General features: G+C 36.3%; 8 protein-coding genes and 2 long non-coding RNA genes across 15 annotated transcripts; 4 read left to right on the forward strand and 6 right to left on the reverse strand.

Moving 5' to 3' along the window:
* Positions 1 to 4,341: 4,341 nt before the first annotated feature.
* LOC119083211 (probable G-protein coupled receptor 158) lies at positions 4,342 to 12,811 on the reverse strand. Of its 3 annotated transcripts, none has more exons than XM_037192879.1 (12): positions 11,835 to 12,809; positions 11,613 to 11,769; positions 10,715 to 10,877; positions 10,561 to 10,656; positions 10,379 to 10,499; positions 9,812 to 10,307; positions 9,343 to 9,744; positions 9,080 to 9,274; positions 6,501 to 6,622; positions 6,319 to 6,430; positions 5,076 to 5,096; positions 4,342 to 4,586 (listed from the first exon to the last, which is right to left on the reverse strand). In XM_037192879.1, the coding sequence occupies exons 1-12, from the start codon at positions 11,858 to 11,860 to the stop codon at positions 4,437 to 4,439; spliced, it is 2,061 nt and encodes a 686-aa protein (XP_037048774.1). In that variant the 5' UTR covers positions 11,861 to 12,809; the 3' UTR covers positions 4,342 to 4,436. The 3 variants fall into 3 exon arrangements, with proteins under 3 accessions (XP_037048774.1, XP_037048773.1, XP_037048775.1); XM_037192878.1 differs by having other exon boundaries at positions 6,501 to 6,676; XM_037192880.1 differs by lacking the exons at positions 4,342 to 4,586; positions 5,076 to 5,096; positions 6,319 to 6,430 and having other exon boundaries at positions 6,515 to 6,683; positions 11,835 to 12,811.
* Positions 7,744 to 9,070, reverse strand: LOC119083212 (complement C1q and tumor necrosis factor-related protein 9-like). The gene has a single exon (XM_037192882.1). The coding sequence runs from the start codon at positions 8,430 to 8,432 to the stop codon at positions 8,022 to 8,024; it is 411 nt and encodes a 136-aa protein (XP_037048777.1). The 5' UTR covers positions 8,433 to 9,070; the 3' UTR covers positions 7,744 to 8,021.
* A 2,552-nt stretch (positions 12,812 to 15,363) lies between the features above and the next one.
* Positions 15,364 to 20,871, forward strand: LOC119083201 (aspartate aminotransferase, mitochondrial). Its single transcript, XM_037192862.1, has 8 exons — positions 15,364 to 15,624; positions 18,878 to 19,169; positions 19,233 to 19,367; positions 19,432 to 19,503; positions 19,585 to 19,831; positions 20,107 to 20,228; positions 20,364 to 20,567; positions 20,638 to 20,871. Exons 1-8 carry the CDS (start codon positions 15,548 to 15,550, stop codon positions 20,758 to 20,760), a joined length of 1,272 nt encoding a protein of 423 aa, XP_037048757.1. The 5' UTR covers positions 15,364 to 15,547; the 3' UTR covers positions 20,761 to 20,871.
* Positions 20,872 to 23,779: 2,908 nt separating this feature from the next.
* Positions 23,780 to 48,459, reverse strand: LOC119083139 (Krueppel homolog 1). Of its 2 annotated transcripts, none has more exons than XM_037192780.1 (10): positions 48,069 to 48,459; positions 34,745 to 35,247; positions 34,651 to 34,675; positions 34,338 to 34,428; positions 34,191 to 34,267; positions 32,543 to 32,634; positions 32,396 to 32,477; positions 31,543 to 32,194; positions 31,220 to 31,483; positions 23,780 to 31,165 (listed from the first exon to the last, which is right to left on the reverse strand). In XM_037192780.1, coding segments are annotated over exons 2-10 (1,776 nt in total). In that variant the 5' UTR covers positions 35,237 to 35,247; positions 48,069 to 48,459; the 3' UTR covers positions 23,780 to 31,164. The 2 variants fall into 2 exon arrangements, with proteins under 2 accessions (XP_037048675.1, XP_037048674.1); XM_037192779.1 differs by lacking the exon at positions 48,069 to 48,459 and adding an exon at positions 43,640 to 44,324.
* Positions 48,460 to 55,299: 6,840 nt separating this feature from the next.
* On the reverse strand, positions 55,300 to 72,645 carry LOC119083205 (voltage-dependent calcium channel subunit alpha-2/delta-3). Its single transcript, XM_037192871.1, has 20 exons — positions 72,041 to 72,645; positions 70,496 to 70,577; positions 70,022 to 70,132; positions 69,646 to 69,955; positions 69,236 to 69,576; positions 68,801 to 68,866; positions 66,237 to 66,535; positions 65,880 to 66,003; positions 65,533 to 65,671; positions 62,930 to 62,988; positions 62,685 to 62,759; positions 62,517 to 62,621; positions 62,312 to 62,448; positions 61,625 to 61,920; positions 61,353 to 61,548; positions 60,977 to 61,286; positions 60,676 to 60,918; positions 60,285 to 60,595; positions 55,513 to 55,711; positions 55,300 to 55,451 (listed from the first exon to the last, which is right to left on the reverse strand). The coding sequence occupies exons 1-20, from the start codon at positions 72,148 to 72,150 to the stop codon at positions 55,353 to 55,355; spliced, it is 3,612 nt and encodes a 1,203-aa protein (XP_037048766.1). The 5' UTR covers positions 72,151 to 72,645; the 3' UTR covers positions 55,300 to 55,352.
* Positions 72,646 to 73,814: 1,169 nt separating this feature from the next.
* LOC119083092 lies at positions 73,815 to 75,492 on the forward strand. The gene is made up of 3 exons (XR_005088795.1): positions 73,815 to 74,748; positions 74,822 to 75,045; positions 75,102 to 75,492. It is a non-coding gene; the product is annotated as an uncharacterized LOC119083092 (long non-coding RNA).
* A 307-nt stretch (positions 75,493 to 75,799) lies between these two features.
* On the forward strand, positions 75,800 to 85,446 carry LOC119083206 (phosphatidylinositol 5-phosphate 4-kinase type-2 alpha). 3 transcript variants are annotated; one of them, XM_037192872.1, is made up of 12 exons: positions 75,800 to 75,954; positions 76,034 to 76,270; positions 76,551 to 76,656; positions 77,639 to 77,736; positions 77,815 to 78,064; positions 81,651 to 81,781; positions 81,842 to 82,010; positions 82,093 to 82,149; positions 82,954 to 83,051; positions 83,122 to 83,219; positions 85,157 to 85,221; positions 85,290 to 85,446. In XM_037192872.1, the coding sequence occupies exons 3-12, from the start codon at positions 76,555 to 76,557 to the stop codon at positions 85,404 to 85,406; spliced, it is 1,185 nt and encodes a 394-aa protein (XP_037048767.1). In that variant the 5' UTR covers positions 75,800 to 75,954; positions 76,034 to 76,270; positions 76,551 to 76,554; the 3' UTR covers positions 85,407 to 85,446. The 3 variants fall into 3 exon arrangements, with proteins under 3 accessions (XP_037048767.1, XP_037048768.1, XP_037048769.1); XM_037192873.1 differs by having other exon boundaries at positions 75,804 to 76,270; XM_037192874.1 differs by lacking the exons at positions 75,800 to 75,954; positions 76,034 to 76,270 and adding an exon at positions 76,359 to 76,476.
* Positions 85,447 to 86,937: 1,491 nt separating this feature from the next.
* On the forward strand, positions 86,938 to 88,893 carry LOC119083133. The gene is made up of 3 exons (XR_005088805.1): positions 86,938 to 87,058; positions 87,173 to 87,176; positions 88,884 to 88,893. It is a non-coding gene; the product is annotated as an uncharacterized LOC119083133 (long non-coding RNA).
* Positions 88,894 to 96,337: 7,444 nt separating this feature from the next.
* LOC119083131 (thioredoxin-2-like) lies at positions 96,338 to 99,387 on the reverse strand. The gene is made up of 3 exons (XM_037192770.1): positions 99,236 to 99,387; positions 97,055 to 97,201; positions 96,338 to 96,855 (listed from the first exon to the last, which is right to left on the reverse strand). The coding sequence occupies exons 1-3, from the start codon at positions 99,257 to 99,259 to the stop codon at positions 96,706 to 96,708; spliced, it is 321 nt and encodes a 106-aa protein (XP_037048665.1). The 5' UTR covers positions 99,260 to 99,387; the 3' UTR covers positions 96,338 to 96,705.
* Positions 99,388 to 104,472: 5,085 nt separating this feature from the next.
* On the reverse strand, positions 104,473 to 112,617 carry LOC119083132 (protein rolling stone-like). Its single transcript, XM_037192771.1, has 7 exons — positions 112,405 to 112,617; positions 107,239 to 107,406; positions 106,957 to 107,176; positions 105,394 to 105,513; positions 105,001 to 105,126; positions 104,881 to 104,935; positions 104,473 to 104,822 (listed from the first exon to the last, which is right to left on the reverse strand). Exons 2-7 carry the CDS (start codon positions 107,332 to 107,334, stop codon positions 104,534 to 104,536), a joined length of 906 nt encoding a protein of 301 aa, XP_037048666.1. The 5' UTR covers positions 107,335 to 107,406; positions 112,405 to 112,617; the 3' UTR covers positions 104,473 to 104,533.
* Positions 112,618 to 117,737: the final 5,120 nt, after the last annotated feature.

Below are 117,737 nucleotides of genomic sequence, written 5' to 3' on the forward strand. Positions count from 1 at the left end.
TGTTTTCCTCAAATGTAACACAAATGTCAAGTTGACCTAAAATTTTAATTTATTGAGAGGCCTAGTTACGGCCTTAGTCCAACGACCCAAATTTAATTTTTTTTCAACAACATTCTATTCGGCCTTCGATTACCTTCCAAATGAAACAAAAATTAGGAAAATCGGATGAAATTTACTCGAGTTATATGCAAAATACACTTAGGGCCGAGTAGCGGGCTTAGTCCAACGACCCAAATTTTAATTTTTTTCAACAACATTCTATTCGGTGTTCAACTACCTTTTAAATGAAAAATAAATTAGGAAAATCGGATCAAATTTACTCGAGTTATATGCAAAACACACTTAGGGCCGTGGAGCGGCCTTAGTCCAAGGACCCAAATTTAAAATTTTTTTCCCACAACATTCTATTCGGTGTTCAATTAAATTTTAAATGAAACAAAAATTAGGAAAAAGGGATGAAATTTACTTGAGTTATATGCAAAATACACTTAGGGCCGAGTAGCGGCCTTAATCCAATGACCCAAATTTAATTTTTTTTCAACAACATTCTATTCGGTGTTCGATTACCTTTCAAATGAAACAAAATTTAGGAAAATCGGATGAAATTTAATCGATTTATATGCAAAATACACTTAGGGCCGAGGAGCGGCCTCAGTCCAGGGACCCAAATTTCAAACATTTTTCTCACCACATTCTATTCGGTATTCAATTACCTTTCATATAAGACAAAAACTAGCAAAATTGGATGAGATTTACTCGATCTATACGCAAAATACACTTAGGGCCGAGGAGCGGCCTCAGTCCAAGGACCCAAATTTAAAACGTTATTCGCCACATTATATTCGGGCTTCGATTACCTTTCAAATGAAACAAAAATTACGAAAAAAGGATGAAATTTACTCGAGTTATATGCAAAATACACTTAGGGCCGAGTAGCCTTTCACTTCTGGGGCCCTAACTCACGGTCCATTCACCCGATTTTAATAAACTTTTTTTTCCTGGATCGGTATCAACATTACCTATCTTTTGCCGTTTCATTTGCATTTCAATCGTTTTTTTTGCCGTAAATTTCCCCAACAGACCTTAAAGCACTTAGGCGGCCCTAAGTCGGCGGCCCTTCTTGGATCAGCTTCTCCATCTCCCCATAAATTTCGCAAGTTAATTTCCGATGTCCCGACATGGTTACTTAGTTAAATTTATGTTGAAATTTCAATTTGGATGTAGTTGTGAGCACTTGAAGATCAATTTAATTTAGTGTTTCAAATGAGAAAAGTTGATCAGTTCGAAACAGTACATTTACTGGCGGAAGTAGAAATGTAACTATAAATGTCAAACGCCTGGATAGAACTGATGAGATTTCCCGCCTCAACAGCCGAAGCATTGAGAATCTTTTTTGGTCAAATTTCGTTGTTCTGATACCACTTTTGACGCTTGCCAAAGAGACTAGTTCTAGCACTTCGCAGAACTGTCATCTACTTTCTTGGCATTTTGTATAAAAAAATCAACTTGACAAAAATACATAATTTTCTTCACGTTGGATTTTCAATAAAGACCAACACACACTAGCATCTAGTGCCATCGGGAATACGATATTTCTATTGTTTAAATCAGCTAACATCGGTTAAAACCGGTTTTAACAATAGAAATGTCATATTCCCAACTGACACTAGATGCTAGTGTTTGTTGGCCTTAATGCATCCGTCCTAAAAGTTGACAGTTATCTCCGCCCAATGTCAAAAATCTCTCGAGGTGATCTCGCATTTTGGTTGGATATCCTTCCTTTATGTCAATCATTGAAGTACTTTGGGGCTGTAGAGTATAGACAACAAAAATGATTCATATTATGTTGGTATATAGTTACTTTATTTACACAATTTTCTTAATTTTATTTGGTTAACTTACATTCAATATAATAACAAACAACTTAAACATTTTTCAAATTTGTTAAAGCAAACATTTATAAAAATAAGCAAAATCGAGTTACGTCGGGTGACTTAGTCAATTATTAATGTTGGGACATTGTTCTCTTTATAAATTTTTATTATTTTTTCAACACATTACCGTTACATTTTAACGGCATCATGGTTGACATTTTTGTTTATTAGTTTTTCTTTCTAAATTTTCATTTTTCTAACTTGGGGTTTTCCCTGATACACTCTTATGTAGATCTTAAATTTAGGTCTTTATTAGGAGTATTATAATAATGAGAGGTGTGACTGGTGAAGCATTTTTATTACTGTTCTATAATATTTAATAATAATGGAAGAATGAACTTAAGATATTACTTAATGACGGAAGCATATTTTTTTGGTAGTAACTATTCGCTAACAAAGAATAGTATAGAAAGACTAAAATATTGCTTGCTTGCCAAAACTGTTGTAGGTAATCTCGGAACTATGTTTCATTCGTTATAACTCAAAAATGGATCGGCGGGATTAAAGTTTGTGGCAACGTTTCTTGTATGAATCAGGTAATCAGTTTCTTTGGTGAAATTTTCTTCTTCTTAAAAAAAATCGAAAAATTGATTGGAAGCCATTTTTATTCAACTGAGATTGAGATCAAAGCCAATATGACAGTTTTACAAAGAAGCAAAATAGAAGATTTTCGCTGAACAGAAATTGGTTTGCAAGTTTTCATTCTTTCATGCTTCAAGGAGTATGTTCCTACCACGATTTTCGCCAGTTGGGAAATTGTAACGATTCGGATCTGTTAAAACCAGGGTTTTATATTTGTAGGTGACGCCGATCACAGGGACCGTTATCTCAACAATTCACTGAACTTTGCTTTAATTTTCATACAAAATTGAAGCGCAATTTCAGTAATTGAGAAGGAAAATACATGTGGAGGTATCGACAGCCGCCATGTTTTTTTTTGCTACATGGCCCAGTGAAAAAATGTCGATCGGCGTAACTTTTGTTAAAACTAACATTGGTAAGGCGTATCCAGACTAAAACTGGTAGAATTTTCGATTTTTTTTTTGCCTCGGCAAAATGACCTGTTATTGTGACCCTTTCCGAGTGACGGATATTTGTAAATTTCGTTACACCTTTGGATTATCTACAGCCTTTTCGCTGGAATTTCTAGAATTTCCATCGATTTTTAAGGATCCTTTTTCTTCAAGACTTAGGATTCTCTTGGATTTCGAAGGACTCTTTTCGTTTTCTTCGATTTTGTGAGAATTTTGTGAGGCCTTTTTTCGGTTGATAGAGGATTTTCTAGTTTATATCTTGCCCTCGACTCTTTCGTAGTTTTTATAGATTCCAGAAAATGGCTAATTCTACCGTAAAAATTGGTTATCCGTGCTCCACTTGGGCCAATTACAACTTTTTTTTTTTATTTCTATGATTTGAGACCCTCGACTAAATTAAAATATTTAAAAACACCAAAGTGACTTTAAGACATAATTTAAGATACTTATTATTGTTAACATATTTTCCTCCGATCATGTATGCTCTTCATGAAAAAACGAACTCATATTTTCAACATAATAATTGGAAGGCAATTAATTTCATTAAATTTCGGATTTTTTTTATTTGGCATCGACATTATTTGGATGGTTAAATGCAAAAAATTAGTAAACTCAGAATCAAAAAACTTTTAAAATTGAGAGTCTAGTATTTGATTAACTTTTCAATGCATACGTCACATTAGCAAATTATAAGGAAAATGGACTTTTTATGATTTAACTACAGTTGAGGTTTTTTGATAGTTAAAAAAAACCAAAACAAAAAAACATCGTAAGCCGAAACGGAGCTAAATGAATGAAAATTCATTTTCCTTCTAATTCACTAATGTGACACAGGACTGTCTGCATTTAACGTTTCACGTAATTAGGGTGTTAAGTTCATCCATATGTCTTTTTACAGAAACATCGTGGAGTCCGTAATCTTGAGTAATTTAATATATTAGTCGGTATATTGTCATTCACAAAAAATGGACTAAAATTATTATGATCCACAATTTTTTAGAACTGATTTGTTGTTTACCTATAGAACATTCAAATATTATTTGCGTTTTAAGTAACTGGCCGCGTTTAATCCGAATACTACATGCGGTTGTATGTGTGTGTGTCTTATGTGTATACTTATTTTATCTTTTGATATTTTGCTACTATAACATTATCCCGGGATGACGCTTGGTTAAATTGTCCGGTCTGGATTTCATTTAGACACCTGCATTAATGCATGTTGTTTGAAATGTTTCCGACTTTGAAAAATGGTCGGTGACACCAGTCAAAATTTAAGCTATCTGTAACGCAAAACAAATCCGGATAACAGCTTTCTTCCGTTCGCTCAAAACAAAGAGTAACGTATCTAAACTGTTACGATTATAGTGTGTACGGTGTCTAAATTAATCCGTTTATACGAAGGGTCATGCCGGTTGGCGAGTATCTGCTACTAGAAAGGTGTTGTACAGTTTTTTGTTTGTTTGCTGTTTCACTTAGTTATAGTAATGTTGGAAATTTCTCCACCCGTGTCCGTTTGAGCTTCAACGCTGCACACTGAATCTTCAGGCGTACGTGACGGTTCGGCCTCAGTCACTTCCACGTCCTGAATGTTATTGCGATGATTTCGGTTTTTTGATGCCTACGGAATTTTGCATTGTTTCAGAAAATTATGGAGTTGTATCCATTTGTAAGCCAAGTGTTTAGCGGATATGACGTAATTTTGAACGGATTCAACAAAATATATAATTTAAGACGATCGCATGTAGTGGGGGTAATCCATTATGGTTCGTTCAAGTCAATTGGTCAAGTCAATTTCGTAAAGTTTTGACATTTCGCTCATACATTAAATGTCAAAAGTTTACGAAATTGACTTGCTTGACTAATTGACTTAGTGAACCATAATGGCTTCTCCCTAGTGACTCCCAAATTTAAATTTATTTAATATTAGATAAATTAAGTGATTTAAAAGCAGAAATTGAAAAAAGGAATTGATCGAACCAAACTGACTTTTAAATGAAAATGTATTAGGAAAATTAGGCAAAAAGTGCTGTAAGTGGAGGAGGTGACAAGCTAATCCGAGACAACCGTAAATAAGTACTTTGCTCAAGTCTCTACATTGTACACATACCTTATCTTTGCTTCCCTTTTTCTGAAAATAGATTAATAAAATTGATTAAAACATTGCATGTCCAAAGTATGTACGTTCGTAACAAGGACGACAAAAATTTATCTGAAATAGGATTCGCAAGTGGCTTATTACAATCCTAGCGATGAAAAGTGAATTGACTTTATCCTCAAAAGTATGCAGAATTCATTACCAGATAGATGCTAATATAACGACTGGGTCGTTTCGACGGATAGAGGAAATATGTCGAATGACAGTTGGGTTTTTGAGAGAGAATTCAATACATTTTCGCTCAACCAATTTTAAAATCATTCGACATATTCCCTCTATCCGTCGAAACGTCCGAGTCGTCAAATTAGTATCTCTCTGTTCATTACATAACTCGGGATGCAAGTGCAAATTCTCGTTATCGCGTGTTTATTGACCTCGGTGTCGCCTCGGATCAACATAATTCACACGAAAACTCTACTTTTCATCTTTTCACCCCTAGTTATTTAAAAGACTATTGTACACCACTTTGCAAAATGTCTGTTGTTGGCAGATGGCAGGTAAGTGCTTCAGGAAGACGTACCTATTTCGGACACGTTATACCCTTTTAATACAGTAAATGAAACAAGCTTGGAATCAGCGATCCCAAATCTATGGATCCTTTTGATTTGATTTATTTAAAGACCAAACTCACAGCTTTTTTACGGCCAACACCAAGTGCAGTCTGGATCACCGGTTTAACGTGACTTCCGAACCACGCGTCGAAGTATGCAAATACTTCCTGAGTAAACTTTTAGTGGTTTAATGAATAGCACGCCTAAATGTAGGCTAGAGACACATGCACAAAATATCTTTATATTTGGGTTACGTCATATGAGTTATTCAGTTTGTGCAAGGTTACAGACATCAAACACACTGCAACTACCCAATTTATGAAGAGTGAATTTGAGTGAACTTTAGGACGTTACTAATGCGATATAATCGCTAGGGAAATTCCATGTGGAATTGTCTGACACAGGAATCGAACTCTGATCATTTACCCTGAAGGTACTCGCACCGCGGGGTTCAGTGGACATTTTGTATATAAAATGATGAGTAAGTATAAGTAAAGGAACCACTAGAAACGTTGGATTTGGAGTTTATAAAGGAATCTAAAATTTCTCTCTCTCTCTCTCTCTCTCTCTCTCTCTCTATCGACTGTCACTGTCCAGTAAGTACATTTAAAAAATAAATCTACAATGCAGATCGGGTATAATACCTGAAGTGAGAATCTGCGATGCGCCGCCTTTCGTCCACCTCGTCGTTTACTTATGTGAGGATTGTCCAATCGCAAGGTTTTATTTTTGAGAATTTCTAGCTGCGTATATAATCTGGGTGAAAAACAAGAGTAACATGACATTAAATCCAGCCTTGGCCACCCAACCCTAAATGGTTTCATACCTTTTAAGTTCAGCTCGAATGTCCTCTGAACTCATGTCGGATATGGTTAATTCACCGATATCCGGATCGCCGAGGCATAAGCCAGCATAGCCGCCCATCTGATGTGATGTCTCGTGCATACCCTTGAAAGCATCCACAGGTAAACGGCAAGAAAGATCATGTGCAAGAGAACGTACCTGTAAGCTATTTTGATGCAACACCCAAACAACATCGATATTTACACAAAAGAAATTGTTTTAGGTGAAGAAAGATCAAAAACATAAGAAAATGAAACAATAAAACTAAAAATAGTTTTTCAACCTAAAAAACAGAAGGTAAACAGAAGGCGATTGTGAAGTGTTTTCGGTTGGCGTTCCCTCAACATAATCATATTTAATCATCGATAATGATTAGAAACAAAGTGTTTTATACGGAACATAAAATGAAATTTCGATCAAATGACAGAGCATACGCTTAGATAAGATAAGTACAAATTCATAGGAAAATGTGGAAAAATTCAAATATATTTCGGGCACTTCAGTGGGAACAAATTTGTTAAACAAACGTCTCGTGCAGCGATAAAATTTTCATGACCGAAGTAGAACACTGGTAGAGCACAAACACATTTAAATGAGAGACTAAATTATATTCTCGTATTCTAATCTAACCATCTCCAAAAAGGAATCTTACGTACTATACGTCAGATTTAACGTTGATTAAAACAACATGCAACAGTGTAACATGCGGCGAAAACTGAGTTAACAAGTTAATTAAACAGACTTAGGGAAATACATTTTAAGTGATCATACTATAAAGTACTGTATATTCTAGCCATTTACATGTGTCAAATGTTGTTTACGTAAATTTTTATGTTAAGAGCAATTGACCATTTGCAAATTGGTAGCCTACATTTAGGATGAACAATATTCGTTTTTTGATGATTTCTCTGAATCAAAATATTTTTTTGAAAAAGAAAAACCATTAAAGCGCGCAGAAATGTGTTACTTTTAAAGGAAAAAATGGAGAAACCTGTGCAGATTACAAAAATTTACACAATCTGCAAAGGTTTCTCTGAGTTAGCTAAGTTAACACCCACAAACCAATTTTTCCTTTCAAAGTAACACATTTTTGCGTGCTTTAACGGTTTTACTTTTTCGAAAGAAGATTTTGATTCAGAGAAATTATCAAAAAAAGAATATTTTTCTTTACTGAATGTAGGCTAAAATTTTGGAAATGGTCCATTGCTCTTAAGAGACATCGATGCTTTGCTGTAAAGCATACATTTGGGCGTTTACAAATACTGTATTTTAGTTTACTTTTGATGATATCTGCCACCTCTTGGGCGAATTCGTTTTGTAAAATTTTCTTTCACAAATTTTTTGGTTCAAATTTTTGTTTATAAAACTTTTGCGTACGTGTTTTGTAAATAAGACGAAGGACTTGCGTCACATTTACCCTTTAAGGGTTATTTGACTGAAATCTCTCCAGCAGAATAATTTTTCAAATATAGGACCGCAGTAAGGACCACGATTGTGTTAGTTTTCAACAGAAAATAGATTCGGTTGGACCAGTTTGACCAATTGGACCAGTTTGACCAATTGGACCAGTTTGACCAATTGGACCAGTTTGACCAATTGGACCAGTTTGACCAATTGGACCAGTTTGACCAATTGGACCAGTTTGACCAATTGGACCAGTTTGACCAATTGGACCAGTTTGACCAATTGGACCAGTTTGACCAATTGGACCAGTTTGACCAATTGGACCAGTTTGACCAATTGGACCAGTTTGACCAATTGGACCAGTTTGACCAATTGGACCAGTTTGACCAATTGGACCAGTTTGACCAATTGGACCAGTTTGACCAATTGGACCAGTTTGACCAATTGGAACAGTTTGACCAATTGGACCAGTTTGACCAATTGGACCAGTTTGCTGCTGACTTTCCCTCATTTTGTGGGTGTTGTTTGCAGCAGATACGTTTATTTAGTAAAAAATGAATCTCGATTTCTTAATTTGAAAACAGGAGCGAACTGTGTGTGCGAGTTTTGGAAATGGGGTCCGAACTCGATGTAGAGTGTTTTCTGGAAAACTAAAAATGTGAAATAGGAGTGAGAAACAAACGCTTAGTGTGACGTCAGGAAAATTGTCTATTTTTGTTCGAGTGCGTTCTCAGTTCTCATTACAAATTTTCACTCCTCCGGAAAACACTCTGCATCGAGTTCGAACCCACATCCATAAGAAATCCTTGGGACTTTAAAAAAAAAATCTTTCAGAGACGATGGAAATCTAGCAGAAACATTACAGAAAATCCTCAGAAGATTTTCTTTTTCAAAATCCTTTGTCCGCCCATCAAAAATTCCTACAAAAAAAAATCCGAATAACAATCCCTGCCTTGCTACTTGTGTCTAAAACGAACGTGAAAAAAAAAAGAATTTTACTAAACCAAAAGAGTCAGAATAACAAAATCCGATCCACACCCCAGAAAGAGTGTACACAAAATACGAGTCATCAAATTTCGAATTTCGAATTGCTAAGTGTTAATGGATTCATGCGTATCGCTTACTGTCACATTGTTTTAACATAAAATTTGATCTCACCTGTTTATGTTGATACCACAATTTGGGCAGAAATATCAGAGCAACGGTTACGGTGTTCGTAAGTTGTGACCGCAAGAACAGTGCCAAGAATATTTCGCCAGGACTCAGTTCGGCCATGTATACTATTCGTAAAATATAAAAACTTGTTGACACCAAGAGCTCGATCAGCAAAGAAGCGACAAGGAATTGTCTTTCCTGGAACAGAAGTGGTTTTGTAAGCAGACAGTAAGATCACGGGCAAACAAACTGAAAGAGATCAATACCCTGAACTGTGTGTTCGCATTTCGGCTGGCAATGCCCAAATGCAATCCAAAAACCAAAATTAAAATTTCGCTGGCCTGTGTCACATATTCCCAGGTGAACGGATGACAAGTATTCGTATTCGTTTCCTGCAAACCGTCCAGGTCAGCGCTTATCATTAAATCAAACGAAGAAGCCGTGAACGCCGACATATAGCAAACGACTGCGAATATCATTGTTCCCAGATATTTCAGCAGATCCACATCTCTCAACACCCAGCGGTGAGCTTTTCTCGTCCGGAAGTCGACCAAATGTCGATACAATTTCAGAATGATGGCTCCGTAGCATATTATAAAGCCAACCTCACGGAACCACGGCTCCAGCAAACAGCGAATGGTTGACGCCGGAAAGAAATGGAGTACCACCTGTTAGAGGCAAAGTGCACGATCAGTTCTCGGCGCGAATCGAAAATGATTTCAGTTTAATATTTACGGCTCCATAGGACAGTATAACACCCAGCAAGATGATTTCCAGTACTGTCCACATTCCGCTGGCAATCGTTTTGCACTTCCGTTGCCTGAACACAATGACGGCTAAAACCATACAACACAGAATGCATGCACCCAAAACCGCTCCTATAGACGCTTTCAGCAGCAGCTCCATCGTCCCAGTCTCATATGTCTCTTCTGTATTACAAACACCATTCTTATCACAGCTCGGACAGCCACCAGGGCAACGAAGACACGAAAAATTTCCGTTTCCCGCTTCAATCGCATGACCTTCAAAACCTTGAAGTGTTTGATTCGGAACGTAATAGCCAAAGTTACAGATGCATGTGTAGGCTCCGCGTGTGTTGGCTGAACCATTCGATATCGATTGAAAGCAAAATGTTGTTACCAGATCGCAGCTGTGTCTCTTTCCGAATATCGGCTCCAGGAAATCGTTACACTGATCTTCATCCGCTGCAATGAAGGAAGACGCCACCGTCCTGGTTTTTGAGTAAAGAGATGGGAAGAAATGGTAAAATGCCGACTGAAGCAAATAAAATTCATTTTTTACTTATATCCGGATGATTGGACCGTAGCACTGAATGGCCACAACCATCTGCCTTGTAATGCACCACAATCACGAAATGGCGCGTTCCAAAACTGTGATCCGTCCGTGTGATTCCAGGCTTCGCCTGTAAAGATCACCTACTTGAGAAATTGAATTCAAATAATTTGCGGTCAAAAATGACTTGCCTAATTCACGCCAATAAGTGCTCAAGTAGCTGTGATTCGTAGCATTTTCAACGTGATCCCGAAATTGGACAACCGCCAATTTAATCGCGGGAGCAGCTAAAACAATCAGTTGTCATTATGCGGATGATATAGCAGAACAATTAAGTAAAATTACCGATGGCAACCGCCAGTAGCCCTCCATCTTGATTCAGGGCGTTCACAGCAATTTCATTTGCTTTTTGTCGAATTTCTGCGGTCAGAGTGTCAGATGACTTCTTCCCTAGGTAGTCCGCAAGTTCTTTGGCAGAACTAACTGTTATTTCTGAGGCATCGTAATACTGCAATTATAGCGATTTCGGCGAGTGTTATTCGCGACTGAGTTGCAAGGTGTCCAATTCACAAAAAGGTTGAAAACTGTTACTTGAGTGTCTACGTGCCCGATCGACTCACTCAAAAAGTAACATTTCCATGTTTTGCACTGTCCACCCACATAAGGAGTCATCCATCCATCTACACGATTATCGGCATTCTTGTCGTCCTTCGGTCACACACAGAAAAATATGTTTAGAGTGGTAAGGTAGTTTCACATGCTTCTGCACCGAAAACCGTTCACTTCATCAATTAGGCATTTTTTCGGCAGCCTCAACATGTAAAATATTGTGCGTAACTCGGTCAAAAAATTGAAAGTCGGCTTCGTCTCGGAACAACAAACTTCACACGAAAACGAGACCTTTCAACTTTTCCGTCCTTGTGACGTAGGTATCTAATACTTGTGGCACGCACATACTAATACGTTGTGTATGCATATCACAGACGTTAAGCATAATCTGTCACAAATGACTCACAATGTATTATGCTTAACTCGTGTGACATGCGTATCCATCGCACCGCACTCAACATATTTTTCTCTGTGTACAACATACCGTGCCTTTCGTGTAGACGTGAATTAAGGATGTCCCCTATAATGTAGTAAAATTGCCGGATACCCGGCTCAAAATAGCCGTATTTTTTACGAGAAACTCGTTAAAATTGGACAGCGACGATGAAGGTATATCAATAAAACTACTGCTTACCGGATCCGGTGGAACCTCCTCCAAAATCCGCGGTTCACATGGTTCCGATGAACATTGAGCAACGCAACACAAAACAGCACTAACTATCAAGAATCGTCGTCGGTGAACGATTGTGGATGCAAGGCGGCCCATTACCTTACTAAGTGTGGGTGCATTTCTGAAATTAGCTCATCGGTTTGTTTAATAAATCGTCGAAAGAGAGTTTATTACGTTCCGATTTACCCATGAATCAATGGTACATTGACCATTTTGCACAATATTCCATCGTTGAAATGTACACCAAATCCATAAAAATATGAAACACGATTTTATGTCACAATTAACGATCATGCAAAAAAAAAACGTTTTCGCTCATAAAATGTTCCTAGTTGAATTACAACATGTTTTTCGGATTAATAAATGAACGTTTTCGTAAAGCTTATGGTTGATAAAATCGAAACGAATTAAATATATTTTTCAATTGATAGCAGCCATTCGGGACATTATTGTAGCCGGAGCAATGTTAATTTACAGTAATACGATATTTATGAAGCACCAAGCACCACCCTTTTCATAAACTGAAAACATCTCCGTTCGCAAAATCAATAAAGATTCATTTTTACGGAAGAATTTCAACACCAATTCACTTGATAATTCCAATCGGAACGGCTCAGATCGATAATCATCAAATTAAAATTATCTTTCATCACATTATGAGCGATCCATCCATTCAGTTTTCATTAAAAGAAAATTGTGTAAAATTTGGATGGTGTTTAATTAAAAGTTAAATTTTGTTTAGCAATCAATAAATTGGCAATGTCGAGTTTACCAATGACTAAAACATTTCCACCGAAAGTTCACTCAGATTGTGATAACTGACTGGAAATCAGAATAAAAACGCACGATAATTAAAACGATTTTCCTTCGGAAAATTCACAAACTTTGTCATCCAATATTTGCACGATTCGCACTTGAGAAAATGGCGATTTGTAGACGTCTTAAACGATTTTCTCCTAAACGCTAATAACCGTCGCGTGAGAAAACATAATATTCCCCATTCTACACATTTTCTGGTGTTTTGTCAGCGAGTCATCATTTTGGAAATGCCGAACGTTGTTGAAATTGGTTTTTAAACAAGTCGATAAAGTGAAAACATTTTTTTGTGTGGATTGAACAAGGGTTTTTTGTTAGTATAATGTGATTGTTCAACTAAAATACCGTATCCACTAACTGTATGAAATAAGTGGACCGTTAGTGTCCGAAATATTTACGGATCTCAGAGTTTTCATCTGAATACTATTCTCTTTTTCCCCTTACAATCTGATATCTCGATGGAAATTATTCCAATAAGAAAGTGGAAATCAACCACAGTCGGACTAAATACACACAGGAGTCACCAGTTTTTCTAAATCGTATCCGTACAGTTTTACCTACATAATATTTCCCGGTAAACAAACGTTCATGAAGGAAGGGGAACATAATATCTCTCGATATTCGTAAAAAGAGCGAACTCTCATTTTCATCTCGGCATTCATTTTTCACCAACTTTATATCTCCTTTCAAAATTCCCCTATTTTTCAGCATGTAAAACTATTGTAATAGCAGCATATGGGCAATCAATGTTAGTTATAAATCTTTATAAATAGAATGTGAGATGATTAGTGTGTGGTAGATGGTAGATTTTTCTTTATTGAAAGCTGCACCCTTCATAATTGGTTCGATAATCGGTTCTGAATAGAAATTTATATTTAGCATATAAAGACCCATCAACGCGAACTGATGTACACGCCGAACTAAATATTTTCATATCAATCTATTCTATTGGTCGATGAGGCGACATAACTACACGGTCAATATCGTCAGGAACGATATTATCGTTTTTTAGACGATAGTATCGTTTTTTAGACGATAGTATCGTTTTTTAGACGATAGTATCGTCCAAAAAAACGATAATATCGTTCCTGACGATATTGACGGTGTGAAAATGTCCCGCCACCCCATTGGTCACTATCTGTATTTTTCCAAACAGATTTGCGTTTCGGCATTAATATTTTCCGTTTGGTGTCCTTGTTAACTAACAAAAACTCCAAAATTCTAAAGAAAAACAATTTCCAATGGAAATAACAAAAGATAACAAAAATTTATTTTGAAGCGTTCAGAACGTTGTAAGAACAATGCACAATAAAGTGTAGAAAGTAGAACCCGGTAATGCCAAAGAACTTTCTCTGAAACATTTTCTATTTGCTCAAAAACGATCAACGTTGGCGAGTAAAAGCATTCCGGCAACGAATGTACTTACCATTCTTAGGGCTGTAGAAGAGTTATCACAACTTTAGAAAGTAGTAGAAGACACGTAACGAGCTTAGTGCGACATGTGAGGAACACAATCGTAAGAATTCTCTTCATTGAATTGAAAAATGTATTGTCCATAAACTCGTCAATTTAAGAAATTTACTCAGCCCAACTCTCGAATCAAAGCTTTTATTACTCAAGACAACTCTTTTTTACTGACCCAGTAAGTTAGTTTAAGAATTGTTTGATTTGAAGGGTCAATGTGCAGTCATAATTTTCAAAAAGGAAGGTGATGTTTGATGATTCAAAAGAGTGTTTTGTTCTCGAAAACTGAACATTAGGATTTCATTGTTAGATGTGTGTTCAATTTCTCGGAGGATTTACCGATCCAAAAAGTTCTCTACTTCGAATGTTTACGTCTTCCAGAGAATCGTCCACTCACACTTCCTTACCTTCACACGAACCCAAAAATCCCACGACAATTGCACCTTAGTCGAATCAGTGTGTTGTGTTTCGTAATGAAACTTTCGTTGAAACGTTCTCCACGCCCAAAATAAGTGTTACGTAAATGCATGAATCGCCACGAGTGATCAATCGGTGATAAACATCCTTCCACAAATCATATTCGAGGCTTAGCTTATTGCTGAAATTCAACAATTTTGACCTAAACCCAAAATCTCGATTCAAATGTCTGAATTTTCCCACGAATTTTCTTACATTTTCCTGAACAATTTCGAGACTGGGAATTTTTTCGCACACCATTCTGTTGGTATTAGTACCGACACATAATCCGCTGGTATTAAATGCGCTACAACCAGATACGAAAGCCGAAAAAAGAATCGACGGCGGCGACTAGCCGATGTAAAATACTCGGTGAAGCCAATAAAAAACCTCTTTTGAGCATTATAAACCTGAACTCACGATTGAATTTCCATTAAAAATTTTAATTTTTGATTCAACTCGTTTTGAGGGATTCTTTTGAATTTCGACTGACCGAAATCGGCGCTATTTTTTCCGGGACTTTTTTATATATGCCTAGTTAGGCCTTGGTGCCTAGGCCCCAAAACCAGTCTCAGATATTTTTGATCTTCCATACCTGGCTGGTTGTAAGTGGCCAAAAGTCGAAAAATGAGGTTTCGTAGTTCGGATTTCATTTCCGTAAGGTGGCGAGGACACAGGCGTGTATGGGTTCGTTGGAAAGCTGAGGTCAAGTATTCCTGGGGCAAATATTAACTTCATAAAATTTGCTGATAATCGGCCGAAAATATGACTTCTGGAAAATTTCTCAGAATCGATGTAACCTCGGTGAACTTTGATGAGAGCTGTGACCTCACTAATGCAATTATTTGATTAAATTATTACTTATTATGAATGTGGAGGACCTCTATCGCTGATAGAAATTAAGCATGACAGCCACCGCTTTTGCGATGCTAAAAAAATGGTCGGCTCTCCTGTCTGGCTACAACAACACTTTTGGTAACCAGAGAGATAGTGTGTATATATAACGAAAAGCCAACTTGACAATTCTGTCAGAGAGCAAGAGATAACATATTTTTTCCATCACAGTATCAACACCAGTTTGCATTCATTCTGAATAATAGGTTTTTTGTGTTGTTTTTAATTGCGTGTACGGTGAAAACGGCTAACTCATCAAAAAGGAAACAATGGCAACGCATCAAAAAATGGTTTTGTTTTCCAATCAATTGCTGTCAGCTTCAAATATGAACATACTGAGATCGGCGTAAGAATTTTTCGCTTTTTTCAAATTCATAATTTTCACAGATTATTGTTCGGCATGTTATTTTGACCTTCTGGAAGGTGAATCGAGATAAAGAAATTGCAGAAAAAAAAATCAATATTTTGATGATTGGGTTCTTTCTCCAAAATGATTTCGTTGTGTCTTTCGTTCGGTTTATTTTTAGTTAAAATAAAAAATTCTTCTCAAACTAAGATTCATTATAACATGCGTAAGCGATGTTCATATGTATATGCTAGTAGTTTTCTCATTCATGATTGTTTTGAATGCTGTGTTCATTTACGTCATTAATTTCCGCTTTTCACAAACAACATTCAATTAAATTCAAATTCACAATAATATCAACAGATAAATGAGAAAAATACTTGATAACTGAAAGGCAGAAACTAGTTTTCTAGCTGGCACAATATGTTACTAATTCGTACCGGCTTTTGCTTTATATAGAACCTCTCTGTTATGCCTTTTGGGTAACGTGCTTCAATAATGATTTGTCTTTCGACGCTAATCCAAAAATAAAATCCAGAATAATTAGAGACATCTGAGGTATATTCTTTGTCCCAATATCGTTGTACGTTGTTGTTTGTTTTGCATGTGTTTCAGTTATTAATTAGGGTGGGTCGAATTTTCCATTTTATTTTAAAACGCCTGGGTCTCGATTCTCGTGAATTCGTAACTTAACCTTAATAGTTACGAATCGTATGGACTACTCTTAGCATTAAGGTGACAGCTGTCAAGCTACGAATTCTTAAATTCCGGACAATCGACACCCTGAGCCTTAATTCTCATACGTTCGTAACTTTAACAGAGATATAGATGCTAGATGAGGCGACATAACTACACGGTCAATATCGTCAGGAACGATATTATCGTTTTTTAGACGATAGTATCGTTTTTTTGATGATACTATCGTCTAAAAAACGATATTATCGTTCAGAAGACGATAATATCGTTTTTTTTACGATAATATCGTCCTGGATGAAAATATCCGCTGGACGATATTATCGTTATTTTCTTTTTCTGAACAAATTTATCGTTATTTTGGACGATATTATCGTCCAGAACGATAATATCGTTTTTAATTATTAATTTTTTTAAATTTGAGACGATAATATCGTTTTTAATTTATTTAAAATAAAAATTCTAGACGATAGTAATATCGTCCTGGGCGATATTATCGTTCTGGATGGTTGTTGAAGACGAAACACAAAATCTTGTAGATAAACACCTTTTTATAGACGGCAAATATATATTAAAAATTGGTTCATTTGGTTCCGTAAATTTAAATTTTATATAGAAAAATTACACAGACTAATTATGAGACGACGCGAGAAAAAAAATTAATTCCTAAGTTCCGACACCGTTCCGGCGCCCGCTCGCATTGCGGCCCTCCGCTTCGCTCCGGGGCAATGGGCCGGATCGCTCGGCGTGTTAAAACGCTTTTTATGTACAATCAAAGTTGGTATTCATTTCGTAAAAAGATGAATTATTTAGGGACGAACTAAACGCCTTTTTTAAACACTGATGTGTAGGTGATTTCCTCTGACAATTGTTTTTCGATATTTTGGAAGAGAATTCGGTTCTTGCTGCACCTCTGAGGAAAATTGAGTCCTGGACAATATTACCACCCAAAACTAAACGATAATATCGTCCTGGGCGATATTATCGTTTTTTTAAACGATAGTATCGTCCTGCACGATATTATCGTTTAACAAAACGATAATATCGCCCAGGACGATATTATCGTTTTGGACGATTTTATCCATTAGATTTTTTAGAACGGTAATATCGTCCAGAAAACGATAATATCGTTTTTTGAACGATAATATCGACAAGAAAACGATACTATCGTCCAGACAATATTTTAGAATTTTTCAATTTAGACGATATTATCGTCCTGGATGAAACTTTTTTGGGCGAAAATATCGTTTTTTTGGACGATAGTATCGTCCAAAAAAAACGATAATATCGTTCCTGACGATATTGACGGTGTGGAAATGTCCCGCCACCTAGATGCTAATATGACAACTGGGTCGTATCGACGGATAGAGGGAATATGTGGGAATATGTCGAATGATTTTGAAATTGGTTGAGCGAAAATGTATTGCATTCTCTCTCAAAAACCCAACTGTCATTCGACATATTCCCTCTATCCGTCGAAACGACCCAGTCGTCATATTAGCAACTCTCTGAACTTTAAGAATTCGCAACTTGGGATTTAAAACACACAACTGTCAAGTTACGAATGTTTGAAGTTACGAAAATACGAGAATGGTCGCCCTTGGCCCCGTTTTTCATGAGTTGGTAGCTCTAAATATTCGTAGCTCGATAGTTGCGTGTATAGAAACCCAAAAGAACTGCCAAGCTACGAATTCTTAAAGTTACCCCAACCATGACTGCTCGTCAAAGACCATGGACCTTGAAAGAAGCAATCACCCGAGCGTTTTAAAAAACTTACCTGACCTCGATTTTCTATTAGCTTACCACGACACACACCTTACATGTCATGATTTGTCGATTTTATCTGTAAGAAAAATCGAAATCTTTTGACTAAAAGTCGGAAAAACTGACTGACTTACATTATTCAGCTGTAGAGTGTCAAAGAGAATGTCAAAAAGAGTGTGCCCCCATCCAATGAAAGTCTAGAACAGGTATGGTCGATCGGGTAATTCGTCTTAAACGCACTCACATTTTATGTCAAAATAATATGAAAATGAGTGCGTTTAAGTACGAAAATCAAATTTTTATGTCCTCCGGGCGGACAATAGACCATACCTGTTTTACACTTTCATTGCCCCCATCGAACTCAGTTAAATTAACACTTTTCGGAGAAACCATTCAGCGATATATGCAGCCTCACTCTACGAGACCGAAAATGAAAATCGCTTTAGCAGGCATGGGGAAAACATATTTTGTAATAAAAAGTTTCTTTCATCCTGAATGCAACCAGGGGTCAGACGTTTTAGAATAAAATGGAAAATTCGAGCCACCCTAGCTACACTTTAAGATAATCGATATATCACGCTAACTAGGTGTTGGTCTCTTACATAATTGCGATTTAATTAAATTTGCGTAAATGTATGCTATACACACCGTTCTGTGTTCATGGAATGTTTGGTAGATGTTGATGGTATTACATAACAGCGATAGAGGTGGTCAGTTAAATACCTTCGATGTTTGTTATCACAATGCGTCGGTTCAAATTCTTTCCAATCAAAAATTTTTGAATTTGTTTGCGTAGATCATGGTTCACTGGCGTCAAAATGGGACCACCGGATGCGATCTTAGGCATCACCGAGGCATACAAACGTGATTCCAATCCGCAAAAGGTCAACCTTGGAGTGGGTGCTTATCGTGACGATGCCGGCAAGCCATTCATTTTGAGTACGGTGTTGAAAGCTGAGCAAAAGATTTTGGACAAGAAATTGGATAAGGAATATTCGGCAATCGGGGGCAATGCTGATTTCTGTAAACTCTCTTACGAATTGGCAATGGGTGATGGAACGTACGGCGACAATGTCTTTACTGTTCAGGTAGATTTTGGGGGAAATGTTTCGGTCTGAAATCAGTTAACCGACGTTCGATCGTATTTGCAGAGCATTAGCGGTACTGGAGCGTTGAGACTGGGAGGGGCATTCTTGAACGGATTCTGGGAGGGAAATAGAGAAGTTTATTTGCCATCGCCAACATGGGCCAATCACATACCAATCTTTCAACATTCCGGTTTGAAGGTTCGTTGCCTCACACTGAGAAACGTGATGTTGCAATAGAGTTGAACGATATACTCCATTCCAGGTCAATACGTATAAGTACTACCACCCCGAAACGTGTGGTCTCGATTTCAAAGGAGCCATTGAAGATATTAACGTAAGTCGATTCAAACCGTTCAAACAAATCGTGCCTTACCAACCTCTTACTAACATTTTTTACGCCACAAAATCAATCCAGAAAATTCCCCCGAAGTCAATCATTCTACTTCATGCATGCGCTCATAATCCGACCGGTGTCGATCCGAAGCCAGAGCAATGGGCCGAGCTATCCGAACTAGTTAAAAAGCGTAATCTTTTCCCATTTTTCGACATGGCGTATCAAGGATTTGCCAGTGGTGACTGTGTCAAAGATGCATTTGCTGTACGTCTGTTTGCGAAAGAGGGACACCATTTGGCGTTGTGTCAGAGCTATGCCAAAAATATGGGTAAGTTACTAGTACTGGCCATTGTGTTTGCCAGTGCCGGACTGGCCCTATGGGCGTTCGGGCGATTCCCGAAGGGCCTTTTGATTTTTGTATGGATAAAGAGCAACGAAGGGCCTTTTAAAACATTTCTTCATACAACGCCCGAAGGGCTTTTTCGAGCCAGTCCGGCACTGGTGTTTGCGTGGGTGAAGAAGACTCCACGACGTTACAACCTAGCGTGTGACGACGCCGATTTTCAATTGAATTTTGAAGTATTTTCAATGGAATCTGTTTAGGTCTTTACGGTGAACGATCTGGCGCATTTTCACTGTTGCTTGGCGACAAAGACGAAGCCGACCGTTGCCTATCGCAAATGAAAATTCTCATTCGACCGATGTATTCCAATCCACCGATTCATGTAAGCTCTCTCAGCCACAACAGTTCATAGAAAAAGGTTTGCTGTTCCATTGAACTGGCAGACATCGTTTACGAACAGCCCGTAGTGGATTTAGTCCAAGCGAACCGAGTTCTAATTCTCATTTCCATGAAACAGGGCGCCCATATCGTTCGAGAAATTCTTAGCGACAAGAGTCTCCGGTCCGAGTGGTTGGTAGAGGTCAAAGGCATGGCCGATCGAATCATTTCGATGCGTACAGCCCTCAAAAACAATCTCGTCAAATTGGGATCGACTCGATCATGGGAACACATTACCGATCAAATTGGAATGTTCTGCTACACTGGCTTGAAGCCCAATCAGGTTAGTGTTCTTCAATGTTTGCAATAGAAAATTGCAAAAATCGATTAACATGGTCGTCGAACTGCTCTAGGTGGAGAGAATTACCAAAGAGTTTAGCATCTACTTAACGAAAGATGGACGGATTTCGATGGCTGGCATGACATCGAAGAATGTGGAATATGTAGCTAAGGCTATGCACGCAGTTACTGCTTAAACATACGCAATGGGAAAAACTGAAACATATCTTAACGCAGCGGAATTTGTAAAACAAAAATGTTAATTTTGATATGGTTACTCTTATGATTAAATCAACGCAAAAAACGAACTTTACCCCGTGCTTTGTTTGATTGAAAGATCTCTAATTCCTTATCGCACTTGCTGGCAGTGTTTGTAGGATCGACCTTACACAATGGAGGACGCCAGCTTTTTTGGCCAATAACGATCATTTCAAATACTACAAAGCTACGACTATGAATTGGTGCCATTTTACACCGTTTCCGAAAGCTTCACTAAAATTCTCTTTTTTTTATGACCTAAACCCTAAACCTAAAGCCTAAAGCTTAATAATAACACTTTACTCACCGCTTACGCTGCAACAATGGAAAGATAAGTCAGTGGTTGAACATATGATTTCAACGGACAACGCAGCATGTTTGTCGACCCCATCAACGAAAAATAGTTCGTGTGTTTTCGGTCTAAACGAAGTGAAGTGCAGCTCGTGCTTAAACCAAGACACAGAAAAATTGGTGTCACCTCCTTCGTGATCAACTCAGACCGTGTAGTTATGTCGCCTCATCGTCATTGACGTAGACATAGAGAAATATTGACGAAAACAATGACACTACGGGCCACATGTTTACTGTCAAAACCTGAAAGAGCAGGTTAAGACACCTCTGAGTTGATCACGAAGGAGGTGACACCAATTTTTCTGTGTCTTGGTTTAAGCACGAGCTGCACTTCACTTCGTTTAGACCGAAAACACACGAACTATTTTTCGTTGATGGGGTCGACAAACATGCTGCGTTGTCCGTTGAAATCATATGTTCAACCACTGACTTATCTTTCCATTGTTGCAGCGTAAGCGGTGAGTAAAGTGTGATGAGGCGACATAACTACACGGTCAATATCGTCAGGAACGATATTATCGTTTTTTAGACGATAGTATCCTCTAAAAAACGATATTATCGTCCAAAAAAATTTCATCCAGGACGATAATATCGTCTAAAATTATAAATTTTAAAATATTTTCAGGACGATATTATCGTTTTCTTGACGATATTATCGTTTAAAAAAACGATAATATCGTTTTCTTGGACGATACTATCGTTTTTTTGATGATACTATCGTCATGGATGAAAATATCCGCTGGACGATATTATCGACATTTTCTTTTTCTGGACAAATTTATCGTTATCTTGGTCGATAATTTTTGGGACGATAATATCGTTTTTAATTTATTTGAAATAAAAATTCTAGACGATAATATCGTCCTGGGCGATATTATCGTTCTGGATGGTTGTTGAAGACGAAACACAAAATCTTGTAGATAAACACCTTTTTATAGACGGCAAATATATATTAAAAATTGGTTCATTTGGTTCCGTAAATTTAAATTTTATATAGAAAAATTACACAGACTAATTATGAGACGATGCGAGAAAAAAAAATTAACTCCTAAGTTCCGACACCGTTCCGGCGCCCGGCTCGCATTGCGGCCCTCCGCTTCGCTCCGGGGCAATGGGCCGGATCGCTCGGCGTGTTAAAACGCTTTTTATGTACAATCAAAGTTGGTATTCATTTCGTAAAAAGATGAATTATTTAGGGACGAACTAAACGCCTTTTTTTAACACTGATGTGTAGGTGATTTCCTCTGACAATTGTTTTTCGATATTTTGGAAGAGAATTCGGTTCTTGCTGCACCTCTGAGTAAAATTGAGTCCTGGACAATATTACCACCCAAAACTAAACGATAATATCGTCCTGGGCGATATTATCGTTTAAGAAAACGATAATATCGCCCATGACGATATTATCGTTTTGGACGATGTTATCGTACAGAAAACGAAAATATCCATTAGATTTTCTAGAACGGTAATATCGTCCAGAAAACGATAATATTGTTCCTGACGATATTGACGGTGTGGAAATGTCCCACCACCGTCAATGACATAATAGTCATTGGTCTACGTTTAAGAAAATTTAAATGACGATTTCAACTTAAGAGACACCGATACTTCGTTAAAATTGTAGCCTACATTTGTGTGCCTCGTATTTAACTTTTGTTGATATCTTTCCATCAGAATCCTTTTTCAAAAATGTACGACCGCAATGAATGTGGTAGCTTTCAACAGAAAATACATTTGGTTGTAGTCGTTTGACCAGCTATGAGAAAAGTGAGCAGTTTACCGAAATTTTCATAAACTGCTGACGTTTCTCAGAGCCGGTGAAACTGTTACAACCAAATGTATTTTCTGTTGAAAGCTACCACATTCATGGTCGGAATTGCGGTCGTACATTTTTCAAAAAGGATTCTGATGGAAAGATATCAACAAAAGTTAGCTAAAATCCAGTATTTAAAAATCGCCCTAATGTATGCTTACTGAAAGTGTTAGGAAATAGTACATTACTATACCAGTGAAGTAATTTTATATCTCGTATCCAGACGAGTAAAAGTATCCGAGGGCTTCAGCCCGAGGTACTTTTACTCATCGTGATACGAGATATCAAATTATTTCACGTGTAAAGTATAACGTTTTACTTTACGAGCGAGGGAAAAGGTTTTCACTAGTGAGGGAATAGCCAAATTACCACACTAGTAAAGCAAAACTATGAACATTACACTTTGTTTCCATTGGTAGTGTACCGTAAACGGTGAGTAAACGACGTGAATAGCCGATTATAATTTTTCCGTACACATATCTAAAGCTTCGGTATTGGTAATTTGGTAAAGCTCCGGCCAATCAGTGAGATGTTCATTATAGTGAGCCGGTGTTTACCATTAACTCTGCTGCACAGCACACTGCCAAGAACCAGCTCAGTAAGGAAAATCGGTGAATTTAATTTTTGAACAGAAAATGCGACAATTAATTCGAGGAACATAAATCATTGATATTTTCGTTTATATAATTATAATGAAAAACATACATTTTACAAATAGTCTTACTCCTTAAAAACTAAAATAATATAAATATTCGTTTTATCTCAAAAAAAAGTCGTCCATTACACGTTGAACATATTTTCCTTCCGTAAACGATACAATTCGTGTTGTCAGCGGATTTGCAATTCAAAATTCAAATGATTTTAGCGCAACAAAATTTTCATATTTTGCTATATTGGTAAGGACACTTCCCTTTCGCAATTTTCATTTCGAATAACTAAAATTTTCTGCTTCATTTTAGTCCCTATACATTGTGCTAATGGCAAGATGATTAAATAAGTCCGATTTTTATTTTTAAGCGAAACAAATCTTAATGGCTTCGGTTCGAAAACGGTGAATGCTGTGGGTTAATTGAATGCTGTCAATTGAGTGACAAAAGTACTGAAGCGCTGTTAGACCGATTACAGTGCTAGAAAAAAAAAAACAAAGCTTTCCGTAAAGCTTTTAAGTACACACCTATGCGGGAAGCGGAAGCAATAATTTTGAAATAAAGTGTGTCACTAACGTCAAACCACTTGAAACTGGTATATCATCGAATCAGTTGATCGCTTGACAAAACCATCGTATAGGTGTCGCATTGATTCTGTTTGAATATATAAATGAATAGAAAAGAAGAATAGCTGGTAAGGATGCAGGGTGCCGATTCTCAAAACATTCGTAACTTTAAGAATTCTTAACTTGACAGTTCTGCAGTACATGCGACTGTCAAATTACGAATTCTTTGTGTTACGAATGCTACGAGAATCTACGCCCAGGTCCGTTGCATCCTTATCTAAATTTTTCTTTCGCGTTTTGGGTTTTAAGTTCTTCGTCCTCACGTGTGTGTATTTAGCTCCAGGAAATGTGTGATGGTCAAAAAAATAGTAGTTCACAATGACCATTATAAAGCAATCTTTTTCTACGTGAACCAAATGAAATGAGCTGCCGTACAAAAAACGATGTCAGACTTTTTACGAGGGATCAGAATCTCCAATAATGTTATTTCTTCGTTCGATTGAGTGGTAATCTTAGAACTCTTTTCCCATAGTTTATCGTAAAATAAAAATTTTAGTTTGATAGTCCCATCAGTCCCTTTTCAATGTAGGTTCTACCCGTTCTACCTTATTAACAATTAAAACCAACTTTTTTACTGTTCCCTGAAATTACGCATTTCACAAATAACATAAAATTTTGTCTTAAAAAACGCAGTGAAAGCAAATCACCAGAACCAACGCGACGCAACCAAAGCATCAGAACAAATTTTTTTAACGGTCATTTGGCCCTTTATTTTGTTGAGCGCTGTGGCATAATACCAACATTAAAAAACTTATTTTCTGACTACTGAGTCGAGCAGGCGCCTTATTTAAATTCTGTTCTGGGGCTTGGTTTGCTGTGCATTGCTAGAACAGATTAACAGGCACAATGACCCCTTTCTTTGATTACTGCGTTGAGGAGGCGCCGTATTCAAAATTCAATTCTAGTACGTTGTTTGAAATCAAATTAAACTCCAATCCAACTAAAATATTATGTAAATTCTGCAGATTTTCGACAATAAATATTTTTATTGGAACAAAATTGTGACGACTCACTCAATTTTATGTACAATAAATGTTACCGAACGAAAATTCCTTTTTCTTTTCTTTTTGGTTAATTTTGGTGAAAAATTACTTTACGTCCGAATAAATTTGATTTCCATTTTCGAAAATCATTTTCTAAACACTACCAAACGCGATTGGATTACATAATTTCACAAGTGTTTTGTGTTACAATTAAATGATTTTGTATTGCATTTAAAAACTTAAATATATTTTGTACAAGATGCACGTTCAGATGATAATCGGGTATCCGGTCGACTGAAATTAGCACTTCTTATAATGATTGAAGTGCATAATCCCGCTTGAATGCAATTAATCAACGGCAAAACAGACTTTCTGTTGTCGAAAGCTCATTACGAACACATAACTCAAGCACATCATAAATTAATCGATGAAGAAACGGTTCTCTGGACAATTTTTATTTTTTGCTAGGACTTTCTACAAGAGTCAACTAAATCCCATAAATTAATACCTCGGACAATAGGGCAGTCTGACGAGTTTTTTTTAGCAAATTTTCTCTAGTGGCGACATCTATGTGTTTTCATAGCTGAATTTATGATTCAACATAGAACTAGCCTTTTTTCTCTAGTGGCTTTCATATCTGAATACGGGTCAACATAAAACTAACGACGTTCTCCATACAATGGATACAAGGGCTGTTCGCAAGGATAGAAATTCCAATATATATCATTGACCCAGTTGTCGAAAATGTATCATGTCCATCTAAACTTTGAGTATTGGTACGAAAATCCAACCGTTTTCTCGTTGTTATGTTGGATGTTCATACAAGCCTGACTGTCAGAAATATCTCTGAAAAGAAATTCAGCTGTATAGTGCCGCAACTGGCGGTAGTTTACCAATTAGTTTTTTCTGAGTTTTTTTTACAATTATTCGGAAATTAAATTCCCAAAAATATCCTTGCTTGGGATCATTTGATTTGTGGATCATTAGATTAGTAGTTAGTAGATCGTTGGATTAGGGGATCATTAGATTTGGAAATCATTGTGTTAGCGAATCATTGGATTTGAGGATTGTTGGATTTGTGGATCATTCGATTTGTGGATCATTAGATTTAGAGATCGTTGTATTAGGGGATGATTGGATTAGGCGATCGTTGGATTTGGGGGATCATTCGATTTGGGGGATCATTCGATTTGGGGAATCATTTGATTTAAGGAATCATTTGATTTGTGGATCATTAGATTTAGAGATCGTTGAATTAGGGGATAATTGGATTAGGCGATCGCTGGATTTGTGGATCATTCGATTGGGGGGATCATTCGATTTGGTGGATCATTAGATTAGAAGATCGTTGCCTTAGTGGATGATTGGATTAGGCGATCGTTGGATTTGGGGATTGTTGGATTTGTGGATCATTCGATTTGGGGAATCATTTGATTTAAGGAATCATTTGTGGATCATTAGATTTAGAGATCGGTGGATTAGGGGATGATTGGATTAGGCGATCGTTGGATTTGTGGATCATTCGATTTGGGGGATCATTCGATTTGGGGGATCATTCGATTTGTGGATCATTAGATTAGAAGATCGTTGCCTTAGGGGATGATTGGATTTGGAGATCATTGGATTTGTGGATCATTCGATTTGGGGGATCATTCGATTTGGTGGATCATTCGATTTGGTGGATCATTAGATTAGGAGATCGTTGCCTTAGGGGATGATTGGATTAGGCGATCGTTGGATTTGGGGATTGTTGGATTTGTGGATCATTTGATTTGGTGGATCATTCGATTTGGGGATCATTAGATTTAGAAATCGTTGGATTAGGTGATGATTGGATTAGGCGATCGTTGGATTTGGGGATCATTGGATTTGGAGGATCATTCGATTTGGGGGATCATTCGATTTGTGGATCATTAGATTAGGAGATCGTTGGCTTAGGGGATGATTGGATTAGACGATCGTTGGATTTGGGGATTGTTGGATTGGTGGATCATTAGATTTGGGGGATCATTCGATTTGGGGAATCATTTGATTTAAGGAATCATTTGATTTGTGGATCATTAGATTTAGAGATCGTTGAATTAGGGGATAATTGGATTAGGCGATCGTTGGATTTGGGGATTGTTGGATTTGTGGATCATTTGATTTGGTGGATCATTCGATTTGTGGATCATTAGATTTAGAAATCGTTGGATTAGGTGATGATTGGATTAGGCGATCGTTGGATTTGGGGATTGTTGGATTTGTGGATCATTTGATTTGGTGGATCATTCGATTTGTGGATCATTAGATTTAGAAATCGTTGGATTAGGTGATGATTGGATTAGGCGATCGTTGGATTTGGGGATCATTGGATTTGGAGGATCATTCGATTTGGGGGATCATTCGATTTGTGGATCATTAGATTAGGAGATCGTTGGCTTAGGGGATGATTGGATTAGACGATCGTTGGATTTGGGGATTGTTGGATTGGTGGATCATTAGATTTGGGGGATCATTCGATTTGGGGAATCATTTGATTTAAGGAATCATTTGATTTGTGGATCATTAGATTTAGAGATCGTTGAATTAGGGGATAATTGGATTAGGCGATCGCTGGATTTGTGGATCATTCGATTGGGGGGATCATTCGATTTGGTGGATCATTAGATTAGAAGATCGTTGCCTTAGTGGATGATTGGATTAGGCGATCGTTGGATTTGGGGATTGTTGGATTTGTGGATCATTCGATTTGGGGAATCATTTGATTTAAGGAATCATTTGTGGATCATTAGATTTAGAGATCGGTGGATTAGGGGATGATTGGATTAGGCGATCGTTGGATTTGTGGATCATTCGATTTGGGGGATCATTCGATTTGGGGGATCATTCGATTTGTGGATCATTAGATTAGAAGATCGTTGCCTTAGGGGATGATTGGATTTGGAGATCATTGGATTTGTGGATCATTCGATTTGGGGGATCATTCGATTTGGTGGATCATTCGATTTGGTGGATCATTAGATTAGGAGATCGTTGCCTTAGGGGATGATTGGATTAGGCGATCGTTGGATTTGGGGATTGTTGGATTTGTGGATCATTTGATTTGGTGGATCATTCGATTTGGGGAATCATTTGATTTAAGGAATCATTTGTGGATCATTAGATTTAGAGATCGTTGGATTAGGGGATAATTGGATTAGGCGATCGTTGGATTTGTGGATCATTCGATTTGGGGGATCATTCGATTTGAGGGATCATTCGATTTGGGGGATCATTAGATTAGAAGATCGTTGCCTTAGGGGATGATTGGATTAGGCGATCGTTGGATTTGGGGATCATTGGATTTGTGGATCATTCGATTTGGGGGATCATTCGATTTGGGGGATCATTCGATTTGGTGGATCATTAGATTAGAAGATCGTTGCCTTAGGGGATGATTGGATTAGGCGATCGTTGGATTTGGGGATTGTTGGATTTGTGGATCATTTGATTTGGTGGATCATTCGATTTTGGGAATCATTTGATTTAAGAAATCATTTGAGGATCATTAGATTTAGAGATCGGTGGATTAGGGGATGATTGGATTAGGCGATCGTTGGATTTGTGGATCATTCGATTTGGGGGATCATTCGATTTGGGGGATCATTCGATTTGGTGGATCATTCGATTTTTGTATCATTAGATTAGGAGATCGTTGGCTTAGTGGATGATTGGATTAGGCGATCGTTGGATTTGGGGATTGTTGGATTTGTGGATCATTCGATTTGGGGAATCATTTAATTTGGGGGATCATTCGATTTGTAGATCATTACATTTGGCGATCATTAGATTAGGAGATCATTGGATTAGGCGATCGTTGGATTTGGGGATCATTGGATTTGTGGATCATTCGATTTGGTGTATCATTCGATTTGTGTATCATTAGATTAGGATATCCTTGGCTTAGGGGATGATTGGATTAGGCGATCGTTGGATTTGGGGATTGTTGGATTTGTGGATCATTCGATTTGGGGAATCATTTAATTTGGGGGATCACTCGATTTGGGGGATCATTACATTTGGCGATCATTAGATTAGGAGATCATTGGATTAGGCGATCGTTGGATTTGGGGATCATTGGATTTGTGGATCATTCGATTTGGTGGATCATTCGATTTGTGTATCATTAGATTAGGATATCCTTGGCTTAGGGGATGATTGGATTAGGCGATCGTTGGATTTGGGGATTGTTGGATTTGTGGATCATTCGATTTGGGGGATCATTCGATTTGGGGAATCATTTAATTTGGGGGATCATTCGATTTGGGGGATCATTACATTTGGCGATCATTAGATTAGGAGATCATTGGATTTGGGATCATTAGATGATGATGCTTTTGAGTTCGTTCGCCAACACGAATCTAATATGTGCACCTGAACAGTTACCGGTGAGATTATCATCCTTTGCAGCACTTTTTTTTACATAATTTTCCTTTTATTATTATTATTATTACAAAACGGACACTTTCATACAATAGTATAATTAAAGATGTTATTCCAATTGTTGGTTGTTTTTTTTTTTAAATGACATATATATTAACGGAAACAAAACAAAAACAATAATAATAAAAAATTGGATATTTTATACACTCCAGCTACGTTCATTAATTTAATTATAAGTATTATTTCTATGTATATATTCTGGCCGTTTTCTCCTGAGACAGTCTTAATAATTTTTCCTTATTTTTATAATGTTTTAGTCTGTTCAAATACTTGTTAATGTAAAGATTAATTAATTAATTTATTTATTTTTTAACTTAATTCTCTTAGCCTTCTATGATTTTCCGTATTTTCCGATATATTCTAATGCTTAAAAAATAGCTTTTTTGTCTGTTATCAAAATGATAAGGATATTTGTTTGTGGGTTTAATAGTAATCTTTCACTTACGTAGAGAATTAAATATTAATTATTTGTTTATCGTTAACGCAAATTGAGACCCGAACGATGCCATTTTATTTCCGTTTTTTATTCATAATTGTTATTATGAGCGAATAGATATTCCGATTCAGTTAAACGTGACTGGCCTTGGGGGCAACATCAAAACGATAGAAGAAGTTGGTATTTCGAAAATTCGAACTGTCAAATTTCGATTCATTTTCCATTCATCATTGCCTTCAAGGCCACTGAAATTTAACTGATCTTCGCTCTCCGTTAACAGTCTACACAACCTTCCATTAATTAATGAATGAGTCTCATTCGGCTGGCAACACTGTTTTGTTGGTAATTGGAACTATCTTTTGTGAGTTGATTTGGTGCTTTCGGTTGAAAAGAATGAACAATTCCGAACAGAGCTTTTTCGTTCATCGGTTTTTCGTTGCAATTTAGTCGTGTTTCAAACCGAAAGAAATAGGTCAGTCCAAACCAAAAGCCCTAAGCTTTCCAAAGTACCAGGCCAAACTGAAGAAACAGCAGAAGGCTGAGGTGTTGTAACAACAATGATTTCTTTAACGAATTTATGACTATGCTACCATATATAAAACCATTATAATGACTCGTGTGTGAATATAAAGCGATATCTACCGTCGTTTGAGATGCACTTAAAACCTATTTTATGTCTCATCAGTAAAATAATTTTCGGATTTTTTTGTTTTGTTTTATTAATAAGATAATTTAGTGTAATGGTCAGTCAATGTGAACTTTCATTTTATTGATCGTCAGACAATTAATCATTTTCGATGGCGATTAAAAATTGTACAAATCGGACGCCACCTTAACTCCTTGACAATTTACCGTTCCCGGCTATAATTACAATGAAATCATGCGACGTTCCAATCAAGCAATATTGTCTTTGGTTTTACTAATCGCCAAAAAATATAATCAAACCGATCAACCTCAGTGGTGAACACTTTTCGATCTAATGATTGGACTAAAATTCTCCGGCCGCTTTCACGGTATTCGCTTCCGCAGAAATATTGTCCAAGAACAAAATTAAATATTTTAGTGGATGCATGGTGTCTAGGATGCTTTAGCGAACTGGATAACGGAGCTCAATCGCATAGCCGGTGATTCATCGCTCTGATTGTCTTGAATATAAAGCTTTCGCTTTCGCAGCGGTAGACTCATGTTGTCACGATTGGTCACCAGCATCCCATCACTTTCGGGCGACGATGAACGATCCGGTGATTCGGGCGATGATCGCGGTGGGGTGAGTAGTGGTTCAGCTCCGGCTAGTGCTGCTTCGACTCGCTTAACGATTTCACTAGCACCGTCAATGGACGATCTATAACAACGTAAACGATATGAGAACAGATCAACGGACAAGAAATTAAACAAAATTACCGAAATTCCTCAACCCGTGGAGCTGGTGTAAAGTAGCCCTGTTGCCGCATTACAGCTAGTGGTTCGTAGACGAGATTGTTTTGACTGAAACTGTTTTGGTGTAGCGATGGTGGGGTGTGTAGTCCGGTTGTATTCTTCGACTGCGTTTTGTTCGGCGATACCGATCCGTAATCACCCATTTCACCATTACCAACTACCGATGCTGCTAATGATACAGCTGCTAATAGTGCCGGATCAACACCGGACGCCTGTTCCATGTTATTGTAGTGGCTGATGTTGGATTGTTCGAGTCTGGAAAACTGCAGATTGTAGTAGGCTAAATCGTCGGCATCCGAGTTCGCTTCCGAGCTTGATTCTCTGGGTGTTTCGGTGTAGGTGCTTGGTTTACTGATGGCCGTCATCAGATTGCTTAAATTATGGTTTTTGCGCGTGTCCAACTCAGTCGATAGCGTTGAATCATTGCCGTCTTCGTCCGTAATTTCACTGGCATGACCTTTGATGTGGGCTTCCATTTCCTTCTTACTTTTGAATGTTTCGTCACAGATCGTACATTTGTAGCACTTGGAACCGTAATGCTGAACGCGATGCAACTTCAAAACGTGATTGTATCCAAAGTCTCGAAAGCAAATATCACATTTGTAGGGTTTTTCGCCTAATGGAATGAGAGCAGCCGTGAGTATGACCACAACGGACAATAAATGTCTTTTACATGCTACATGCGCCCTGAGCATAACAGATGAAAAGTCTAGTTTTCGAGGGATTATTGACCTCGACTTCGCCTCGGATCGACAAAATATCCACGAAAACGCGACTTTTCAACTTGTTATCGCTTGTTATGTGCTACTACACCTACCCGTATGCGTCCGAGAATGTACTTTTAATTGCTTGGAACATGTGAAACCCTTTCCGCAACCTTCAACCGGACATTTGTAAGGCTGCGTTGGGAATAATTTCAATTTTAATCTCGAACAGAATTGAGTTAATTTCACCAAAATTATACCTTTTCACCGCTGTGAGTCCTGTTGTGAATAACTAGCTGACCGGACTGAATAAAAGTCTTGTTGCACACATTACATTTGTGTGGTCTCTCACCTGCAGACATACACATTTTTGGTTTAAAATAAATATTTTTCATTTCCCTTCTGCAGTCAGTTGAAACTATGACAAAGTTTACAACCAAACGAACAGAATGTAACCGCCTCAACACAGCACAAACATCATAGGTAATAGGGCGTATCGAATTTTGAGAATTTTAAGGGTCGCGATAGCCTGTGTGCGGAAAACGTAGATCATTGAAAACTAAGTCCAGGCATATGGTTGATGGATCCGAAGGTGCCCGGAAAGAAGTCCCCCCGGACGACTATAACTTTCAAATGGTCATAACTCGGAAAGTTGAGAGTATTTCTGAAAACAATGTTCTAGCAGGATGTAGAGCGTTAAAAACTCTACAAAACTGCCAAAGAAACCGATGGTCCAAAAGGTGTGTCTGTCGAGGTTTTCTAACATCGAAAGTTCGACATTTTCGTTTTTGACTTTTATTTCCTGAGAGACAAATTATTAAGTTTAGCTTTTGGCATGAGGTTGTAGAGGAGGTCGAGTACTACCAGTACACTAGGCATTGTCCCGGTCGGCGATCCATCCGAAACCACTTTTTCAACATTTTTGAATGGACTTTTTAAGTGTACCCACGTCGCCCACGAAGCCAGTGCAGACACTGTAACCGGTGTTGCTGAGTCGAGGTAACCTTGGCCAGTAAGTGCACATAATATTCCATAACAGTAGCTGAACTCTTTTACAAAATATTTAAGAATTCGGTGTAGCACATTTTGTACTACAAAATCTGAGAAAGTGAAATTTGTGAGAAAAACAACAAATAATCGTTTTAATTAGTTATTTGACCCACGAACAGTAGTAAGAAGTCGATTTCGTTGCAAATACACATTTTTCGATATTTTTACAGAAGGTTGAACTTCGTGGTATACCGTGTCAATATAATGTGCTACATCGAGATCCCAAATATTTTGTAAAAGAGTTCAGCTACTGTTATGGACATAATATGCACTTACTGGTCAAGGTTACCTCGACTCAGCAACACCGGTTACAGTGTCTGCACTGGCTTCGTGGGCGACGTGGGTACACTTAAAAAGTTCATTCATTAATGTTGAAAAAGTGGTTTCGGATGGATCGCCGACCGGGACAATGCCTAGTGTACTGGTAGTACTCGACCTCCTCTACAACCTCATGCCAAAAGCTAAACTTAATAATTTGTCTCTCAGGAAATAAAAGTCAAAAACGAAAATGTCGAACTTTCGATGTTAGAAAACCTCGACAGACACACCTTTTGGACCATCGGTTTCTTTGGCAGTTTTGTAGAGTTTTTAACGCTCTACATCCTGCTAGAACATTGTTTTCAGAAATACTCTCAACTTTCCGAGTTATGACCATTTGAAAGTTATAGTCGTCCGGGGGGACTTCTTCCCGGGCACCTTCGGATCCATCAACCATATGCCTGGAATTAGTTTTCAATGATCTACGTTTTCCGCACACAGGCTATCGCGGCCCTTAAAATTCTAAAAATTCGATATGCCCTAATTTAGGTAAGCTGCTGCACTTGTATACAACATAGATTTAGTGAAAGATACACTTACCGGTATGAATTCGGTAATGTCTGTGTAGTTTTCCACTGTGCTCGAATGCTCGACCACACACTTCACATTTGTACGGCCTAGTTTAAACGAACATGAAACGAATGTTAGTTTGAGCCATTTTCTGGGCATCAATTTTCCAACATTTACCTTTCTTTCGTATGAATCCGCCGGTGAACTTGAAGATTCTCTTTGACACTGAAACGTTTCTCACAGAAATCGCAGCCGAATGGTCGCTCTCCTGTAAAAAAGAAAAGTTTCTGTTTGAAGGAGGGTTGATAGTGAGGACGATGACGAATTCATTTAAATGCGAAGGAGACAACACTTCAGTATCCGTAGTGCCGGAATAATGTCACCTCTCTCTTTTTAATCCAATGTGGCAGTTCATACATTAGACAAGAGAGAGAAATAGGTCACATTATTCCGGCGGATATGTGGACTATAAATTGGGATCGTTTCTTACCTGTGTGAGTGCGATAATGGCGATCCTTAATTGAAAAAACAGAAAATTGAATTTAATATTAAAAACCAAAAGAAAATATTCAAAATAAACATACCAGTCGAGCAGGTACGGCGAACGTTTTCTTGCACACGTCACACTGATACGGGTCAGCAGACGTTGGACCCGCCGAACTCAAGTCTCCCGCCGCAGTCGAAACATTTTGCTGAGCTGTTTTGGCATGACTTTTCACATGACTGGTGTGTGCACTTTTGCTGCCAAAGACCATATTGCACTGGTGACATTTGAATTGTGTTTTTGGCTGTGCTGGTTTCTTTTGTGGTGGCGTAGGCAGGCGATGATGTTGCGGTGATGTGGACAGGTTGTGTTGTTGCTGGTGTTGTACTGGCAGCGCGTTCATGTGAGCTGGTAAGGCTAATTTGTCGCGGTGTTGGTTCAAGTGATTGTACTGTTCGTTATCCGAATATAGTAGGTTATTGGCTGGATTCATCATTCGGCCAGACTCATCCTCGCTTTTTACACTTGCACATATTTGTGTTGAATTCGGATCGGCCTGCATTATCAGTGGTAATGCCGTGTAGTAAACCATTTTGTTGACGCCTAGCAATGGATAGAAATAATTGCTTTAAAATTGACTGTAATTAGACTGTAATTGACTAAAAACTGGGCCTATTTCATCGTAATTTTAACGTGGTTTTAAGTGATATTCCAAACAAGAAAATTTTAGATAACTCGGAACAAAGCTACTATGCACCGAGCTATGTGAATAGATTGTTATTTCTCAACGCGGTGGGTAAAAGATATTCCTATCGCTCTACCTACTTGAGATAAACTTTTACAGTTCTAGCTTCATAAACATACAGTGTTGGAAGATTTTAATCTTTTAGTAATCGTATTTTACATGCTTACACGCTAAGGTGCACCGACAGTGAAATGCACTTATCGTTTATGAACATGTAAAATATCTTACGCAATTGATTACTGGTACGCCAGCACATGAGAGAAACCATCACATGAAAAGTGAACGCATCCTAACCTCTCTCTTGAGAGAGAGTTGAATTTCTGAAATAAAAAACCGCACATCTCTGGGATCGAACACGGGCCCTCTCACACATCGCTCATGACAATTCATGTGAGCTAAATCGTTCTTACATGAAGTACGGTAATTGTCGAATAGTATTTATCTGGGCTCATTGATTGTACCAATTACGTTTATTGGTTTTGGATGAGAAGGAAGTCTCGGATCGACGTCTTCTTATAATATTTTGAAAGCTTGTAAATTAAGACTTCAAAATCCAAAATACCTCATGGGTCCAAGACTACTGGCCCGAGATATAGCTTCTCGAATTTTTCATCCCATACAAAGGATTTTGTTCCAGAGCCACCAGAAGTCAGCCTTGGACTCATGTCTCACTATGCTCAATCGATAGCTACTAGTACTCGGCAAATACTGACAAAAAATTATATGAGTCCATGACTCCTGGCCCGAGATATAGCTTTTAGAATTTTTCATCCCATACAGATACATCATAGAAGCTATATCTCAGGCCAGGAGGCTTGGACTCACACAATTTTTTGGCAGTATTTGCATAGTACTAGTAGCTATCGATTGAGTATAGTGAGACATGAGTCCAAGGCTGACTTCTGGTGGCTCTGGAACAAAGTCCTTTGTATGGAATGAAAAATTCTAGAAGCTTTATCTCGGGCCAGGAGGCTTGGACTCGTACAATTTTTTGGCAGTATTTGCCTAGCACTAGTAGCTATCGATTGAGTATAGTGAGACATGAGTCCAAGGCTGACTTCTGGTGGCTCTGGAACACAGTCCTTTGTATGGGATGAAAAATTCTAGAAGCTTTATCTCGGGCCAGGAGGCTTGGACTCATACAATTTTTTGTCAGTATTTGCCTAGCACTAGTAGCTATCGATTGAGTATAGTGAGACATGAGTCCAAGGCTGACATCTGGTGGCTCTGGAACAAAGTCCTTTGTATGGAATAAAAAATTCTAGAAGCTATATCTCGGACCAGTAGTCTTGGACCCATGAGGTATTTTGGATTTTGAAGTCTTAATTTACAAGCTTTCAAAATATTATAAGAAGACGTCGATCCGAGACTTCCTTCTCATCCAAAACCAATAAAAGTAATTGGTACAATCAATGAGCCCAGATAAATACTATTCGACAATTACCGTACTTCATGCAAGAACGATTTAGCTCACATGAATTGTCATGAGCTGATGTGTGAGAGGGCCCGTGTTCGATCCCAGAGATGTGCGGTTTTTTATTTCAGAAATTCAACTTTCTCTCAAGAGAGAGCTTAGGATGCGTTCACTTTTCATGTGCTGGTTTCTCTCATGTGCTGGCGTACCAGTAATGAACACTAACCACGAGCAACTGTTAATGTATAAGATCTTTATATTATCGAATGAAGTTATAAATCATATTATACCAACCGGCCAAGATTATTGATCCCGAAACAGGTACCTTATCCTTAAAAAATTATAGACACAGCAAATCAGGGACTCTTTTAAGGATTTTAAAATTACCAAAACTGCTAAAATTTACTAAACCCCTATGGTTCTGTTCATAATACTACCAACGTCATGGTGGAATTCCAGTTAATTACCTATTATTGTGCATGTGTGTTTTGCTTTGTTTTAAAAATTCTACAACTTTGCACACCCCTCATGCTTTACGTTTACTGAGCAACTTTAGGTCCTAAAGTTTAGGACACAATATGGAACAAAAAAAAGTTTCTAATCTTATTCGCTGTACAAAGTCCTGACAGAGTCCTCATTCGTTCCGTTTAGACTGGAAAGTGAAATAGTTGTTTGTTTACCGAGAGGAGAAAAATAATAAAAATACAAAATTGCAACAAGAACGGCTAAAGTGAACGGTGAGAGAGACGAGCAAGTAAAAATTTCCTCGCCTGAATTGTCACAAGACAAAACGTGAATGAAATGCCATTTTGTCAATACATTCTGAGTTCACTAAGGTTATTCACACCGCACAATAAAACAATAGTGGGGAAAGAAAATTTGTCTTTTTATAATTTATTTTGATAATTTCTAAGAGTAATTATACCTAGAGAGGAAATATGTACGACAAAATGTGGTCCCAACATCAGTTTGTATAAGATACACATTTCGTATAATTTTACACCAATACATGTATACGTTGACGTTTTTTCGCTTTTGATAGTTCAATTTGCCCTCTTAAATAAGAGGGCAGACACACATACCAATAAACATTTCGTATTTCATGTTGGGACCACATATTATACGTAATTTTGTTCGAAATTTCCTCTCTAGGTATAATTACTCTTAGAATTATACCTAGAGAGGAAATTTCGAACAAAATTACGTTAAATATGTGGTCCCAACATCAATTACGAAATTTGTATTGGTATGTGTGTTTGCCCTCTTAATTAAGAGGGCACATTGAACTATCAAAAGCGAACGCATACATGTATTGGTGTAAAATTATACGAAATGTGTATCTTATACAAACTGATGTTGGGACCACATTTCGTCGTACAAACTTCCTCTCTAGGTAGAATTACTCTAAGGATAAATTAGGTTATTGTCAGAAAATAAATGTTGCAACACCCCATGTTGAGGAAATTAATTTTTTTATTTTAAAAGGTGAAAAAACAACAACACTTGGCTTCATTATGACATGGCTCTGATTCTTTTTTGTTGTTGTTTATACACATATTAGACTTAATAATTAGCTTCCGAACGTTTATACTCCGAAGTCGTGTGTGCATTTGATTTGTTTACACATATTAAACCTTACAAATGTAATAAAACAGTTGAAATGGTCGGTATGTAGGACTATACTGGCTTTTAAATCAAGATACACTCAGAATCGATCATTTTACTTGTTGAAAATGTCTGTCAAAGCTGAATATATTGTTCTATTACTTAGGAAGGACGCAATTAAATCATGAATAGTATTTTATCGCATACGCGGTGTGATTCCCCGAAAAAATTATTCACCTAGGATATATAAACAAACATTATACTTCTGTAAATTGTCAAAGTGTCATTCGCATATCTTGTTGTCTCGTTTTCGCTTATGCGATAAAAAGAATATGCACGTATGACAAGCCGTCTCGGCAAGCCTCGACCGCTTTGTCATACGTGCATAATATTTATTATATAACTAGGGATAAAAAGATGAAAAGTAGAGTTTTCGTGTGAATTTTGTTGATCCGAGGCGAAGCTGAGGTCAATAAACACACGAAAACGAGACTTTTCATTTGTATCCGGAGTTATGTAATGGATTTTTTTGAAACACAAAAAGTACGGTTTTCGACGCATGTAGCATTGTAGCGTGTAATAGTAGATTACATTGGATGCTGCGGAGGTAGTTCATTACATGAGGGAACAATTTTGTGATACGAGCCGAACTCACAAGTGTGGTTTTAAGCAACAAGCTTTGGAAACGGTTATTTTGACAAGTGTAGAGTTTGCATATCCGAGCCGAAGGCGAGGTATGCAACTACACGAGTCAAAATAACCGTTTCCAAAGCGAGTTGCTTAAAACCACACGAGTGAGTTCGTGAGTTCTCAAAATTGATTCCGAGTGTAATGAACTACCAAGCAGCATCCAATGTACGCTGTTTTATTGCCTATTCACCCGGAATATTGTTGTTACGAGTACATTTTTCCACCCAAGGACCTGACAGTTCAAAACCAAAAGTGTTCAAGAAGACACTAACAGATTCTTGAATATCAAAAGATTATTCTAAATTAATGTAAAATTTCACAACATTTATGTCGCGCTATTTCATTCACTGCCAGACTAATACTAAACATAAAAAATACCGATAGCACAAAACCAACAAAAACGAGCCATCAGAACAGTCGGAGCGTTTGCTGCGACTGAGCCCCGTACAAACCCGTATATCTATTGCGTACGTGACCCTAGTGCGTCTGTCACCCTACTTTGACCGTAAGCCTATGCGCCGGTTAAAGTAGTTAAAGTAAAATTATTATGTAATGTGTACATCTTAGAAATTGCGCATAGCGCAATTACGAAGCCCCGTACGACGTTCCTTTCAAATAAAACAAAACTTTCAAATAGCCCTAAAATTTTAATTTATTGAGTATAAATACACATAGGCCTAGTATCGGCCTCAGTCCGAGGATCCAAATTTTTTTTTTTCAACTACATTCTATTCGGCCTTTGATTACCTTCCAAATGAAACAAAAAATACGAAAAACGTATGAAATTTGCTCGAGTTATATGTAAAATACACATAGGGCCCTAGTAGCGGCCTTAGTCCGAGGACCCAAATTTAATTTTTTTTTCAACAACATTCTATTCGGCCTTTGATTACCTTCCAAATGAAACAAAAATTACGAAAAACGGATGAAATTTGCTCGAGTTATATGTAAAATACACATAGGGCCCTAGTAACGGCCTTAGTCCAAGGACCCAATTTTTTTTTTTTTTTTCAACAACATTCTATTCGGTGTTCGATTATCTTTCAAATGAAACAAAAATTACGAAAAACGGATGAAATTTACTCGAGTTGTATGTAAAATACACATAGGGCCCTAGTAGCGGCCTTAGTCCGAGGACCCAAATTTAATTTTTTTCAACAACATTCTATTCGGCCTTTGATTACCTTCCAAATGACACAAAAATTACGAAAAACGAATGAAATTTACTCGAGTTCAATGTAAAATACACATAGGGCCCCAATAGTGGCCTTAGTCCAAGGACCCAAATTTAATTTTTTTTCAACAACTTTCTATTCGGCGTTCGATTACCTTCCAAATGACACAAAAATTACGAAAAACGAATGAAATTTACTCGAGTTCTATGTAAAATACACATAGGGCCCTAGTAGTGGCCTTAGTCCAAGGACCCAAATTTAATTTTTTTTCAACAACTTTCTATTCGGCGTTCGATTACCTTCCAAATGACACAAAAATTACGAAAAACGAATGAAATTTACTCGAGTTCTATGTAAAATACACATAGGGCCCTAGTAGTGGCCTTAGTCCAAGGACCCAAATTTATTTTTTTTTTCAACAACATTCTATTCGGCCTTTGATTACCTTCCAAATGAAACAAAAATTACGAAAAACGGATGAAATTTGCTCGAGTTATATGTAAAATACACATAGTAGCGGCCTTAGTCCAAGGACCCAAATTTAATTTTTTTTTAACAACATTCTATTCGGTGTTCGATTATCTTTCAAATGAAACAAAAATTACGAAAAACATATGAAATTTACTCGAGTTATATGTAAAATACACATAGGGCCCTAGTAGCTTTTCACTTCTAAGGCCCTAACTCACGGTCCACTCACCCGATTTTAAAAAACTTTTTTTTCCTGGATTGGTATTGACAATACCTATCATTTGCCGTGTCATTTACATTTCCATCGTTTATTTTGCCATAAATATCACCAAAAGACCTTAAATCACTTAGGTGGCCCTAACTCACGAAGGGCCGACCCGAATATGCCCATCTTCGAACTTAGCCTCACTATTTTGAATATCTTTCAGGGAAAAAAAAAATTTTGAAATCGGATTTGATTTACTCAAGATATCGACGTGACGGACAGACGGACAGACGGACAGACGGACAGACGGACAGACGGACAGACGGACAGACGGACAGACGGCCCAAATTTTTATTGCGGATTCGTCATCTATGAACATAGGCAAACACTTTGCCCTTACCGTCTGCTTCGAATTCCATCAATTACACACGGCATCGTAATCCTATAAGCCCCTTCGTACTTCGTACGGGGCTAAAAATCTGTTGTTGCATTGAAACGTTTATAAACGAATCTAGTCTGCCAATGAAATCGGCTCACACTTTTTCATAACATTAATCACGAAAGCATCACTGACAACACTACTGTTTTGATGACATGTTGACAAACTACTTCGACTGTTTTGTTTTTGTGAAGTGCTAGATTCATATTTTGCGTAATATTTGTCGATTTTGGTGGTGTTACAATAAATTTTGCTGTGAAGTGAAGTGAATAACATGATAAAAAAGACAAAAGTGTTGATTGTTTTTGAAAATAAGTGAAAAATGCAAAAATTAAAATTGTTTGGCCATAGGTGTTCGTCGAAGTTGAAAAAATTGAAATTATGGCTATAGACGAAATGGCCGTCACTTTTATTTTTGTGCTTTTTATTTCATTTTTTTTTCGAAAGTTTTTAATGAATTTGCTTAGATTTGTGTGCTATTGATTCAAGTGACAAAGTTTGTGATATTAAAACTTAAATAACATCGCGAGTATTGTTTCGATTTCAGTGTTAAAGAATATTTCATGTGATAGATTTTTGCTGATAAGTAATGAAATTCTGCTGGTATGTAATGAAAATCTCCTGATATGTAATGAATTTTCATATGAATATTCCTTCACTTGTGATGTAATGAAAAAGTTCCCACATGTAACGACCGCTTTCCGCGGGTGGGAAATGTACGTGTAACAACAATATTCCAGGTGGATAGGCAATAATAGTACATTACTATGCAAGGGAAGTAAAGTGATATCTCGTATCCAGATGAGAAAAAGTATCCGAGGGCGACAGCCCGAGGTACTTTTACTCATCGTGATACGAGATATCACTTTATTTCCCGTGTGTAGTATAACGTTTTACTATGCGAGTGATGTAAAGGTTATTGCCTATACATGTAATAGCCTTATTACATGCACCAGCATAGTAAAAATATTTTCACTTTCCTAACATCGTAATAATTTTTCCATTTTTTCGGGAAAATAGAGAAAAGAATTGTACATAACATCTGATGCCTGGAAGGGCATTTGATGTCGGCTTCGTTATTTGTAATTTATGCTGCGCCATTTGGTTTTTGATAACTTGAAGAAATGGCCATCCCAGCATCACTCGAAAAAGATTCAAAGAAAAATTCACTTTTTCCACACAAAACATTTTTAGGTTTCAAAAACATGATATCTTTATAAAAAAAACATTCTGCTTTATAAGTTAAACGTAACTAGTTCAAAATTAAAAATAAGAAGAGAGATGTATTTTGAAGTAAAAAAAATTACTTTTGACCGAAATGTACTCTCCCTTGGAAAACTAGAAAATTTTTAGAAATAAATGTTTTTCTTTCAACTTTCTTTCGATCAAAATTTAAAAAAAAACGTCATTAGAGTTAGTTAGTTAGTTAGTTTATTTATTTATGTCATAATATGAGTAAGGCCTGTGAGCCTTTTTTAGTACATATTACAGTAGGATGTCAATCAACGCAAGATTAATAATTAAATATAAGGAAAAATTCGGACTGCAAGTTCATAACTACAGGCAGTAAATCTAGCCAAAGTACGATAACAAACCGCTTAAGTCAAATAATAATAAACACAGTTGGGAAAGAGCTACAATAGAATCACATACAAGCATCGACACATTATTCGTGGAGTGAGAGAAAAGTGACATGTCTTCTAATGTTTGTCAAAAAATTTTAGGGTATTTTTGTTGGATTGTAATGTGGCAGTTGTTGTGGTTTGTAATTATTCCACAAGAAGTTCGTTGAACAAATGAAAATCTAGATTTTTATTTTCTGAATTTTGGTTAACAAGAACAAAATACTAAAATAAAATCTAGATTTTCATTTGTTAAAATTTCCTTTGATTCCACATTAAAAACCACAAAAACTCACAACACAGAAAGTACGACGAATTTCACTTTTCCCTTTCTGGACTTTGAAATGTTCAAAACGCCTGTCAGGGCACTGTCAAGCATTTATAACACATATTTGTTAAATTCTTCATTAACATTAACAAAGAGGAATCAGATCCATGTTATCATGTAGCCGATTTCTATTTAAATATCACGTCAGATTTTGTAGATTTTTATTTCAGCTTTCAAAGTCTAAAAAAAATCCACAAATTCCACAAAATCCACAATAATCCAATTTATGAAAATTCAACAACAACAAAATTCTTTCTCAACTAATTAAATTAAATTCCACTGTCAAAAAATCAAACAAAACCTTTATTATCCTCATCCTTTATTTCCGTTATTTCAGTTCCAGATTTCGATAGAATGTCTTTAATCCAATCTTGTTTTTCCCATATGCTCATCTTTGGATTCCAATGCTCATATTACCACAAAACGACGAAAAAATAATAATATTTATCGAAATACACTAAAATCCTCAGTAAAAATCACAGTTTTTCAGTCTTAATTTTTCCCGTTTTTCTTTAATTCAACTTGTTTACATCCCAAATGTTTTTTTTGTTTTTTTCATTCAACAGTAACCGTTTCTATTATTTTCACTTTCTTCCAAATTGGTAAAAAAAAAATGGTCAGAACAACATTCTGGTATATTAGACATACAATATTATAAAAATCTATAGCGTATCAAAAGAATTCTTCTCCATCATGTTCACCCAATGCAAGTTCAAAATATACTGGCACTATTCATACAGTTTGTTGGAAATGTCGTGAACTTTTACTCCAGAAAAGCGATACGCACTCGAAATTATGTGTGTAGGTATTGTGTGTATATACATCATATTAGTTGTGCGTATAATATAGAAAGGAAAATCTTTCACGAATTTATATACATAGAGCTCCACCCACCCACCAGGCAACTGGGCGAAGAACGAATTTCCGAAAAAGAATCACCTACAACCGAAAATATAATGCGTTTTCTGTACGCTATGCGTGAGAGTGTTTTTTTTTCTTCCGAATTGTTATATATATACACAAAGTGTTCGGCTCTTAAGAACATTTTGGGGTAAAAATGAAAGCAAAAGCAAGTTTTCGGATACACAGACAACTCACATCTACAACTCATTTATATTTGATGTAGCTACGAAGAAAATGGTGTACATTTTTTGGGATTGATTTTTCTCCAATACACTTCATAGTTAAGATATTGAGAAATGTTTTTGGTTTTTTTTTTTGATGTGCGTACAATCCTATGTAATACAAATACAATAGAACAAATATTTAGGGTCAATGGACACGCGCTTGAGTAGGAGAACTTAATTTCTTACACGTGGGAAAAAGATATGCAGATGTTGGTTAAGGTCATGGTTTATGTTTCGTATCTGAACCAAGTGGATTTGTGGTGTATTGAAGATTTAAGTGTGTAGTGTATACGAGCGTTTCTTCTTTCTTTCTTTCTTTTTGTGTGTTTTGTAGTGACTGTGTGTGATAAGGACGAGATTGAAATGATATTTGTGGAAATTATTCACAGTTCATTAACCCTACGTAGCTGAGCGCTTTTATTTTCGGTGAAGTAACCGAACGTGGAACATTTTTACAAATATTTCGGACAATCATTTCTTTCAGTTTAGCCGCATTTATCGTAAGAAAAGAAAATTTAGTCCATTGCAAGGGTATATCCTTAGCAGGAGAGTTTATGCGTCGAGTCGAATGAAGCACAAAATCAAAAAATAATTATATCGAAAGTAGCAGAAAAGGACTGCTAACTGTAGAGGTGCTACATTTTTCAGTACTTCATTCTTTGCGTTCTATTTTTAGGTGGTACAACTTCACTCTGGTTAAATTAGTAACTTTATGACGAAATGTACTAGAAATCTACTAGAATTATACGAAAATCTGTTACATAATGTAACTTACATTTTTGATCAGTAGTTTCTTCTGATGCATTTTCAAATACCAAAAAAATTCGTTGCAAGTTAATCCCAGTTTTTCTATTGATAAATTAGTTTTCTAAAAAATGTATCTTTGCTGAGTGGACTGGATTTGTCGAATAAGATTCGTGTATTGATTAACGAAAAATACTAAATGTGACTGAAGACGTAACTCTATTCTCTCTTTAAGGGACCGCTAAGATATTCAGCTAGTACTTTCTGACAATTACCGAAAACTTTGGAATGCGCGGCTGCTAGGAATCTCACGCCACGTCATTCAAAATAATTGACAAAATGACACATTTTGTATTAGGTAAATGTCACTTTTGTGGGTTATTGTAAATGACCAAGGATCAAAACGGTGTGTTTCGCTGAGCTAGCTCCGTTCCATCCTCGGACGTTTTCACCACCGTGGTCGAAAACAACACCGTTTTGATCCGAGGTATGTATACTATTTTTCATCCTGGAGTACCAAAGTCACATTCCGAACAAAACATAACAACAAAACTGAACAATCCGTATGAATGCCGAAAGCAGTCCGTATGAATGCCTAAAACAATCCTTATGAATGCATTGTCACAAAACACTAAAAAAATTATATTCGCGTGCATACAATGACTTGACACATCTGGGAAATAATAAACATAGGACAGAAAATGACATAAGCGGGAATGAAAACTGAGAGAAAAGAGTAGGGGAGAAGGTTGCTCTTTTGGTATTAAGTTTGGTGAGTGAATGTGACGTTTTTGGTACTACACGATGAAAAGTCTTTTTTCATTGCGAATTGCATCAATAAGAAGGTTAGCCTTAAAACATGATTGCGGATTGCGGACAATATTTGGACTAGATTTCACTAGTTGTGAGGAACATAAATATAGAATGTAAAATGATAAAACCTCGGTTCAATCTTTGCGCTCTATTTTCAGGTGAAACAACTTCACTCTGGTTAAATGATATGTCATAGCTGTGATGTCGGTCTACAAAAAAGTTTGGCGTAATTTTATGACGAAACGTACTAGAAATGTAATACCAAAATCTATTTCATTTTTGCTTTAGTTTCCAAACAGCACTTCCCTCTAAATTGAGTGACTTTTTTCGATCCCTATTTATTAAAATATTTTTCGCTTGAGCACTATCCTAGTAATAAGATCCTGAATTAACATTCAATTGTCAGAGAATGGCAAAACACTCAATCTCAATTTTTATTACAGAACGCATAACATTCTGACGGAGAATTTCATAAATTTCGTAATACCAAATACCATAATTTCTGAAAATTATTCCAACATTTTTCAACAGAACAATTATTGTTCTCATCTATAAAGTGTGTAACTCACTCTGATAAACTAGAACTTTGTCAATAAAATTAAATTCATTCCATTGCACTCACACATAAACGATTAGTAAAGTTGATTGAACAACTTTTATTGTATAAAGCCGCCTGGTATCTTGTATATATACGCACTCATATCTTCATCAGTGCTATACACCATAAAAAAAACTCATATTATGACAATACAAAACAGAAAGTGTAGCATTAAATTTTACTATTCTTGAATGAAATCCATTGCGGTGCCTCTCTCTACTCAACAAAAATAAATTACGTTCTATTTCGAGAACACATTCTCGCGCACACATCCACATCTCTCTCCACTGGCAATGGAAATATTATATTTCGGATAAATTGAAGCGAGTGTTCTAACACTTGCGTGTAGCCTCACTCCATTTTCGATTGACCGAAAACCATTGCAGTGCCTCCACGCGCCACGTGCTTCATATATGCTATATGCTAATATTTATATATACGACTTGATATTGCAAGAATACCGACCTCGCCAACCAAGTCTAGGTAAAACTGTTTCAGAAAATTCGCGTGTATGATTTGCATTGAATTTTATATTTGCTTTACACTGATAAATATAAAAAAAAGCATTTTTAACTCTTTTAACTCGACGAAACATTAGTTAATGTACAATGTCCGCACAAACATGTTATTCAATATAGAAGGAAAAAAATTAAAATTAGAGATTTTAGAGACTGTGTAACAAACGTGCAAATCTACTTTTAATGCAGTTAGTTAAAGATTTCATTGAAAAAGATCGATTAATTTCCTCTTTAACTGTTTGTATAGATTATGGATGAACAATATGAACAGACTAATCTAAAAACATTTCGTTTTTACATTCAATATAGTTGTCTATTCATCAGAACAGTGTCGGCTCTATTTCGTTGCACGAGTCAACACATTTAATTATGAATAATTTGTAGAGGTTTGATTAGTTAGCAAATTATAAATTCTCTTTTATTATTCATCAAAGGTCAGTGAAGGTTAGCACTGCCAAAAAAAAAACTCTTTTTAACTCTTTTAAATGCGTTGCCAGTGTTGGGTGCACAAAATTATTGGGTGGGTCAGTTCATGATTCAACCGATTTCTTTTTTGTCATACCTATTCTTCAGGTATTATTATACGTACTACATTGACGTCTGCTAGCAGATACAAAGATTATTTTGTGTGTGTTTTAAAGTTAAAAATATGACGACGACGACAATTGACAACATTTATTAGTAGTTACAACAATAAGAAGTAATATATTCATTACCACGGGTATACACTTCAGCGTTTTCTAATGTGCTAATGTCTTAAATGAAACAAGCGTCAATCGAAATATTTTCCAACAAAATTCGTTGTTGTCCAAATTTAAATTTCTTCAAAAATTAGAAACGAGTCGTTCAGTCTGAGCGACATTTGAAAATGAAAGAATTTTCGATAGGACCACGCTTATCGTGAACCCTATTTCATTATTATAAACTTACCGGTATCTCAATTACAATTAATTTTTCGTCGTTCAATTCAAATCGCTGAACATTCAACGTCGTTCTTAGATGTCTAACGAAGACAATACTTATAATATTCACACTTCACTATTCACTATAAATCGTATTGTCCTAGGTTATAGTTATACATATACGCTTGGCGTTCTCACAAGTCTTATCAAATAAAAACGAACGTTCATCTCCGTTCACTGTCCCTTCATTTATCAATAATTGTTTGTCGATTTTATTTTCTTCAATTTTTTTGGACTTTAATTTGCTTATTTTATTCGTACTCAAGTTAAACTTAAACCGTTTCTCCCTTTATTATGTAGAAAACTGAAAAGTTAAATGATTTCAACAGCGCTATGTTTACCCTCCGAAACCGAAATGTAACCGATCACTTGACGACGGCCAACCGAATTCTACTCATTCCATTCAAAAAAAACATGTAAGTGCTATGATTATACGGATGAATGTAGCACTATATATATCCACAAGCGAAAATAAACATCACGTGGCTCGTGGAGGCACCGCAATCATTTTCGAACGCGATGCCAGCACCAATACGTTTTCACAAATCCCATACGTATATTGTATATAATTGGATCTATACATTATACGTACGATATGATAGTCGATTCTTGAAGAACCGTGTATCGTGTATCGTGTATATAGACGTTTATTGCGGAGCTATTCATTTCCTCTCCATAAAAGATTTTGGGTGGAAAGAGGCATGGAGCATTGATGGAAGAAAAGAAATTGTGCTTGTGTAGGTTCCAAAAAGAAATGCTTTTTTTGATTAAATCTTGAGCAACGATATTTTACATACTTTTCTCATGTAGAACAAACAATAAAATGACTCATAATTTTTGCACAAATGGGTTTTCCATAGAATAAGGAATTTTCAATGTTGCAGATTCAACTTGATGTTCAGATACTTTGCTAAGAAATTTCACTTACCTCTGAAGAATCAAAGAAACGATAGAATGCCTTTAACTTTGCTTCAAACGCTAAGAAAATCCACTGAGTACTGTCTTCACTACGTTCAGGCAAGTCTCTACTTGTCAAGTCGTACACTCTTTTATGTATTTTATCGGTTTGCAAAAGCAGATTACATTTATAGCAGTAGGTGGTTTAACAAGACTAGGAAAAAAGTAATACTCCGAGCGCAAGTGAGTACGTTCCAGCCCAATTTTTTTTTCAAGGAACAAGTAAAAATTAAAAGAAAAATAAATCCTTAGCGGCGCATACAGCACAGCCCAATCTCGAGGTCACTGTAGGTCCATTTAAATTACCACTTTCAGTTCGAGCCCAACATTCATTCAATTTCTATTACCTCTATGTGTAAACCGTTTAAACAATTTCTTGACAGTGACAATCTCTCGAAAATGAGATACGAATAAAACAACAAAAGACTGGGCCTGTAGATCCGAAATATACGATACGACTGCTTCATAGGACGGAAACACCGGTGTGGTTAATATCTGATAACGCAAAATTGATCTTGTCATTTCGGCCAAATATAGCCAGTTAAATGTGTCATTTTCTCAGTGAAATTTTTATCCAATTTTATGATTTTATGAAAACATAGGGAATGACGTTGGCAATTACTTTCTCTCAAATCTAGCACTCGCTCCGCTCGTGAACATGTCAAACTGCCTAAAAACAGTTGTTCAAAACATAAATAAATAGATTTTTTTTTTAAATCATTCATTTTTTGTCCCCGTAGCATGTAACATGGATTTGGTGACATACCGGCGTAGTTCTATTCTACGAAGGGAAAAAACCATCAAGCATCACTCTGTTGAACTCGGAATAATAGAAAACGTTGCGATGTTGCCCAAAAACGTATTGATTTTCTCCAAAAAAAATTCTTCGGTTGCGTAATACTCTTGTACGCACATTACAACATTTTATTTTGGTTTAACATATTTGTGCGTTTTCCCCGATATTTTCTTGACAAAATGTACAACAAACTAGTATTACATAGGTATATCAACGAACATACGCACATAACAATGAATGTTCCCCCAAAAATCACACTGAGTATCTCATATATGTATAGCTAGCTAGCATGTGCATGGAAAATATATAAATTATTGTGTATATACGTACGCAGTATGTAACGTTTTCACTTGCTCTATCCCCAAAATAATATGTAGAGTGTGTGTGTCAAATAACCATTGTCAAGTCTTTAGAAGTAGAAAACTCTACAAATGTTTGTAGGTAGCCTCGTATATTTACTCAAGTAGAATTAGAATATAATTTGAAATTCATTAAAAATACACATTTTTGTATACGAAAAACATACTCAAAATCTTCTTGTTTTTTTTCTGTTGTTGTTGTTTATATGAGTATTAATATGAATGTTCACAAAAGAACGCATTAATGTTTCTGTAGCGTCGGAATATATATTTCAGTTTAGTGTGATAACGCATTAGCTACATCAATTTGACCCATTTTCATCAGTAAAGTGCCGAGAGTTCGTAGACCCTTTCCCTATTCAAATGCAAAGAAATACTATGTCTACACGTGTCATTGAGTTGCGCTATCTAACTCTCCGCGATAGATTTTCGGTTGATGTTTGTTGAATTTATTATAATACGAGGGGGAGCACAATATTCATTTTTGTAACATAGTAGAGAGTTTATGTATTACATTGAATCCAATGAAAAAAAAAAACAGACTTTACTTGCCATATGGATCAATAATGGACCGGTAGTTATGCGATTGGGCTACTGGACCGTTCTTTTTTTGTATATTTATTAGGATAGGAGTTTGCACTTGTCCAAAAATGATATAGAGAAGCTTGGAGTGTAAATATGCTCCAAAGGTTACTTTATTTTACCTCCAGTTGCAATCTATAAAGATCGAAAGGATTGACGGGGCTCGTCATAAAATGTTATCAGACTTTTATTTTAAAATTCTGTTTATTCTCCCATTAATGTGACAATGCTCAATTTAAATTAAATTCCTCCAATCTTTCAAATGTGACCATCATGCTGCACTTCACTTTTCTATGGAAAAACAAAGGTCACAACGCCATCTGGTGTCATTTCCCTTTAATCGAGCCTTAGTGTAGGAATCTACAATTTGGCCTGAAATCTTTCTATGCCATTGTCAATATCATTGTACCGTGAAAATTAGTTTGATGGCAGGGCAGTTAGCAAAATATAGTTCTTACTGCATTAGCATTCGTAATATCACGGCAGAGTAAAATAAACCAGGCAGGAGTGCGTGATGTGACTAGGGACCTGAATTATCTAGGATAGGAGCCTTATCTTTTGTGAATAAAATTAATTCAATTTGTGTTCGTCTGAGTTGTTCATTTCCATACAGTGTATTAGGTCGCTTTTTTTTGACGTTTCAAAAATGAACCACTATTTTCTAGTTTATTTTATCCTGCCGTGGTAAAATTCAATATCATTATACCTTTCTTACGAAGAAAGTTTTAAAAAAATCTTCTCAATCGGAACTTTCGGTGTTACCTGGCAACACTACTAGCAAAGATCACGATACGTCAAAAATATATGGAAAAATGAGAGAGAGAGAGAAAAATGAGATGACAGCTCTTGGTCTTTGCTCTTCCAGAGAAGAGTGATGCCCTCTTCAGTGCAGCTCAAATACCAAGAGCACGAAGAAAATATTTTTGGAAAAACTTTTTCCCATTTATTTTACAAATTTTTCCTGAATTTTCCAATTTTCCTCAAAATTTTCCCTAAATTTTCCGAAAATGTTTTTGGGAAAAATGAGAAAATGATAAGTGAACTTTTAGAAAAATTTATTTAAAAAAATTCCACAAAAAAAATCCTGCTAACAAAAGTGATAACGCCAATTTGCGTTGAGAAATTCTACAAATCTGAAGAAATCTCAATCAATTTTCTAAAAATTGATTTTCTGCACTTTTTAGATCGACACATGGGAAAAGATTTCGTAGGAACGAGCTGCCAGAGTTTCAAGATATTTTATGATCTTAACTTAAGCATAAACGCGATTTAAGACTCTGTGATGTGGGTGGATTAAAAGGAATTTCATTCGGTAAATCTATACGAACCGAACACCACATACCAAATTCCCAAATCCCGTATCCACCGAAAATGTTTGTGTATCAAAAAGAAAATGTAATTTCCTCCCTAATATAAGCCAAAAAAGCGTTCATTGAACTCTTCAATTTCGTGTGAAAGACCCATCATCATGTTATATATACCATAAAATACATAGGCAATTCGACAAAATACCAAAATGAACAAGGAACAATTTATTTAGGCCAGGAGGGTGCGGCCTATGTTTGTATATTCGGGAATAAATATTGTATTTCAACAGTGAACATTTTGTTATTTTTTTGGGGGATCCACGCATGTATGCGTAGCTGTTTGTTCCATGTTTCTAACATGGAACAAAAATGGTATGGGAATACGGAAGAAGTGTTCATATATTTTAGATAAAGAAAGGTTTTTTTCCACAATGTCCGTTACTGTAAGCCTGTAGGAATAGATATTTCCATGTCGAGACAATGAGGAAAAAAAGAGTTCCAATACCAAGTGAAATTCTATTGTAAGACTGTAAGACTCATTACCTGCTTCAAGGCGTATTTGATAAACATTTCCTGATGAACACAATTAACACAATCGCATGAGAACTCAAAAAAATATTTTAAACATAATAAAAATCGAAATGAAAAAGCCATTGAACCTTCTCTTGATGCACGTGCACTTATCTAAATCGAAATTATTAGGTAAGTTAGAAGAGACCATAAAAATCGAAATTTTTACTTTGACTTTGCTCTTGCCAAGCAAAGATAATAATATAAAGAGTGAAGAGTAAAAGAGCATTAATATAATGCTTCTCCAGTTCAATGCACTTATCGGCCAATAACTTATTTTGGCCGCTCTTTCCAGGAATAGAGCTACTATCCGCATTACATGAATCGTTTTTTAATGGTACTATGTCCTCTAATTTCACCGAAAACTGAGAATTTTAAGTCTATAATCGAAATCGAAACCCAGCTAAGCTTAAATCTATAATTATAAAATATCTGGAGATAAGAACAACCATTACGGAACAAATATTTGAAGAAAACAACACAACAAACTCGCATTGTAACAAAAGAAAATTAAAACTCGCATTAACATTTTATTATATAACCAAACCAACTAAACCATCACTTGGTGCAGCAAGTGTCAGTAACCCGACAAAACGGCACGTGTCTCGCTTAGAAATATGTGTTCTGGATAGTAAATCGAAAATCATTGCATCGCCGCCTGCACCTTCTATGAATGTAGTTGTGTTGTAACAACACTTGCTTACACTATTTCATGTATATATATTCTAGGTATTGAAGTGATGATGCAAGGAAATATTTTCTCATTAAATAACAATCATGAATAGCTTTGCCTGCATTTAGAAGAAGTTGTGTGAGTTAAAGGTAGGTAGTGTCTTGCACGTCGTCAAAAAACCCTTAACGGGTGAAGACAACGCACTTCAAACATGATTGGTACTCTAAATAGCGTACTGAAACGGGACAGTGTACCGAACAAATTTTGACACTGTAAAAAATCTGTAAACATTTTTCATACAAAATTAGCACTCTAATTGGCAGCTGTCACTCGAACCACTTTTACTTGTAGTGTTTTGGTAAAGACGAAGCAGGTCCTTGTATTGTTTGTTCACTTCCAAAATTCTTTGCTGATGGCAGTGCATTCTGAACACAAAAGATTTAACAAGAAAAAAACGCTTCTCAAGTGGCAGATAGCAATATCGGTTATTTTAGAAGTGACCACACAACAACTTGTGCCACCAAGGTTCTTTTTTTTACTTATTTTCGAAATCTTGGGGTTGCTTATTGACAGGACTGGACTGTCTACCCAAACGTCCTTCACGCGTTGAATGACAAAAATTCAGAAAAGGAATTAAAGGGCTCTTTGTGCATATAAAAAATTAGAAAGCTTTCTGAAAGCTTGGGGCTACCCCCAAATTCCCATTTCGCTTGTCCGTCCTTGTTGATGACAAAAAAAAGTTTTCACTTTCTAACCTCGAAAACTCAATAGCTTAAGCTATTGTCAATGTTTTGAAACTTCTAATAATCCCAAAAATCCAGAAGTCTTAGAACTGTGAAGATGGTGAACCATGAAATTGTAGGAACCAACCTGCTACCAACTCAATAATCCTCCTAAAAGTCAAAAAGGGAACCCAAAAAACAGTCAAGTCCTCAAAATCGTAGAATTCTCAACATGGGAGCATTTTTGGAGGAAAAAGTGTTCCGCCAGTTTTCATCATTTGACCTCAAAAACATAGTTCCTGACAAAAAATACCAACATTTTTGTGGTTTCCAACTCTATTCCCGACATGGCAGGGCTTATTGTATGAAATTTTTAGAACTTTTTCGGAATTATTTAGATCCTCACTACTTTTGGAAAATTCGTTCCCCTCGACGAACTCCACGAAGGATTCTTTTGAAAAAACAGCCTACCGAAATCGGACGCATTTTCTATTGGAATTTATCATGGCCCTACGTTAGTGAAGGGCCGGGACGCAAGTCTGTTCACACTGAAAAATTTGACAAAAATGTTTTTCCGTATTATGTGTACCTAGTTCGACCCTAGCAGCCAAAACCACTTTCAAAAAAATTCTTCGAAGCTTGTGTGGCTGGTGAAAGGTGATCAAAAACCGAAAACTTGAACTTTTCTTACCTAAGTTTCTCCAGTTACACGAGCCGTACAGGGTTGTTTGGGGTGTCATCAGAAAGGTAATTGCATGTACTTTCGGGGCAGATTGGGTCTTGTTGGGTTTAAAATTCATCGACACTGAAATATGTGCAGTTGAAGTATTCAACTTACACTGTTGTTACTGAAATTTCTCGAGGTACACAAAACGTACATGGTGGTGTGGGATGTCATTAGAAAGGTAATTGCATATACTTTCAGGGAAAGTAGAGCTTACGACAGTTTTTTTTTTTTTTTTTTTCAAAAGAATCCCTCCATATAAATGCTTCTGCTGGGCCAAAGCTGTAGAGCACACACGTGGGAAGTTATCGAGGTAGGAAAGAATTTGATCGTTCATTCACTGATGACTTCTGGGTGATTTCTATGCGTTTCAGAAGGTTCTCTATTCTAATCTACAATAAAAAATTGTGAGAGTCAGGGCGTTAAGAATTCGTAGCTTGACAGCTACTGTGGGATTCGACCTTTTTACTTTGATGAAATGAGTACCGTACAGTACCGTAAAATGATCGTTGAGCAATTATTTTCTCGGTTTATTGTTTTAACACTTTCAAAGGCTGTACATTCAAAATATTTGTCTAAAAATACAAAACAAAAACGTCCATACGACGGTCGCGTATGTGAATGTTGACGGTGCAAGTCCACATTGTGTAACATTAGCTTCCTGCGAAACGAAATTCAAATGTTAGACAGAAGGAAATCATTTCGAAAATGTGTGCTATTACATCGGGGTGTTCGGTAAAGCATTCATCGAGTCTTCGTCTCTCATAACTATTCATGCTGAGTTTGTAGCATGGAAAAACTGCGTGCTCGTAGTCTAGGATGACAGGTGAGGCAGTTAAATATTGATTGCCGGACTGGTGTTCATGGTTAACGACAACTAAAATTAAGTTTGAGTACGGTATTCGCTTGAAGAAATATGGTCTGAAATGGAAAACAATCTCGATACAGTGTGAATGAACCAGTACAGTGGACGACTTTCAATTGTGTGCACTATTTCGATTCAACTGTGGTTTGTTTATTATCGCAAAAGTTTTAACAACAAAAATTTGCTACGAAAAAGTTAGAAAAAATATTTGACAAAAAACCCTTAAAGGGTGAATGTGACGCAAGTCCTTGTGCCTTTACTTACAAAATAACTGATACCGCTGAGGGTGACGCATTCTGCGTCTGGAGACAAAGGTTTCAACAACAAAAATTAGACCCAAAGAAATTTAGAAAGAAAATTTTACAAAAAAAAAGTTTTGAGTCACAAGTGGCAGATGTAGGTGCCGCAAGCCTTTTTTTGTAAAATTTTCTTTTTAGATTTTTTGGGGCGAATTTTTGTTCAGACCTTTGTGTTCAGACGCAGTGTTTGGGACGATATGAAATAATTACTGGGACAAATTTGTATGTTAATTGACAGCTCTGAATTGTTTCGGTTCTTGTATTGAAGTTTTTAGTTTTTGTCTGAGATTTACCGAAGCACGGATGTGCCAATAAACCCATTTAATTTACAAGAAAATGTGGGATGTTTAATTTAAATTGGAAGGAAAAGGCAACCGTCTCGACATTTATGGTCCTTCACACCGGATTCAATTTGGATTTTTCGTAAAGTTGGTGAAACCAAGATCAACCATTCGACGCGCATAATCATCAAAGTTTGTTCTCGCATCGACTGGAAATAGTGAGGTTACACCACGCACGGTATAAATGTTCCGTTCCGTTCAGTTCGTTGACCGAATTTCGTGAAATTGCCAGCATTATATGTCTATAATTGATTGACTGGATTGAATGGCTGAGACACCATTCACCGTGGATTTGTTTTGGATTACGAGTCAATATTGCTTCGTTAATAGGAATTTGCAGACAATAGAACACACGTGGACATTGTGTAAAAATTCATCGAGCATACGGTTCCCATCATCTGTTCCAGAAATATAGTGGATCCAAGAGTAATATTTCTGTTGATGGTTGTTCGTGTTATGAGTTTTATGGTCACACAAGTTTACATTGGACGATCTGAATTTGAGGTTATGTTCAACACACATCTTGAAATTGCTGCACTACAACGTTGAAATTGGTTCAATCAATTGGGTTTGGTTAATCAACGTTCGATCTACAGCAAATTGGTTCGTCAAGATGACCGCAAGGCTGACAAGTCAACGTCTTTCGCATCAAAGATTGATTTTTCGATTAGAAATATCGGCCAATGGATTGGGTGCAGACGTGCCGTTGTCACATGTGGGAACAATTTTAGATCTACTGAACGATTATTGGAGCAAATTCCAAGCAGTTCAACTGACCATCGAAGAAAAGCTGAGCAATAAAGACATGGAAAGCGAAATTGAGATTATGGAGTCAACGGAAGCATCATATTTGAGGACGAAAAACAAGTTGACCGCGATGGCTGATCTGATGAAGGTTAAAGATGAACCGAATGGCGAAGTTGGAGCGAACGTTGCATCGCATGTGAAGTTACCGAAACTAGAAGTTCCGACGTTCGATGGTTCATTCAACAATTGGTCATCATTTCGCGATAAGTTTTTGTCGATGGTAGGCAATAAAGACACGATATCTGACGGTGAAAAGTTGCAGTATTTGAAACTGAACTTGTCAGGTGATGCTGCGGACATTGTAGCTGGGAGTTGCGGGAAGAAGAACAACTACACGAATAGTAAGACTTAAATTATTTGCCGCAGCATTTACGTGTACCGATTGTTCAATATTCAATTATAACCAAATCCATACAATAGTACCGAATTGGCAATATACTCACCGAAATTCGTCATTTTACTATATTTCAGCCAAAATAAGAAACCTTTTTTTCACGATCCTGAATACAAAGCGTAACTCGATTTTAAACACATTTTGCTTAAAACGTAAGCACTATGAGTGCCATTCAAGAATGTTAAGAACTTCCTGAATTCATTGTTTTCCCAGCAATTTGTTACTGATCGATCGATCGATCCGAAAGAAGACAAATTTTGTTGGGATAAAACATGGAAAACGCGGAAATAATGATTATAAAAAACACACTCCATTACAATGAATGTCGGATAATTTCTTTTAAAAACGCCTTTTTTTTATTAAGTATGACCCGACCTGACAGTATCAATTCAAATTTGTTGAATCAGAAATTTGCATCTGACAAAAGCATGTACAAATTTACAGAACAGCAAAACAAAATCAAATTCATCGTATGCGAAATCCGAAATAAAATATGAAAACTAGTAACTGGTGTTATCCGAACATCACAACAATAAAATTCATCACTTAGGAATTAGGACTTAGGAAAACATTGAGCACCACCCGATAATTACTTTCAGAAGAAAAGAAAATTCTTTGATTTTAATTTCGCACAAAAACCATTCGCTCATGCTCATTCAATACCATCAATTACCACAAGTTTTTGATTTACACTTAACTGAACTTAAGGAAAAATGCCGAAAAAACGAGACATTTGAGCGAAAAGATTTGAAACAAATTTGCTTTTTTTTACTTATAATGTCGTAGAACAAATGGCTTTGCCACCGAATGGTTAAGTGGCAAATTTAAGGAAAATAGGAAATGATTCAATATTTTCTGGGCAAATCTCCATATTTCAAGGATGCGAGAATACAAATCCACCATCAGATTAAGCAAATCATTGTGGGAAGTCCGCAAATTTGCCGAGCAAAGGTTGGCAAATTTGTCTTTTTCAGTACAAATTTGCAATATTTGATCGGCAAATTTGCGTAATTTCTGAATTAACTTGATCACTTTCTTTGCAAATCTCGGCAATTTTCCACACACACTTCACAGATTTGAACACTTTTATAAAGAAAAACACTGATAAGTTCGCAAATTTGCGTTTTTAAAATTTTCAAAGCAAATCTTTGAAACAAATAATTTGTTTTCAACTTGATAAATCAAAACAACTTCGACATGATTTATACACGCATTTGACGGTTTACGTTGGCAACTTTGATGTCATTGTGTACTAAATTTGCGTATTTTTGGCAGTACGGCGCGGCGGGCTGGATTCGAATATTTGATTATTGACTGTGCGAAATTAATGTTAAAGAATTTTTGTTTTCTTTTGAAAATAATTATCGGGTGGTGCTCAATGTTATAAATTCCAATGTGATGAATTATTGTTGTGATGTTACGATACATCAATTACTAGTTTTCATATTTTATATTTTATATTTTTTTTCGGATTTCGCATACGATGAATTTGATTTTGTTTTTCTGTTCTGTAATATTTTACATTCTCAGATGCAAATTTCTGATTCAACAAATTTGAATTGATACTGTCAGGTCGGGTCATACTTAATAAAAAAAGGCGTTTTTAAAAGAAATTATCCGACATTCATTGTAATGGAGTGTGTTTTTTATAATCATTATTTCCGCGTTTTCCATGTTTTATCCCAACAAAATTTGTCTTCTTTCGGATCGATCGATCGATCAGTAACAAATTGCTGGGAAAACAATGAATTCAGGAAGTTCTTAACATTGTTGAATGGCACTCATAGTGCTTACGTTTTAAGCAAAATGTGTTTAAAATCGAGTTACGCGCTGTATTCAGGATCGTGAAAAAAGGTTTCTTATTTTGGCTGAAATATAGTAAAATGACGAATTTCGGTGAGTATATTGCCAATTCGGTATACTATTGTATGGATTTGGTTATAATTGAATATTGAACAATCGGTACACGTAAATGCTGCGGCAAATAATTTAAGTCTTACTATTCGTGTAGTTGTTCTTCTTCCCGCAACTCCCTGAATATAAAATTACCGATGAAAACTACAAGGATGCTTGGGCCGCACTTGAGCACAAATATGAGAACAAACGGCTACTTGTTAAATCACATATGGATGAGTTGTTCAATCAAACGGTAATGGAAGATGAAAGTGCTGAAGCACTGAGACTGCTGTTAAGGACAACTCAACGATGTTTCCAATCGTTGAAACCTTTGGGAGGACCAATTGATTCATGGGATTGGTTACTGGTTCAATTGGTTGGTACGCGTTTGGATACAAAGACTCGACGCTATTGGGAGTTGACCCACAAATCAAAAGAAATGCCAACGTGGAAGCAAATGGTCACAGCGTTGGAAATTCGCTGTAATGCTCTGGAATCGGAGCAAGACAAACTTTAGTTCTTATTTACATTGAAAGATTTATGTTCTTGAAATTTAATTCTTTGAACCATGGATGGTTCAAGGTGAGGAGTATGTTTGGGACGATATGAAATAATTACTGGGACAAATTTGTATGTTAATTGACAGCTCTGAATTGTTTCTGTTCTTGTATTGAAGTTTTTAGTTTTTGTCTGAGATTTACCGAAGCACGGATGTGCCAATAAACCAATTTAATTTACAAAAAAATATGGGATGTTTAATTTAAATTGGAAGGAAAAGGCAACCGTCTCGACACGCAGAATGTGTCACCCTCAGCGATATCAGTTATTTTATGAGTAAAGACACAAGGGGACTTGCGCCACACTCACTCTTAAAGGGTTTTTTTGACTTTACCTTGAATACGACGTTTTTCCGTACGACGGTAAAACATTGCCCCCTTGTATGAATAGGTTTTGCTGTAAGATGAACAGATCGGATTTCTTGTCGCAAGCTCGGTAGATTTTTTCCTTTTTTATTTCCGGTTCGCGAACAACTTTACCGTCATCGGTCGCTATTGGTTTTGGGGTTTGGGTTCCGACACCGGAGTAGTCATTCTCATCTCCATAATCCAACGGGACTCCCTCGACCAGCATATGAAGTCTGGACCATTGCACTACCAATTCCATTGCAATCCACTTTATAGCGTACAACACTAATTGGAAAGGCTGGAAAATCAAGTGGCTTGTGTACTCAATGCGTCTCAACATCAAACAACGTACAATCGTGTTCTGCTTTTATAACTTACGTTCCATAGCGAATCGCTGTCGCTTTTCTTTTCCAGTACATCGCAACAAAGTGCTTGCAAGTCATAAACGGTTATTTTTTTGAAAATGTTAAGCTCTTCCATAGACTGCATTACAGGCCCATCGATTTCCCCGAAAAATCTTCCCGTTAGATTTTCCGTCTTGGATAGAACTATGTAACCGTTGTTATCGAGTACATAGCATTCCTGCATGGCGTCGTCACATGTTCGCAAACAACCGTTGCACTAGGAGTATCAAAATAATTATTTCGAAGACATTGCACTGAGTCAAATCAGATCTTACATCTGCCTTCGACGTAATTTCCATAAAACGTTTATGCATCAACGCGTGAGAAAATTGGAATCCAACAACAAGTCCGGGCGCTTCCAGTCCACCGTCTCTCGGAAAAATTGCATGCGATGCAGTCACTTTCAATTCTTCGTTTTCTGGATCGTCGGATACATGTGGCACTGAGTATACAAAGCTTAATGGATCGATGCGGTGTTGCAATATGGCCGCCTTGTACCAAGTTTCATCGATCGCAAATTTATGATAATCACCGAATTCTATGTCTGTATCCACTTCTATTTCTTCTTCGAGAATAAATTGCCACCTTTTGACGATTGAATTACATTTACGACTTTAGCAGTAGTCGCACAATGATTATCTGTACACAAACCTAGTCAGACCGCTATTGGTGGCTACGAAACGTAATGTAGCATTAAAACGTAGGAACAATTCCCGATCGCTTTCGCTTTCAAACTCCCACTGACCATAGCTAGCATTCGTCACCTTTGCATCAAATATTAGAAGCTGCACAAGTTCCTTATTACAATAATAGGCATCGTCATCGAGAGTTTTGCGACCACAATCGGCTAAACAGTCGGCAAAACATATAACCATTCAAGTAATCAATAATCTGGTTTTTCTCAGTTAGATCAGAAAACCTACGCTCATCATCGGGTATGCCGTCATGTTGATATTTGGGCTCAACTTCGTACTGTTGCGACCATTTCCAATTGGGTTCGGACAGTTTGTTCAAGAAATGCAGTAATTCCTCTTCTGGAGTATCGAATTCGTGACCTTCAAGATAATGATACTTGCAGTAGACCCACTCCGGATGAACTTTAAAATTTTCTCCCATGAAGAACCGCGACATATTGACACCCAAATGCAAATTTCGTTTTACTTCGTCTCCGACCTTTATCCATGTGTTGCCATAGCCACTCGGAATTGCTAGGCCCAGTCTGACATTGGCGAAACAGATTTTTTTTCCCCGAGAAATGGAGGTAAGGGATCATTCATAAATTGCGTTACGCTTTTTCAGTGCTGCCATCAAAAAAAAATCTAAAAAATCTCGAGGAATCCGCGTCCTACGAAGTTATAACTACATTCTAACCTCTAGATGGGGCGACAGAACATAGGTTTAAACTTCAGAGAGCGCGGATTTCCGGAATTATTTAGAACTTAATTTTGATGACAGCACTGAAAAAGCGTTGGATAATTTGTCAATGATCCCTAAAGAAAAACCAAATCTCTCAGAGACAATTTAGCTGCACGGCTCCACATAATTGTTATCTCATTCGTTGTGGTTTTTATCTTACTGAAAGCGTAATGAATTTACGTAAATATACTTACGAAAATGGCGTGTTCGGCAAAGGAGCGAAGTAGTAATCGTAAGTTTCTTGTGATATTCGGCGCATATTGTCGTAATGAAATTTGACTGAAATGTTGAGCATCTTGCCTTCCACGTTATTTACTAAATCTTCCCGGAGCTTTGTATTTGTTATAGACAGACATTCAGAACTCTTGATTGCTTTTAGAAATGAATTTAAATTTTTACTTTCATCAGTACTTTTCCCGGTTTCCGAGGGTCAGTTGACTCTTCAAATTGTTCCACTTCCGTTAAATCAATGCTATTGTAATTCGGCTTCAATTGTCCTTGATCCTTTTAAAGAAGCTAACAGTGAAAAATAATTCTCAATTTTATTGATTTTATTAATTGTCTTACCACAGGCCGAAGATCCGGATGCAGTAGAACGTATCCGTTGTTACTAACTATGAACGAGTACGCATTTACACCAAGCTAAAACAATGGATCCGTTCAAATTTGTATTATTGTTGTGCAACGGTGTTGGATTGAACCAAAGCACTGTCAAGCACCGAAGCTGACTTTGACATCACTCAATTAGAAGGCCAAAAACACACCTTCGGTGCTTCGGTGCTAGACAGTGCGTTGATTGAACTCGTTCTTACCTTGTATGGTAACGTTAACTTATTTATATCTTCAACTGGAACGTCTGTACTTGCAACTCCTAGACCGAACCGACATTCAATTTTTGTTAATTATTTTTTCTAGGCATCATTCACAAATTACGTAACGTTTTTTCAGTGCTGTTATCTATATTTTAAAAAACTCGAAAATAACACGCTCTGCAAAGTCAAAACCATATTCTATCCTTCAAGCAACTTCAACATTTTTAGCCCAGTACGAAGTACTGGGGGCTTATAAGATTAATATGCCGTTTGTAACACGTCGAATTGGAAGCAGACAGTAAGGGCAAAGCATTTGGTTATGTTCATAGATGACGAATCCGCAATAAAAAAAATGTCCGTCCGTCCGTCTGTCCGTGACCCCTCTAGCTTGAGTAAATCACAACCTTTTTTCAAAATTCTTTTTTTTTCCCGATTGGTATCGACAAAAGTAAGGTCAAGTTCGAAAATGGGCATGGTAGGGTCGGCCCTTCCAGAGCTAGGACCCTAGAGATGTTTTTCAGTCTTTCGACGATATCTACCGAAATACGCACGCAATAGCTGCTTGTGATATATCAAATGAAAGGTATTGACGAGTAGAACAAAGTTGCTGAATATTGTTTTTGGGTAAGATGCAACGTGGGCTTGTTGGGAGGGCTCAAAGGTCGTTACTCGGCCCTAAGTGTTTTTTGCACATAAATCGAGTAAATCTCATCCGATTTTGCTAGATTTAGTTTTTTATGGAAGGTAATTGAATACCGCAAAGAACGTGGCGAAAAAAGTTTCAAATTTGGGCCCTTGGACTAAGGCCGCTACTCGGCCCCAAGTATTTTTTGCACATAGATCGAGTAAATCTCATCCGATTTTGCTAGTTTTTGTTTCATTTGAGAGATAATTGAATGCCGAATAGAATGATGGCAAAAAAAGTTTCGAATTTGGGCCCTTGGACTAAGGCCGCTACTCGGCCCTAAGTGTTTTTTGCACATAAATCGAGTAAATCTCATCCGATTTTGCTAGATTTAGTTTTTTATGGAAGGTAATTGAATACCGCAAAGAACGTGGCGAAAAAAGTTTCAAATTTGGGCCCTTGGACTAAGGCCGCTACTCGGCCCCAAGTATTTTTTGCACATAGATCGAGTAAATCTCATCCGATTTTGCTAGCTTTTGTTTCATTTGAGAGATAATTGAATACCGAATAGAATGATGGCGAAAAAAGTTTCAAATTTGGGCCCTTGGACTAAGGCCGCTACTCGGCCCCAAGTATTTTTTGCACATAAATCGAGTAAATCTCATCCGATTTTGCTAGATTTAGTTTTTTATGGAAGGTAATTGAATGCCGAATAGAATGATGGCGAAAAAAGGTTCAAATTTGGGCCCTTGGACTAAGGCCGCTACTCGGCCCTAAGTGTTTTTTTGCACATAAATCGAGTAAATCTCATCCAATTTTGCTAGATTTAGTTTTTTATGGAAGGTAGTTGAATACAAAGAGAACGTGGTGAAAAAAGTTTCAAATTTGGGCCCTTCGACTAAGGCCGCTTTGTGGCTCCGACTGTTCTGATGCCTTGTTTCCTTCTTTTTTCTCTCTTAGTAACTTCAGCAGTTCAATTTAGCCTTCAACTAACTTCAGCTTCTTATTACGCCTAAAACAACTTTCGCCCTTCCTTTTTTCCTGTCTTTAACTAACTTCAGCTCCTTTAACTAACTTCGTCCTCAAAAAGCTTCAGCTCTTACATTTTGCCTTCCGCTAATTTCCTCAACTTCGTCTAGAATCAAACGACCCCCAATATAACCCATAGCTACACCACTCCCGAATCATGTTTAAAATAAAATTATTCACGCCAATAAACCACAAGTTTACATAAGCTAATATAAACTTGTAAAAAATCGTAATGAAAAATTGTATTTGTGACAATCATCACTGCATTTATCACTAATAGCCATTTCGAACAAAAAACTAGTTAACTAGCTTTCTTTCCCAGACCTTCCCATCAACGACACCATTACTCACCACCCAATTCGTCTTGACTCGGACCACCTATACTTTTGCTTGTCTGAACGTTCAACGTAGCATACAACGATTTTGACTTTCTCAGCGATTGTAACCCGCACTTCGTACTATTCGTATTGCAAACCATTGTCAAGCCAACCAAATGTCCATCTAGCCGACCACAAGTATGTCGAGCCAACCAAATGTTTCGTTTATTTTGATCACTATACCACTATATGAGACCAAGAACTGGAGCTACAATCTCTATTGAGATTGTTTTTACCAACTGCGCCACTTGTCACAACTATTCACTACACAAAATGGAAACAGTTCACTTGGGGATGTTGTCCCCTGAACTTCTTGTTCAACCCTCTTTTTATTAATCCTTTCCTCTTCTTCTATCGTCTTACAACCGTCTCCTTAGATTCAATTCATTCTAAAAGCCTTCTTGATCATTGTCAGATTCCTAACATAGCCCTAAATGGTGGCATAGCTTTAACTTTGGCTGAGCGCGTATTTCTCGATTCATTTAAGATTTAAATTGATGACAGCACTATCAAAACGTTCCGTTATTATTATGATTGATCTTCTACTAGTTTTTGTATTCCCTTTGACTCACCTAACAGACGTGCTTTTTTTAGTGTACCGTTTTCGTAATTCGATTTTCTGTCGAATGCAGGCACCCCAACGGCTATCATTAGTCGGGCAGGTTTGTCTGGTCTAGCTTTATCGTCGTTTTCGTCGCTGTCATCATCATCCTAAATTTTTGTTTAAAGACTTGTTTTAAGACTTGTACACTCGCTGTAGAAGAAGTCGTAGGGACCAGTACGTCGAGAGCATTTGAAAGTTTTAAACGTTAGTGAATAGTCCCCGAATAAATGATCGGGAGGGTGAAAGTATCGATACTCGACTTCTACTACAGCAGATGTATTACACGTATGACGACAATACAATGATAGAACTTACTGAAAAAAAATCTTTGAAAGCATGGGTCCAAGTCGGTGGATGATCCGTTCCTTGGAGCACCAGTGGCGTTGCAATAACATTAACATATTTTAACACTTCACCTTGCACTTGATCTAACGTTTCTCTGAAAAGTCAGTAAGTAGTTGATGTTTTAATACATCTTTTACGTGTTTTAAGAAAAGGAGGGCTGTAAACTTTGTGGACATAATCGAGGCTGTAAACTTTGGAGAGGTCACGCAGGTCGCCATTTTTTTTTTTAAACGGGAACACACCTTTTGTATGAAATCCGCCATTTTATCGTCAGGTGAGTCTGTATCTGCGTGAGCTCCCCAAAGTTGGCCAGAAAAATTCACTTACATGTGCGAGTAATGTCCACGGTTTAAACATGCCATCCACTGTATCTCTCGGACATTCGTCACTTCTTTACCGACCAAATATGTGAATATCCGCACCGGTATTTTGGTAAAGTTACCGTTCTCTATCCAATTGTATTTGTCAAAAATTTCGGTCGCATTTCCTGGAACACCGTCCGTAATTAGCATAATTGCCTGGTTGCATCCAGCTTTCGATTCACTGCATTTCCGATCATCACGATATCTTTGCAACAGCTCGAATGCATCGATAAAGGCAAGTCCAACGTCTGCACTACCTTCGGGCTAAAGTTATTGGAATTAAGAGAGAGACATGGAGAGGGAGAAGTTGCGGTATGTTTCATAATAATTCTTAGTTTCCTCTTACGAACAAAGTACTCTGTGTGAGAGACAAAATTGATTTTTTTCAATTTTTTCTTTGTTTATATGACAGTTTGCTCTCTCACGGAGTACTTTTTGTTGAGTGGAATGTTCATATATACTCTGGGAAAACTCAATAGCGCAGTGTGTAAGTCGAGACTTCACATTGCATTATTGGATTGCCAGTTGTGGGTTGGAAACTCAACCGCAACACAAATAATTCGCTTCATCAGGTTGTTGTCCGCAATAATGACATCTGATTGAATCGGTTGTTAGGTTGCGTCTAAGATGAAGTACCGATAACGTCTCTTTGTGTTACATGTAATTGTTCGTTGGTGTCATTGTCATTCAGTCAGTTAGGCGAAAAACCCGTTAACGGTGTGTGTTGTCTTAAAAAAACACGAACAACAAATCGGCAATTTAGGTGCGAGCTGATTTCACCATTAGCAAAAATCACGATGGTTCAAAAATATATGGAAAATGAGAAGCCAACTGGAGATGTGAATCCATTTTTCATAGAAAAATGTCGCCCTTTACTGTGCCTCAAAGCCAAAAATCGCAGAAAAAACATGGAGGCTATCGGTAACTTAACAACGGCTACAACAGCTACACAGTCTCACATGCTTGTCACATTTTGGAAAGGCTCTATGTGTATGGAGGTTTTTTGCTTCTTATCATGTCCGGAGCGATAGCGGAGGACTTGACGCAGTCTAACTTCCAAAAAAAGAACGAAGAAAATTTTTTGAGACATTATAGCCGAACATTTCAGTTTCTACCCTTTGGTTTATATCACCACAAAACATATTTTTTCATATTCTTGCTTCAAATACGAGCAAAACGAGCTATCACTCGACTATGTAGGTTTAAAATTGCCGGAGATACATCGTTTTGAAATTGGTCACTTTTCATACAAAATACACCAAATTGACTTTTCCCAAACAATCAAAATCTTTCAACTTACTCTGTATGTTTCTATCTATCTGTCTATCTGTCTATCTATCGACGGTCGATCTCGCAAACCAGTCAGCCAATCTCCATGAAATTTAGCAGGAGTCTCAGGGTGGGCATAAAAATGAAAATGTGATACGCCATTACCCCAGGAAAAACCAGATTTTTGTTTTATTGGCCTCGAAGTGGTTTCTGAGTGTGGTTTTCGAGGGTCGGGAACGCGTTTTCGGCTGTAGCTTAGCTGTATTGAAACCTACAGAGGCGTGCGACCCATCAAATGAAAGGTATTCGTAACACGATTCGAACAAAAAAATAATTTAAAAAAATCGGGTCAGATTCGTTTGAGCTAGAGTGATTAGAGTGACCAAATTTTGAGCTACTCGAGCGTAGGATGAAAGGACTAATATTTTTTTGGGTTATGAGATATAGAGAGTTGCTTTCTTCGGCAAAGTCTCAGAGTTTTACGAGTAGAACAGAGGGGCATATGTGAAAAATGTCAAAAGTTGGAAGTGGGTGGGTCAATTGGGGTTTTGGAGATATTTCTTGAATAGTGGCAGATATAGAATTACTTTCTTCGTCAAATTTTCGAATTTCGTCCAATTTTCGATTTTCGTCAAATTTTCGATTTTCGTCAAATTTTCGATTTTCGTCAAATTTTCGATTTTCGTCAAATTTTCGATTTTCGTCAAATTTTCGATTTTCGTCAAATTTTCGATTTTCGTCAAATTTTCGATTTTCGTCAAATTTTCAAATTTCGTCAAATTTTCAAATGTCGTCAAATTTTCAAATTTCGTCAAATTTTCAAATTTCGTCAAATTTTCAAATTTCGCCAAATTTCCGAATTTCTGTTATAAACTGTTATAAAAAGCAGTGCTCTAAAACTTCTAAAACGACTGATATCCCAACAAAAATCTCTTCGAGAAAAGTGTGTGAAAAGTGGCAAATGTTCAGGAACAGACCAGAAAGAAAATTTATCTGCCACATGCGACGCAGATTTTTTTGGTAAAATTTTTGTTGTTTCCAGTCAAATTTTTTTTGGTAAAAATTATTTGGCAGATGATGAGAAAAACTAAGCCAGCTTGTTTGAACTAATTGGGTGTAAAATTTAATTTTTGCGTAACGAAGCTGAAAGCGTCAACTCTAGCGATATCATTCATTTTAGAAATTGTACTTCAAAGACTGCGTCACACTTTTCTCGAAAAGATTTTTGTTGGGATTTGATTAGTTTAATGTCTATTGTACCTTCAACTTCTTTACGGCTGCATTAAAAACGGCAATGTTTTCGGGTGTCGCCTGTACTAACGTATTCTAAAACGAGAACGCTATCTTAATGCGTTTCAACAACAAAACAACCGGTTGTATATGAGGCCGATCGCCATTATTTCACTGGGGCCGTATAACATAAAAAAACGTGGCGATGTCGGTAACTCTGCTTGAAACGGCACCATTTTTTTTGTCAAGGTTTTTTTTTGTTTTCTCTATATTTCTCCTTAATTAATGGGCTAATTAGTAATTTTTTCTGCACTAATTAAAGAATTAATTATTTGCCACACAATTGTCGAATTGTCGAAATCGCGCTACAATTTTGTATGAAAATTACAGCAAAGTTTGCGATAACGACCCCAGTGATCGGCGTAGCCTAACATACAACCTAGAACAAAAACGATCGAAACGTACATCAAAACACGGCACCAAAGTGGTTACGTTCTTCGAATAAACTAAGATGTTGGTGAAATCATTGTTCGAGAAAGTGTCTAAAATGCTCTTGATCGTCAACTGTGCTATGAAGTTCCGGAACCCGGTCATCGATCCGGAATTATCCAACAAAATGACAATATCCTTCGAACATGTTGCTGTTTCAATGTACCACGAACGCTTTCGACAGTCGTAAACGTCGACACCATGACTTTCCCACCTTTTTGCGGGAAAATGGCGCATTATGCCCGTGTCCGATCCGAAGTATTGCCACGATAGGGCCGGATCAGATTGATAGTTTTGTAGGAACACTTGATCGAGCGCTGAAACACATAATGTTGATCTTGATCCTGCTGCGAGGGTAAAATTGGGCATTACAAAAATGTCTATACCTTCGGACCACATGATCGTTTCAAGAACTTCTCTGCTTCGGTGATATACATTAGTTGGAACGTGAACAGAGCTATGTGACGTATTTACGGAGATATTGTAAAAGTGAGTGTCTCGATACAGTGACAAGTTCTGAAAGTATTGGCCGTCTTTCTGAACTATCTCCGGTAAACTCTCCACAAACTCTCTCGTTAGATTGCCCTCCAAATCTTCTATAATCGAATATTTGCTGGAATAATATGTGTAGTTCTTATGATCGGACTTATTGAAATCAAACTTCTCAGCACTTTCTTCCGCCGTGTTAAGTATGCACTGTTGTTGATTTGAATTCACGTTTAAACAATGAAACCGTTACACTAGTTAATCAATTGAACTTACTCTGACCGCATCGATTTTTCTCTGTAACATTCGGCCCAGATTGTCTACAATCGATTTAATTAGGGTGTCGTTTCCTTTTTGTTCCACTCTCGCATTGTATTGCTTGTATTTCTACAACAAAAAAAATTGTCAAAAATATGAAATTGCTGGATGGAAAGCACCGACCTGGACGTGGATTCTCATGCTGTTCGTGACTTGACAGTTCTTTTTTACACGCAACTGTCCGATTACGAATATTTGTAGTTACGAAAATACGAGAATCGTCGCCCTGGTCTGTAAACTTTAGGTAGATCACGAAGATTAACATTTTATTACACACGCAGGAACACTTCTGACTATTTTGCATATAAAACATTCACCTCAACTTCACGATGTCGTTGTCAGCGACCCTTAACCTCCTCATATACAACCTTGGTTTCACCAGCGAATCTGCGATCTGCATGACCTTCCCCAAAGTTTACAGTTTTGACTTACCATTTTGATTTCATTTGATTTTGTCATCTTTTGACCCATCTGCCACAACTCGTCTCCGAACTCTTGGGCCCATGTTGCAACTCTGCAATTCAAACAGGAAACAAAATTGAGTCTTCATTTTTTGGCACAACCTCTTATCGATCGGCATTTTGTTTTATTGATTCTCTCTATGCACTGACAAAAAAGTTTAGAAAAACTCAGCTGTTGCAGGGAACTTTGTCTCCAGGTCTACAATAGCTGCCACAGCTGTAGCGCCCCATACAAAAAATACAGCTGCTGCAGATGATGTAGATTATCTGGAGACAAAGTTACCTGCGACAGGTGAGTTTTTCGAAACTTTTGGGAATGCTTTTTAATTTACAATCAAAAGGTTGGGTTAGCGTCTCTTCTCTAATCAGTTATCACTAGCTAATGGCGAAGTTTATTTTCCATTAGCTTCGCTACTAGCGATTAGCGATCCGGAACGAAAATAATTTTTTTCGAAAATATTTGCTTAATTATGTGGCGAAGTAGTGTACAATGACCTCACTCTACTCGTTGCCAATTTTTTTTTTTCGAAATTTCAAGTTCAAATTGTTGTCATTGAAAAGGTAGTGAATCTGGCAAAACCACAAAAATTGTTTCAAGGCGATCAGATTGCTTGGGTGGAACAGGTCGATGAAAAAGTTAAGCCTTCAGAGCGGCAACAAAATGAGTGGGTCTCGTCGAATCTTTAAAAAATAATTTTTCGAAAAACGATTTTATGGCTTTGAGCCAGAACAATGTTTTTGTGGTACTACGGTCTCTGATTTCTATTTTTCTAAATTATTTTCTGGCTACGCTATTTGGCGTACAAATTATGTTTGCTTCGGTGTCCGAGAGACAAAGTTTACCGGTAACGAAAACCACAAAAGTGAGTTCCCACTGTAATATAACGCTTGATTTCCACTTGCCAGAAAAGTACTCAGTGCGAAGACAAAATTGATTTTTTTCAGTATTAGCTTTGTTTAAGTACGGTTTCCACTAAACAAAAAGTACTTAGAGAGAGAGAGAGAGAGATAGAGCTGTGAGAGAGCAAGCTGTCAAGTAAACAAAGAATAAATTGAAAAAAATCAATTTTGCCTCTCACAGAGCTCCTATCTCACAGAGTACTTTCTGTTCGATTTGCCGGTAACACAAATTTGCATCCAATAAATTTTCGGTATCCCCGTTACTGCGGATACATATACTACGTAGTGATACTCTACTATACCACTAGCCTTGTTCAATTTTACCAGTTATGTGCTCTCCTTTGAACTGACGTCACAAATTTAGCATATTGCAAGGGAGACGCTCACTAAAGTATATAAAGCTCTAAAAGCAGAAATAATCAGCGCTGCATCAAACCGGAGACCAAATATGAGCACTTCAGTTGACGCGAAACTTGGTTCCATATTTTTTGTGAACCGCTGAAGATGTGAATTACCTTCAGTGTTTAGATACTTTGGAGCTCATCTCCGTCGCGACGGTTGTTATCGAGTAAATGGAAATGGACAGAAGTTTTCATCACATTAAAAGTTCACTCACATTTCGGCTTCCTTTGATGTCTCAGCTGTTTGTAGCAATCCAATGCATAAAATGCATGCCAGTAAAATTAGAGGATGATTGACGTAAAACTTCTCTCTATTGATAACCATTTTTGTTTCTCTTACATAATTATTGTTAACTTATAACATTTGATTAACTTTATCCAACACACAATTCTACGTTTTAATCACAAATCTGACTGCATTTTCCGATAGAGTCACAACAGAAAAACAAAAATTTCTAAAATATTTTAATTTATTTCGGCAAAATAATAAATCTGTTCAGAGACTATGAACGTTTGTTCGGCGAAATGATGGAGAAAATAATCTAAATTTAGATTCTTCCGAAATTCCCAGTTTGTTTTCAGTACAGTAAGTTCGGTTTATTCAAATATATATGCACGTCAACATGTTCTATTGATTTGTTGTGTACACAAACATGCGTGAAAAGGACCAAAAATCAATATTTAAATGAACAAACTGTATTTTCACAAATAATTTGTAATCGCACAATTTGCACAGTTATGTCTCTTGCTAAATTGTAAGCTTTTCCTTTACATCTACTGAATGGATAACTGTCAGTATTATACTGGATCACACTGAACATGCACTTCGGAAAATTTCAAAATATTTTCCGTGACATAGGAAAATCAATAATTTTCCGAAAGTAAATTTACTTTGCCGCATATAACAAAATGAACAATACCCGGCTGGGACATCGTAACTCGAAACACAGATAATAATTATAAGGTGCACATTTATGGGAAGTAGAAAGTTTTTCTATTTTCGGTGCCTCTTTTACCAATGGTATTCGTTTCACTGTCTTTAAGGATCCTTAAAGTATAGTTTCCACTTAAAAAGAGCACTCCGCTTAGCCTCCGTTTACATGACAGTTGTAAAATAGAACAAAGGAACTGTCACGTAAACGGAGTAAAAAATTTAAATAAATTCAATTTCCACTCCGTTTGCGTGACAGTTCTTTTGTTCTATTTAACAACTGTCATGTAAACGGAGGCTAAACGGAGTGCTCTTTTTAAGTGGAAACTATACTTAAGCGGAACGAACGATTGAATTTTTTTTTGTTTTGTTTATGATGCGAAATTGTCTTTAATTGATCGTCTAAAATACACAAACCCACGCAAAAAAAAAATCGCAAAAATCAAAAATCAAAAAATGATTCGGTTTTCTTCCGTTTAAATTCTTTCAGTACATTTTTCAACCATTTTCCTAACAATACATTCCTCAACATCTGCCACTTGTGACGCAAATTTCTTGTTGTAAAATTTTCTTTCACAAATTTTTTGAGTCAATTTTTTGTTGATAAAACTTTTGCGTACGACGCACAATGCGTCACCCTCAGCGATATCAGTTATTTTGTAAGTAAGATAAAGGACTTGCGTCACATTTACCCTTTAAGGGTTTTTTGACTGATTTGCAAATACAGATATTGTTACAAATAGCTTATGGCGAGCGTTAAGGAATTCATTTGTACACATTTGTACACATTTGTCCGCTTTTATTCATTTATATTCGCCATTATATTAAGGTTGCGAAATTTGCTGTTTTCGTTCTTCATCGAGGTGATCGCGATGAACCAGCTCCACCAGTTTGACAACAAACAAAATCATGACTTCATGAATATGAAAACTGAAATTCCAATATTTTCAGTTGAGCTCTTTAATCTAAATTAAAACATTACAAGATATTGCCGCCGAAATATGAAACACGTGAAATGAAACAAAATTTTTTTTTTTACAGTTTTGACACAATAAAGGTTGATGCTAACTCAACTTATCGCGAAAGAATATATTCGTTTGGAAATGAAGCTGGACTACCGTAATTATCATCCAAGTTGTGTTGCTTTCCCTGCCACTTCGCTGTATCTTTGAAAAACCTGAACTTTATGGTGTAACGATTTGGTCTGCGACGTTTTCATTTCAATGAAAACAGTAAGAGTTTTGCGGTTCAATTGTATGTGATCTACACTACCTCTGGAAATGAAAAACTTGAATTTTCAAATCGTTTTTTCGATTAGTGGCTGTCTTTGAAGGTCCCGAAAAGTTTCGGCGAAGTCTGGTCGAATATATGTTGTCTGAGTGTGTAGACGTTAAAGTTAGATAGCTGAAGTGTGAGTCTATTTTGTGAATTTTTTGATTTTTATTTGTTTGATAAGTTTTTGTGAATTTTGTTGGATGAATTTTCACTTGTGCTTTGCTGCGTTAGGGTATTTTCATAGCAGTATTCCTTATTGATCCTTGATTTTCCATCAGAAGATGCCATTTTTCTACGTAATTCATTCGAAGACTTGTTCAACTGAATGGTTTACTGCTGTCTCGTGTAACGGACCAGTGGAAGCGACTGATGATGGTTAGACCACGCGCTAACCACTGACCGCCACTGGATCCGGAGGTCGAAACAGATTTGTCCTTCTTTGATTCGCTTCACGCGAACCATGGGAAAGGGAAGAGCAAAGCTCTGTTCGTTTATTTACAATTACTTCCTTAATTTTTAGATTACTTTATAGGTATTACAGGTCTTAGTTGTCCTCGTCCGAGCTTCATGTATGTATTTGCAGCCCGTTGCCAAATCGTAACGTAAAAAAAGCCTGAATTCATATTTCTGTGTTTCGAATGGAAGGATTCATTTTTGGAGTCAATAAACAGAAATATATTGATTATTTGAGAGTAGTGCAATTGAGAAAAGAAAAACGTAAGTTAAATTTCGAAAAAAAAAATTTATGCCGATTCTGCAGCCGATCACATGAGCTCATCAAATTTTACAGTTTTTGCTGAAATGTGTCTAAAAAGGGAACACCGATATCCAACGGTTTTCGCGAAGAACGGTTTGATAATTCCGGTCAATTGATACATTCGAATGAGTCCCATGTTAGCTGTTCGCTGAAGGTCAAAATGGGACCACCCTGTCAAATTAAAATTTTCTGTTGCACTGACAAGGAGGAAAAAGAAAACTTGTTGAAAAACTGGCCAGTACAATATCTAAGTAAAGGTAGGGCTTAGCCTTGTCGTCAAAAATGCAACTAAATAAAAGTTTCTATTTTTTAGAATCGGTTACAAAAGTAGGGGACGCGTCCGAGTCTCGAGCGCACAACGTGGTAAAAATATTGTTTGATCCAATACCCAACCGAGATAACGAAAAATCATTGCTAATACTGAAATGCTATGAGTCCGAGTGGGACGTTCTCAACACAGCCGTTAACCGTATGCTACAAAAAATGCCAACGATTGCCGAAAACCAAGCTCTATTCGATTCAGGAGAATCGTCACAGTCACCTTCGCCAACTAACTAGGCAGATTCTATGTAACACTGCAGCCAGTATTATGATTATGTCGATTATGAACAAAGATTGAGCGAACGTAGAGCCTTTTATAACTTGGCATCATATTACCATGTGCCGTCATACTTAAATCAATAAATTCATTGAACCCAAAGTGTGTAATTGTTTAGGAAATTATTGAGGGAGATTTAGGGTTTAATTAAAGAAAATCTAGAAAAATCATTGCTATGAACTGTACCAATATAAGCCGAATATTTATTGTATATAAAATATAGAAGATCTACAACTGTCCGTAACGTAGCCCTCATTTAAAATATAAAAAAAGTCATTTTCGTCAAGCGAAGACTTCTTTTTCATTTTTATTTGAAATTATTGACGAGAAATAACATTTTGAATCTAAAGGCGGCACCTCACATCACGACTTCAAATCCTTCTAATCGATTTAAATGGGGCAGCTTCATGAACTGTCATTATCTGTCAAATATTATTGTTTTTGTGCGGTGCTCTGATTATTGTACGGAGTTTTGCGTCTTCATTGCAATTTAATTATTCGATTTTTCCATTCCTATCGACACCATGTATCAAAAAGTCATCTTTTTCGGAAAAGAAATCACTATTTGGTAGAGAAAAAAAACCTTGTCGAAATTCCGAACATTCATGAATAACAACAACCAATTGTAATCACATCTTATCGTGTAGCATAATCAATCGAATTTGATCCCTTTGCGAAATGCTACACCAGACAGTGCATACAAGAAAAGTTAACTTGACAAAACCAAATTTTTTATGAATTGGTAACCATTTGAGCGTTTAGAAGTGTCATCGCTGTGGTCTTGGTTGTTTAATTGCATTTTTACACAGTGATTATTAAAACTTAACAGATTCCTGTAGCCTCGCTAGCTTATTTAAATAAAAGGCTTACCAAAGTAAAGCACCGTAAGTAGTAACATTCACTTTTTCCGAATTAAATCACCGAAAAATGGGACGATTTTTTTTGCCTTTGTCGCCCATTTTGGAATTTTCGTGAAAAAAATAACGAAACGCAATAATAAAGATTTATCTGTGTTGTTTGTCGATTTCGATTATCCGTTCGAAAGTGATTGATTCTGTTTGATTTGTACGAAATACTGTTCTGTTCAATTGGAATTGCAATTTCACGCCGAAACATCGATTGAAACTCATTTTCATCGACATCATTTTCTATGTTACTTTTTAGGAAAATGATCAAGAAGAAGCATTTTCGGGTCAAACATCAGAAAGTCAAGCTGTTCCGCGCTAATGAGCCGATTTTAAGCGTTTTCATGTGGGGCATCAATCATACGGTAAGTGCAATACATGCTGCAATTGTGCTATGCAAAAATTTTGAATTGTGTCCTTTGTGTGGTTCAATGGGGATGAAAATACAGATTTGAAAATTGATTTCAAAGTTCCGTGATTAAGGGCGGTTCAGATTTTTTTTTTTTTGATTTTCTAGTGTAGCCGCTTCAAATATGTCGATCGAACACTAGTTTTCGACAACAACGATTTTCAAAACAATTTTGTTTGACGTTTTGAAATCGATTTATATTATTGTGAGTTTTGGTGCGGAATCTTGGAGCAATATTTTGGAGTGAAAGTGTCATGATTTGATGCCATGACGAACTTATCAACGGAATTGTTGAATTTATCTGATTTTGTGGTTTAGGTACATATCATTATCTTTTGGTTAAGTCACTTAACAAAAATGTAACTTTGAATCACATTACTATCTTTTAAAGTCGACTTCGTCTTTTTATTCTGCGAAAAAGTCGACTGACTAAGACAGTTACTTCATCGTACTTGCATTCCAGTTGAGCAATGTATGGCTAATGCAGCTTTTGTTCGAATTTTAGGTCGAAAACACACGAGCAATTTTGCGTTGGTGGGATCGACAATTATGCTGCGTTTTCCATTGTAATGCCATATTCACCATAGGCTCCACAACGGTCCACGCAGCATAATTGTCGATCGTATCAACGCAAAATTGTTCGTGTGTTTTCGGCCTTAACAAATTCGTCTTAGCCTATAAACCCAAACTTTAAGTGTTAATGGTCTTTAATCATCTAATTCTCTTTTTACACCGATTGCCTTTGGTATATGGGTTGGGTATAGCTTCTTCAATGAGTTGAAAAAGGAATCATGGTCCTGACGGTTACTGATGGTATTTGTAGAGCGAAGGCAAAAATATTACTCGCCCGATTCCCATCATTGCTGTTAAATTCGACCATTGATTCCATGGTCTACCATTCCATCAAGCAAATGTGTAAATCAAATCGTCTGTTTCAGATAAACGAGCTCAGCCACGTCAATATTCCAGTTATGTTATTACCAGATGATTTCCGGGCTTATTCAAAGATTAAAGTGGACAATCATCTATTCAACAAGTTAGTTCACGAACGCAATTATGCCGAAGAAGGCACCGACGTTTTCAATCCAATTTTTGTTTTTTTTTTGCTCCGCAGAGAAAACATGCCATCACATTTCAAAGTCAAGGAATATTGCCCGCTGGTGTTTCGAAATTTACGGGAGCGATTTGGTGTGGACGACGTTGACTACAGGGAATCGTTAACACGATCGCAACCAGTGCAAATTGATTCGTCGGGCAAGAGTGGTGCACAATTTTATCGAAGTTATGACAAATTTTTTATATTGAAAAGCTTAACATCCGAAGAAATCGAGAGGATGCACGCGTTTTTAAAGCATTACCATCCGGTAAGTTAGATATAACTATAACATAGACATGAGAAAGACGGAAAGATAGAGTGACAATTGGTGAGAGATTTCGGCTCAGCTAAACCTAGTGTCAAAATTAGCAGACAGTTAACGGCGAGCGAAGATTAGTTAAATTAAACCGGTCGTGAGGACACAGTGTCAAAAATTTGTGAATGGAAAATGAATGTTCGAATTTTTGAACTACAAATTTTGTCTCTGTTCCCTCTCTGCTTTCGACATTTCCTTCAAGGCCAGTTACGTTTAACTGATCCGAAATATCTTTTCGTTAACACTCCATCCCACTTGACAGTCAAATTTGGCGAGGGAGATAAGATTTTTCACAACGCAGGCAGGCGGGAAAAATAGTCATTTCTCCCCTCGGCTGATAATTCGGAAGCCTTTGTTGTGAAAAAAGTTTACCTCGGGGAATATTTCTGTCAACTTTATTGCACATCCAGTTTATATGTATGGCGAATTCCATGACCTGTCCCCGAAATCTACTCAAAATTTTCATAGAGCAACGGTCACAGACGGTCACAGAGAGGGATTCTTTTAAAAAACAGCCTACCGAAATCGGACGCATTTTCCAGTGGACTTTTTTGTATGTGTCTAGAAAGGTATTCGACCCTAGAAGCCAGAACCACTTTCAAAAAAATTCTTCGAATTTTGTGTACACTGTTCTTACTGAAATTTCTCGAGGTACACAAAACGTACATGGTCGTTTGGGGTATCATTTGAAAGGTAATTTTATGTGCTTTTGGGCCAAGTAGGGTCCTATGAGGTTTGGATGCATCTATGATGAAATATGTACACCTAAACATTTAAACTTCTATTTCATCGTAGATTCGGCTCAATAGTACATGTGATTACCTTTCTAATGACACCCCACACGACCCTGTACGGTAGGGCGTATCGAATTTTGCAAATTTTAAGGACCGCGATAGCCTGTGTGCGGAAAACGTAGATCATCGAAAACTGTGTCCGGGCATGTGGTTGATGGATCCAATGGAGCCATGGAAGAAGTCCCCCCAGGCGGCTTTAAGTTTCCGATGGTCATAATTCGGAAAGTTGAGAGTATTTTTGAAAACAATGTTCTAACGGAATGTAGAGCTTTGAAAACTCTACAAAACTACCGAAGAAACCGATGGTCCAAAAGGTGTCACTGCCAAGATTGCCTAACATCGAAAATGTGACCTTTTGGTTTTTGACTTATATTTCCTGAGAGACAAATGATTTTGTTTAGCCTGTGGTATGAGATGGTAGAGGAGGTCGAGCACTACCAGTACACTAGGCATGTCCCGATCGGATATACTCTTGAAATCACTTTTATAACATTTGTGAATGGAATTTTTAAGAGTGGCCACGTCGCCCACGAAGCAAGTGCAGACACTGCAACCGGTACTGGTGAGTCGAGGACACCTTGGCCAGTAAGTATGCATAATATTCCATGACAGTAGCTGAACTCTTTCACAAAATATTTGTTATTTCGATGTGGCACATGAATTGAAAAACTATACTACGAACTTCAATTTTTCGTAAATATATCGAAAAATATGTATAATCTGTGTATTTGCAACGAAATCGACTTCTTACTACTATTCGTGGGTGAAATAACTAATTAAATCGATTATTTCTCGTTTTTCTCATAAATTCAATTTATTCAGATTTTGTAGTACAAAGTGTGCCACATCGAAATCACAGATATTTTGTGAAAAAGTTCAGCTACTGTCGTGGAGTATTATGCATACTTACTGGCCAAGGTGTCCTCGACTCAACAGCACCGGTTGCAGTGTCTGCACTTTCTTCGTGGGCGACGTGGCCACTCTTAAAAATTCCATTCACAAATGTTATAAAAGTGATTTCAAGAGTATATCCGAGTGTACTGGTAGTGCTCGACCTCCTCTACCACCTCATACCACAGGCTAAAGAAAATCATATGTCTCTCAGGAAATATAAGTCAAAAACCAAAAGGTCACATTTTCGATGTTAGGCAATCTTGGCAATGGCACCTTTTGGACCATAGGTTTCTTCGGTAGTTTTGTAGAGTTTTCAAAGCTCTACATCCCGCTAGAACATTGTTTTCAAAAATACTCTCAACTTTCCGAATTATGACCATCGGAAACTTAAAGCCGCCCGGGGGGACTTCTTCCATGGCTCCATTGGATCCATCAACCACATGCCCGGACACAGTTTTCGATGATCTACGTTTTCCGCACACAGGCTATCGCGGTCCTTAAAATTTGCAAAATTCGATACGCCCTACTGTACGGCTCGCGTAACTGGAGAAATTTTTGTAAGAAAATTGCAAGTTTTCGGTTTTTGTTCACCTTTCACCAGACACATAAGCTTCGAAGAATTTTTAGCCCCGTACGAAGTACAAAGGGGCTTATAGGATTACGATGCCGTGTGTAATTGATGGAATTCGAAGCAGACGGTAAGGGCAAAGTGTTTGCCTATGTTCATAGATGACGAATCCGCAATAAAAATTTTGTCTGTCCGTCTGTCCGTCTGTCACGTCAATATCTTGAGTAAATCAAATCCGATTTCAAAATTTTTTTTTTCCTGAAAGATAGTCGAAATAGTGAGGCTAAGTTCGAAGATGGGCATATTTGGGTCGGCCCTTCGTGAGTTAGGGCCCAATAAGTGCTTTAAGGTCTTTTGGGGATATTTACGGCAAAAAAAACGATGGAAATGCAAATGACACGGCAAATGATAGGTATTGTCAATACCAATCCAGGAAAAAAAGTTTTTTTTAAATCGGGTGAATGGCCCGTGAGTTAGGGCCCTAGAAGTGAAAGGCTACTCGGCCCTAAGTGTATTTTGCATATAACTCGAGTAAATTTCATCCGATTTTCCTAAATTTTGTTTCATTTGAAAGGTAATCGAACACCAAATAGAATGTTGTTGAAAAATATTTAAAATTTGGGTCCTTGGACTAAGGCCTCTCCACGGCCCTAAGTGTGTTTTGCATATATCTCGAGTAAATTTCGTCCGATTTTCCTAATTTTTGTTTCATTTGGAAGGTAATCGAAGGCCGAATATAATGATGTTGAAAACAAATTAAATTTGGGTCGTTGGACTAAGGCCGTAACTAGGCCTTAGGCCTCTCAATAAATTAAAATTTTAGGTCAACTTGAAATTTGTGTTACATTTGAAAGGAACGTCGTACGGGGCTTCGTAATTGGGCTATGCGCAATTTGTAAGATGTACACATTTCATAATAATTTGACTTCAACTAGGGTGACAGACGCACTAGGGTCACGTGCGCAATAGATGTACGGGTTAGTACGGGGCTCAGTCGCAGCAAACGCTTCGACTGTTCTGACGGCTCGTTTTGAAAGTGGGTTTGGCTTCTAGGGTCGGGGTCCTTTCTAGGCACATATAAAAAAGTCCACTGGAAAATGCGTCCGATTTCGGTAGGCTGTTTTTCAAAAGAATCCGTCACAGTAATTCGTCGCATCAACTAGACTGGACCGAAATGTTGGTCGCGGGACAGGTCATAGATTTCTTCGAATGTTGTTCGACCATATCCATAACAGATGAGTTCATTCTTTTTGTTCATCATTTTATTCCAATTTCTTTCCAGTATGTTGTTGAACGACATGGTAACACATTATTACCGCAATATTTGGGAATGTACAGGCTGACTGTCGATGGTGTTCAATACTACTTTGTCGCAATGAGAAACGTATTCAGTTCACACTTAAATATTCATAGGTAAAATATCGGTAACGTTTCCCATTGTCACGCTGTCATTCAACTTGACTTTCATTCCAGGAAATTCGATTTAAAAGGCAGCACGGTCGATCGTGAGGCATCCGACAAAGAGTTGGAAAAGAGCCTTCCAACGCTGAAGGACAATGATTTCATTAAGCAAAAAATTCGTATTTTTATCGGTGATATCGCAAAGACGAAATTCATGGAAATGATGAATGCTGACGTCAATGTAATTTTGAATTATTTTGTTTGTTTTTGTTGTTGTCCCATTCGTATTGAATAGCTGACTGATGTGTATTTTCCACTTCCAGTTCCTAGCCAAATTGCATCTTATGGACTATTCACTACTAGTCGGAATACATGATAAGGTAACTACAAAACACCTCTAATCTGTAACATAAGACCACAGCATTCGCAATGAAAGTGTAAAACAGGTATGGTCTATTGTCCGCCCGGGGGACATAAAAATTTGATTTTCGTACTTAAACGCACTCATTTTCATATTATTTTGACATAAAATGTGAGTGCGTTTAAGACGAATTCGTCGATCGACCATACCTGTTCTAGACTTTCATTGAGCATTCGTGCACTCACAACGGTGGTGATAATGTAGCCTACACAGCACGTCCTATGCTAGTTGCATGTGATGTCACTTGCCAATGATAGTCGACAGGCTCCGACAGAAAAATCAGTAAAGATGCTTCCAGACGCAATGGGCGCCGTTGTCCCCTGACAATATTGAAGCGATTTCAAAAAATTCTTATCCCTGTCTTGCCTTTCATCCTGTGCAAAACGGAATTAATTTGGAGTGTTTTTGAGGCACTGGAGGCCGCAGCAAGTACGAGAGACGTTTTGGAATCACTTCAATTTTGCCAGTGAAAACGATCAGACTTTTTGCACTTTTTGAATTTGCGAGAATCGCGGACAGAACGCTCTCCCAAAAGACAAACGGAATCGCAAGACGTTATCCACTCATGGCTTGTGTGCCATTAATGTTCGAAACTTGACATACCCCACGTAAATCTGAAGTGAAAAATATTTTGATTTATTCGAGTCAAACAATTCGCGTTACTCGTCTGAATGCCTTTCTCCTCGCACCCAGTTTGAACTGAGAAATGTTTTACCTCTGTCGCAACATCATAACCAAACCAGCGTTTTTCTTACATCACCAGGTTCGAGCTGAAGAAGAAGCAATACAACAGGAAATGGCGGCAAGAGATGGTGCTGGTAGAGAGACGAGCGAAAGTGAAGAATGTGATAGTGGAGAACGGTAATTTATTGATTTGATTTGACGCTCGCGAACGATTCTTCAATTAAAACTCAAAATTAAAATTTCTCAGATGGACATACAACACACCTCCGGATTCACCGAGATGTCCGGGTCAACACAATGACATCAGCCAGGAACTTGACATATATGCTCTGCAGAGCCTAGAAGGTAAACTTCAATTGATATTTATTGACTCGTGATCGAGTACTAACGAGACCTTATCACATTGTGTTTCGATTATTGACTGATGATGTCAATACAGAGTCCAGCCTTTTATCTCAACAATGTTTTCAAATTCGTAATTGAAGATAACATTTGGTTTGAGGGGCGTCCGATCAATTTACCGGATGATTATTCGTTAGAAAACATTTACAGCGAACGTCAGTGAAATTTTCCAGCTGGTCTACTTATGCAAACAAAAGTGACTGTACGTCTTTACGTGCTTTTAGCGCTAACACGTTCGTGTATGTAATTATTCCACCTGTATCGAGAAGTGAGAGTAGCTTTGTTTGAATGAGTGCACGTTCGAGCATGCTGCCCAATGGCTGCAGATTGTTAAAATTTTGAATTGTTCAAATAGCCTGTATGAGTGGCCAGCTGAGAAACAGCTGAAGCAAATTCCTATCTAAATTTCACTGACGTCCGCTGTAGTATCTGTTTAACTCTTTCAAGAATCAACAAAAACGTCAGAAATTTCACAATTTGAATCAATCTAAAGTTCAGACTGTTTCGGTTCCATAGAGTGAAAAAAAATGAAAGTCTTGTGAAACTGAAGATCCGATGTCAACCGAAGAAAGCCCGTAGAAAATTTGAAATTTTTTGAAAGCTAGAAAGTTGAGCATTTCATCAAATCGCAAAACGTCCTAAACAAAATCTCCAGGAGATTATTAAAATCCTCAGAACATAAAAATCTGTGAAAATCCTTTGAAATCCAGCAAAAACGGTAAAGGAAATCGTTGAAAATCCTCAGAGGATTTTTATTTCTAAAATTCTTTTTCAACAAAACCTCGTCTCTTTGGTTCAGCGGGATCAATCTAGTTCCTTTAGGTCATTGATGAAGCGTTGTGACTATGAGATCCAGGAGCAGAATCATTATAAAAAAAAACTTAAGGGGAAGGTCTACCTTTGGGAAAATGTGTGTAAAAATTATATCTAAGCCAAACCGGAAGCAATAATGCAATAATTCAATGTACCTTTGAACTTCGAACCGAAAATTCAGAAACATCCTCGGGTCAAAGATCTAATTATTCCAACTTGAGAACGTTAGGTGCTAGATCCAATTCGCCGACAGCTTATCTTGACACCAGGCACTGGGTCTAATGCTTTAGAACTAAAGAAAACAGTTTTGTGCATGGGTCAGAAATCGTAGAACTGTTCTCCGATCAAATTCAATGTTCTTTCTTGGAAATATGTCATAAAATTTTGGTGCCCATTTTTTGCATTATCCCGAATTTAGAGCCGAAAAATGAGAAGTGTTTTTCCACTCCATCCCAAAATTTCGAACCCTATGATCAGGTGTCAGTGTTTGAAAGTATGGTCAACTGAAGTAAGGGCTTCTGCATCCACTTTGGTAAAATAACTTTTTTTACACAAAGCTGTCTCAGAAATTACAAGTTGCTGGAAAGTGTGACAAAAAAACATTTTTAATTATAAAATTCCGGATGCTCATGATGCATTGCTGTGTATCAAAAAAGATGCAAAACAATTTTGAGAGTTTGGATTTTGTTACTTTTTTACTCATTCTCCACCTCGAAATACAATCAAATTTGTAGCCCATGCGTAAAAATGGGTTTTCAGACTTTCCCGCAGGGTCTATTCACCGAATTTACGGAAATTTTGACTTAAATGTCAATTTTTGGCCTACACATTCTTAAAATCGATTTGTAACCGTGAAGCCATGATGGCATATTTTTGACCAAATGGTGAAAAATGTAGAAGACAGCATGATCTACAGTAAATTGAGTAAATTTTTGTTAATTCTGCAAATAAACTTACCGATAATTGGCTTTGCTTTCCCGCAACTTCCCTTAATGTATTAGTGCGGGGTCTTGTGGTCTTGTCATATTCATCCGTAATTTCACAAATATTTTTTCTTTTCATTCCAGAACGGCGTGAAATATATTTCATTGCCATAATTGACGTCCTTACACAATATGGGGTTAAAAAACAGGTAATACCCAAAAAAAAGAATTTTCTTTGTTGAGTTTTCAGCAATTTTTAACCGAATTGTATTTCCAGGCTGCTAAAGCAGCCAAAACCGTCAAATATGGAAGTAATGTTGACGGTATATCAACTTGTGATCCAGAACAATATGCCAAGCGATTTATTGAGTTTATTGATAAGGCAATTGAATAAAATTGTGTCTCGCCGTGTCTGACATCAAGGTTTATTTATTAAAAAAAAGGAATAAGAAAAAGTCAAAATAAATGAGGAACATTTACGATTTGAGAGGAAAGAAGAAGAAGAAGAAGATATTTTCTATGATTTTTTTTAAATTATTTATAAAATACGCAGTATACCTACCTATTAAGCAAATTTTTATTGTTTTTTTTCTTTCTTTTTACGATTGATTATTCGAAGCCGATGTAAAAGTCATTTTGTTTCACACACAAAAATAATTTTGTCGAACTCTAAAGTGTTCTTTGGTTCAGTTATGTTGTTACAAATAAAGATCGCAACGGTTCAGCTTTTATCCAATGCAATTTTTTACCGATTTCGGCGATTTGATAGAATAAATTTTAACTGAATTCGAACTTGGCACAATAAAACGTTTTCTTTTGGTATTTTGACATTAAGTCACTCACAAATTTTACCGATTTCGGTAAATTTTCGGTAAATAACGCCTGTTGATCGGAGCATGTAAATTAGCGGTAATACAATCATGGGCGCGCGTTAGCATAGCGCCCGTGACGCAAGTCCTATTAAAATTTAAAATTTTTTGTCGTAGACTGCAGAACCATATATACAGCAAATATTGAAGTTCTACAATTCAAATACAAATGACTCCAAATTACCATTAAAAAAAACTAGGCGTCCGTACGAGTTCAACGAGCTATCACACGTTCTTGCAGCTTAAAATTTGGCCAAGCAAAAAATCTTCCAAGAAGCCCCATTTCCATACATTTTGGTCAATTTCAGTACTTTAAACGAAATGAAAAAATCCTACGTTACTTTGTTAGTCCGTCCGTCCGTGTTTCCTATCTTCTAAAGTCTTCTTTAGATTTTGTTGAAATTTTGGGAGTAGATTCTAGTCGTCATTCTAAGACATTCCAGAAAAAATTGGGGGGAACCGGCCTTGTTTCGGAGCTAGGGCTCCTCGAAGTTCCCATATAAGCCCCATATAATTTTTTAAATTTTTAAATTTTTAAATTTTTTCAAAATTTTTCATTTTTTTTTTAATTTTTCAAATTTTTTAATTTTTTTTTAAATATTTCAAAATTTTTTAAATTTTTCAAAATTTTTCAAATTTTTCAAAATTTTTCAAAATTTTTTAAAGTTTTTAAATTTTTTAAATTTTTCAAAATTTTTTAAATTTTTTTAATTTTTTAAATTTTTTTAATTTTTCAAATTTTTCAAATTTTTCAATCTACTAATTCTTCCAAAAGAACTGATATCAGTCAAAAACACCCAAAAGAGTAAAAGTGACGCAAGTCCCTGTGCATACTTCCAAAACAACTGATATCGCTGGAGGTGACGCATTCTGCGCTTGTACGCAAAAACTGTAACAGCAAAAATTTGACCAAAGAAATTCAAGAAACAAAATTTTACCAAAAAAATTTTGCGTCACAAGTGGCAGATGTTGAGGAAAGTACTTTTAAGAAATTTTTTAAAATAGGCAAGAATATGTCCTAATACGTCCGAATCATCTGCCACTTTGTGACGCAAAATTTTTTTGGTAAAATTTTGTTTCTTGAATTTCTTTGGTTAAATTTTTGCTGTTACAGTTTTTGCGTTGGCTGAGATTTATATCCACTCAGCGGAGAGTAAAGCTTTCAAGTCGCGAAACTGTACAAGTGCAGAATGCGTCACCTCCAGCGATATCAGTTGTTTTGGAAGTATGCACAGGGACTTGCGTCACTTTTACTCTTTTGAGTGTTTTTGACTGATTATCATCAGCTGAGTAATGTCTTTCGTTAGAGTTATTGACGTATGAGACAATATCGGTCTAATTGCGATGAGGTTCATTATCGGTAAATTTCACAGTAATTTTTACCACTAAAACGTATGCTCCGACGTGCAGGCACCGAAAATTTACCGAAGTCGTTAAAACTCACAAAACATTTTGTGTATTGGCGATTTGCAACGAAGGGTGCGGCGCGTAGCGGAATTGAATCGAACATACTCCTGTCCGATATTCAAATTTGTTCAACATAGAAAGTAGTGTCACCTACATTACGTGCGAATCGCGAATAGTCATAGCACTGCTCCTATAGCTTTGACTCTCGAAAGTCAAATGTCGAAAAAAAACTCCAACTTTTTGATACATATGTTATGCGTCTACGATTGAATGTACTGGACCTTCCCCAAAAAACGTATCCATTTTCAAATCACACCAAGAAAACATGACTTATCGAACCGTATCGAACGAAATATCAAGCCTTTTTTGACTTCATCAGCCTCTGAAGATTTGACATATTAATGCTAGGAGCAGTGCTATGCTAGTTTGTTGCTGCTAATTTTTCATTAAAAATTACTCTCGAATTTCTATTGACTCTTGCGCTCTAGCCGACAAATTGATATAGGAAAGTCCCTTGCTCGTAAATTATTTATTGTAAAATTTGTAGCAAAAGTCAAGTCAAAAATGCGTTGAAAACGAGGTTTGCAGATCCGGTAATAAAATAGCTATTTTCATGTGCCCAAATGGTAATTTTGTGCAAAATCTGTTAAATGTGTCAACCCATGGCAAAGCCGAGATTGATAGCACATGTATGCGCAACATTCCAGTCCATGCACAGTTTAGGAATAAGATTTTATGTACATGAATGGGGTATCCTCATTTTTACAAACGTCACTTTTACACACTAGTGCGTAAATATGTAAAATTCGATTTACGCTCATTTTTTGATCACACTGCTGTACATACAAATATTTTAACGGATGGGACTCAACATTAGAGTTCTTGCCAAGTTTGACAACAGGGCGATTTCTGAATAAAACTTTGAATTTCTATAGAAAACTACCTAACATTCCGAGTCAGTAAAAGAAGCTTACTCTAGTCACAAATAGCAACGAGAGTAAGTCTTCATTCAAATTTTTCTTTTGTTCTACTGTCAAATTTGACAGTATAACAAAGGAAAAATTTGAATTTGGTCTATTTCGCGTTGCTATGTGTAATTTAGACAGTGATCTGTAAATGTCATCCCATTACGATCTTAAGCTGTTACCATGTTTCAACGAAATTAATTAATAAAGTCACGATTATCACTAAGGAGTTAGCGTCGATTGAAGTGGATGTCTGATTTCGAAACAAAAGAAACACTAAGTGAGGCGTCAGTTCTTGATAGAAAATCGTTTTGACAAATTGTACAAAGTCTTCGTTTTCCGGCTTATGTATTTGGACTAGCAAACCAGAAAGTATGAAATTTTCGTAACAAATAATTCGTCAAAATTTCAACACTTAAATAAAAAAATCTTAAAAACTTACATTTCAGAAACCCAATCGAAATTTCTATTTGATTAACTTAACCAAGTGTTTCATTAACTTTGCTTTTGCCTGCTCTCCCTTAACCTTTCAGCAAATCTTTTATTTATCCACACCCACTGAAGTGATAGATATTTGCATCACAAGGATAGCAACCGTGATACTGTCTACTATCTGTACAAAATTCACAGTTATAGGATGGTCGCATCAGTCTCCGGACATGCGCTAGTTGTCGGACGCCTATTGTTCTTTCAATGAAAAGAACGACTACTTGGAGATTGGTGCGAAAACCCTACTACAATTATGAGCCTTCTCTTCTTGTGATGAACGAAACTTTAAACGCGTCATGTTACGAAAACAGCAATAACAGCAAAGAGTGGAGAGGTAACTTCGACTTCGTGTGCATTGCATTGGAGTGGAGAATCTACTTAAAGCAGGTCGCTTACGTAGCAAAACGTCATTTTCGTTCCCTGTACTATTTGATAGCAACGAATATTAGGACACCTAAAAATCAATTGTTTCGAATTACTTCCGGTGCGACGTTTCGTAGCATGGCGCGTGTAACATAATTTTGGTCACAGCAATGCTCCTAGCATGGATACTCAACTGACAAATTTCAAATTTGGAAGTGATAAGAGCTACCCCTTTCCAAAAGAAACGCAGTACATTCTGTGATTTCATTAGCCTCCGAATATTTTCTGGGTTCGTGCTGGGAGCAGCTTTTGTCATCGTGGAAATATTTATTTTGAATTGGATTTGTACTTGTCCAAATAGGACTGTCCAATCAAGGACGTAATCTACTATTTTTATGATTTTATTTGTTTCGCAAATGCATTGTAACTTCTAAATAGTCACAAAAAAAAATAGAAGTTTACGCGGCTAGGGGGAAGTTGGTTTTGAAATCATTGAAAAAAAATCTAATGTTCACAGAGATCGGCCTATAAGTTAAAATGCATTTGCCAAATTTACCTCGATGTCTGCTCAAAGCTATAATTGATTAAAATATAAAAATCTGCAATAAAATTGATGAAATGTCTAAGTATAATGCTAATTGTTTTCAATTAAAAGTTTACAGTTTATCGGACAGATTTATAAATAGATGCAAAGACAAAACATAAACTATTTAAGAAATAATAAACATCGGCGTCATTAAACTAAAAAAGTAATAAACAAACAAACAAAAAACTAGAATTAGAGAACTGAATTGCAATATACTGAAAAATATGGATGTCTGTCACCAGTATTTTCAGACAAAAGATAAACAGCAAAATGAAAATGAAATTGAGAATATTAATCAGTCAATAAAATATTACACTTTTCATTGAATATTACGAAAAATCTGCCTTTTTATTGCTGCTATTGTATCAGTCTTCGAAAAAAAAAAATCCCAACAGGTTGATGACTCGACAAAGGAAAGGTCGATAGATTGGCACAGAGCGCCAAATGATGAAACCAACGCACTTCAAAAATTTTACAAAATAGTACTCTATTTGACAGCTGTCACTCGAAGCACTTTTGCTTGAGGTGCGTTGATGAAACACAAAAAAAAACCCTAATTGAAGCATTCACCTCACTGCCCCTGGCAACAAATCTTCTGTTCTAATTTTTGTAATAGACCTGGAGCCTATGGTATTTTGAGTCCCTCATATGGTCATATAATTCTCTTGGGTACTAAAGGGTGCCCATGAATACGAGCGACAAAAAATGTTCTACGATTTTCCTGGAAAATGCATATTGGGGCATGCCAGACAAAAGGGAAATCGAAAAATGATCGCTTTTTGTCGTGATAAGCCCACGACCTGAAATTGGTGTCATTCGATGCCCACGGACCCTAATAAACATAAAAACACCCGCCAGACAAAATTCAGTCGGAACTGTGAGCTGCCAGACAAAATGAAAAGCCCAACATGGCCGATTTTTGTCGTGATGACCCCATGATCTGAAAGTGGTGTCATTCGATGCCCACAGACCCCAACGAACAAAAAAACTATCGCCAGACAAAATTCAGTGAGAACTGTGAGCCGCCAGACAAAACCAAAAGTCCAACATGACAGGTTTTTGTCGTGACGACCCCTCGATCTGAAATTGGTGTCATTCGATGCCCACAGACCCAAATGAATAGAAAAACCCCCGCCAGACAAAATCTAGTGGGAACTGTGAGCCGCCAGACAAAAAGAAAACTTGAAAAATCACTTTTTCCATCGTGATGTTACATGACCGAAATTTTGATGTTTTTACATTCCCATGGACCCCAATTAACAGAAAAACCCCCGCCAGACAAAATCTAGTGGGAACTGTGAGCCGCCAGACAAAAACCAAACTTCAAAAATCACTTCTTCAATGTGTTATTTGTAATTCATTTTCTCTACATGATTTCCACGGTTACTTCAAGAACAACAACATACATTTGGAAATGAATTAAAAAATTAATACTTTCACTTTCAATGTCACTATCAGTATCAGTAGTATCATCAACGTCATCGATCTCATCAATATCATTTTCGACAACTTCGTGTACGATTTCATTGATGCTGCCTGGTGCTGCGTCTCCCTCAAACCAGAATGGTGATAAGCGATCATCGATTTGCTGCCAGCCAAAGTTTAAGGGTTCAACGTAGACGGTTTCGAGATTGTTGAGTTACACCAAATTGATGAAATATATTTTAATCGTTTCACTTTTTGAATAATAACTTTTTGGCATGGTGGCATCCGCCTATTATCTAAAGACTTATTTACTTTTAGAATGTTTTTCGTCAAGTCTTTAGTGTTATTGTAGGCTTTGTTGAATATATTCGTGCGAGCATCATTTACATTGACTGTATTTTGTCCATATAACGAACAGACGAATTTTTCAATTTGCAATAAATCGTCTTCCGAGATATGTGAATCTCGTCCAAAATTAGCAAAGACTTCTTGAATGGATTCACTTTTCAGGAAAACTTTGTACGCTTTCTTTTTGCCAACACCAAAAAACGACGCACAGTGATCGCAACCAGTGAATATGTGAAAGGGAATGCAACTGTGCCTTTACACAACGACGTACGAAAATATTCGCCACAACAATACCAAATTCCAAATTTTTCTGTTATGACAACTCTAAATTTCATTCATAAAACTAGATGAGTGTCACTTTTGCATCAACAAAAAATGATAAATGTAGATCGTACTAACAATGATATAGCCAACAGCTGATACAATCCTAGCTAGTTTGGCACACCGACATCATTTAATCACTGTATTTTACGATTCGCCGAAAATTTACAAATTCGAAGTGCATGAAAAATTAATTTTTGAAGTTTGGTTTTTGTCTGGCGGCTCACAGTTCCCACTAGATTTTGTCTGGCGTGGGTTTTTCTGTTAATTGGGGTCCATGGGAATGGAACAACATCAAAATTTCGGTCATGTAACATCACGATGGAAAAGGTGATTTTTGAAGTTTGGTTTTTGTCTGGCGGCTCACAGTTCCCACTAGATTTTGTCTGGCGGGGGTTTTTCTGTTAATTGGGGTCCATGGGAATGGAAAAACATCAAAATTTCGGTCATGTAACATCACGATGGAAAAAGTGATTTTTCAAGTTTTCTTTTTGTCTGGCGGCTCACAGTTCCCACTAGATTTTGTCTGGCGGGGGTTTTTCTATTCATTTGGGTCTGTGGGCATCGAATGACACCAATTTCAGATCGAGGGGTCGTCACGACAAAAACCTGTCATGTTGGACTTTGGTTTTGTCTGGCGGCTCACAGTTCTCACTGAATTTTGTCTGGCGATAGTTTTTTTGTTCGTTGGGGTCTGTGGGCATCGAATGACACCACTTTCAGATCATGGGGTCATCACGACAAAAATCGGCCATGTTGGGCTTTTCATTTTGTCTGGCAGCTCACAGTTCCGACTGAATTTTGTCTGGCGGGTGTTTTTATGTTTATTAGGGTCCGTGGGCATCGAATGACACCAATTTCAGGTCGTGGGCTTATCACAACAAAAAGCGATCATTTTTCGATTTCCCTTTTGTCTGGCATGCCCCAATATGCATTTTCCAGGAAAATCGTAGAACATTTTTTGTCGCTCGTATTCATGGGCACCCTTTAGTACCCAAGAGAATTATATGACCATATGAGGGACTCAAAATACCATAGGCTCCAGGTCTATAAGAGTTAAATTGACAGCTTAGGATGACCTAGATTTGACATCTCATGTTTTCGTTAAACATTTTTTTAAAAATAATTTCCGTTATCATCGCATAAATATTTGCATGAAAATTGAAATAGGATCAGAATTACAGTCAGATTCAGTGAAATTTGAAGCTGCTACATGCACTGCCTCCAACTGTACTAGAATAAATATTATTTTACTCCCTACACCACACGGAAAGTCGTTTTCCGTCAAGGGTGCTTGCTGGAAATCTTACTTCCGCAGGGCTTAACGAGTAAAATACGAAATCAACACCGATAATGGCGATGGAAATGTTTTCTGGTATCAGACCGCTCAAGTATTCTAGAGAAATAGCATAATTAAAAATGTACGAACGTATCCTGAGAACACCGAATAGTATCTGGAAAAATCACAATTGTATAGAAAATCGCCTCAAATCTAAAATATCGTTTGTTCACCGAGTACGAGCACTATACGACAAATACTCTATACCACTAAACGAAAAAGTACGAAGGTTCTGTTACAGAAAGAAATTTTCAAGAGTAAGAAAGTTCCGTTTAACTAAACAAAATATCCAAACATCGATTATAAAAGAACTACAATTGGAACAGCAAAATGATTCAAACGGTAAAACCTGGCAGGACATAAACCCATCATCTATCCGATCAGTAAGTCGAAAAATCTACGTAGCCAACTTCAGAAAACAAACGGGGCACGATCTGTTATATAAACACCTTGCAAGAATTGGAATGAAAGATTCACCACTGTGCAGATTATGTAATCATTCAGAGCAAACTTCGGAACATCTCCTAGAATGCAACAACCTCCGTGGTTTCAGGGAAAATATTGAAAATCTAGAAGAAGAAGAATTCTTTGCTGAGATCTATTGGCACGTTCGAAGCAATCAATAATCTTTGATTTAAATAAATGTTCGAAATAAATGCATATGAAAGAAAAAAAAAACAAGCTGGTTTGGACATTTTTATTTCGCCTTGTGTGATTGCAGCTCTCGCCTTCGGCTCTGGCTGCAAGCCTCACACTTGGCAAAATAAAAATGTCCAAACCAGCATGTAATGTACTATTACTTTACTATGGAGGTAATAAGGCCATTACCTCCCTAACGAAAACCCTTCAAGTTCATAAAGTAAAAGAGCAATTTGATATCTCGTATCACGAGGAGTAAAAGTACATCGGGCTGAAGCCCTCGGATAATTGGACTAATCTGGATACTAGATATCAAATTACTTCCTTGGTATACTAATCTTCTATTACTCCCTGCACCATCCGAAAGTTTATCATTACATAGCAATTTGCCCACTGCGAAAATCATCGATTTGAGCACAACTTCACAGTACTGTCAATGATTGACTCTGTCGGCAAGTCGGTCTTCTGTCACTTCACACGAACAATATTTTCATGGACAATGTGATCGAAAATTGAAATTTCCTAACAAATTGATTTAAATTTCGTATCTCAAAACTTTTGTCCGACTTTTCCGACTTTTGAAAGTCCGACTCGAAGGAAATGCCATCGCTGATTTTTGTGAGAGTGACGAGAACAATTTCCACAATCTACACACCTGGGAGTACACCTGGGTCCTGTACAATTTCGACCTGCACAGCTCCAGACCTTAAACTACAAAAATTTCCTATTTTTCAATTTCATTCATCATTGGGCGCACTATTACTTGAATTTGGACGTCAATTTGGTCTATTTTTCGACAATGCATGACGGCTAACGTTATACCCTAGTCAGGGCTCTTTTACCGCTCGAAAACAAAAGTCGTAGAACAAATTAAGCAGATCATAAGCAGGTGGCTCACAGCGTAATATCAGAGTATTTTCGTTACAAATCATGGGCGCGCGTTAGCATAGCGCCCGTGACGCAAGTCCTATTACTAGAAAAAAATTTAAAAATTTTTTTTTGTCGTAGACTGCAGAACCATATATACAGCAAATATTGAAGTTCTACAATTCAAATACAAATGACTCCAAATTACCATTACAAAAAACTAGGCGTCATTACGAGTTCAACGAGCTATCACACGTTCTTGCAGCTTAAAATTTGGCCACGCAAAAAATCTTCCAGTAAGCCCCATTTCCATACATTTTGGTCAATTTCAGTACTTTAAACGAAATGAAAAAATCCTACGTTACTTTGTTAGTCCGTCCGTCCGTCCGTGTTTCCTATCTTCTAAAGTCTTCTTTAGATTTTGTTGAAATTTTGGGAGTAGATTCTAGTCGTCATTCTAAGACATTCCAGAAAAAAAAATTGGGAGGAACCGGCCTCGTTTCGGAGCTAGGGCTCCTCGAAGTTCCCATATAGGCCCCATATAAGAACACCTTAAAGTGTGTGTGTGTGTGGGTATGGTAGAACAAATTTGTTCGCTTTTGGTCAGCTCTGCTCGCCTCAATTTTTTTCCTAAATTTAGTATTTTTTAAATTTTTAAATTTTTCAAAATTTTCAAAATTTTTCTAAATTTTTTAATTTTTTTAAAATTTTCAAATTTTTCAAATTTTTTAAAATTTTTTAAAATTTGAAAATTTTAAAAAATTTAAAAATTTTTTTAAAAAAATTGAAAAATTTGAAAATTTTTCTTTAAAAAAAAATTCCAAAATTTTTTTTTACAATTTTCAAAAAAAAAATTCAAAATTATCAAAAAAAATTCAAAGTTTTCAAAGTTTTCAAATTTTTTAAATTTCAATTTTTTTTTTCAAATTTTTTAAATATAAGAATCTACTAATTCTTCCAAAAGAACTGATATCAGTCAAAAACACTCAAAAGAGTAAAAGTGACGCAAGTCCCTGTGTATACTTCCAAAACAACTGATATCGCTGGATGTGACGCATTCTGCGCTTGTACGCAAAAACTGTAACAGGAAAAATTTGACCAAAGAAATTCTAGAAACAAAATTTTACCAAAAAAATTTTGCGTCACAAGTGGCAGATGTTGAGGAAAGTACTTTTAAGGAATTTTTTAAAATAGGCAAGAATACGTCCTAATACGTCCGAATCATCTGCCACTTTGTGACGCAAAATTTTTTTGGTAAAATTTTGTTTCTAGAATTTCTATGGTCAAATTTTTCCTGTTACAGTTTTTGCGTACAAGCGCAGAATGCGTCACATCCAGCGATATCAGTTATTTTGGAAGTATGCACAAGGACTTGCGTCACTTTTACTCTTTTGAGTGTTTTTGACTGATATTTTAACATAGAAAATTCACTTCTAAGTTCGTTCACTAGAAAATGTTGATGTCTTCGTCGTCGAGCCAGAGAAGAAATGTCAGAAATGTTCTTTGGTTCTTTCAGGGACGAAGTAAAATTTCCAATTTATAAACTCAAGGCTGACGTTTGATGTTTGTTCTCCGTGGTAGATGATGAAGTTATCGTCGCACTAACTAGATTGTTACGTAATCATCTCAATAGTCGCTAATAACGTCAAAGACTCCTGCCACACATTTTATATTATTTGGAATGAAGCGATTTTGGAACAAATCAAGTTTTGAGTTTTTATAAAGATTTATTCATGGGTGTTGACTACAGCAAATTAATCAAACATTGTAATGAAAAATATATAAAAAAAAAGAATTTGTTTGTCAAGGCAATCAATCAATATTACATCACTTACAAAGGCATTTCGATTTCGTTAAATATTAGAAATTTTAGTCAAAGAGAACTCACTGTAGAATTTCAATGCTTCAAAAAAAAAAATCAAATTTTCAATTGCGTGAACATTAAATGAGATGCAAGTCACTTGCTTTAGATTTCAATATTTTTTTTACGTTCTCTTCGCTCTAATGCATTAAGCTTACCACACGTATCAAGCTAACACACATTAATTTATGACAAACTCGGGACCATGCATGGTCTAACAAAGTTTGTTAATTATATCGGTCAATTTCTCCTTATTAGCGCCACTGAACTTTTCAACTTCTTCTCCATTTTTCAAAAACACGAACGTTGGCATGCTGGAAATGTTAAATCGGGTCGACAGGTCTTCACATTCGTCAACATCAATCTGCAATAGTCAATTGAGTGAGTGGATGCGTGACGTAAAAGACACATCAGACTTAGTGACAAATATTCATGGCCGAGACATTATTTAAAATATTTGTTTTACCATGATGGCTCATGAAGCCATCTGATAGCTCATGATGCCTTGAACAATATGTCAGTAAGTCCCATGGATCATTGAAACTCATCGCGTAAATTCTTACCTTCAATACAACAATTTTATCGGCGAGAGAATTAGCCAATTCCTCCAAGACGGGAGCAATCATTTTACACGGTCCACACCAGACAGCATGAAAATCGAGAACGACTAACTTGTTTCCGGCAGCCTCGACCTTGGCATTGAAGTCATCCTGTAATTGTTCACAAAACGACAAAATGAGAATTGCCATTTCTATTGATCATATTCAACGCACTGTCAGTGCGTTGTCATATTTCGACAATAAATAAATTAATTCTTGACAAGAGACCAACGCACTTCAAGCATGAGTAGTACTCTAAATAGGATACAGAAACTTAACAGTGTGTCACACAATTTTCGGATACAAATTTGATCTATTCACAGCACAGCTACTGATCTATTCCATCTGTCATAATGACGTTTTGAACGTCAAACTAAAATATGTGGGAATTAGTATCAAAATCGTTTATTTTTCTTGAATCTCATCGATAGATTGCATGGTGGCGCTGTCATTTTGAAACATGTCTGTATAACATGTCCATATAATTTTTGGGTGCCGATTAGCATCAGTGTAACTCTATAATCCCATCAGTAAAATGAAAATTGATGACTTTTTGCAACGCACTTCAAGCAAAAGTGATCATAGTCGAGAGCTGTGAAATAGAGTACTTTTTTGCATGAAATGGTTTTTTACAGTGTTGTACAGTTGTGTGACACACTGTAAAGTTTCAGTATCCTATTTAGAGGTACTCATGCTTGAAATGCGTTGCCTTATGACCACTTTCCACATTTATTTTTGTTTGACGTTTAAAACGTCATTTTGACAGATAGAAGACTTTTGATCCCAACAAGTCTAGTTCATGGTTGCAGTTCAGGATGCACACTGTCCACAAGTCAGACCAATACATTAAGTCTGCTCTGTAAATGATTAGGCGATGAACTAAATAAACTAAATTCTTGATTAGACCTTATTCAAACAAAATCGTTGACTCAATCATCACTAACTACCTTATCAATTATGTAATTTCTCGATATACCGGCACAACGAATCCATAATTACGTTGAGTAAATGAATTGTATTGTGGTCTAACGATTTTTCATACTGTTGTCCAGCGATCGTCTATCTCAATTTAGAAATTCAATTCAATGACTCGTTGTTTCGTGTAAGATAATCGCGTCTCGAAAATTATGAGTTAAAATCTCATTTTATTGTTGGAATTGTAATACGAACATTTTCAGTTATGTTATGCTGTGGATGTGCAAAGAATGTTGTTAACCAAGTATTTTAGTAGCTCAAATTGCAATTGTTTTCATTCCGTAAAACGAAACCTATTTCACTTATGCATACAAAGCAATTATATATGCTTCTAGCAAGCTTAATCACGACTAATCATTTTTCATCGGGTTTAATTTTTAATAGGTCTGCAGAGTTAGTAGCGACAAGCAACAAAAATATGTGGAATTTCATGACGTGTTCTATAAATCGTTTTTTTCTCCACTTAATATTGTTTTCCTTTTGCAAACGAAGAGCATAATTTATGTACAAACGGTTTTGTACGTGTTTCAGCACGCATTTACATTACTTCAACACGTAACGTGCTTCAAAATGTTTTCATTTTCACGAGTGGAAATACACAGTCCTCCCCTTCGGGTCAAGCTATAACCTTCCCACTCGTCAAAACAAAATATATCAAAAACAAATGTGGAAGCGCGTACGTAATATAAATGTTATATATATGAATGAGATGACGCCATACCGCTTCGATTTTATTGTAAATGATAGAACTCTTAACTGAAACAACTCAATGATCTAATCGAAAATGTATTCTCGCGAATTCTTAGAGCTTGCATAATTAGTTGAATTTTTGTTAATTATTTTTTATGAGCGTGTCTTTTGCATTGAATCATTCGATATTTACGGTTATTGCCAATATACCGCTCAATGCAAAAAGTAAAATTATAATTTATGAACAAATAACGTGCGGCCGGAATGAAATCAAACAAAAGTTTTTTTTTTCCCTTCATATACTTAATTATATGTTGCTATTTGTTGGTATGTCGGCCATGAGAGGAAAACATTTTTTTTTAGTAAACTGAAACCTTGCGAAAACATTTAACAATTGATTTGACTAAGTGTAGCGCACAAGCTATTATCGGCTGGACTTTTATTTTGAGCTAAATGGGCCACTTTTTACATTGTACTTACACTATCAGTAACTGCATGCACCATTTTAATTTCGGGACGAATGTACTTGAACAATAAAAGTTTCACCGACCGTCTGGTTAGAATGTCGACACGAAATTAGTTTGTAATCATCAAATTGTCTTGGAAATGTATTTCGTTGAAAAACGGATCGGTTGGAATTTAATTTCGTTTTTTTTTAGACCGAACCGCTTGACGCATTCTGTATTACCGATGAATTTGAATTTTTTGTGGCGATGATTTTTTTTTTAAATAAGGTAAAAGCAAAATAAAATGATACCGAGTCTGGTTTTTGAATGTCAATTGTCAATTTATCAATTTATTTTGCTTTCATTTAAATATAGTTTGTGAAATATCAGAGTTTATCAGGGCCTATCATGTCCGGAGCGTTAGCGGAGGACTTGACGCAGTCTAACTTCCAAAAAAAGAACGAAGAAAATTTTTTGAGACGCGAGAATTTAAGTTTCTTTCCTTTGGCCTGTATCACCACAAATCCTATTCTATCTTATTCGCGAGCAAAATACGAGCAAAAGGAGCTATCACTCGACTATGTAGCTTTAAAATTACCAGAGATACATCGTTTTGAAATTGGCACTTTTCATACAAAATGCACCAAATTAACGTTTTCCAAACAATCAGAATCTTTCAACTTACTCTGTATGTTTCTATCTATCTGTCTATCTGTCTATCTGTCTATCTATCGACGGTCGATCTCGGAAACTAGTCAGCCAATCTCCATGAAATTTTGCAGGAACCTCAGGGTGGGCATAAAAATGAAAATGTGATACGCCATTACCCCAGGAAAAACCAGAATTTTGTTTTATTGGCCTCGAAGTGGTTTCTGAGTGTGGTTTTCGAGGGTCGGGAACGCGTTTTCGGCTGTAGCTTAGCTGTATTGATACCTACAGAGGCGTGCGACCCATCAAATGAAAGGTATTCGTAACACGATTCGAACAAAAAAATAATTAAAAAAATCGGGGCAGATTCGTTTGAGCTAGAGTGATTAGAGTGACCAAATTTTGAGCTACTCGAGCGTAGGATGAAAGGACTAATATTTTTTTGAGTTATGAGAGATAGAGAATTACTTTCTTCGGCAAAGTCTCAGAGTTTTACGAGTAGAACAGAGGGGCATATGTGAAAAATGTCGAAAGTTGGAAATGGGTGGGTCAATTGGGGTTTTGGAGATATTTCTTGAATGGTGGCAGATAAAGAATTACTTTCGTCAAATTTTCGATTTTCGTCAAATTTTCTGAATTTCGTCAAATTTTCGAATTGCGTCAAATTTTGGAATTTCGTCAAATTTTCGAATTTCATCAAATTTTCGAATTTCGTCAAATTTTCAAATTTCGTCAAATTTTCAAATTTCGTCAAATTTTCGAATTTCGTCAAATTTCGACAAATTTTCGAATTTCGTCAAATTTTCAAATTTCGTCAAATTTTCGAATTGCGTCAAATTTTCGAATTTCGTCAAATTTTCGAATTTTGTCAAATTTTCGAATTTCGGCAAATTTCGTCAAATTTCGACAAATTTTCGAATTTCGTCAAATTTTCAAATTTCGTCAAATTTTCGAATTTCGTCAAATTTCGTCAAATTTTTGATTTTCGTCAAATTTTCGATTTTCGTCAAATTTTCGATTTTCGCCAAATTTTCGGTTTTCGTCAAATTTTCGATTTTCGTCAAATTTTCGAATTTCGTCAAATTTCCGAATTTCTGTTGTAAACAGTTATAAAAAGCAGTGTTCTAAAACTTCTAAAACGACTGATATCCCAACAAAAATCTCTTCGAGAAAAGTGTGACGCAGTCTTTGAAGTACAATTTCTAAAATGAATGATATCGCTAGAGTTGACGCTTTCAGCTTCGTTACGCAAAAATTAAATTTTACACCCAGTTCAAACAAGCTGGCTTAGTTTTTCTCATCATCTGCCAAATAATTTTTACCAAAAAAAATTTGACTGGAAACAACCAAAATTTTACCAAAAAAATCTGCGTCTCAAAGTGGCAAATGTTCAGGAATAGACCAGCAAGAAAATTTATCTGCCACATGCGACGCAGATTTTTTTGGTAAAATTTTGGTTGTTTCCAGTCAAATTTTTTTTTTGGTAAAAATTATTTGGCAGATGATGAGAAAACCTAAGCCAGCTTTTTTGAACTGAAATTGGGTGTAAAATTTAATTTTTGCGTAACGAAGCTGAAAGCGTCAACTCTAGGGATATCATTCATTTTAGAAATTGTACTTCAAAGACTGCGTCACACTTTTCTCGAAGAGATTTTTGTTGGGATTTTAAGAAATTAAATTTGAAAAATTCTTATTTTTTTCTTGTAAAAAAATATGATAAGCTCGAAGACATCAATTTGATGATCAAAACCAACTGAGAAAGTCACAAAACGAACATTCGGGAAACGGCTTGTAACATTTAAAATTTTTTGAGAATTCAATTCACTTAAAATAGGTTCTGGTCGATGATTATCGTATTTACGTAACTCCAAATATTTGTAACTTGTGTATAAAATCCCATAAGAACTGTCAAGTTACGAATTCTTGAAGTTACGAACGTATGAGAATTGATGCCCAGGGCGCCAATCAATTCGTAACTTGACAGTTCTTATGGGATTTTATACACACAACTGTCAAGTTACGGAAATACGATAATCGTCCCCCTGAACACCATGCATGAATAAGTTGAGGGCAATCAAATTTCAGCCTAAGTTTGCTTCAGCTGATTTACAGCTGGTTGACCCTTACGAACCAAACTAGTTACGAGTGTTTAGCCAAAAAATAACTGAATCAAATTTCGAATGACAATGTAACAATAACATCAAACAGAACAGAATTCAAACTTGAATAACATCACAGGTACTATTTTTTGAAAACGATTTTCCCACATTTTTCTAGAATTTCATTAAATTTTCCAAAATTTTGGGCGGGAAAATGTGAGAAAATTTAATAAAAAAGAGCAAATTAGTTTCTCAAAAATAGTTTCTGATGACATCCTATACAGCATTTGTGTTCGTATTTGTTACAAACAGTTTTGACCAGCTCACCGTCTTCTAACAGTCTCCAGCGAGTGGCAGATATTTGCAAATTTCGTTGACACAGGATTTTCGAAAAGACAATCCTCTGAAGATTTTAACAGATTTACTTACCGTTTTCCAAGGATCAGAGGATTTTTTTTACTGACTGGATGGGGTTGTAATGGATTTCTTTCAATTTTCTATGAATTTTCGGATTTTCGTGTGGGTTCTCCAAAGATTTTCTATGAATTTGAAGACATAGAGGTAGACTACCTACAGGAATTATGCCCCGAAATTCATTGAAGAATTATATCACACACACATAAAAGACGAAAACGTCAACTTTGCTTCTTTTGACATTAAGAGATCCTTTTTACTGTATGTTCACGAAGCTGTCACACACACATTCAAACATATAATTTTTGTTGTTTGAAGATTTTCTTTTGACTGACAAAGGATTTTATATGAATGTTTGCCTCTCGATCTCCATAGAGAGTCTTAGAAAGGCATATTCAATTACAAAAGGAGTTTTTCCAATCCCAAAAGGAAATGTTTGAATCGAAGTTTACTTCAGCTGTTTTAACAGCTGATCAATCATGCAAAACTTACACTGCTTCTACCGACTAATAAAAAACTCGCTAGTGTAACAGTGGAAGTGATAAAACAGTACAAGCGTATGAGTGAACCAGCTGGGAAAACAGCTCAATACAAAATTTGGTTGTTCTATCCCGGGTGAAAATGAAAGTTCAAAAATCCGAAAATCGCGCCTAGTTACGTCTCAAAAGACAATATGTTTGAGATAGTGAGACTACGATTCTCCTCTTCAAGGCCGGAGTAGTTCAGGGCTTATTATCAACAAAAACGAGTCGTCAGAACAGTCGGAGCGTTTGCTGCGACTGAGCCCCGTACAAACCCGTACATCTATTGCGTACGTGACCCTAGTTCGTCCGTCGCCCTACTCTTACCGTAAGCCTACTGCGCCCGTAAACGTCGGTAAAGTAAAATTCTTATGAAATGTGTACGTCTTAAAAATTGCGCATAGCGCAATTACGAAGCCCCGTACGACGTTCCTTTCAAATGTAACACAAATTTCGAATTGACCTAAAATTAAGTAAGTATCATTTTCACCGATTTATATTGATTTTACAAAAATCCAAAATGGCGGCCGACGGCCATTTTGTTAGGAGGTGGAAAGTAGTACGGCTGCTTTACATTCGTTAGTACCTTTCAAACAAAAAAAAATTTGAAATTCGGTCAAAGTTTACAAAAAACACCACCTTCACTGTACGGCCGAGTAGCCACATATAAGCTCACTCCAAGAGACCTAGCTCACGCTCCGGTGAATCGAATTTCATAAACTTTTTTTTCCCTGATTGGTACGGTCAATACCTATCTAATAAAGCAAAATCCATCTAAATACGTTCAAATTTGGCCAACCTACAAGCAAAAACGGCTTGCCGCCCTGTACCTAGTTCACACCAAGGGGTCTAACTCACGAGTCGGTCATCCAATTTTCATAAACTTTTTTTTTGTCGATCGGTATTGTAAATACCTTTCATTTGACGTATCACTTACAAGTGTAGTGCTTAAATGTCTGGAGATATCGTCGAAAAACAGTTAGGCACTTATTGGGCCCCAGCTCCGGAAGGGTCGACCCAAAATCGCCCATCTTCGAACTTAGCCTCACTATTTTGACTATCTTTCAGGGAAAAAAAATATTTTGAAATCGGATTTGATTTACTCAAGATATCGACGTGACAGACGGACGGACGGACGGACAAAATTTTTATTGCGGATTCGTTATCTATGAACATAGGCAAACACTTTGCCCTTACCGTCTGCTTCGAATTCCATCAATTACACACGGCATCGTAATCCTATAAGCCCCTTCGTACTTCGTACGGGGCTAAAAATCTCCGACGTAACCTTTAAAAAAAATCCCGCTCGTGTAATTCCGAAAAGTTCCGAATAATTCTGAAAAATTGTGTTATCAGATTCCGAATTTTTTGTAAAGAAATTTGTCGGAATTTATCAGTTTAATTCTGCACTTTTCAGAATCAAAATTCCCAATAATAAGCCCTGAAGTAGTTACGCCTCTGAATGATGAATGGTGTATTGCACAAAGTCGATTTTTGTAGCCATAGTGCTGAGATTTCCATACGAGCGGAGCGAGAACTATTTTTGGCAGCTCGAAGAAAATAGTGAAATCAATTAGAGGAGGTCTTTCTTACCAATAGCCGCACATAATTTTTATTAAAGTTTAATTTGAACAACAACAAAAACTATGATTAAATCTTCTCTGTGCTTCCGCTGAATGCAGTGTTATCATATTCATAGGAACCCAATACCATCGATATTCTCGAATTTGGTGCAGCACTTGATGGCGCTGTAGGTAAATCGGCAGATTTGTCTGTGTGAACGCATTTTCTGTGCAGAAACACTTTCAATCTGTACACGCCGAATAAAACCAAATGTATTGCCATTGATAACACCAGAGTGCCGACCACGGTTACAACATTTTTTTTAGGATCTGAACTCGACCAATCCAATACGTTGTAGATGTACGGTTGATCAAATCTGTTTGGAATTTTTCCATCAATCGTTTGTTCGCTTTCGTTTTTAAAAAGGAACTTACTTATTTTTACCTCCAGCGTAATAGTAAATTATCGAAAAGATAACGTAGACTACCCCTAAGAAAGTATAGTCAATGAATTAGTACGGTACAAGAAGCTCTGGGCAGATGAAGCATCATTACCCAACAATATTGGTTGAATACCGTGGTATAAGCGTAAAGGATACGCCATTATCAGCATGTCCACAAACATCAATACCGAATTGAATGCGTGTGTCATCACATTAGTTGCAGATATCGGCATACTGTCTGAGTATATTCAATCAATTAACATTAAAGCTTTTTTTCTTAAATTTCAACCTTGTCTAAGCATAGGCAATACAGTGAACGACATCTCAAATGTCTCACTATCATTTTTTTCAGAGAATGTCATTGTGAATTTGCAATGACACAATAAAATTCTCAGAAAAATTTGACAGTGAGACATTTGAGATGTCGTTCACTGTAGACCACATTAGTTGATAATTTCTCAAAACATTTTATCATTTGCTATGTAACGGATTGTGTGTATCATACCTGTGTGAAGTATTGACCAGTAAATTACTGTTATGACTATCGACACATTCAGTATAATATTGTGAATGCTCCAGTAAAACTTAAAGGCAAATGGCATGTCATTGCATTCTGATATTCTGTCTATAAAAAAATGTTGAAAATACCCGTTATTATGAGGATCCACACGGTAATGTTTTCCTGGCTCATCTTTTCTTCTGGTTATTTACTCTTAATTTCACAAAATTTGGTACGAAAATCTCTGACGTTTAATTCACCTGATTGAGTAGTTAAATGCACATACTGGACGTATCATATTAGCGACTTATAAGAAAAATGAAATTTTATTCGTTTAGCTTCGATTTGAGTAGGCTAACTATTGACAGTCACTTTGAAGCAGAGCTAATTAAACGAAATTGCATTTTACTTATAATTCGCTAATGTGACACGTTCCGTTTCTGATCATTTAGAGCGTCCGTATAATTTCGAATAAGTACGTAAGTCGCTTTGACTGTTCTTATTTTTCTCAAACATAACTTTTTAAAAAAGAGACAGCAAAAGCCACATTAAAATTTTTATTTAAGGACAGGTTAAGGTAATGTAAAGCCATGTATAACGTGGTAACCTGGCCTTAAGTTAAGATTGAAATTTTTATCTTTCTGAATAAAGGTCGAGTCAATCGTAGTGTGTTTTATAGACGGCCAATAATTAAACCATTCCACTCTATCTAACGTCAAATTTTATATGAATTGTGACTTCCTCTGACTTATAGGGAGGAACCCAAAGTTTACAGCTTTGATATGGAACAAGGATAAAATTCGTAGAAACTTTTATATCCAAAAAATCGCTGGGATCGCTGGGTCTACAATCTTTTTATAAACTCATTCGATCATTCAACAATAAAAAAGAGACTGAAGAATAGAATGATTAAGGGTTGGTTATGACCGACGCACTTCAAGCATTAGTGGTACTCTAAATAGAGCACTGAAACGGGACAGTGTATCAAACAACTTTTGCACGGAAAAATTTATTACACAAAATAGTACTCTATTTGGCAGCTGTCACTCGAAGCACTTTTGCTTGAGGTGCTTTGTTATGACGCAAAAAATAAGGTTTTGGTCAGTAAAGAAAATGGTCCTTACACTATCAGAGTATTTACAGTTATCGTCTTGAAACCTTGAAAATAGGGCGAAATGTTATCTGCTGTGTAAGACAAGTCTCTTGTGACATAAGGCTAAATTTTTTTAAACGAAATTAGACTAAAAGTCGACGTCAATGAAATATAGACATGAATTTATTTCAGTTGGTCCACTTATGCGAACAAAAGTTCTTAAAAGTGGTTGTAAAACCATATAAAGACGTATGAACAGTTTTGTTAGTATGAGTGTAGAAACAGCTGAACCAAATTCATGTTTACATTTCATTGACGTCCACTGTATTTTAAATTAAAACGTGCATTTTTGTGGGTACTGACCTAACTTGGTTGATTGGGTCGCTACTTATAACGTAAGAATTAATTTGCACATGCGATTCAAAGACATAAATGTCTCTTCAATCGTTTGATGATGGTAAAGTGTTATATATTACCTGCATATCTTGAATTAAAATGCCAATATGTAACTAAAATTGCCCCATAAACACTGGTTATCATACATAGTATGATGCCCCAATTCGTTAAGTAAATAAAATAAAATCGGAAATCTTCAGGTGTTAAGGACGCCATTGATGTAATGACTGCTGATATGAAAAATGCTGCTAAGACTATCCTCCAGAGAAGGTAAAAAACGTTTTTTGGTTGTAATTGCCACTGTGCAGAAAAGAGGCTCGAAAAAAAACTCTAAACAATAAATGTGTTAAGTTGCACCATACCTGTGACCGAACGAATCTGTCTGGTTTTCTGTAATTGCAACAGAAATTCCTGATGTGTAGTTCCTTGCGAACTTGGTCTAAAAAGGTTCCCGTCATGGTTGAAACAGCTTTGATTTATACTGCTTGTGGATCAATTCATTTTCCTATGTTTGTGTAACACTGAAATTCCTAGGAAGAAAAAAATTACAATAATTTAATTAACACATTTTGTCGGAAGGTTTCGTAATTTTATAATTTGGTGTCGGTACTTCATGCACCGCTTATAGCTATTTCAATGTTAAGTTATGATATTTTAGAGAGTTGCGGGAAATGATTCTTCATTATCTTTGTAAGGAATCACGATACTCGGTGCAGTGCCTCCTTTTCCATATGGGCGAAAAGGGCAATTTCATTTGGCGCTCACAGATATTTAACGACTGAGTTTAAAAATTTGGCGCCCAAATCCGCAAAATAAGTTTTTTGATTCTTCTCAAGATATCATGGGCGCGCGTTAGCATAGCGCCCGTGACGCAAGTCCTATTACTAGAAAAAAATTTAAAAAAAATTTTGTCGTAGACTGCAGAACCATATACACAGCAAATATTGAAGTTCAACAATTCAAATACAAATGACTCCAAATTACCATTAAAAAAAACTAGGCGTCCGTACGAGTTCAACCCATTTCCATACATTTTGGTCAATTTCAGTACTTTAAACGAAATGAAAAAATCATACGTTACTTTGTTAGTCCGTCCGTCCGTGTTTCCTATCTTCTAAAGTCTTCTTTAGATTTTGTTGAAATTTTGTGAGTAGATTCTAGTCGTCATTCTAAGACATTCCAGAAAAAAAAATTTGGGGGGAACCGGCCTCGTTTCGGAGCTAGGGCTCCTCGAAGTTCCCATATAGGCCCCATATAAGAACACCTTTAAGTGTGAGTGTGGATGGGTATGGTAGAACTTTGTTCGCTTTGGTAAGCTCTGCTCGCCTCAATTTTTTTTTCCTAAATTTAGTATTTTTTAAATTTTTTAAATTTTTCAAATTTTTTAAAATTTTAAAAATTTTTCTAATTTGTAAAATTTTTCAAATTTTTCAAATTTTTTAAATTTTTTAAATTTTTCAAATTTTTCAAATTTTTCAAATTTTTTAAATTTTTTAAATTTTTTAAATTTTTTAAATTTTTTAAATTTTTCAAATTTTCTAAATTTTCAAATTTATCAAATTTTTTAAATTTATCAAATTTTTCAAATTTTTCAATCTACTAATTCTTCCAAAAGAACTGATATCAGTCAAAAACACTCAAAAGAGTAAAAGTGACGCAAGTCCCTGTGCATACTTCCAAAACAACTGATATCGCTGGAGGTGACGCATTCTGCGCTTGTACGCAAAAACTGTAACAGCAAAAATTTGACCAAAGTAATTCTAGAAACAAAATTTTACCAAAAAAATTTTGCGTCACAAGTGGCAGATGTTGAGGAAAGTACTTTTAAGAAATTTTTTAAAATAGGCAAGAATACGTCCTAATACGTCCGAATCATCTGCCACTTTGTGACGCAAAATTTTTTTGGTAAAATTTTGTTTCTAGAATTTCTTTGGTCAAATTTTTGCTGTTACAGTTTTTGCGTACAAGCGCAGAATGCGTCACCTCCAGCGATATCAGTTGCTTTGGAAGTATGCACAGGGACTTGCGTCACTTTTACTCCTTTGAGTGTTTTTGACTGATAAATTTGACGCCAATTTAATAAAAATGGCCTTGGCGCCAAAAAGATAATGACGACACTGTCCTGACCGACAGGTTCGTTACCTAACAAGAACGATGCTCGAATTGCATATACACTTATGTCTTCTAAGTGTCGTCAGCGTGAGACTTTTTGTGGATATTAGTGCGCATTTTTGAAAAGAGGCTCTCTGCATTTCGCTCATATGCTCAAGTAAAGTGTGAAACTATCTTGGAAACATTACTGGATGACTGATTACTTCAAAGATCCCAAAACAAATATTAACTTTACAAAACTAATTGTTTACATTTCCCGCCACTCCCATGCATTTTGTGCACAACACTGAGGGCCGGAATGTGTACTTGGACCTATCACCGAATTCTGAATTTGACTTTTCTGTACTAAGCTGCAAGTAAAAGTCAAGGTAAATATATGGAGGTAATGTCATTTACACACGCGGCGTAGCACATAACTTCGATGCCACTGACATCTTTTTGTAAAATTGTTGACTAAGATTTGCTTGTGTTTTCTCAAAATATTTTTGTTTTTAATGAAGGGAGGAGATGGCGTTTGTATCGAACTTTCGTGCCACCGCACATCTGAATCGGTTATATATGGCATAACCGCCAATCAAAGTGTAAAACAGGTATGGTCTATTGTCCGCCCGGAGGACATAAAAATTTGATTTTCGTACTTAAACGCACTCATTTTTATATTATTTTGACATACAACGGGAGTGCGTTTAAGACGAATTCGCCGATCGACCATACCTGTTCTAGACTTTCATTGATAACCGCCACATTATGTTTACCTTGGTAAAAATAAAATGAAAATCAGGTTTGAGTGGAATTAACATTTATCCAATCCTCAATACTAAGTGAAACCCGTTTGTCCCAACTGCAATGGACGTCTAGAAATTCAATATTCTAACCTGTTATCCACGTTAAAGCTTTATCAAGCCTAAGAATAATTTCTTAGCAACACGAAAACCGCGATCAAAATTCATCAGATCCAACACCACCTATATCTTCAAAAAGTACAGGCAACCTGACAGACAAGCATTATGCTGAAAGTACAGCGTTAAGTTTTAAGGTAAACACTTACTGTGAAAATTGCCAATGTGAATAGAGATTTAAAAATAATTTTCAACAATTTACTACAGGTAACGGAACTACATTTAGATGTTCAAAGATAGAGAAAAAAAATCGTGATGATAAGTGGGCAATTAGTGGATTGAACTTTGTTATTATTTACAATGACATCAAATGAAAAAAAAATTGAGATAAAAATCAATGGGAAACCTTTTTCTGAATGACTCTCGTCATTCCAAACGAATCGAAGCACGCACTAACAAGAGAGACCCGCCGAAATCAATGTTTTCATAAAATTATCACAGGGACTGTTCACAAATGACGTAAAAGCGGTTCGAGAAAGCGTGATGCTTAACACACGATATATTGAAATAGCTATTTTGCTAACTAGTTAGTAAATGAGGTTGTTTTGCGTACTAGATGTGAGATTGCCGATGAGAGCGAAGCTAGTCTGCTGTGATGTCAAAATCACCACAAAGTAACGCAATTCTAGTCAAAAGATTCATTATTTGCATGTAAAAGCACGTCGTCAGCCATAACATGCACATAGTACATGAAGCACCTAGTACAATTCTAATAGAATTCGTGCGTAAATATTAGATTTGCGCACGGACCTGTCAATTTACGCATCGTATGGTAAAAACGATTTTTGATAAAACTAACGATAAGATTCCAGAGAGCCATAACCTCAACGCTTTTACGAACAATTTGTCAACAAATTTTAAACAATTTTATTAACAATGATCAAAGTTTACAATTATTGTCAACAACAATTTTGTGGTTATTGGTATATAGATGACGCTTTGACAGCTCAAATAACCTTGTGACAGACCCATAAAGTTACTTTATAGAGTGTTTTGATGAAAGAGAAGGAGATATTTTGACAAGTACACCAAGGCAAGTTAAAATAAACTTCTCTTCTATCCTCTCACTCTCAATGTACCACGTTGAAAGAGAAGCAAATACTTTGACAGGTATTCTGATATTACAAAGACGTTTTGTTCCCAGTTTTCATCACGAAGATGGCGTAACTGTCAAAGGAAGTTAGGATTTTTTCTATTCAAAATCGCAATTGCTGCAACTGACAAAGAAAACTAGGACTACAATGTGTGTGGTAAGTATGACGGTTCTTACAGATTTGGGATAATTTTGACTTTTTTTACGGGAGGGAAGGTGTAAAAATTCAAAAAATATCGTAACGTCATTTGTGAACGGCCCCATAGTAATAACATTATTCGACAATTTCAAGGACATTATAACAAAATATTGTATTGGCGGCAACTTTTTTGAGAAATTTCGTCATACGATGAGACTAAACAACGCGATCCAAGCAAAAGTGATCATAGTTGACAGCTGTCAAATGGAGTACTATATATATGAAACAATGAAACGGTGTGACACACTGTCAAATTTCAGTACCCTATTTAGAGAACTACTCATGCTTGAAGTGCGATGTACTGAAAGAATAAATTTTGTCACATCACCGATCCGTGTAGCATTGCAATATATTTAAATGAACAACATTTTTCCACCATGGTATCATTCAGAAAAAATGTTTTTCACAAACACGGAACATATGTCTGTCTGACGAGTAGATATGACCGCAAAAAGTAAAACATATTGCTTCACCACCTGAACAACTTTATTTAAATGAAAAACGTTTACTCAGTTTACAGATAAGATTTTATTAGAAGATAGAGGTCCTCGATAGTTAAGTCGAAATATTTATATCGTCACCTCCATTCAGGAACAGGCAAAGTTTGTCGTGTTAGATTGCCATTAAATGTAAAGTACAAATACAAACAATTTACTGTTTTACTGCATGTTAAAGACACTTTGAATTGTCCATAACACTTCACTCAATAATTAATCATAGACTTAATAGGCATTCAACCGAGCTGGTGATTCGATTATATTTCTCTTATCTTACTTATATTGCTCATTTATGTAATCATGAATTACACGCTTGGATTGGCTGATTATTTTTCTTCAATATTATCAATTTCGAACTGCAAAATTTTGCAAAGCGAACCTTCTCAACGCGCTTCAAGCATGAGTGGTACTCTAAATAGTGAACTGAAACGGGGTAGTGTGTCAAACAAATTTTGGCACTGTAAAAAAATCTATTTCATATAAAATAGTACTCTGTTTGACAGCTGTCATTTGAAGGACTTTTGCTTGAAGTGCGTTGACCTTTTTCAAAAAATAAGGTGTTTGATGCTTGAGTATGCAAAACAATCCATGGATCTTACCTGTGGGAATTTCTTTTCCTTATCAGTTTCTTTTTCTGTAATTTAATAACATCACACTTTGTACTGACGTCAGTTAACTGGCTGTTTTCTTCCTAATTTTTTTTTAAACTGAATTGATTCAAATATTACCCTATCCACGTTGCTCGAACAAGAAATTATTAATTTTTATTGAGACACAATCACACATGCGACTGTACCATCAGCTGTACAATGCAATATGTACAATGTATTCACTGAAAACTTTATTATTAAATTATTGAAAAAAAAGGCCGTACGAACACAATGTTAAGTGTAGGTATATTGCTTCTCGTAGCGAGTTCAACCAACAACTGTTTGTGTCGTTCACACTGATCACTTACCTGAGTGTTGTTTGGATTGTTGTTGTTGTTGTCATTTTTCGTTATTACTCAATGTATTTTACCTATATTCGCAAAATCTCACTACTTCCATATAATGTAATCCAAATGACTGTGTTATCTTCTGCTCCGTAGTCCATGGGTATAATGTACGCGCTGTGTGTACCCCGAATTTTCGTTTCGTTCAAATTAGTAGTCAATTACCATAGTGACCTTGCAGGTGAGTTTTACCAAAACACAAATTTTATGGAAGCAATGACCATGTTTTGTGTTTGATTTTTTGAACTTATTATGACATATTATGTATCGACCAACGCCAGCATGTGTGTGTCAATGTTTATTATGTAAATGTCTGTAAATAGTTTTAGGCGAATAGTGAGTATATTGAGTGTTACACATATACTTTACATAAACCATTCGGGGAGTAAATAGCCTACCAACAGCCGGTTCTCTGTCAACTGTTGTCTAATTCATTGTTAGTACGATCTTGCTGTTAGATGAACAAGAAACAAACAAAAAAACGTTGCAATGTTCATCAGCTGATACTAGACCAGCTGATGCAAGAAGTGCATAGAGTGTTATGATGAAAGAGAAGATATTTTGACAAGTATACCAAGGCAAGTTAAAATAAACTGGTCTTCTGTCCTCTCGCTCTCAACGTACCACGTTGAAAGAGAAACAAATACTTTGACAAGTACCCCAAGGCAAGTTATAATAACTAGTCTTCGGTTTTCTTGCTCTGATCATAACAGTCTATGACGAAATTATTCAATCCCTGTAAACTTAAGGGGGAATCCACAAATTCCATGACTACAGAGAAGATAGGAGAAGTTATATCCACTGTTAAATATTCTGGGAGCTTAGTGAGTAAAATAATTTGTGAAATTGGTTGGATCTTTGTATTTCTCATGGACTTTTTTTTGAGAACATTTTTCTGATATTTTCCCAAACTTAATGTAAACTTTCCTAATTTTTTTGGTTGAATTTTTTTTTTTGAAATATTAGGGAAAAAGCGGAAGATTTAAAAATAATTGGAACACTTGTGCAAAAATGTGGAAAACTTTAGTGCAAAAATGAGAAAAATTTATCTCAAAAATAGTCCCTGCCATTTTGCCTCACACTTTGCACAATAAAAATTCCAAACAAGGACTCAATCTACTATTTCCCGTATCTTTCCTTTTTCTTAACAAAGAACTGTATTTGACGATATTCGCACGTCAGGTAACTATTTTTTTTAGCACAATACGAGACATAATATCACTTTCCATTCAAATTGTGTGACTATTGTGCCACTGTTGGTATAAGCAATTTATCTTGTACAAATGACAAAAAAGCCGCAGAAGATTTTTTTTTATGCATAAAAAGCAGCTGTATGTTGCTATTTCATAATTGGTTTTCTGTATATCAGTGTCGGTCGGTTGTGTGTAGACGAGAAAAACAAAATATAAATCTTCAAATGGTGCAAATATACGGTAGGATTCTTTTAAGGTTTCACGCGTTGCACTAAGGATTCATCGATGTTGGACTTTTTTCCGAGTATTTTTTGGAAAAGAAGAAATGTTTCAACTATCCGTCTGACTTCATCGTAAATGAATAAAACAGTACCCCAAAAACGCTTCTAAATGAATTCAAGAAAGAAGCATCATGGTTATTTACATGCCACATGCGTCGAAAACCGTACTTTTCATGTTTCACGCACTACTTTCGACGCACTTAGCATGTAAAATCTATTAAATAAAAATGCCTCGGATCATTAAAATTCACACGAAAACTATTTTTCACCTTTTCATCCCTAATCACGTATTTCCATATCTAGGGATAAAAAGATGAAAAGTAGAGTTTCCGTGTGAATTTTGTTGAGCCGAGGCGATGTCGATGTCAATAAACAATGGAAAACGAGACTACATTTTTATCTCAATTTATGTAATGGCTTTTGAAACCTAAACAACGTGTCAACATTTACGCTTCCAGCCTAATAAAGTACTTTGCTCCTCGATTGCATAAATAACTATTCTGCAACTGAGCTACAAAAAGTGACCTTTTTCACAAGGCTGTATACTTTGGGGAGGTCACGCAGACCGCCATTTTATTAGATACGCGGGAACACACCACTTCTGATGATTTTACATGTAAAAAATTTCACCACATCATCAAGACGACGAGAATCATCAGAGTAGGTGAATTTTTGTATGAAATCGGCCATTTTATCATCAACTGTGGTGTGTAACCCGCGTATCTGCATCTGCGTGACCTCCCCAAAGTATACAGCCTTGCTTTTTCATGCATGATTTCGGTGACGTATGAAAGGTATTTTTTCACTGTTTCACTCCCAAAGTCACAAAATTACATTTGTAATGTCACAAGATTACAAAATGCATTTTCGATTTGTGAATCCATTAGGATTGTGACAAATTTATAATTGGTGAACTTTGAAAGAGCATAAAAAAGTTCACCAAAGTTCACCTTTGAACCCGAGAAAAAGTTTGTCCAAGGTCCTAGATTCGCTGCCTGATCCTTGCGATTTTGGCATAATGTTACGTTTTTTCGCAAGGTTCAGTGACCGAATGTAGGACCTTGAACCTACTTTTTGTTGGATTCAAAGGTGAACTTTAGTGAACTTTTTTATGCTCTTTCAAAGTTCACCAATTAAAAAGTTGTCACTTTCCTAATGGCTTCACAAATCGAATCCGCGTTTTTGCTGTAGTGGAATTTTGCAACGTTTTTGTAATTTTGTAATGTTTGCGTTACAAAAATCACAAAAACGCACGCTCGATTCCTGAAGCCATTTCGAAAGCTAAAATTTTGCGACTGGTATATTCTGAACGAGCTCCAAAAAGTTCACCAAAGTACACCGATAAACCTGACAAAAAGTAGGCCGAAGGCATTAGGCGCACCCTCTGAACTTGGGTCTGCACGGAGGTTTTTTTCACAAATTTGAAAAAGTTAGTTAAGCGATCTAATCAAAAATTTGGCAGTCGGTACTACAGCGTCCTAGTAGCTGAACTACATTTTTTGTGAAATTAGTGAATTTTCTTAATTTTTTTGGTCGTGTTCAACGGAAATGCTTTTTATTTTCATTGTTTAATTTCAACAGTCAGCTCGGTGTGGAAACGTGTTGTGTTTTTGGGCTCTTCAATGTTTACCCGGCATTGATCGGATCTGTAATGGGGTAAAAAATGTGACGTGTGCGACCATACTAAATTTGGTGCTGTAAAAGTTGAAGCTTGTAATGAAGAAATTTTTAATAATTTGAAACTACATCGAAGAATGAACAGGACAAGAAATAATTTTAGCATATCAGAATTATGTTATATGTACGACATCTTAGGATCTTATTACAATTTCCCGCAACTTCCTGATACTATAAGTTGACTTCTGTCAGGTCGGAATGATACAAATCCGCATTACTAATATAAAATTTATTTATTTAATTATTATTGTTATGTTTGATAATATTTTATTTCTAGTTTATAAGCAATTTCTTTGATTTTACTTCAATCTCTGTATTTATAATGTTAATTTCAGATACATATTACTTGGGGAAAAAAATATTTTTAATATTTTCTAATAATGATTATATCATGCTCACTTGTCTATATCCAAACACTTTTTATTTTTAATAAATTTTTAATAAATATTTTTAAAATATATATGAAAACGGTTTAAATCAATTTTCATAAATCACAATATATATTTCGGATGTGTGTGGTCTGTGTGTGGTATATATATTATATATTACTTTGTGTACTTTGTAACTTTTAAAATATATATTTTTCATAATTACACAGATATCCTTCGCTAATTTATAGTTTTTGTGAGTTTAATACATATTTTTTTAGATTTTTTTTTTGTTTTTGTTTTTAATTCTAAGGCTTGGAACTGTTTGAACTCGTGTCATTAACAATGTTGAACTTTGAATATTTTTTTAGGATATTACGAGTATTGCAATTTAATTCTTTGGTTGAAAATATGCAAAATGTGGTGAAGGTACTATTTACTTTTTTTTAAATATTATTTTATTTACTTGTGATAAAATAGTTACATCCAAATTTATTTGATTTATTATCAATTTTCCAAATACCATTTTTCCATCAATTTCTTATCATCGCATTTAATTTATAATAATTGAGCAAATGTTAATTTTCCGTCTAAAGCTTTATTTACTTTTTATAATTTTTTTGTTTTTCTTTAATTAAAATTTACTTACATTTCCTGTGTCATTTATTGTTCAAACACAAAATATAATAAAACATAAACATACAAAGCGAAAACTAATATTGGTTACAGCTAAATTATTAAAATCATATTGCCAACACAATCACATTTTCTGCAATTGTACAGTAAAACAATTCTTTTCGAAGAGTTAAATGCAGAATCGGAATGTGTCACCTTAGCGATTTATAAGAAAAATGAAATCTCTTGCATTTAGGTCCGTTTCAAATAGGCGATACGTGATAGAACCAGATAAACAATTCTATTGACATCGTCAGCCAATTCAAAACGCAGCTAAATCAATGAAATTTCATTTTTCTTATAATTCGCTAATGTGACATGTCCCGTTTCTACATTTAACTACTCTTTTATTTGGATGATTTTTGGCAAATCAGAATCGGAATTTTGGCTGTTATTCTACATAATGAGCAAATGTAAGAGTTGCGATCAAATGTCGATCAAAAATGACGTTTAAAGCGTCAAACAGAAAAAAATATGCGAATTCTATTAGGAAAGTAGAATTAATGAAAAATAAACGATTCTGTAAGCACTTCGCATATTTTTTTCTGTTTGACGTTTTAAACGTCACTTTCACAGTTGTAAAAGACCGACTTTGGTCCAGAATTTCACAAAAAAAAAATTGAGCCTCTGAACTCTGAACTGCCGAAAAATATCTCCATTAAAAAACTTATCGTTACGGTACAGTCTGAGCAAATGAAGTATCTTATGAAAATAATAAAAATGTTGCGCCTCTACATTCCAATCTACTTGGCGATCTGGTTTCATTCTTCGAACAACTACATTCGATTTTGCAGAACATAACAAGAACTCAAATTCTACGACAAAATAAATTGCTCAATTTACATTAAATAAAATTTGAAATATTTTTTGTAC

This window comes from Bradysia coprophila, unplaced genomic scaffold (assembly GCF_014529535.1).
Source record: "Bradysia coprophila strain Holo2 unplaced genomic scaffold, BU_Bcop_v1 contig_561, whole genome shotgun sequence".
NCBI lineage: Eukaryota > Metazoa > Arthropoda > Insecta > Diptera > Sciaridae > Bradysia > Bradysia coprophila.

What these genes read in the sequence shown, in the direction of transcription:
- LOC119083212 (XM_037192882.1), bottom strand. Translation starts at nt 8,432, where the DNA reads ATGAGGGAAAGTCAGCAGCAAACTGGTCCAATTGGTCAAACTGGTCCA.
- LOC119083211 (XM_037192878.1), bottom strand. Translation starts at nt 11,860, where the DNA reads ATGGTCAATGTACCATTGATTCATGG. An exon ending in GTCCAATCATCCGGATATAA is followed by an intron (nt 10,308 to 10,378) that starts GTAAAAAATGAA and finishes CTCAAAAACCAG; the next exon opens with GACGGTGGCGTCTTCCTTCA. An exon ending in TGTGGTATCAACATAAACAG is followed by an intron (nt 6,677 to 9,079) that starts GTGAGATCAAAT and finishes AATAGCTTACAG; the next exon opens with GTACGTTCTCTTGCACATGA.
- LOC119083201 (XM_037192862.1), top strand. Translation starts at nt 15,548, where the DNA reads ATGGCAACGCATCAAAAAATGGTTTTGTTTTCCAATCAATTGCTGTCA. An exon ending in ATGAACATACTGAGATCGGC is followed by an intron (nt 15,625 to 18,877) that starts GTAAGAATTTTT and finishes TTGTTTGCGTAG; the next exon opens with ATCATGGTTCACTGGCGTCA. An exon ending in ACAATGTCTTTACTGTTCAG is followed by an intron (nt 19,170 to 19,232) that starts GTAGATTTTGGG and finishes TCGTATTTGCAG; the next exon opens with AGCATTAGCGGTACTGGAGC.
- LOC119083139 (XM_037192779.1), bottom strand. Translation starts at nt 43,730, where the DNA reads ATGAGCATATGGGAAAAACAAGATTGGATTAAAGACATTCTATCGAAA. An exon ending in AAAGGATGAGGATAATAAAG is followed by an intron (nt 35,248 to 43,639) that starts GTTTTGTTTGAT and finishes ATCCATTGCTAG; the next exon opens with GCGTCAACAAAATGGTTTAC. An exon ending in ACATTCTCGGACGCATACGG is followed by an intron (nt 32,195 to 32,395) that starts GTAGGTGTAGTA and finishes TCATTCCATTAG; the next exon opens with GCGAAAAACCCTACAAATGT.
- LOC119083205 (XM_037192871.1), bottom strand. Translation starts at nt 72,150, where the DNA reads ATGGTTATCAATAGAGAGAAGTTTTACGTCAATCATCCTCTAATTTTA. An exon ending in CAGCCGTAAAGAAGTTGAAG is followed by an intron (nt 66,536 to 68,800) that starts GTACAATAGACA and finishes CAATAACTTTAG; the next exon opens with CCCGAAGGTAGTGCAGACGT. An exon ending in CGGCATACCCGATGATGAGC is followed by an intron (nt 61,549 to 61,624) that starts GTAGGTTTTCTG and finishes CCGACTGTTTAG; the next exon opens with CCGATTGTGGTCGCAAAACT.
- LOC119083206 (XM_037192872.1), top strand. Translation starts at nt 76,555, where the DNA reads ATGATCAAGAAGAAGCATTTTCGGGTCAAACATCAGAAAGTCAAGCTG. An exon ending in TAGTCGGAATACATGATAAG is followed by an intron (nt 82,150 to 82,953) that starts GTAACTACAAAA and finishes TTACATCACCAG; the next exon opens with GTTCGAGCTGAAGAAGAAGC. An exon ending in GAATGTGATAGTGGAGAACG is followed by an intron (nt 83,052 to 83,121) that starts GTAATTTATTGA and finishes AAAATTTCTCAG; the next exon opens with ATGGACATACAACACACCTC.
- LOC119083131 (XM_037192770.1), bottom strand. Translation starts at nt 99,259, where the DNA reads ATGGTGCATGCAGTTACTGATAGT. An exon ending in TGCATGCAGTTACTGATAGT is followed by an intron (nt 97,202 to 99,235) that starts GTAAGTACAATG and finishes GAACAATTACAG; the next exon opens with GATGACTTCAATGCCAAGGT. An exon ending in ATAAAATTGTTGTATTGAAG is followed by an intron (nt 96,856 to 97,054) that starts GTAAGAATTTAC and finishes TGACTATTGCAG; the next exon opens with ATTGATGTTGACGAATGTGA.
- LOC119083132 (XM_037192771.1), bottom strand. Translation starts at nt 107,334, where the DNA reads ATGACGGGAACCTTTTTAGACCAAGTTCGCAAGGAACTACACATCAGG. An exon ending in TATTCAACCAATATTGTTGG is followed by an intron (nt 104,936 to 105,000) that starts GTAATGATGCTT and finishes ATACTTTCTTAG; the next exon opens with GGGTAGTCTACGTTATCTTT. An exon ending in TACGCTGGAGGTAAAAATAA is followed by an intron (nt 104,823 to 104,880) that starts GTAAGTTCCTTT and finishes AATTCCAAACAG; the next exon opens with ATTTGATCAACCGTACATCT.